The sequence below is a fragment of the Trichomycterus rosablanca genome, chromosome 8 (assembly GCF_030014385.1).
Source record: "Trichomycterus rosablanca isolate fTriRos1 chromosome 8, fTriRos1.hap1, whole genome shotgun sequence".
NCBI lineage: Eukaryota > Metazoa > Chordata > Actinopteri > Siluriformes > Trichomycteridae > Trichomycterus > Trichomycterus rosablanca.
Window position 1 is genome coordinate 19,761,556 of NC_085995.1, and position 144,179 is coordinate 19,905,734.

Consider the following 144,179-nt stretch of genomic DNA (forward strand, 5'->3'; position numbering starts at 1 on the left):
CCCATGAGAATAAATTCAGAGTCATTGAGTTTATGTAGTATATCAGATATAGATTGAAAAGCATCATTTGAAGCAGATGGAGGTCTATAGCATCCAACTACTGTAATATCAGAATCCTTTGATATAGTCACTTTAATTGCCAGAATTTCAAACTGTTTAGCTTTAGTAACTGACAGAGTTACAGAACTTAAAAACTTCGTTTTCACATATACGGCAACCCCACCTCCTTTGCCAACCCGGTCCGATCTAAAAACATTATATCCTTCTATGAAAATTAATTCATCAGGTACAGATTTTTTAAGCCAGGTCTCAGAGATAATAATAATATCAGTGTTAGTTGTACTTGCCCAGATCTTGATCAAATCCATTTTAGGGACAAGACTTTTAAATGTAAAAAACCAAGACCACATCTGTTTTTGAAGTCAGAAGGAGTAATTAAGGATTGCAAGGTGTTAGTAGACTCAGCAGGACCAGGATTTGGCTGAACATTACCAGACAACATCAATAAAAGCATAATCATACAACGCAACTTATGTTTAACTGAATAATATTTATCATTTCTATTGTCCTTTTCGAACTGAGTAGATAAAAAATCTGAAACAATAAAATAGTCATTTAACAACAGTAGATTCTGAAGATACAGGATCTTATTTGCTTGTGAACAGAAAGGGTTTTGTCACAGGTTGATTAGCTGATGGTATAACTCAAAATAACTTGTAGATGAAGTTGAAATTTGACCATAATTCAACTGTATTAATATACAGCCTCTTATTTTGGACCCATTGAGTTCATCTGACACAGGACTAGACTGTATAAGTACTAAGAGTATTAAAAAATACATGATACCTAGTTACCTATTTGATAATTTAATAAAACTGAACAAAGGTTTGAAACTAGCTCATAGCAGGAATCCAACAGTCAACAGTCAAAACTAGCAACCAGGGCTCCTAGCAATATGCTAGCAGAACTACTAGCAACAAGCTAGCAAGCAAGGCATCCAGAAGGTGGCTAGCAAGCAAGACTACCAGTATCCTGAGTGATAGCAATCCAAACTGGCTTCAGATGGTAATAGCTAGCAGGCAGTACAACCACGTGATAGAAAGCAGGCTAGGCTCTTCACATCAAGCCAGCAAACAATAGCAGAGGCTAGCAGAGGCTAACAGGCCAAGCTAACCACTTCATATATGCAGATGGAAAAGGTGGCCGATTTGAGCCCAGCAAGAAATCAACCACAAGGTCTCCTTCTTCTTGTTCAAGTTGTTAGTCTTCAAACACAATATCTATGCAATGTCCAGCTGACTTGTTCACTTATATATAATGCTCCAGCAGACAGATTTCAGTTAGTCAAATAATCCAGGATAGAGTTCAGATTCAAAATTCAGATTAAAAAAATCATCAAAATAATCCCGATATGAAGGAGATGTATTGTCTTATTCTTGAAAAGTAAAAAATAACATAAAAAATCACATAAAACCCTAAATTTTTAAAATCGCATTCACTGAGATTCACACAAGTGTAACACACAAGTGTGGCTTGGCGGCCATCTTGGATTTTGCATATACACACCGCGCGTGCACGGTGTATAAACACCAGTGAACTAACCCTGTCACATAATTAGCTACCAAGCTAAAGGACATAACAACAAGAAAAATACAGTCAAGCCAGAAAGTCTGCACACCCCTTTCACCTTCTCCACGTTTTATTATGTTACAGACTCATTCTATAATAGATTGAATTCTTATTTTGCCTCAAAGGTCACACACAATCACCAATAATTATGAAGTGAAAACAATTTTATTTTACTGACAATAATGGTTTATTTAGGGGTTAAATATCTGTACACACCCTTAGCCTAATACTTGGTTGATGCACCTTTGGCAGCAATTTCAGCTTCAAAACGTCTTGGGAAAGAAGCTACGAGCTTGGCACACTTGTTTCTGGACACTTTTGCCCATTCCTCTTGGCATATCATTGCAAGCTCCGTCAGGTTGGATGGGGAGCGTCGGTACACAGCCATTTTCAGCTCCTTCCACAGATGTTTGATTGGATTCAGGTCTGGGCTCTGGCTGGGCCACTCAAGGACATTCACAGACTTTCTCTGAAGCCTCTCCTTTGTTCTCTTGGCTGTGTGCTTCGGGTCGTTGTCATGTTGGAAGGTAAACCTTCACCCCAGTCTGAGGTCCAGAGCACTCTGGAGCAGGTTTTCTTCAAGGATCTCGGTGTACTTAGCTGCATTCATCTTCCCCTCTATCAGGACTAGTCACCCTGGTCCAGCTGCTGAAAAACATCTCCACATAATGATGCTGCCACCGCCATGCTTCACTGTAGGGATGCACTAGCCAGTTGATGAGCGGTGCCTGGTTTCTCCAGACGTGGCGCTTGGTATTCAGGCCAAAACTTCAATTTTGGTTTCATCACAGCAGAGAATCTTGTTTCTCATGGTTTGAGAGTCCTCTTGGTGCCTTTTGGCAAACTTCAAGCGGGCTGTCATGTGCCTTTTACTAGTGGCTTCCGTTTGGCCTCTACCGTTCGGCCTCTACTGTGCCTGGACTCCAATTAAATTGTAGAAACATCTCCAGCAGTATCAGTGAAAACAAAATGCACCTCAGCTCACTTTTGGGTGTCATATCAAAGAGTGTGCACACTTGTGTACGTATGATATTTTACATTTTGATTTTTAATAAATTAGCACAAATGTCTAAAAACCTGCTTTCACTTTGTCATTGTGGGCTATTTTGTGTAGAATTCTGTTACAAAAAAATGAACTCTATTACTTCTATTATAGAATGAGTCTGTAATGTAATAAAATGTGGAGAAGGTGAAAGGGGTGTGCAGACTTTCCGGCTTGACTGTACATTTTAGAGACAATGTAATAGAAAATATGATTAGGGTGATCCCAAGGGTCCCAACTAAACCAGTGGACTTAAAATTAAAGGGCAGTAATAAGACAACCATGAATTAACCTGTCAGGAGGCTAAAACTTTCCAATGGATCTCACTACACTGGGTTCTTACTTAGATTTAATATTAAAAGGGTTATGTTTTCAAGACAAGGTGGCAGCGTTGCAGGTAGTGCGGTGCTGCACACGACCAGGGCTCTTGAGACCCGAGTTTATAAAACCTCACCTACAGTCACAGTCTGTGAGAAATTTGCATGAATTTTCTGTGGCTGTGTGGGTTTTCCTTTGGGTATGTTTTTTCCTAGCTCTCAAAAATAGAAAAGGTAGACTGACTACTCTAAATTCCACCTAGGTATAGGAACATAAGCACCACAGCTCCGAGAGCTATCCGCCCCCCTAAGAATTGAGCAAACTGAGAGTAAAAAAATGAGAATGAAAATATAACACTAATAAAATGGAGAAGGAAAATTACATCCATCTATATCATTGTTTACATGGAGCAGAAAGCTGTTGTGTTCTAAAAAACAATCATCATACTAAATAGTGTGCTAAATTTGATATACGTGATCACGTGAATACTATTTTAAGCACACTGTATAGAATTTTGTGGACGAATTGAGACACAGCCCTCCAGCTTGGCCGCTGATCAGTGTGCAGCCTGATACAGCAGATATTATACATCGATCAGCCATAACATTAAAACCACCTCACTGTTTATTTTATCAGCTCCACTTACCATATAATAGCACTTTGTAGTTCTACAATTACTGACTGTTGTCCATCTACAGGGGTTGGACAAAATAACTGAAACACCTGTCATTTTAGTGTGGGAGGTTTCATGGCTAAATTGGACCAGTCTGGTGGCCAATCTTCATTAATTGCACATTGCACCAGTAAGTGTGAAGGTTCAATTAGCAGGGTAAGAGCACAGTTTTGCTCAAAATATTGCAATGCACACAACATTATGGGTGACATACCAGAGTTCAAAAGAGGACAAATTGTTGGTGCACGTCTTGCTGGCGCATCTGTGACCAAGACAGCAAGTCTTTGTGATGTATCAAGAGCCACGGTATCCAGGGTAATGTCAGCATACCACCAAGAAGGACAAACCACATCCAACAGGATTAACTGTGGACGCAAGAGGAAGCTGTCTGAAAGGGATGTTCGGGTGCTAACCCGGATTGTATCCAAAAAACATAAAACCACGGCTGCCCAAATCACGGCAGAATTAAATGTGCACCTCAACTCTCCTGTTTCCACCAGAACTGTCCGTTTGTCCAGCACAAAAGTTAGGTGCACCCAAATTTTCGACCGCATCGCATTTAACACCAGTTTTACAGGTTAACTTTTTTTTTTTTTTTTTTTTTTTTTTTTTTTTAAATCACTGTCCATACAGGCAATACTGACTTGTTAATAACTAACAATCTGGTCAACATGGCCTCGTCTGATGATCTGTTTGCTGCTGCCTGTCGCTGAAAGGCAGTGGGGAGAGGGGACACTTGGGCAGTGCATTTATTGCGGCATGTAATGTGTTTTATAGATGCATTGTGCTTTTTCAGCCTTTCAATTCGATAATACAGTTAATTATAGTAATGTAGACTAATTATAGCACACTTATAAAAATAATAATAGAGTAAATGTGTATGTATGTGTGTATATCTATTTATATGTGTGTGTATATTTAAAATTATATGTATATGTTTGTGTGTGTGTGTGTGTGTGTGTGTGTGTGTGTGTGTATGGGGCTCTAGAGTGTATCTTTTACACAGATTCCCAAAATCGCTTGCTGTGCACTCACTGCGTATTTTGACTACATGTATTGTAATATATTATAGTCTTTTAGTTATTTTTATATTTTACTTAACGAAAATATTGTCGTGTTTTTACTTCCTTTACTATCGCCGCACTTTACCGCTAGCATTAGCCCCTTGCTACTGTAGAGGGTCGGCTCACCTAGCCGCTGTCCGGTGGGGATGTAACGGGTCTTTTGCTGTGCGGTGGTGGAGGTGTGGGAATAAAGGCACACGACAGGGTAGACTCACTTTAACTGTTTAGTCAGGACTTAAGTGAGCGTTACAACACTTTACACCGCCGAGCTCCAGAACCCGAACTTCCATTCTGGGGACATCCGGCGAGTCTCATATACAAAACTAAACTTACTGCACGTGTATAAACCTGGTGCTGCATTCTGATTGGCTAAGCTGAATGTCGCTCACATATCACCGCTACAATATTGTCCCGCCCTTCACTATCTCTGATTGGTTTAGACCATGATATTGGCCTAATGTGTGTCTTGTTTTGTCTTTCCCTTGGTCGCCTGGTCGCACCGGTGCGACCTGAGATTCTTTTTAGTCGCACCATTGAGAAATTAGGTCGCATGTGCGACCAAATTGGTCGCACTCTAGAGCCCTGGTAGGTATTATTTACATGGTGGTGGTGTGTTATTGTGTGTTGTGCTGGTATGAGTGGATAGGACACAGCAGCGCTGATAAAGTTTTTAAACACCGCACTGTCCCTGCTGGACTGAGAATAGTCCACCAACCAATGAAGGTCTAGAAGATGACCAACTCAAACATAAGCAATAGATGAGTGATCGTCTCTGACTTTACATCTACAAGGTGGACCACCTAGGTAGGAGTGTCTAATAGAGTGGACAGTGAGTGGACACGGTATTTAAAAACTTCAGCAGCGCTGCTGTGTCTGATCCACTCATACCAGCACAACACACACTAACACACCACCACCATGTCAGTGTCACTGTAGTGCTGAGAATGATCCGCCACCTAAATAATACCTGCTCTGTGGTGGTCCTGTGGGGGTCCTGACCATTGAAAAACAGGGTAAAAGCAGACTCACAAAGTATGTAGAGAAGGACAGATGGACTACAGTCAGTAATTGTAGAACTACAAAGTGCTTCTATATGGTAAGTGGAGCTGATAAAATGGACAGTGAGTATAGAAACAAGGAGGTGGTTTTAATGTTATGGCTGATCAGTATATGTCATAGCAAAATATTTCTCTGCTTGTACAGTGGTAATTTACACTAGCCCACTACCACTACATACAACATGACTGGCTGTGTCTTTGTTAAACTGTTTACAAAACAGAAGGTTCAGACTGCAAATTGAACGCATTATCATCCAAAATATGGTGTCACATTTAACTGTAATGCAAGTGAAGTAAAGCCATTCCGCAGAAATTGGCTATAACATTCCTTTCATCACATCAAGTTTCATCACAGCAGATCGTCAAAATGCAGGTAGGACATGAATATACTGATAAAACAGCTGTTGTGCAGTAAGGGTTCCAGTACTAAGCACCTGTAACAGCAGCTACGATGAAGAAAGTTCACAGTTTGGTGGTAACATTGCTGCCAAACAGTTCAGTCTGTGTGTGTGTGTGTGTGTGTGTGTTACCCCTTTTCCACCGACGTGGATCCGGCTCCGTTCCGGTTCGCGAACTTGATTTTTAACCGGTTCCGCGTGTTTCCACAGGAAAAAAGAGGTTCCAGACAGCGAACTAGTGTTCTAATCTGGCACCACAGAATACTTGGTTTTTCAGCACGAAACGTGACGTCATCTGTGGGCGTGTCAAACAGAATTTAAACCACTTTCATTCAGTTTGCTGCTGATATTCGATGATATTTTCAAAGCGATTAACTATGTGATATGACGTGGTAAAAGTGACCCGGACAGTATGAACAACATTTAACGTGAAAAATAAAGCGTAACGTGACTTGTTGTACTAAAACAACGAGCGATGAATTTTGGCAGCACAGAGCACTTATAACCAGTAATAACAGAGAGAAATTTAGTGTTCCTGTGTCGTACTTTTAGTAAATTAAGCCACGTTATGCTTTATTTAGGTGAAGCTTTTTGCGGATTCAGAACCCCGAGCTGCACCACACGTGAAGTAAATACAGTTAAACACAGATAAATGTGGAGCTTTTAGACTGGATTTGATGGTTATCTCACACAACTTTAGTGATGTTTTATTGCTCAAGTCGAGTGCTGAGCAAATCGGCTATTTGCACTGAGGGTCGCGGTGACAGTGAAGCGCAAAACGCTTCTCACGTCAGTGAACTAAAGAAAACGACAACTGCGACAAACACGTCAACGTCTTGTTATCACCAATAGCTGATCGATGCTTTTTGCATAAAAAAACGAACATATGTAACAACAGCACAAATGCTCTCATACCTACACACTCCGCCATCATGTTACTACTCTTTACTATCTTGTGTAACGCTCACCGTTGATGACGCAGGCTTGGATCCCAAAAACTGGTCGAAACACGGGTCAGTTCACTACAAAACACCAAGGTTCGAAGAAACCTGCACAGAACCGGTTCAAGAACAAGAGTTCTTTTGGTGGAAAAGCGCTATGAGTGTGTACAGTGCATCCGGAAAGTATTCACAGTGCTTCACTTTTTCCACATTGTGTTATGTTATAGCCTTATTCCAAAATGGATTCAATTCATTTTTTCCTTCAAGATTCTACACACACACACACAATACCCCATGATGACAAAGGGAAAAGAGTTTGTTTAAAATTTTTGCACATTTATTAAAAATAAAACACAAATATAACATGCACACAAGTATTCACAACCTTTGAAGCACCTTTGGCAGCAATTACAGCCTCAAGTCTTTTTGAGTATGATGCTACAAGCTTGACACATCTGTTTTTGGGCAGTTCCTCCCATTCTTCTTTGCAGAACCTCTCAAGCTCCGTCAGGTTGGATGGGGAGTGTTGGTGCACAGCCATTATCAGATCTCTCCAGAGATGTTCAATCAGGTTCAAGTCTGGGCTCTGGCTGGGCCACTCAAGGACATTCACAGACTTTCTCTGAAGCCACTCCTTTGTTCTCTTGGCTGTGTGATTCAGGTCGTTGTCATGTTGGAAGGTAAACCTTCACCCCAGTCTGAGGTCCAGAGCGCTCTGGAGCAGGTTATCATCAAGTACCTCGGTGTGCTTAGCTGCATTCATCTTTTCTTCTATCAGGACTAGTTGCCCCGGTCCCGCTGCTGAAAAACATCTTAGTATTCAGGCCAAAAAGTTCAATTTTGGATTCATCAGACCAGAGAATCTTGTTTGAGAGTCCTCTATGTGCTTTTTGGCAAACTCCAAGTGGGCTGTCATGTGCCTTTTATTTAGGAGTGGTTTCCGTCTGGCCACTCTACCATAAAGGCGTGATTTGTGGAGTGCTGCCTGGATGGTTGATCTTCTTCCACAAGGATACACTGGAGCTCTGTCAGAGTGACCCTCGGATTCCTGCTCACCTCCCTGGCCAAGGCCCGTCTTCCCCGATTGCTCAGTTTGGCTGGGCAGCCAGCTCTAGGAAGAGTCCTGGTGGTTCCAAACTTCTTCCATTTACGGACGATGGAGTCCACTGTGCTCACTGGGATCCGTGCCTCGATACAATCCTGTCTCAGCGCACTCCCGAGAAGGAGGCTGTTCGAAATCCTAGATGCCTTAATATCCTTACTAGTGAGGTATCTTAACATATCAATGTTATTTTGACCCAAGAACGAGTGAGCATCGGAAGCGTCCTTAGTGATCAAGGCAATCCCAGCATTCAGTGCGGCAGCTCTTCTCTCACAGAAAAATAATAAAAACATGGCTGACGAGTTATTTTCAAACGTAAATAAATTATTACTGATTTTTAACTAGTATAAACTTGTACATGTGTTTTAATTTGCAAGTTCGGGCTTGTCAGCGAATCTAACCATTTTTGGTACACGCAGGGAGATAGGGAGAAGAGAGTTAGTTGACATGCTAGCGTGTTGTGCCACCCCATCCCATGGTTTTAAATGACAAAATGCTAAATGCGAAACCCAATGGAACCCGATGTCTAAGTAGCGCGTTCGAATAACCTGACTTATAAGTTGACTTATTAGAATCCTGTCTACTGAGGCAGCTGCCTATGTAGTCAGCAAGGCAGCTCCCTAGGTTTTCAAACACACCCACTCTCTTTGCTATAGGACCTTATATAAACAGGTTTGTGCCTTTCCAAATCAAGTCCAATCAACTGAATTTACCACAGGTGGACTCCAATCAAGTAGAAACATCTGAAGGATGATCAGTGGAAACAGGATGCACCTGAGCTCAATTTTAAGTGTCATGGCAAAGGCTGTGAATACATCTGTACATGTTATATGTTTGTGTTTTATTTTTAATACATTTACAAAAAATTCAAACAAACTTTTTTCACTTTGTCATCATGAGGTGTGTGTGTATGTGCAATTAATTTAAATTGTGCTGCCTCACATCTTTGATTCAGTTGAAAGCCGGCATGCATACATATCAGTAGGTAAATAGATGACTTTGTTGTGCCTATCAATGAACTGGCATCCTGCCCAGGGTGAAGTCATCGCTGAATTTAAATGAATATGTACAGTGGGGCCAAAAAGTATTTAGTCAGCCACTGATTGTGTAAGTTCTCCTACTTAGAGAGATGAGAGAGGTCTGTAATTTTCATCATAGGTACACTTCAACTATGAGACAAAATGAGAAAAAAAATCCAGGAAATCACATTGTAGGATTTTTTAAGAATTTATTTGTAAATTATGGTGGAAAATAAGTATTTGGTCAATAACAAAAGTTCAACTCAATACTTTGTAACATAACCTTTGTTGGAAATGACAGAGGTCAAACGTTTCCTGTAAGTCTTCACCAGGTTTGCACACACTGTAGCTGGTATTTTGGCCCATTCCTCCATGCAGATCTCCTCTAGAGCAGTGATGTTTTGGGGCTGTCGCTGGGCAACACGGACTTTAAACTCCCTCCACAAATTTTCTATGGGGTTGAGGTCTGGAGACTGGCTAGGCCACTCCAGGACCTTGAAATGCTTTTTACGGAGCCACTCCTTCGTTGCCCGAGTGGTGTGTTTGGGATCATTGTCATGCCCAGACCCAGCCACGTTCCATCTTCAATGCTCTCACTGATGGAAGGAGGTTTTGGTTTAAAATCTCACGATACATGGCTCCGTTCATTCTTCCCTTAACACGGATCAGTCGTCCTGTCCCCTTTGCAGAAAAACAGCCCCAAAGCATGATGTTTCCACCCCCATGCTTCACAGTAGGTATGGTGTTCTTGGGATGCAACTCAGCACTCTTCTTCCTCCAAACACGACGAGTTGAGTTTTTACCAAAAAGTTCCATTTTGGTTTCATCTGACCACATGATATTCTCCCAATCCTCTTCTGGATCATCCATATGCTCTCTGGCAAACTTCAGACGGGTCTGGACATGTAGTGGCTTAAGCAGGGGGACACGCCTGGCACTGCAGGATTTGAGTCCCTCTCAGCGTAGTGTGTTACTGATGGTAGCCTTTGTTACTTTGGTCTCAGCTCTCTGCAGGTCATTCATCAGGTCCCTCCGTGTAGTTCTGGGATTTTTGCTCACCGTTCTCATGATCATTTTGACCCCACAGGATGAGATCTTGCGTGGGGCCCCAGATCGAGGGAGATTATCAATGGTCATGTATGTCTTCCATTTTCTTACAATTGCTCCCACAGTTGATTTATTCATACCAACCTGCTTGCCTATTGTAGATTCACTCTTCCCAGCCTGGTGCAGGTCTACAATTGTCTTCCTGGTGTCCTTTGACAGCTCTTTGGTCTTGGCCATGGTTGAGTTTGGAGTCTGACTGTTTGAGGCTGTGGACAGGTGTCTTTTATACAGATAACGAGGTCAAACAGGTGCCATTAATACAGGTAACGAGTGGAGGACAGAAGAGCTTCTTAAAGAAGAAGTTACAGGTCTGTGAGAGCCAGAAATCTTGCTTGTTTGTGGGTGACCAAATACTTATTTTCCACCATAATTTACAAATAAATTCTTTAAAAATCCTACAATGTGATTTCATTTTGTCTCTCATAGTTGAAGTGTACCTATGATGAAAATTACAGACCTCTCTCATCTTTCTAAGTAGGAGAACTTGCACAATCAGTGGCTGACTAAATACTTTTTGGCTCCACTGTATATACAGTCCCTGACAGAAGTTCTGTCGCTTATCCATGTTGTGGAAACAAAAGCTTATAACCTGACTTTAAATTCATCCATTGGTTTTAGAAATGACTCATATGAAAGCTGAAACCCTCCCAAATGAGGTTTAATTTACGAAAATAAATTTGCTTCACTGCAGAAATATTGATCATTTAATGAACACAGAAAGGTCAGATTTTGGCAAGACAAAAGTTTTGTCGCCTTGTCATATAATGCACCCAATCCTAGTTTACAGCCTCACCTGTACTCACTAATTGATCGGTTAATTAGTGGGTGTGTATAAAAAGAACCCCAGCACCCCAGACCTTCACTTGAACTGCAACTTCACCTCTGACAACATGCCAAAAATCCACCCTGCGACCAAAGCCTTGATTATCAAGAGGCTGAAGACCAGATCCACTGCAGAGGTGGCTGGCACCTTTAATGTGTCTCAGCGTCAAGTACAAAGAATTAAAAAAAGATTTGAAGAGACTGGAGATGTTTTTGACAAGCCCAGGTCCGGCAGACCCCGCAAGACAACTGCTAAGGAGGAACGTTTATTGGTTAGAAAATCCAAAGCCAGCCCCTCTTCAGAGCAGCAGAGCTCCACCAGGCCTGGTCACCTCAAGTCCCTGTGTCAACTTGAACATGGTCGAATCAGTGCCCAGAAGCCAGCACTAAACAAAAGGCAATTAAAAAACCGTGTGGCATTTGCCAAGGCCCACAGCCTGCTAAACGGATGGACGCTGGAAAAGTGGCAGAAGGTGGATTTCTCAGATGAATCTTCAGTTGAATTACACCACAGCCACCGCAAATACTGCAGGAGACCTACTGGAGCCCGTATGGATCCAAGATTCACCCAGAAAACTGTTAAGTTTGGTGGTGGAAAGATCATGGTCTGGGGTTACATTCAGTATAGGGGTGTGCAAAACATTTGCAAGGTGGAAGGCAATATCAATAGCCTAAAATATCAAGAAGTATTAGCTACCTCTTACATTCCCAATCATAAAAGGGGTCAAATTTTGCAGCAGGATGGTGCTCCATCTCATACATCCATCTCTACATCAAAGTTCCTCAAGGCGAAGAAGATCAAGGTGCTCCAGGACTGGCCAGCCCAGTCACCAGACATGAACATCATTGAGCATGTTTGGGGTAGGATGAAAGAGGAAGCTTGGAAGACAAAACCAAAGAATCTTGATGAACTCTGGGAGGCATGTAAGACTGCATTCTTTGCTATTCCTGATGACTTCATCAATAAATTGTATGAATCATTGTCGAACCGCATGGATGCAGTCCTTAAAGCTCATGGAAGTCACACAAAATATAAAATATGGCTCTAATAGCACCACAACTTCATTCACCAATGTTATGAAACATATCTTTGTATTTGAAGTAAATTATTTGTTTGATTTTCACATTACTTTCTGTGGGCGACAAAACTTTTGTCTTGCCAAAATCTGACCTTCCTGTGTTCATTAAATGATCAATATTTCTGCAGTGAAGCAAATTTATTTTCGTAAATTAAACCTCATTTGGGAGGGTTTCAGCTTTCATATGAGTCATTTCTAAAACCAATGGATGAATTTAAAGTCAGGTTATAAGCTTGTGTTTCCACAACATGGATAAGCGACATAACTTCTGTCAGGGACTGTATATTAAGGATGGATTCATTCATTTCTTAATGTCATTAATTATAATAGCTCATTTGTAGCTCTACACCGATTAGGCATAACATTATGACCACCTTCCTAATATTGTGTTGGTCCCCCTTTTGCTGCCAAAACAGCCCTGACCCGTCGAGGCATGGACTCCACTAGACCCCTGAAGGTGTGCTGTGGTATCTGGCACCAAGATGTTAGCAGCAGATCCTTTTAACTCCTGTAAGTTGTGAGGTGGGGCCTCCATGCTTGACTGCTTGATGCTCAACTGGATTGAGATCTGGGGAATTTGGAGGCCAAGTCAACACCTCAAACTCGTTGTTGTGCTCCTCAAACCATTCCTGAAGCATTTTTGCTTTGTGGCAGGGTGCATTATCCTGCTGAAAGAGGCCACAGCCATCAGGGAATACCGTTTCCATCAAAGGGTGTACATGGTCTGCAACAATGCTTAGGTAGGTGGTACGTGTCAAAGTAACATCCACATGGATGGCAAGATCCAAGGTTTCCCAGCAGAACATTTCCCAGGTAAGCAACGCACATGCACCAGCATTAACTTCTTCAGCAATTTGAGCTACAGTAGCTCGTCTGTTGGAACAAACGACTCGGGCCAGCCTTCGCTCCCCAGGTGCATCAATGAGCCTTGGGCCCATGACCCTGTCGCCGGTTTACCACTGTTCCTTCCTTGGACCAGTTTTGATAAGATACTGACCACTGCAGACTGAGAACAAGAGCTGCAGTTTCGGAGATGCTCTGACCCAGTCGTCTAGCCATCACAATTTGGCCCTTGAGGATAAAATGTTCACTTGCTGCCTAATATATCCCACCCACTAACCGGTGCTGTGATGAAGAGATAATCAGTGTTATTCACTTCACCTGTCAGTGGTCATATTGTTGTGCCGTGTCAGTGTATACCCATGTCATGTATGCTTTCTCATTTATAGTAAAACCTTTAGCGAATATGCTAAAATGTTAAAACCTCACCCACAGTCTTTGAAAATGTCTGTCTGTGTGTGTGTGTGTGTCTATGTATGTGCAATTAATTTAAATTGTGCTGCACATTGCACATCTCGATTCAGTTGACAGCCCCCACCACTGAAAACATCTTCCTGCATGTCTAAGTCAGTAAATAGATGACTTCGTTGTGCCTATCAATGAACTGGCATCCTGCCCAGGATGAAGTGATCGTTGAATTTAAATGAATATGTATGTATGGATTCATTCATTTTAATGTCATGAATAATGATAGCACATTCATATAGCTCTATACTCATTCTGTACAAGGTCATGTATGTTACAGATGTAAATTTTGAAGCCCACACCACACAATTAAACACAGAAATAATTCTCATTTATAGTAAAAACCTTTAGCAAATCTGCTTTAATGTTTATATCATACTGACTGAAGCCATAATTCTTATAATTTATAATATTATTTTTACACTTTTAGCCAGGATGACAAAAGATATTGTGTTCTAACTCATGGAAAATTCAATGACTCCAAAATGAAGGTATACACAGATCAGCCATAACATTAAAACCACCTCCTTGTTTCTACACTCACTGTCCATTTTATCAGCTCCACTTTCCATATAGAAGTACTTTGTACTTTTACAATTACTGACTGTAGTCCATATGTTTCTCTGCATACCTTTTAAGCCTGCTTTCACCCTGTTCTTCAATGGTCAGGACCCCCACAGGACCACTACAGAGCAGGTATTATTTAGGTAGTGGATCATTCTCAGCACTGCAGTGACACTGACATGATGGTGGTTTGTTAGTGTGTGTTGTGCTGGTATGAGTGGATCAGACACAGCAGTGCTGCTGGAGTTTTTAAATACCAGGTCCTCTCACTGTCCACTCTATTAGACACTGCTACCTAGTTGGTCCATCTTGTAGATGTAAAGTCACGTTCATCAGTGGTCACAGGACACTGCCCACAGGGTGCTGTTGGCTGGATATATTTTTGGTTGGTGGACAATTGTCAGTCCAGCAGTGACACTAAGGTGCTGTGTCTTATCCACTCATACCAGCACAACACACACTAACGCACCACCATCATGTCAGTGTCACTGCAGTGCCGAGAATGATCCACCACCCAAATAATACCTACTCTGTAGTGGTCCTGTGGGGGTCCTGACAATTGAAGAACAGCATGAAAGTGGGCTAACAAAGCATGCAGAGAAACATGTAACAGGCATGGTGGCCAACACCATAAAGTTACTTTTGGTCAGTACCCTTGATCTCCTTTAGGGGGCAACAGAGAGGGAATGACCTATATTTTTCTTCTGTGAAAGGAAGTAGACACAACATTTCCTGATGGAAGCTAAAGCGGTTTGCTACTCTGTTTGTTTGCTTAAATGTTTGACACCTAGATGTAAGTACTCTGAACCATGTTCATTAAGAAAATGATTATCATTATTTGTGGTATAATTTATTTGTTGGAAATATTATGGAAGGTAGTAATGCTAATGCTTTAGACTAACCTTCATCGTAAATTCACATTGGTAATGTATGTATATTCTTACTTGTGTAGAAAAGGAGTTTATTTTGGAACTCCACTACCCATTATTAACTGCTGGATTTTGGAAAAGGACATCTAACTTCAATAAGGACTAACTGAAGGTTTGGACAAGGACCGCATTATACGGATAACTCAGGATACCAACCCTACTGTGGTCAAAAATTCTGGACTTACACTGCCTGGCCAAAAAAAAGGTCACACACTCTAATATTTCGTTGGTCCGCCTTTAGCTTTGATTACGGCACGCATTCGCTATGGCATCGTTTCCACAAGCTTCTGCAATGTCACAACATTTATTTCTGTCCAGAGTTGCATTAATTTTCCCCCCAAGATCTTGTATTGATGATGGGAGATTTGGACCACTGCGCAAAGTATTCTCCAGCACATCCCAAAGATACTCAATGGGGTTCAGGTCTGGACTCTGTGGTGGCCAATCCATGTGTGAAAATGATGTCTCATTCTCCCTGAACCACTGTTTCACAATTTGAGCCCGATGAATTCTGGCATTGTCATCTTGGAATATACCCGTGCCATCAGGGAAGAAAAAATCCATTGATGGAATAACCTGGTGGTTCAGTATATTCAGGTAGTCAGCTGACCTCATTCTTTGGGCACATAACATTGCTGAACCTAGACCTGACCAACTGCAGCAACCCCAGATCATAGCACTGCCCCCACAGGCTTGTACGGTAGGCACTAGGCATGATGGGTGCATCTTTTCAGCCGCCTCTCTTTTTACCCTGATGCGCCCATCACTCTGGAACAGGGTAAATCTGGACTCATCAGACCACATGACCTTCTTCCATTGCTCCAGAGTCCAATCTTTATGCTACCTAGCAAATTGAAGCCGTTTTTGCCAGTTAGCCTCACTGACAAGTGGTTTTCTTAAGGCTACACAGCTGTTTAGTCCCAATCCCTTGAGTTCCCTTCGCATTGTGCATGTGGAAATGCTCTTACTTATCCCTGAGTTCTACTGCCATTTGATTTCACGAAACGTTTAACGTCATTCAAGATTTTTTTCTGACCACATTCCTTCCTCGAAGATGATGTTTCCCCACTGTCCTTCCACTTTTTAATAATGCGTTGGACAGTTCTTAACCCAAACCCTAAACGTCTTTTCCACGACCACAGGATGTGTCTTTCGACATGGTTGTTTAACAAATGAGAAGCTACTCACTGCATCAGTTATATAACTTGTTGCCAGCTAAAACATAATCACCCATGCAGTAATTATCCAATGGGAGGCTCTTACCTACTTGTTTAGTTAAATCCAGGTGACCTTTTTTTTGGCCAGGCAGTGTATTTTGAATCACACTGGGAAGAGGACACTTGTAAATATTGAGTTTATTGTGTATATATATGACTTCATCTTTTCTGTTTTATTTTCAATACACTAATACAGTTTTTTGTTCAACAAGTGTTTTCTAGGAAGGAGTGTTTATTTAAAAAAAACTTTACACAGGATAAGAAGTGCAGGGAACCTCTCTCAGTTTATTTTCTGTGTACACCTTGAAAGGAGGAAGGTTACAAACAGATGGACTACAGTCAGTAATTGTAGAACTACAAAGTGCTTCTATATGGTAAGTGGAGCTGATAAAATGGACAGTGAGTGTAGAAACAAGGAGGTGGTTTTATTGTTATGATTGATCGGTGTATAATCTTTGTATTTTCTGATCTTGGTTGTTGTAGTGGGTTTACTTCTGCATCAGCAGGGTCTGCATCTACAACTAAATCAGAATCATCTGTAGTCACCGTCCGTTGACCTCTGTACTTCTGAGGTGAGCAAATCAAATATTTGTCCTTTCTCAAAGATCCAACACATGCTGTAGGTACTTTAAAATAGATCGATATGACATCACGAGAGATCCCTGTATTCTAATAGCCTATTGATTTTCCTGTCCCATCACATGTGATTATTTTTTAGTCCTTTCACTCAAATGCAACAGAACCTCCGTCTAGGCTTACTAAGGCCCTCTGGTGGGCTGCGCCCCCCTGGTTAAGAACCACTGGACTAAAGGATGTACTTATTCAGGTATTGTGCATCATAACTAAGGCCCTACCTAATTCAAGGTCGTGAAAATCGTGTCACGGACTGTGAAATGAGCCGTTTCCCTTGAAATGTGCAATTTTACATTTTACATTTTCAGCATTTAGCAGACACTTTTTTTATCAAAAGTGACTTACAATTTTGACTTACATTCTTTTTTCTTTTTTTTTTGAGCAATTGAGGGTTAAGGACCTTGCTCAGGGGCCCAACAGTGGCGACCTGGCGGTGGTGGGGCTTGAACCGGCAACCTTCTAAGTACTAGTTCAGTACATTAACCACTGGGCTAACACTGTCCAATTTGCTGTGAAATTCAAATTTTAAGGTTTTGTGTTTAGCAATTAAACATTTTTCATTCGTAGTGTATGTAATATGAAGTACAATATGCAATATGGGGCGGTCCTAGCAATCATACTGTAATTAAGTTAGTGTAACAGGCTTTTCTATTGTGTATTGTGTTTTATGTATTCGTTTATGTATTGAGTGTTTTTTTCTCTTAGGGATTCTATAATCAATGGAAAAGTGTGCTTTTCTTCACATGTGATCATCTCTTTATAGTCTGTGCTTTGCCTCAAAAAAACAAGCCAGTAAAGTATTACGCTCCTGATAGTTTTTCTATGTACAGTTTATTTCGGTTACATTAGCAAATGGTTAGAAAAAATGTCTAGTCTGAAGCAGCTAAAAACGCTACTCGGGTAACTGAGTTTGGAAAACTTCCAAGTGAATTGACTACAGTACTAATGTACACTGATCAACCATAACATTAAAACCAGCTCCTTGTTTCTACACTCACTGTCCATTTGATCAGCTCCACTTACCATATGAGCACTTTGTAGTTCTACAATTACTGACTGTAGTCCATCTGTTTCTCTGCATATTTTTGATCCCCCTTTCATGCTGTTCTTCAATGGTCAGGACCCCCACAAAACCACCACAGAAAAGGTATTATTTGGGTGGTGGATCATTCTCAGCACAGCAGTGACACTGACATGGTGGTGGTGTGTTAGTGTGTGTTGTGCTGGTAAGAGTGGATAAGACACAGCAGCGCTGATGGAGTTTTTAACCACCTCACTGTCCCTGCTGGACTGAGATTAGTTCACCAACCAAAAATATCCAGCCGACAGCGCCCGTGGGCAGCGTCCTGTGACCACTGGTGAAGGTCTAGAAGATGACCAACTCAAACAGCAGTAATAGATGAGCAATCGTCTCTGACTGTACATCTACAAGGTGAACCAACTAGGTAGGAGTGTCTAATAGAGTGGATAGTGAGTGGACATGGTATTTAAAAACTCCAGCAGCGCTGCTGTGTCTGATCCACTCATACCAGCACAACACACACTAACACACCACCACCATGTCAGTGTCTAAATAATACCTGCTCTGTGGGAGTCCTGTGGGGGTCCTGATCATTGAAGAACAGGGTGAAAGCAGACTAAAAAAATTATATAGAGAAACATATGGACTACAGTCAGTAATTGTAGAACTACAAAGTGATTCTATATGGTAAGTGGAGCTGATAAAATGGACAGTGAGTTTAGAAACAAAAAGGTGGTTTTAATGTTATGGCTGATTAGTGTATGTGAGTAATGTAGGTGTAGTGTCTTGTAATAGACTGGTACCCGGTCTTGCTTTGCTTGCCTTGTTCTAGTATTGCTGTAACAATCTCTAAGCCCTCTGCAACCTTGACCAGGATTAAACGGTTACTGAAGATAGATAAATGTTAATATGTCTTTAAACTAACCTTAAATCATAATGGCATAATAAGCATTTACAAGCATTTATTGGCTTTTTTTAATTTCCAGTATTCAACAACTGACACTGGTGCCCTTATTAATTTACGGGGGATGTTCAAAAAGTTTCCCCACTTATTTTGGTTGGAAACGGTGAGGGCGGGAGGAGTAGTAATTGGTCGTGTCTGAGAGACTGCGAGAGCGCCATATTATTTCCACCTTTTTGGACACTCAAAGAAGCTTTAAGGTGAAGAAGATTTCCATGTGATGATGATGTGAAAGCAGCAGTGCATCAGTGGCTACACGCTTGACCAAAAACATGTCTTGCTGATGGCATAAAAGTTGGTACGACGCTGGAAAAATGTATCAGAAGGTGACTATGTAGAAAAGTGATGTTATTTGTTTTTTGAAATTCTTAATAAATAGAGTAAAAAAAGTGAGGAAACTTTTTGAAGAACCCTCGTATATAAAGGCATGTTTGTATACCTGCACTGTCACTCTCTGTTACCTTCACCGTGTTAAATAGAAGGTCTCTGCTCTGCCACACAGTAAATAAACCACATAAAAGTGTCACATAGACAACCAGCACATGCCAAACCATTTAATGATAATAGAAGAGCATCCACGACCAGACTTCAAATAACGGTCGCCCACCTTTACTCTAAATTGCCCTTTTATTCTCATCCTGTTTTGTCCTATCTAAATTCTCTGCCTCTAATCATAGCAAGCCCCAGAATGGAAAAGCCGAACCTGTCTCAAGATGGCTTACACAAAGAACAGTCTCTCATCAAAGCAAGCACGTCTCAGTAATAAAGCCTTATTCATGGTGGCTTGACGTCAGGCTTTATTCTTTGCTTGTAAAGCTGCTCAGGTCTGTGCTAGCAGGATGGCATTAAATTCAAAATTTTGTCATTGGTCATTTGTACACTCGCCCAGAAGGACGGGCGTTCGCCAAAATGTCATGCTGAAAATCAAGATTGCTTTATGCTCCCAATAAGACAGCTTCAAATCAGCATCTCTACTATAAAGCACAGCAGAGGCTCAATTATATTTTACGCTGCTTTATTGGCTCTGGTACTGTGAAATCGGAGGGTTCTCAGGGGATTTGGGTAAGAAACCTATAACTAAGAGTCTCAACTCACAAGTCATGGGTACTCCAGCAGAATCTGGACCTTAAATAATAATAATATACCTTAAAAATCCAAGAATGGATAAGTGTACTAACGTAAAGTAGCTTATACACCGATCAGCCATGTCATTAAAACCACCTCCTTGTTTCTACTCTCACTGTCCACTGACTGTAGTCCATCTATTTCTCTACATACTTTTTCAGCCTGCTATCACCCTGTTCTTCAATGGTCAGGACGCCCACAGGACCACCACAGAGCAGGTATTATTTAGGTGGTGGAGCATTCTCAGCCCTGCAGTGACACTGACATAGTGGTGGTGTGTTGGTGTGTTATGCTGGTTCGAGTGGATCAGACACAGCAGCGCTGCTGGAGTTTTTAAATACCGTGTCCACTTGCTGTCCGCTCTAATAGACACTCTATTAGACTCTATTAATAGACACCATGGACAGTGAGTGTAGAAACAAGGAGGTGGTTTTAATGTTATGGCTGATCGGTGTATGAGTTCTATTTAAAAAATCAATGAAATGTGATTCAACCTACAGGTGCTAGGAACCTAAGAGAACTGGCACAAAAGGGTGGACCAAAGTGCCAGCTAAGAAATGTCAAGATCAGGTGCCCAGGTGGCGATATTTTGCTAGCACACCAGCACCGAGTTTCTGAACCCCTCGGTTCGAAACTCGGTGTTGCCACCAGTCGGCTGGGCGCCATCTGGTGAAACTCGTTGTTGTGTGACACTAATTGGCAACTGTATCTGCAGGGTGGGGACCGGTCTATGTGTGGGTGGGTGGGTCTTCATACGCTGTGTAAGGACCCCGATTGGCAGATAGAGAGACTGTGCAGAATGCATGGGTGAAAAAGGGTTCCGCTAATGGCTGCACGCGGGTCGGAGGTGGCGTGAGTGGCAATATACCAACCCTGACTGTGAGAGTTGTGTCTCAATTAGCCCACAAAATCCTACACAAGTGTGTTCGAAATAATAGCAAGCACACTATTTAGTACAGTGAATGGTATTGAAACACAACAGCTCTCTGTTCCATATTTTTAAAAACATCAAATAATAAATTGTGGGGTTTTTTTGTGGAATTATTTAAAGTAAAAGGTTCCAGTGATGTGAGTCACCAAAGTACACTTCAGTGCTGTTTTGCACATATAGCAAATCAGCAAAACATCACAAAAACACATTTTTCATTTCAAAATTCTCCACACATTCTCTATAAGGGACAGGCAGCCATGCCTTTGTAATGTACGCAGCACGTGGTTTTGCACTGTCTTGTTGAAAAATGCATGGACTTGTTGCTGATAACAGTCTGGATGGTTCTTTTCGTCTTTGGTCCGGAGCACATGGCGTCCATTTTTGCCCAAAACAGACCTGGAATGCTAATTCATCTGACCACAATACACATTTCCACTGTGTGATGGTCCATCCTAGATGCCTCCGAGCGCAGAGAAGTCGACGCCGCTTCTGGACATGGTTAACATAAGGCTTCTTTTTTGCACAGTAAGTGTATTTGTGCATGTAACTCTGTATTGTAGAGTTCAACAAAGGTTTGCCAAAGTAATCCCTCACCCATGTGGTTATATCAGCTATTGTTGAGTGGTGGTTCTTGATGCAGTGCCGTCTGAGGGATCAAAGTAAATGTAAGGAACACTGCATTTTTATTTTATTAGCATTTTCCATACTGTCCCAACTTCTTCTGATTTGGGGTGGTAATTTTTGTTTACTGAAATCATTCTGCTGATGATATGATATGTAATGGATAAAAAATCATCAAAACATCAAATTCATTTGAACCCAACTGTATAAATCGGTTACATCCATCACTGATAATCAGCATTCATTCAACCTATCTCAAAAGCACCAGGCATGCTGAGGTAATACACTATAACTAGAATGCTAGATCATTATACAGTATATACTTACTAACTCATAGCCAGACTACCTATTGGTGTGTGGTTGAGTTGAAATCTGTAACCAGATCTGACCATCCAGGCAGGTTTTCTTGCTGAATTAAGCATTTTATAAAACATCATGATTTAAGGTCATTTATTAATTTAACATGGGAATGTTCTAGTTGAACAATGTATTAGTATGCCTATATAACATATTTACAGCTGTTCCAGTCAGAACCTTATTATGCACTACTAGAGGGGGCGGTGATAAGTGTTGACATTTTTAGATCATTCCCTAACATGAGTCATGGCAAAACAAACAAACAACAAATATCCTTAACACTCCTGAGTACACATCTAGCTTGTAAATAATGCATGCCAACCTGTTTTGAATCAACAAAGAGGTATAGAGCAGTAGTTCTCAATACGGGTACTTTTAAACAGGCTAAAAAGGCTAGAGTCTGAGTCAAGTCACGAGTCTTTAGGCTAGAGTCATAGTCAAGTCACGAGTCTTTAGGCTGGAGTCATAGTCAAGTCAAGTCATTGAAACAAATCTGAGTCGAGTCTGAAGTCGCTGTGTGTGGCTCAAGTGACTCAAGTCCCCATCTCTGCCCTAAGTAGAACATTGGCTTAAGACACATGCACCTGGGGCTACAATTTTTATTTTAGTGTAACTTCAAAGTCCTAAAATAGAAGTCTGGTGCATAAAACCTAACAGAGGTTCCAAATGATGTCCTGGTACCCACTGATCTTCAATGTGCAACCTGAAAGGGCAACCAACACTTTCATAATGTGGCCTATTATTAAAATAATATTCGCCAAATACATTTATGCTGCTCATAACACCTGCTGTTAGCTACTATTAGGGCCCATCTAAGGCAGGCATGTCCAAAGTCTGGCCCATGGGCCAATCGCGGCCCGCGGTCGGATTTTATACGGCCCGCGTCTTCTGTCTTAAATTACATTACTTGTGGCCCACCAGCACAGTCAAACAGAAAAAAAAAATATATCGTCACTGTCTGATTAAAAACACTTTTAGCGGTTTTCACTTTTTTACACGTGTTGATTGTGGGTATAAATCTCTGTCTGTCCATAGCAGCGATTATCAAAATCACCAATGAAAAGATGAATGAAATCACGCAGTCTCTTTAACGAGTATTTCGATTGGCTGCTAGACCCCGCCTCCCCCTCCGGTACTGTTAGAGAAAGAAGCGAAACTCGTTTGCTGCGTGATGTTTCATCTCTGCAGTTTATTCAGATTATTCAATCACATGGTTGTAAACATGATTAATATTTGTGATGTTTGTAGTTTACACGTAAACTAAAACTAAAAACACGTTTGTATCTAATATTTATATGGACTAAGTGTTTACACGAACTGTATTTATTAACACAATTGAACTTTTTTATAGCAGTAAATAACTTGATTTACAAAGTAAAGATATTGTCTGGTAACTTGATTGTTTCTGGTATTTATAGGTGTTCAAATGGTAATTTAGAACAGTATTTCCCAGTCTTGTTTCTGCACATTACAGTATTAAAAGTTTTCTTAATAGATCTATGAAATAATCGTATCTGTGTTTTGATGTTTTATTGATGCACAATATTAGATCAAAATATTTTGAAAAGCATGATTTCTGAGTTAGCCAGATAACGTAAGCACAGTGTCAAGGATTGTTCAATATGAACGTCTTTTTTTTCTCTTTTGTTTTATGGTTCTGTATGCCAGGAAATACTCCAAAGGTAGCCATGCATTGTTATAGTTTAAACCCAAACCATGTTTGGCACCTGAATGCTTACATTTGGTGGTTGTTCGCTGTGTGAAAATGAAATGATTAAATTACAGCGTATTATATGCATATTTTATTGTTATATATATATATATATTTTTTTTTCCCCTCTTTTCCCCCCATTTTTTATCTCCCAGTCTAGTTGTGTCCAATTACCCAGACTGCATCCTCTATACCAATTCAACCCTTCACCACTGACTGAGGACGCCTCTCAACTGACTTGCGCCCCCTCCGGTACGCACAGTCAGTACAGATAGTGCACCTGCACGAGTCGAGTTCATATACTTGACGGGCACTGTGTATGGAGGGCCACACCCCCATCAGCATTATTTCTCAGCCCTGTGCAGGCGCCATCAGTCAGCTAGCAGGGGCCGCTTTCGCACCAGTTATGGGGACCTATGATCCAACTTTCTTACACTCTAACCCTGAACAACAGCCAATCGTTGTTCATACAGCCGCCCAGCCCAGTCGGAAAGGCAGAGCTGAGATTCAATACGATGTATTCGAAGCCCCAACTCTGGTGAGCTAGCATACTTTACCGCTGCGCCACCTGAGCAGCCTGCATATTTTATTGTTTAAAGTAATGTCATCAGGGACTGTTGGCCCTCGGGCACTTTCACATTATCAAATCTGGCACTCCTAGAAAAAAGTTTGGACACCCCTGATCTAAAGAAAAGGTCAAAAACTGCTGGCATAGTGCAAAGTAAACAAGAGGCAAAATGGCACAGAGTGCTAACTATTCCTCAGTAAACGCTCCTGTCACAACAGCTTCCAGGAGCAATGTCTTAGATAATGCTGTCTGAGCATTCCTACTAAATAATTCAAAGCCTCTCCATCTAAAATGTCTGAATAATAGCTAATCGGAATGGTGACTATAGGGAACTGAAGCTGTGACAACTACAAACACAGACACAAGGGTCTGATGAATATTCAAGTCCCAGACTTCTAACATTCACATTCTAAGAATCACAACACAAAATAAGGTCAAGAAGTATGCTTTTAAAATTAGCAGTGATCTCTGACCTCTTAAGCTCTAGCTATGTGTTTAATTAATAAGAAATGAAATAACAAAATGTGTGGGATAAGAAAACTATGACTTCAATAGTACACATGTGGATTTACAGAATTTAATAGCGGCCATCATTCAAAGTACTCAGTCTTAGTTGACATTCTTATGCAAGTACAATTAGACCACATACTAACAACAACATGTACGTTACGGCTGGGCGGTATGACCAAAAATTTATATCACTATATTTTTACACTGATCAGCCATAACATTAAAACCACCTCCTCGTTTCTACTCTCACTGTCCATTTTATCAGCTCCACTGACCATATAGAAGCACTTTGAAGTTTTAAAATTACTGACTTTAGTCCATCTGTTTCTCTACATACTTTTTTAACCTGCTTTCATCCTGTTCCTCAATGGTCAGGACCACCACAGAGCAGGTATTATTTAGGTGGTGGATCATTCTCAGCACTGAAGTGACACTAACTTGGTGGTGGTGTGTTAGTGTGTGTTCTGCTGGTATGAGCGGATCAGACACAGCAGTGCTGCTGGAGTTTTTAAATACCATGTCCACTCTATTAGACACTCCTACCTAGTTGGTCCACCTTGTAGATATGAAGTCAGAGACGATCGCTCATCTATTGCTGCAGTTTGAGTTGGTCATCTTCTAGACATTCATCAGTGGTCACAGGACACTGCCCACGGGGCGCTGTTGCCTGGATATATTTTTGGTTGGTGGACTATTCTCAGCCCAGCAGTGACTGAGGTGTTTAAAAACTGATCCACTCATACCAGCACAACACACACTACAAACACACCACCACCCAAATAATACCTAATATAATAATACCATCTGTGGTGGTCCTGTGGGGGTCCTGACTATTGAAGAACAGGGTAAAAGCAGGCTAACGAAGCATGCAGAGAAATGGATGGACTACAGTCAGTAATTGTAGAACTTCAAAGTGCTTCTATATGGTAAGTGGAGCTGATAAAATGGACAGTGAGTGTAGAAACAAGGAGGTGATTTTAATGTTATGGCTATGGCATGTGGAGAACATGCAAACTCCACAAAAAAGGACCTGGATAGCCCCACCTAGGGATCGAATCCAGGATCTTCTTGCTGTGTGGTGACAGTGCTACCGTGAGTAACTGTAAATGTATATATACAATAATTATAAACATGTAATTATGTGGTACAACATACAATATCTATACAGCTTTTAAGGCCAGTATTGTCATGGAACTAATCAGTGTCAGATCTGAGTATTTTCTAGTAAACCAAACTGCAAGACTCCTACTTATTAAATTCCTAAATTAGCCACAAATGAAAATGGCACCTCTGGCTGGTCAACACATCAGGTCCATCATTAACCCAGTGACAGTTCTGACCTGCTTCAGACACCAACAGCTGAGAGACTGCAAAACAGCTCTGGGATAGAAACTGTTCTAGACACACAATTAACTCATTAAGGACCAGATGTAGGAGACTAATTTACAGTATAATGAAACCTGCTGGCAGAGTGGGTGCCATCCAGGACCATGACTAGGGACTTGGGTTTGATCCTGATCTCATGTCACTGTCTGTGAGGGGGTTTCCTTTCAGCTCCCTAATACATGCATATGCAGGTGCTTAGAATGTTCTAAACTGTCCCGAATGAATGTGTAAGTATGTGCTTTAATGGACTTATTCCTTATCCAGGGTACATTTTTGCCTAGACCCTGGCCAAAACGATTGAGGGAATTAATTAACCAGGAGTGAAACTGGCAACCTAAGGCATTGATGGTACAGCTACTGAGTAAAAAACACAGTATTTCTTAAAAACTCCAAGACTCCTACTTATTAAATTCCTAAATTAGCCACAAATGAAAATGGCACCTCTGACTGGTCAACACATCAGATCCATCATTAACCCAGTGACAGTTCTGACCTGCTTCAGGCACCAACAGCTGAGAGACTGTAAAACAGCTCTGGGATAGAAACTGTTCTAGACACACAACTAACTCATGAAGGACCAGATGTAGGAGACTAATTTACAGTATGATGAAACCTGCTGGCAGAGTGGGTGCCATCCAGGACCAGGACTAGGGACTTGGGTTTGATCCTGACCTCCTGTCACTGTCTGAGAGGGGGTTTCCTTTCAGCTCCCTTAAAACATGCATATGTAGGTGCATAGAATGTTCTAAACTGTCCCGAATGAAGGACCAGATGTAGGAGACTAATTGACAGTATAATGAAACCTGATCGCCTTTTACTGAGAGGTTTATCCACGTGTAAGAGAGGGGGTTTCCTTCCAGCTCCCTAAAACATGCATATGCAGGTGCATAGAATGTTCTAAACTGTCCCGAATGAATGTATAAGTATGTGTTTAATAGACTAATGCCCTATCTAGGGTACATTTTTGCCTAGACCCTGACCAAAACGATTGAGGGAATTAATTAACCAGGAGTGAAACTGGCGCCCTAAGAAACAGCTCTGGGATTGAAACTGTTCTACAGAAGAATGATTTGCACAAACACACAATTAAATCATGAAGGACCAGATGTAGGAGACTAATTTACAGTATAATGAAACCTGCTGGCAGAGTGGGTGCCATCCAGGACCAGGACTAGGGACTTGGGTTTGATCTTGATCTCCTGTCACTGTCTGTGAGGGGGTTTCCTTTCAGCTCCCTAATACATGCATATGCAGGTGCTTAGAATGTTCTAAACTGACCGGAATGAATGTATGTAAGTATGTGCTTTAATGGACTAATGCCCTATCCAGGGTACATTTTTGCCTAGACCCTGACCAAAATGATTGAGAGAATTAACCAGGAGTGAAACTGGCAACCTAAGGCACTGACGGTACACCTACTGAGTAAAAAACACAGTATTTCTTAAAAACTGCAAGACTTCCACTTATTAAATTCCTAAATTAGCCACAAATGAAAATGGCACCTCTGGCTGGTCAACACATCAGGTCCATAATTAAGCCAGTGACAGTTCTGACCTGCTTCAGACACCAACAGCTGATGGACTGCAAAACAGCTCTGGGATAGAAACTGTTCTAGACACACAATTAACTCATGAAGGACCAGATGTAGGATCCTGATCTCCTGTCACTGTCTGTGAGGGGGTTTCCTTCCAGCTCCCTAAAACATGCATATGCAGGTGCATAGAATGTTCTAAACTGTCCCAAATGAAGGACCAGATGTAGGAGACTAATTTACAGTATAATGAAACCTGCTGGCAGAGTGGGTGCCATCCAGGACCAGGACTAGGGACTTGGGTTTGATCCTGATCTCCTGTCACTGTCTGGTCTGTGCAGGTGCTTAGAATGTTCTAAACTGTCCCGAATGAATGTGTAAGTATGTGCTTTAATGGACTTATTCCTTATCCAGGGTAAATTTTTGCCGAGACCCTGACCAAAACGATTGAGGGAATTAATTAACCAGGAGTGAAACTGGCAACCTAAGGCACTGATGGTGCAGCTACTGAGTAAACTCCGATTATAAACGGTCAGGTTGGCACTCGTAGGTTCATTTAGAATTTCTCACACGGTGGAAGCAGTGTGAATAAACCGAGTAACTGTGTCAATGTACTAAAACAGTGCACAATGACTGACAGACGATACATTTTGACAGGCACATAAGGGACGCTGTTTGTTATCAGTCAGCAGCAGGAGGTAACGCAAACAAATCTCGTCCATCCTGGTTGTCAAGAATCTCTCCTTTGCTTCAGCGCACAAATACAACAAATAAATCCTCCAGAAAACTACAGCATTTTAAATCGATTTAATTCAGGTAAAACACTGAATGATATTTAAAGTCTTACCTTCTTCCCACACGATGAGAAATGTCCAGAAATAATGTGCAGGTTTTAGATGTCCGCGCTGCGAACACTACCTCCAAGATAGAAAGCCGAAGAGTTTAAATCCTAAACGCACCCAGCAAAAAAGCTGAAGAAATGTAGAAAAATACATTTAACACAGAATTATGACTATTACACACTTATATTTGAGCAGCTGAATTTGCCGCACCACTATCTGCCCTGAACTGCGCTGAATAACCGAGTGTTTGCGCTGAGAGGAGCGCGACGCTTCCACACTACCACAGAATACCTCACTGAGGGCTGATCGGTTCCAGTTCATCACATCACAATCAGTGGTTGTGCAAAAATGCATAAATTATACATTACACGGATTAGTAAGTAGATTATTGTAATAATAAACATTAACACGAGATATAAAGAGCAACCTAAATGATGAGGACTTTTTGTAAACAAAAGTTGACATAGGCCTGCACCTGGGTCATTCTATAATTTGGGGTACATTTCACATCACCAAAAAGTACAAAAACAATGTTCTTTCTCAACAGAACAATCAGTGGTTCAAGTTAATATATTCCTTTAGTGTAACATATCCACTAGTTGCAAAGCTTAAACATAATTATTTTTTATTTTATTTAAAAGGGCAAGTAGATGTAGACTACTAGGTAACTTAGTTGACAGGTAACATAGTTGACAATTTCCCTATTTTGACCCATAACTTCAGTGGTAGACCTTGCCTGGCTGACCACATGTCATTTCTTGAACAGAATAATATCTAATTTGAACATACATTTGAATTAAAATTATAAAAAAAATTGTAACCATAACAATGTATGTAACATAGTTGACGGTCAATTAATATACTCATTGACAATGTTTTATTATAGATAAAATATTTTTAAAAATAAGAGAACATTCACCACAGTTTGTTCAATATGCCCTCTACAGAGAAAAATGATATCATGTAATGCTGCTCACATAGTTTTAGAACAAACCATTTTTGCTGAGTGGAGTTCTGTTAGTAACATAGTTGACAGAACTTTTGCGGACAATAATAAATAAATATATTTAAATTATTTAAAAGAGAAACTCAATTTAAAAAATATAATTTTTCTTTAGTATTTAAACTATTGAAATAAATAAAAAAATAGATGTTGTTGCCCTTAATAATTGTATTCATTATTTTAAAACCAAGGCACCCTCAACTTAAAAAACGGACACAGCAAAAACTGTTCATTTAGGAACATCATGACAAATTTCAAGCTAAATGAAGGATAGGATGCACATAATGTTTTTGTGATATTACAACATGTTTTCCATTAATAGGTAAAATATGACATTTGTAAAGAAAATAGTTAGAATAAATATAATTATTATCATTGGACATGGAATGTACCCCAAATCATGGTGGTGTGTTAGTGTGTGTTGTGCCGGTATGAGTGGATCAGACACCTCGCTGTCACTGCTGGACTGAGAATAGTCCACCAACCAAAAATATATTCAGCCAACAGCGCCCCGTGGGCAGTGTCCTGTGACCACTGATGAAGGTCTAGAAGATGACCAACTCAAACAGCAGCAATAGATGAGCGATTATCTCTGACTTTACATCTACAAGGTAGACCAACTAGGTAGGAGTGTCTAACAGAGTGGACAGTGAGTGGACATGGTATTTAAAACTCCAGCAGCACTGCTGTGTCTTATCCACTCATACCAGCACGACATACACTAACACACCACCACCAGTGTCACTGCAGTGCTGAGAATGACCCACAGCAGCATAAAAAAGGGTCTTATATAGCATGCAGAGAAACAGATGGACTACAGTCAGTAATTGTAGAACTACAAAGTGCTTCTACATAGTAGGTGGAGCTGATAAAATGGACAGTGAGTAAAAACAAGGAGGTGGTTTTAATGTTATGGCTGATCGGTGTACACTGACATGGGCTACGTTCCCATATACAGTGATCAAAGGAGAGGATCAAAGGAGAGGATCGAACTTAGATCCCCATAAACCATGCTTCTTTACACCACCCACACTACCTGCTGTGCCACCTAGCTTCATTCAAGTATTGTATTTATTTTATTTATTTATTAGGATTTTAATGTCATGTTTTACACACATTGGTTACATTCATGACAGGACACGCATATACTGGTTACACAAGATTGATCAGTTCACAAGTTTATTGTCAAATAGTCATGAACAATTTTGTATCTCCATTTCACCTCACTTGCATGTTTTTGGACTGTGGGAGGAAACCGGAGCTCCTGGGGGGAACTCACGCAGACACTGGGAGAACATGCACACAGAAACTCCACACAGAAAGGACCGCCCCACCTGGGGATCGAACCCAGGACCTTCTTGCTGTGAGGCGACAGTGCTACCCACCGAGCCGCCCTGTATTTATTTTAATTGTAAAACAACAAGAACAGTTGTATGAGCTATAGCACACATCCTTCCAAGCTTAAAGCTTCGGGTCTGCCCACTGTCCAAGCAGTATATTAATCAATACAGATTCTGAATTGTTTTTCAGTATGCTTAGAAAGTTATAAGGGTAAAATAAAAAGTAATAATTGAGGTAACTATGGGTGGATTTGGTTCTAACAAGAGTTACACGCAAGAGTTATACATGTATTATGCATATTTCTACATGCTAATATTGTAAAAAAAAAAAAATGCCCTGTTAAGTCATGATTTTAGAGTTGAACTTTCTTCAAAGAAATAGTGGAAAATCATTTATGGCTTTTTTATTAGATCAATTTCATCCTGATAGCAGAGCTCAAATGATAAATATAAAATATACAAAGGAAAATCTTTAAAGCAAGAACAAATAATAAAATCAATTAAACAGCCATTATACATAGTTAGTAGACATTAATTCAAGAGTAACTTGAGAGACACAGAAAGATTATGTGAAAGTGTAAACAATAATGTCCTAAACATTTTCGCAGTGGACCCTTAATTAAAGGGACAGTAGGTCTTAAGACCTTTAGCAGTAAAAACGTTTTACCACAAGACTATTTGATGATTTATAGCAATTAAATATGTCGTCATATCACTGTGTCAGTAAAAGAGTTTTTAGACTGAAATTCATGGGGATTGTTTTAGCTTTTGAAAAACACAAACATAATTTTAAAATTCATTATTTCTTAAATAAATAAAAAAAATTGCTGTTATTTTTCTGTATGTATTAGAAAGCTTCTGCCATAAATGACATTCAACTGACAAGCACCAAGACCAGTAAATAAGCACAAACCACTTGCTTTTCCAAATAGGTTTACATTACAGGATCATTCCTATAGAGGCAGCTCATCTCACAGTGCACTACAGCTCCATAAATGTTCAAAAATACACTAATATACAGTATTTAACAGATTGTTATACATATACACTGATCAGCCATAACATTAAAACCACCTCCTTGTTTTTACACTCACTGTCCATTTTATCAGCTCCACTTACCATATAGAAGCACTTTGTAGTTCTACAATTACTGACCGTAGTCCATCTATTTCTCTGCATGCTTTGTTAGCCCCCTTTCATGCTGTTCTTCAATAGTTGGGACTCTCACTGAGAATAGTCCACCCACCAAAAATATCCAGCCAACAGCGCCCTGTAGGCAGCGTCCTGTGACCACTGATGGTCTGGGAGATGACCAACTCAAACAGCAGCAAAAGATGAGCGATCGTCTCTGACTTTACATCTACAAGGTGGACCAACTAGGTAGGAGTGTCTAATAACTCCAGCAGCGCTGCTGTGTCTGATCCACTCATACCAGCACCATGCCATTGTGACTGCAGTGCTGAGAATCATCTACCACCTAAATAATACCTGCTCTGTAGTGGTACTGTGGGGGTCCTGACCATTGAAGAACATTGTAAAAGCAGGCTAAAAAGGTATGTAGAGAAACAGATGAACTACAGTCAATAACTGTAGAACTATATGGTAAGTGGAAGTGATAAAATGGACAGTGAGTGTAGTTTTAATGTTATGGCTGATCAGTGTATATGTGATTAAATCATCAAAGTAATTAAAAAATATTGAGCCTTTTAACAACACTACCACATCACAAAATAAACTGCTGATAAACCATGTAGTACAACCTTAATGACTCCAAATGGTCACATCAAGTCGAATCTACAGAAATGACCCGGTATTTAGTAAACTTACCAATAGATATTTCGATGAAACAAGCTTTAATGGCTCAATTAGGCAGATGGTACAGTGGCACTGAAGTACAATAGCAATGTTTAAACACCCTTTGCAGAAAGTGATAATGCTGTGTTTTAATTACACACATTCTGCTGGACTCATTCTCTTCTGGAACCTGCAATTAACACTCTGCCAACCTGAACCTGTAATATTTTGCCTAAACACTGGGGAAAGAAATGATTAACTGAGTGCTCCTGGTTTAAAGCAATTTATCTACATAGTGCAAGGGCTGCTAAACCTGTGTGCATGGAATATAACAGGTAAAAAGAAAAAAAAAATGCATTTGCTCGATGGGCAATAGGAAAAAAGACATTTAGCTTGTACCTGTACATAAACAAAAACTGTAAATATATAAAAGCTCGCAAAGACTTATATAGTTTACATATAATATTAAAACAAACAACAATCCACTGGTACATCCACTCCATCAAAGATGCAAGATACCTTTTGGGTGCTGAAAAACACCTTATATTAAAGATGTGCAACACAGAAGCAAGACAGGGTAAAAATGTCCAAACGTCAGCTAAGCAAACCTCTAGTCAAATTCAGAGGTGAAATAATATACACTTTTATTTACAGTTCCATTTGTCGTTTCTTCTAAATATCAAAAACTACAAATGATATACAAAAGCACTGAAAAACAAAGCAAAATCAGTGTCTCTGAAGGTTTCCAGGTAACACGCGGTCCTCTGGCCATCATCAGTCCTGACTCAGAGTTAACCAGAGCTGGATGAGCTGCTTTGGCCAGCATTGACCTGGATGAACTCTTTCAGCCCATCAAAGCCCTGGCTGAAGAGAAACTCCACATACCATGTCCAATATCTTCCGGACTGAGGGCAAAAAAATGTAAACACAATTAATTCAGCACCTTAAATCTGATTTTTAATGAGCATTTGCATCAGTCTTCTTATTAGATGCCAATAAAATGGAAATGAACATACCTTTATAGAGGAGAGGTCCACATAGTTCCTCTCTGGCCAGCACTGAAAGAAAGAAAGAAAGAAAGAAAGAAAGAAAGCATAAATATTCATCACTCTCCTCCCATTTAACTCTCATTAGAACAGAGCGATGCGATGGTGCAGTTGGACCAAAAAAGGCACTTGTATAATTAAACGATGGAAAATAAGGCTTAATGCAACTCCCATGAATTATAAACTGTACTCCTGTACTAACAGATCTGTAATAAAATATACATCAATGCCTCACTTATCTCAATGTGTAACCTTAACTGCTTGGTGTTGCTAATCCAAATATACTCAATGATTACTTTATTAGGTACACCAATTTGGTCCATACATTCATTGACTGATGGGGTCAATAAACAAACCAATGTACATAAAATAAAATAAAAATGCAGTGTTCCTTACATTTACTTTGACTTTTATTTAATTGCAGACAGTTTGAACCCGAGATATTTCATGTTTTGTCAGCTCAACTTCATTTTATTTGTTAATCTACCTCCATTCCTGCATTTCAAGCCTGCAACACATTCCCAAAAAAGTTGGGACAGGGGCAATTTAGGGCTAGTAATGAGGTGAAAAAACTAAATAATGATGCGATTCCAAACAGGTGATTGTAATCATGGTTTGGTACAAAAGTAGGCATGATGTGTTTTCAGAAAGGCTGAGTCTTTGATGAAAGATTGAAAGTAATTTGCATATTTCTTCCTCTACAGTGCATATCATCATTAAACGATTCAAGAAATCAGGAGGAATAAAGCCAAGGGTGCATGCTTAAAGTAATGCCTGTGATCTTCGATCCCTCAGACGGCACTGCATCAAGAACCGCCACTCAACAATAGCTGATATAACCACATGGGTGACGGATTACTTTGGCAAACCTTTGTCAAGCACTACAATACAGAGTTACATGCACAAATGCCACTTAAAACTTTACTGTGCAAAAAAGAAGCCATATGTTAGTCCAGAAGCAGTGTCGACTTCTCTGGGCTCAGAGGCATCAAGGATGGACCATCACACAGTGGAAACGTGTATTGCGATCAGATGAATCAGCTTTTCAGGTCTTTTTTGAAAAAAAAATGGACGCTGTGTGCGCCGGACCAAAGACCAGATCATCCAGACTGTTATCATCAACATGTCCAAAAGCCAGGGTCTGTCATGGTATGGGGCTGTGTCAGTGTCCTTGGCAAAGGTAATTTACACTTCTGTGATGGCAGCATTAATGCAGAAATGTACATTGAGATCTTAGAGCAGCATATGCTGCCTTCAAGACGTCATCTTTTCCAGGGACGTCCATGCATTTTTCAACAAGATAATACAAAACCAAAAGAAGCACACATTACAAAGGCATGGCTGCAGAAAAACGGGTACGGGTACTGGATTGGCCTGCCTGCAGTCCTGACCTGTCCCCAATAGAGAATGTGTGGAGAATTTTAAAACGACCCCATACTGTTGCACATCTTAAGACGTGTTTGCAGGAAGAATGGAACACAAAAGCTGAAACACTAAATCACTTGGTATCCTCGGTGCCAAAGCGTGTTTTAAGTGTGGTGAAAAGGAATAGCAACATTACAAAGTGGTGAATGCTTTACTGTCCCAACTTTTTTTTGGAATGTGTTGCAGGACTGAGGTGTGAAATTCACATAATAGAAACACCACATTAATGATGTACTAATCTGACATGATTTATCCAGTGCTTTTAGAAAATCTTCATACCCCTTCGTCACTTTTTTCTGTCTCACAGCTGGATATTGAGTCACACAAAAAAACGTGCGTCACACATTTTCCATAAAACTACAATAACAGAGCTGGAAATGAGATCGGTCCCTGATTTAGTACCTTGTAGAGCCACCTTTTGCTTTAATAACAGCCATCAATCTGTTTGGAAATTGTTCCAATCCACTTTGCACACCTAGAATGGAGTGTATTTGGCCATTCCTTGCAGAATTGTTTAGGTTCAGTCGAATTTCATGGTGGCTGGAAATGCACTGCAATCTTCAAACCCATCCACAGATTTTCTACCAAATTTAGGTCAGGGCTATGACCTGTCCAGTGAATAACATTCACCTTTAGATCCTTAATCCACTGCTTTTTTTGGGGGTGGTGTTTAGGGTTGTTGTGCTGGAATGTAAACCTCCTGCCTATAATCAGCTGTCTACCAGAGAATTTAAATGAATTTGGCAGCAGTCATTTACTTCAATTCTAAACAGTTGACAAATTTTAGCTGAAGAGAAACGCCCCAATAACATAATGCTACCACCACTGTGCTTCACAGTAGGCATGGTGTGTTTTCAGCTTTGTGTAAAGCTTGTGAGATTGTTGTCACAAGCACAGACTGACCACTCTCAGCCATACAGAATTACTTCCATAGAGCCAACCAAATTGTGTGGTACAAAGTGGTAAATGCTTTACTGCCCCAACTTGGCCGCTCAGGTGGCGCAGCGGTAAAAACACACGCTGTTCACCAGAGCTGAGATCTCGAATACATCGTATCGAATCTCGGCTCTGCCTGCCGGCTGAGGCTGAGCAGCCACATGAACAACCATTGGCCAGTTGTTCAGATGGGGCGGGATTAAGCCGGACGGGGACTCTCTTTCAGACTAGTGCGATTACGACCTCTGCTGGCTGGTTGGTGGCGCCTGCACAGAGATGGGAAAAGAGTGCGGTAGAGGGTGTGCCTCTCCGTACACAGCGCTGTACTGCACTGCACTCGTCAAGTGTAGGTGATAAGATGTTCGATTGCTGTGCACGTGTTGGAGGGGGCGTAGAGCAGCCTCGTCCTCCCAAATCAGGAGCAGGGACCAGCATTAGTGAGAGGTTGATTGACGGACAGAAATTGGATGCGCTAAAGTGGGAGAAAAAGGGGGGGGAAATGAAATGTGTTGCAGGCCTGAAATGCAGGAATGAGTGTTTATTAATAAATGAAATGAAGTTGACAAGACAAAACCAGACTGTCTGCAATGAAATAAAAGTCAAAGTAAATGTTTTGTATTATTTGCATTTTCCATGCTGTCCCAACTTTTTCTGATTTGGGGTTATAATTAATCCAAGAGCTATTTCTATAAATGTTATTACAAGATTACAGACTGAATCCTGTACTCAAGTTTCCTGTGATCAGTTTACCCAAGTGCATGATTTACAAAACTACCATGTCTGTAGGTGGACACTGACCTTCTGATGAAACTCGATGGCATACTTGAAAAACGCAGGATGGTAAACAAGGTCATAGCGGCTCCAGTGATCAGGCACTTTGCTTTGGATGAGCAGGTGCTCATCGATTTCGATGGCCATGCCGGGTAGGAATGACTTGGAGTTCCATAGACAGCTCACCATGGCCACTAGTTGCTTATTAAACTCCTGATATGTGCTTCTGCTGATGTGAATGGGTTTCTGCAATGTAAAGACATACAGTTTAGTCACCTGCCTACATTAAATGTCTACAACCAAGTCTATGCACTGCCACATGCAACCTCTGAGATGTGGAGTCAGCCACCACCTAATTCTAGGCTAGCCTCAGAAACTAGAATTTAACTAGAATCTAACCACGCCTTGCTTTGTGCACTGGGGCGCAATCATGCTGCAACAGAAAAGGGCCTTCCCCAAACTGTTTCCAAAAGTTGGAAGCATACAATTGTCCAAAATGTATTGGTATGTTGAAGCATTACGATATCCCTTTACTGGAACTAAGAGGCCTAGACCAAACCCCATGGGACTATTCATACTCCACCAAACTACAACTACAAACTGGGACAGTGGTAGCCTAATGAGTAGAGCTTTGACCTATCAACTGAAAGGTTGAGAGTTAGAATCCCAGCTCTGCCATGCAGCCACTGTTGGGCCCTTCATTGTACTTTACATCTGTATATGTGTATATATGACAAATAAAGCCATTCTATTCTATTCTAATTGGCCCGATGCAATCAGGCAGGTTAACGTTCTCCTGGCGTCTGCCAAACCCAGGAGCGTCCATCAGACTGCCAGATAAAGAAGGATGATTCATTGTTCCACAGAACATGTTTCCACTGATCCAGAATCCAGTGGTGGTGTGCTTTACACCACTTTACCAGACATTTGGCATTGTGCTTGGTGATGTAAGGCTTGCTATAGAAACCCTGAAGCTCTTGGCAGTTTTTTGTATTGATATTAAGGTTGAAGGTTCAGAACTACCCAGTTATTGGGTCAGCAGAGTGTTGGCAACTTATATGCTCTATGTGGCTTAGCACTCTGTGACACCGCTTTGGATTTAACATGGTCTTCCATTTCATGGCTAAGTTGCTGTGGTTCCTAAATGCCTCCAGCTTATAATAATATGTTTAGGCTATATGCTTAATAGCCATGCATTGTGAATAATGGACTGATTAAGAAGCTTGTCCCAATACTTCAGTCACCATACAGTATATAAATACACCGATAAGTCATAACATTAAAACCACCTTCTTGTTTCTACACCCACTGTCCATTTTATCAGCTCCACTTACCATATAGAGTTCTACAATTACTGAATGTAGCCATCTGTTTCTCTGCATGCTTTGTTATCCCCCTTTCATGCTGTTCTTCAATGGTCAGGACCACTACAGAGAAGGTATTATTTGGGTAGTGGATCATTCTCAGCACTGCAGTGACACTGACATGGTGGTGGTGTGTTAGTGTGTGTTGTGCTGATATGAGTGGATCAGACACAGCAGCGCTGCTGGAGTTTTTAAACACCTCACTGTCACTGCTGGACTGAGAATAGTCCACCAACCAAAAATATCCAGCCAACAGCGCCCCGTGGGCAGCATCCTGTGACCACTGATGAAGGTCTAGAAAATGACCAACTCAAACAGCAGCAATAGATGAGCGATCGTCTCTGACTTCACATCTACAAGGTGGACCAACTAGGTAGGAGTGTCTAATAGAGTGGACAGTGAGTGGACACTGTTTAAAAACTCCAGCAGCATTGCTGTGTCTGATCCACTCATACCAGCACAACACACACTAACACACCACCACCATGTCAGTGTCACTGAAGTGCTGAGAATGATCCACCACCTAAATAATACCTGCTCTGTGGTGGTCCTGAACATTGAAGAACAGGGTGAACGCAGACATAAAAAAGTATGTAGAGAAACATATGGACTACAGTCAGTGGAACTACAAAGTGCTTCTATATGGTGAGTGGAGCTGATAAAATGGACAGTGAGTGTAGAAACAAGGAGGTGGTTTTAATGTTATGGCTGATCTGTGTACATCTCGCAACAAAGCAGATTATGTTGTTTTAAAGGGCAGCCAACAGGGATACAATCTAATTTGAGTAATTACAGATTTTCTTGACCTACCAAACCTAATTTAGTCTTTTTTACATCATCCACACAGTGCTCTGGATGATGTAGAAAACCCTTAACCAACATGAATGCCCATGAGCCTTTTTATTCAGAGCAATGTCTTTATCCTTGCTGTGCCGGGGGGCACCATTTGCTGCTTGTCTCCTTTTATCATGAAAAGGAGAGGTAGAGGCTAGATCAGCAGTCTGAAAAATCTCCGTTATGTATTCCTAAAGCGCAGCTTTAAGTTCTCCTTAATTCATCCATTAAATGTGCATTATTTAAAAACAAAAGCCTTGAAGGCACAGCTGGGGAATACATGAAATAAATAATCACTCGTCTTCTGGCACAATATTGTATTACCTCACTTTGTTGCTCCTGTTTTTTGGCCAGGGTCAGATTCTTCCGGTATCTGGGGGAAAAAATAAGTGTGAGTGTTGTTTAGAGGAGAAACACATTTAATCCAATTGCTAAAGAAAAGAAAAACAGTCTGATTCCCCCACATCTAATTAATACACAATCATCAAGGATTGTACATTTCAAATAAATTCATTTTAATAAGCCACAACACTGTGTTCAGCCCTAAATGGTCCAAGTTTTTAATCATTAAATAACATGTAAAATAAATAAACTGGTAAAAAAGGCTACTGGCTACATTAACTGTCACTGAATCAGTTGCAGGCAGCACGGTGGCTCGGTGGGTAGCACTGTCCTGGGTTCGATCCCCAGACGGGCCGGTCCGGGTCCTTTCTGTGCGGAGTTCTGAGCATGTTCTCCCCGTGTCTGCGTGGGTTTCCTCCCACAGTCCAAAAACATGCAGTCAGGTTAATTGGAGACACTGAATTGCCCTATAGGTGAATGGGTGTGTGTATGTGTGTCTGCCCTGCGATGGACTGGCACCCCGTCCAGGGTGTTACTGTGTGCCTTGCGCCCATTGAAAAGCTGGGATAGGCTCCAGAACCCCCTTGCGACTCTAATTGGATAAGCGGTTAAGAAAGTGAGTGAGTAAGTGAATGGGTTGCAAAAGTGCATCAGTGAGCCTTGGCCACCCATGACCATGTCGCCAGTTTACCACTGTTCCTTTCTTGGACCAATTTTGATAGATACTGACCACTGCAGACCGGGAACGCCCCACCAGAGCTGCAGTTTTGGAGATGCTCTGACGTAGTCGTCTAGTCATCACAATTTGGACCGTGTCAAACTCACTCAAATCCTTACGCTTGCCCATTTGTCCTGCTTCTAACACATCAACTTTAAGGATAAAATGTTCACTCGCTGCCGAATATATCCCACCCACTGGTGTTAGGCCTGGTCGGTGTATATGCACAAATGTTTACCGGTACATGTATAGTTATTTAGCAGTGTTTTTACACAGTTATTACTATTATATATATAGTACTATGTACATAAACATAATGCCATATATGTAAATAGCTATAGCTATAATTATATATATCGTAGATATCTACGTTTACTATTATTCTCCGTTTTTTTCAATGCTACTATTTGCTATCTATTCTGGTAGATGCTAACTGCATTTCGCTGCCTTGTACCTGTACTGGGCAGCCTGCCTGCCTGCCTACCTACCTACCTACCTACTCTACCTATCTTATCTATCTACCTACCTACCTAATCTATCTATCTATCTTATCTATCTATCTATCCATCCATCCATCCATCCATCCATCCATCTTATCTAATTTATCTGCCTATCTATCTATATACAACTGATTTCTGAAGTTAACTAAATTGTTTATATAAATATAAATGTTTAAAAGTTTATATTTATATAAATAATATGTATATACATGTTTTTAAGTGAGCTACTTTGATGCCAGCAAGCATCACAGATTACAACATAGCTGCTACAAATTTACCAAACTGCTTACATAACCCAGACATTTTCATAAAAGACAAGTGACAAGATTCATAACAAAATAATTAGACAGTACTTTACAGTGTGATCTACAGTATATTGAGCAATCACTGCAGGCCTATATGTAAACTTTCTGTTGCTTACCTGTACATGATGTAGCCCAGTCGATCTACAGTAACCGAGTCTGTGGCAAGAAGAGCTGGATAAAACACACCAGTTGGGGGCAAGATAATCAGAGCCAAGTTGTACTTCTCCAGCATGTCACAAGCCTAAGTAGAACACAAACAGCAGCACATAGACATTAAACAACTCACTCGATAAAACAACAGATGCCCATTGGCTATTCTGATATACATCACATAGACAAATGTATTGTGACACTAACATTACACATACTGGAGCTTTTATGACATCCCATTCTAAATCCAGTTTGCAGCTACAACAGCCTCCACTCCTCTGTGAAGCCTTTCTACAAGATTTTGGAGTGTGTATGTGGAAATTTCTGCTTATTCATCCAGAGGAGAATCTGTGAGGTCAAACACTGATGTTGCACAAGAGGGCCTGGCTCAAATCCCAAAGCTGTTCAGGGGGGACTGAGGCCAGGGCTCTGTGTGGGACAGACACAGCAGCGCTGCTGGAGTTTTTAAATACCGTGTCCACTCACTGTCCACTCTATTATTCACTCCTACCTAGTTGGTCCACCTTGTAGACGTAAAATCAGAGACGATCGCTCATCTATTGCTGCTGTTTGAGTTGGTCATCTTCTAGACCTTCATCTAGGCCTTCATCAGTGTTCACAGTGTCACTGCAGTGCTGGGAATGATTCACCACTCAAATAATACCTGCTCTGTAGTGGTCCTGCGGGGGTCCTGACCATTGAAGAACAGCATGAAAGGGGGCTAACAAAGTTTACTAAATCCAACCCGTACCGACACGCTGGGGTCATTTATACGGCGGTACTCAAGTTGCTTCTTCACTTTGTGTAATTTAAAACGAACTATAAAAGATGTTTTAAATTTAAATATGTTAAAAAATTAATTATTTTCCCTGGTGCTGTAGATTTAAGCACATTTCGTTTCTCGTTTTCATTAAAAAACCTCAGTCTTTCTGAGTTTAGTGTTTTGCAGTCTATCAGTATGTGTTTAATTGTTAGTCTCTCTTTACATCGATAGCAGGTTGGAGCATTTTCCCTAGTGAGGAGATGCTTGTGTGTTAGCTTAGTGTGTCCGATTCGGCATCTTGAGAGGATGGTTTGATTTTGTCGACTGTCCATTCTAGTGTAGGTTTGTCCTACTTTTGGCTCTATTTCGTACAGTTTGTTTTGTGGTTTACTGTCCTGTTCATTCTGCCATTTGTTTTTAAAGAATGAGAAGATATTTGGAAAGGCGTCAACCCCAGATGAACTTACCGTCTCATAGAAGGTAAGAGTTTGATTAAGAAGTAAGACATGACAATTCTCCAGTCTGAGTCCCTCTGTAGCTAGACGTCCCACAAAGCGTATGAGCTCCGTGACTGTATCCACAATCCCAGACTTGGTCATGGTCCTGCAGAGGAACATATGTTCTGTAAGTTCTCAACTAACAAAAAATATTTATAGCACTGTTAGTAAAATATAAAACTACAGAATTTAATCTCTCTCCCACACACACGTCCTAAATCCCATTAAGTAGACATTACCTGTGCTCACTTTAACCATGATGCATCTCTCAGACCACAGAGGCTAAAAACCTACATTAAAATAAAAGGATCACCCTGATGTGTGGCTTATTCCAGCATCCGAATGTAGTTTTGGCCTTGCTCATAATTCTGCACTGCAGCTCAGAGTAATTTAATAATATGGATAATGAAAACAGCAGCATGAGGCAAAGCACTTAGGTAAGGGACATTCACCACAGTCCATTAAACCCAATTCTACAGAGCACTAAGGTATATGTAGCTAAAACAAAGGCTGACCATGATCTGTGTGGACAATTTTTTTTTTAATTAAGTCTCAGATAAGTAAAATCAAAACGGGCTGTAAAAAAGCAGAGTGAGCTGGTTCACAAGTAAGATTTTTGGATAAATTTTGGTTATTATTTTATACACCTACATAAAATAAGCTCAATTATAGTTCTGATGTTGAAATTTGGAAGATGAAATTCATGAAGAAAGAAAATCCTTACTAAAGGCTAAAGACAGGTAGGTATAAAATTGGCTCAATACACTAATTAGAATTGTTAAAATGATTAAAATTCGTTGGTGGATCGAAAATTTAAAGTTTGGATATTACAAATTAGCCTGCTTTCACCCTGTTCTTCAATGCTCCAATACTTTTGTCCATATTGTGTGAGTGTGTGTTGTAATGTACACTGATCAGCCATAACATTTAAACCACCTCCTTGTTTCTACACTCACTGTCCATTTTATCAGCTCCACTTACAATATAGAAGCACTTTGTAGTTCTACAATTACCGACTGTAGTCCATCTGTTTCTCTACATACTTTTTAGCCTGCTTTCACCCTGTTCTTCAATGGTCAGGACCCCCACAGGGCCACCACATAGTAGGTATTATTTGAGTGGTGGGTCATCTCAGCACTGCAGTGACACTGACATGGTGGTGGTGTGTTAGTGTGTGTTGTGCTGGTATGAGTGGATCAGACACAGCAGCGCTGCTGGAGTTTTTAAACACCTCAATGTCACTGCTGGACTGAGAATAGTCCACCAACCAAAAATATCCAGCCAACAGCGCTCCGTGGGCAGCGTCCTGTGACCACTGATGAAGGTCTAGAAGATGACCAACTCAAACAGCAGCAATAGATGAGCGATCGTCTCTGACTTTACATCTACAAGGTGGACCAACTAGGTAGGAGTGTCTAATAGAGTGGACAGTGAGAGGACACAGTATTTAAAAACTTCAGCAGGGCTGCTGTGTCTGATCCACTCATACCAGCACAACACACACTAACACACCACCACCATGTCATTGTCATCCACCACCTAAATAATACCTGCTCTGTGATGGTCCTGACCATTGAAGAACAGGATAAAAGCAGGCAAAAAAAAGTATGTAAAGAAACAGATGGACTAGTCAGTAATTGTAGATCTACAAAGTGCTTCTATATGGTAAGTGGAGCTGATAAAATGGACAGTGTGTGTAGAAACAAAAAGGCGGTTTTAATGTTATGGCCGATCAGTGTATAGCCATATGAGTTTAAAGGTACTTCGGAAAACTGTTCTCACTTAACACAGTCCACCACTGCATCACAGATGCAACCGGAAGCTCTTTTACACAAATTAAAAATCCATACCAAAAGACACCAGAATCATGTGCCATGGTCAAATGACTTCACATTTGAGCTTGTTTTCAGGTTCTCTGTTGTAAAGAGGACAGTCCATTGCCCTAGGACTGCCACAACTATCCTAGGGCGGTTCAAGCCCCACCACCACCAAGTTGCCACTTTTGCACCCCTGAGCAAGGCACCTATCCCTCATTTGCTCAACCTGTATCAGCCAAAATTATAACTCGCTTTGGATTAAAGCATCTTCTAAATGCTTCAAATGTAAATGGGCAGTTGTAGCCTAGTGGTTAAGGTACTTGATCAGTAATAGAAAGACCCACCACTGCCAGGTTGCCACTGTTGGGCCCCTAAGCAAGGCCCTTAACCCTCAATTGCTTAGACAGTATACTGTAAGTCGCTTTAGATAAAAAGCATCTGCTAAATACTGAAAATGTAAATGTACCTTCGAACATGCCTCCAGTTTGCATTGGGATTGTCCAAACTTCAATTACAATTGTTAACATGATGTTACTGTCATGTGTGGCAGTTGTATCCTAGCGGTTAAGGTACTGGACTAGTAAGCAGAAGGTTGCTGGTTCAAACCCCACCACTGCCAGGTTGCCACTGTTGGGCCCTTGAGCAAAGCCCTTAACACTGAATTGCTTAGACTGTATACTGTAAGTCACTTTGGATAATGCTAAATGTCAAAAATGGAAATGTAAAGAGCAAAAAGTACCATTCAGACTACTGTTTTGACCAAAAGGTGCAAAAGCAAACATATGTCATGGTATAGGGGTGCATCGGTACCCAAATCATAAATGACTAAGTGATGGTACCATTGACACTGACGTATTTATTGGGGTATTAGAGTGAAATATGCTGTCAAGGTAAAATCTGTTATTCAGCAAGACAATGCCAGGCCTCATTCTGCATGCGCAACAGCAGCGTGGCTTTATAGACACAGCGTGTGTGCTTGACTGACCTGCTTGCAGTCCAGATTTGTCTAATAATGAAAATGTATGGTGCATGAAGAGAGAAATCACACTGAGCTGATGATGGCTTTATCAAGCAAGAATGGGCAAAACAATTACTTGCAAAAATGCAATAATTAGTTAAATAGAAGAGGAAAAGAATGCCTGTATTTGTTATATATACATACACACTTGCAGGGCCAGCCATTGTAAAGCTTTTCTGGAGCAGACATGGTTAAGGGCCTTGCTCAAGGGCCCAACAGTGGCTGCATAGCAGAGCCTGGATTTGAATAGTTAGAGTATTAAGTATCCTTAACTCTTTTCCAACTTTTCCCAATGAAAACATTGGGTGGAAGTGGGGGGGTTCCGTGTGTCTAGGTGCTGTTTGAGTCATGTTCCAAAGGGTTGTATACTGGTTAGTTTGGAGTTGTATAGTGAAGGTTATAGCGGAGTTAATGGTCCACTCTCCACTCTATTAGACACTCCTGCCTAGTTGGTCCACCTTGTAGATGTAAAATCAGAGACGATCGCTCATCTATTGCTGCTATATTCTTCATCAGTGGTCACAGGATGCTGCCCACGGGGCGCTGTCGTCTGGATATATTTTTGGTTGGTGGACTATTCTCAGTCCAGCAGTGACAGTGAGGTGTTTAAAAACTCCATCAGCATTTCTGTGTCTGATCCACTCATACCAGCACAACACACACTACCACCATGTCAGTGTCACTGCAGTGCTGAGAATGATCCATCACCTAAATAATACCAGCTCTGTGGTGGTACTGGGAGAGTCCTGACCATTGAAGAACAGCATGAAAGGGGGCTAACAAAGCATGCAGAGAAACAGATGGACTACAGTCAGTAATTGTAGAACTACAAAGTGCTCCTACATGGTAAGTGGAGCTGATAAAATAGACAGTGAGTGTAGAAACAAGGAGGTGGTTTTAATGTTATAAAAAGCAAGAAAAACACTATTTTTTTTAACATGACCTTACAAACACACTTGTAATCACTCCTACAATGCTCGCTCAGTAAGAATGTATGTATTTCTCAGTGTAGATAAGAAAAAAAAAACGTTTGGCTGCTTACATTGTGCTGTTGCAGTTGATGCTAATGCCAGAAGGAGTGTCCTCCTCCCGAGCGTTGACTGAATGCCAGGTCAGCCACTTGGTCAGCATGTTGTTTAAACACTCAATGACACTACACTGTGAGGAGAATAGCAGAGCACAATCAGTATGGAGAGTCAAAAGCTACTCAGCAACACAAACAATGAACAGAAGTGGATGAAATAACCCATAATGTATTGATGTAGCAAAGCTAATGTTTTCTTTTTTTTGCTTTGTCTTCTATGCACTTCCACCGTATGCCAAGTTTACACTACACAACTGGATCTCTTGCAATCGGGAGTCTTTTAGTCATTGTGGATTTCACACTACACGACTGATCAGCGATAGGAGGTCACACACTACACGATCTATCACCATGTGGAATCTCAGACGAGTCTGTCTGGTCTCCCAAAGTACGTTTTGTCACGAAACCACATGCGAGAAGTGACGAGGGGTTTAATGATACCATGTCCAAAAATGCACATCAACAATAAGCGAGCGATCAACATTTTTAGTGCGCTGATGTGCAGCGTAAAAGCAGGTGACCAGCAGGGATGGTCTGTTCTATAGTGAGTTGAAGGTAAATAAATATTTCTTGCAATGCATTGTCTGTATTATGGTTTGGCATGGACGATAAGATCACAAATACTGTAAAGCTTGTGTGTGTGCCGATGTATTCTGATAGAAATCATATTATGCCCTTTGTCCTACGCTTTTACACTTCTCCTCTGGGTTTCCCCTCACCCCGTATCCTGCGTTCTCATTGGCTGTAGTTCGACATAGCACTCGCTGCCACTCGCCTTTCACACTACATGATTTTGACTCGCTGACAGGTCCAGATATTTAACATTAAAATATTTTTCTAAAGTCGCTTGGATCGAGTCGTTGAACAGTTCACACGTAGCGATCGAGAGCAGAGTTTCGAGCCCCGAGCGAACGCAGAGTTGCCTCTGAGCTGCCACATCTACCGGTGACCAGTCTGCGAGCGTAAATCAGGGCAAAAATAAAATCGTGTAGTGTAAACTAGGCATTAGCTGAGGAGGGCTGCGGGCAAAAACAAAGCCTCATTCAACATGTGAAACTACAGAACACTTATTTTATTGCTCTCAGTATTCCTTCACAGTGCTGGGGCCTAAACTATATAGACACTAGGCATTACTGTTGCATCAACTCTTGAAGTTCTCAAAGGATTAATGCAATTTGTATTAATCATCCAGAACAAAGGCCTGTGGTCAAGTCTTAGCAACTCCATCAGACTGGTCAGGTGCTACACAAATTCAGTGACTGTGTCTGAGAAAGGGAAGGTGGTATCAGGAATCACCTTGTCGGTACAACAGCAATGCCTAGTGTCCTGTTTCATAGTGTCCTAGTGTAACGGTCAAGGTGATTCCTAATTCTGCCTTCCCTTCCTCAGACACAGCCACTGAATTTGTGTAGCACCTAACCAGTCTGGTGGAGTTGCTAAGACTCAACCACAGGTCTTTGTTCTGGACGATTGATACAAACAGCATTAATCCTTTAAGAACAAATTTTCTCATTCTTCAAGAGTTGATGGAGTATATTTGAGGTATTGTAATCTTGGAATATAGGAATCACAAGCAAAAAGCATTCCTGTGAAATGTTGCACCTGGTCCAGTAAAATTGCCTCAAATGTGGAGGCTGCTTCATTACCTTCCAATGGAATTTTTTCCAGCTGGTTGCACATACCATTATGAATTTCACACTGTACTTCTGGCAGCAGACATTGTGGATTAAAACATGATTCTGTCCAGATGTAGAATATTGTGATTGTGCAAAGATGCAGTAAATGTGGACTGAAAAAAATCTGATGAGACTGATAACAATGGCATTTACTTTAAACTCGACGTGTGTGCGCGACTGCCGCTTTGTTCAGGGCTTGGCTTGAGCGGTGCGGTAAAACGTCATCAAAGTGCAAATATGAGACGTATCTGCATTTGTGTACAAGCTCCACATGTATCTGTGTTTAGCTGAATTTTCCTCACTGTTTCACTTTTAAACTTGTGTTATAGCTCGGTGTTCTGAGACATTGTAAGAATCAGCTTTTCCGAGAGAGTCTAAAATGCTTATCGTTTAAAAAAGCTTAATGTGACTTAATGTATTAAAAGATTGACACAGGAACACTAAACCTTACTTAATTATTACTGCTAATAAGTTCTCTATACTAGTGAAATTCTTCGCTCGTTGTTTTAATACAATAAGTCACGTTAAGCTTTGTGCAGACACACTCCACAGGAAATAATGGCACAGCCGGTGCAAAAGCTATTTTGCTGCTTTTTATGTGAATGCGCCTCAACTGAACGGAATACGGTATTCCAAGATCAAGCATCTCCACGATTAAGAAGCATAAGGAAACAATAAAACAGTAGGTAAAGTGCAGGTTTTATTGTATTTAACTGTTTTTCAATTGTATTTCAGTGTTTGTTATACTATATTTATGTTATTTCAGTGTACAAGTGTCAAAAACAACCTCATGATTTTACATAAGCCCAAAATATATGCAATATATACTGTATATGGATATTTATATCATGCAATATATATATTATATATATATATATATATATATATTAGGGATGCATCAATACCATTTTTTCCCAACCGAGTACGAGTACATGTATTTTAGTACTCGCCGATACCGATACCTATTTAGAATGATGCAATCTGGAGCATTATGGAATAGTGTAGTTTTTAGTGTAAAATAGTGCAGTGGAACAGTTGCTTGGGTTGCCATCACTAATTGTAAAAAAAAAAAAAAAAAAAAAAAAAAAAAAAAAAAAAAAAAAAAAAAAAAAAAAAAAAAAAACACCGCACAGACATCATTGAGAAAGCTTCTGACAAGCTAACGTTAACGTTCATTAATAAACGCACGTAATTAACGTTGTGCACATCATACATGCGATGCGATTCTGCTGATTGAAATATTTACTTTAAAAGGATAATACAGTCCGATCCCATCTGAGCCGATTCTATCAGCACATACATTCGTGGTTCACCTCGGTAAATCGTAAACGACTCTGAGTCGGCTCCCGCTCTGTGGTAATAACCAGTATAATTAAGCCTGAGCTTTATAATGTAAGCGAGTCACACAAAATGTTCTATAGTAGTTGGTGTTTATTTACAACCGCATCATTCATTATAACAGTAAACACGGAGAGATGACTGAGAAAAGAAGCTTAAAATGAGTCGACTCCTGAATCACTTGTATCGACACTGTGAACAGAGTATTGAACACAAACACGTCCTATAACAGCGGTCGCTGCTTTTGTAACCGGTTATCTTCGCTGTTAGCTCTATTTTGAAGGTTTTCTTTTTTTTCAAACGGAACTAAATAACATTAAACGTGCGTGTGAGCGTGGTCAGTGAGAATAATTCAATCTGTCTCCCGTGGGTGAAAAATGAATTGCTTTAGTTTTAGAAGTAAAAAAATCTTGTAATGTCACGCCCCCCCCCCCGGTCAGGCACTCGCGCCCCACAGGTTGAAAATCCCTGCGTTAACGCAGCAACGTGCACTAGGTACAAGGTATCGGATGTTTAGTATCGGAGCCTCGTTTGCGAGTGCGAGTACGAGTTAATGAGCGCGGTATCGGGCTAATACCCGATACTAGTATCCGTACTCATGCATCTCTAATATATATATATATATATATATATATATATATATATATATATATATATATATATATATATATATATATATATATACATACAGTGTATCACAAAAGTGAGTACACCCCTCACATTTCTGCAGATATTTAAGTATATCTTTTCATGGGACAACACTGACAAAATGACACTTTGACACAATGAAAAGTAGTCTGTGTGCAGCTTATATAACAGTGTAAATTTATTCTTCCCTCAAAATAACTCAATATACAGCCATTAATGTCTAAACCACCGGCAACAAAAGTGAGTACACCCCTTAGTGAAAGTTCCTGAAGTGTCCATATTTTGTGTGGCCACCATTATTTCCCAAAACTGCCTTAACTGTCCTGGGCATGGAGTTTACCAGAGCTTCACAGGTTGCCACTGGAATGCTTTTCCACTCCTCCATGACGACATCACGGAGCTGGCGGATATTCGAGACTTTGCGCTCCTGCACCTTCCGCTTGAGGATGCCCCAAAGATGTTCTATTGGGTTTAGGTCTGGAGACATGCTTGGCCAGTCCATCACCTTTACCCTCAGCCACTTCAATAAAGCAGTGGTCGTCTTAGAGGTGTGTTTGGGATCATTATCATGCTGGAACACTGCCCTGCGACCCAGTTTCCAGAGGGAGGGGATCATGCTCTGCTTCAGTATTTCACAGTACATATTGGAGTTCATGTGTCCCTCAATGAAATGTAACTCCCCAACACCTGCTGCACTCATGCAGCCCCAGACCATGGCATTCCCACCACCATGCTTGACTGTAGGCATGACACACTTATCTTTGTACTCCTCACCTGATTGCCACCACACATGCTTGAGACCATCTGAACCAAACAAATTAATCTTGGTCTCATCAGACCATAGGACATGGTTCCAGTAATCCATGTCCTTTGTTGACATGTCTTCAGCAAACTGTTTGCGGGCTTTCTTGTGTAGAGACTTCAGAAGAGGCTTCCTTCTGGGGTGACAGCCATGCAGACCAATTTGATGTAGTGTGCGGCGTATGGTCTGAGCACTGACAGGCTGACCCCCCACCTTTTCAATCTCTGCAGCAATGCTGACAGCACTCCTGCGCCTATCTTTCAAAGACAGCAGTATGATGTGACGCTGAGCACGTGCACTCAGCTTCTTTGGACGACCAACGCGAGGTCTGTTCTGAGTGGACCCTGCTCTTTTAAAACGCTGGATGATCTTGGCCACTGTGCTGCAGCTCAGTTTCAGGGTGTTGGCAATCTTCTTGTAGCCTTGGCCATCTTCATGTAGCGCAACAATTCGTCTTTTAAGATCTTCAGAGAGTTCTTTGCCATGAGGTGCCATGTTGGAACTTTCAGTGACCAGTATGAGAGAGTGTGAGAGCTGTACTACTAAATTGAACACACCTGCTCCCTATGCACACCTGAGACCTAGTAACACTAACAAATCACATGACATTTTGGAGGGAAAATGACAAGCAGTGCTCAATTTGGACATTTAGGGGTGTAGTCTCTTAGGGGTGTACTCACTTTTGTTGCCGGTGGTTTAGACATTAATGGCTGTATATTGAGTTATTTTGAGGGAAGAATAAATTTACACTGTTATATAAGCTGCACACAGACTACTTTTCATTGTGTCAAAGTGTCATTTTGTCAGTGTTGTCCCATGAAAAGATATACTTAAATATCTGCAGAAATGTGAGGGGTGTACTCACTTTTGTGATACACTGTATATATATATATATACATATATATATATATATATATATATATATATATATATATACAGTGTATCACAAAAGTGAGTACACCCCTCACATTTCTGCAAATATTTCATTATATATTTTCATGGGACAACACTATAGACATGAAACTTGGATATAACTTAGAGTAGTCAGTGTACAACTTGTATAGCAGTGTAGATTTACTGTCTTCTGAAAATAACTCAACACACAGCCATTAATGTCTAAATAGCTGGCAACATAAGTGAGTACACCCAACAGTGAACATGTCCAAATTGTGCCCAAATGTGTCGTTGTCCCTCCCTGGTGTCATGTGTCAAGGTCCCAGGTGTAAATGGGGAGCAGTGCTGTTAAATTTGGTGTTTTGGGTACAATTCTCTCATACTGGCCACTGGATATTCAACATGGCACCTCATGGCAAAGAACTCTCTGAGGATGTGAGAAATAGAATTGTTGCTCTCCACAAAGATGGCCTGGGCTATAAGAAGATTGCTAACACCCTGAAACTGAGCTACAGCATGGTGGCCAAGGTCATACAGCGGTTTTCCAGGACAGGTTCCACTCGGAACAGGCTTCGCCAGGGTCGACCAAAGAAGTTGAGTCCACGTGTTCGGCGTCATATCCAGAGGTTGGCTTTAAAAAATAGACACATGAGTGCTGCCAGCATTGCTGCAGAGGTTGAAGACGTGGGAGGTCAGCCTGTCAGTGCTCAGACCATACGCCGCACACTGTATCAACTCGGTCTGCATGGTCGTCATCCCAGAAGGAAGCTGACGCACAAGAAAGCCCACAAACAGTTTGCTGAAGACAAGCAGTCCAAGAACATGGATTACTGGAATGCCCTGTGGTCTGACGAGACCAAGATAAACTTGTTTGGCTCAGATGGTGTCCAGCATGTGTGGCGGCGCCCTGGTGAGAAGTACCAAGACAACTGTATCTTGCCTACAGTCAAGCATGGTGGTGGTAGCATCATGGTCTTGGGATGCATGAGTGTTGCTGGCACTGGGGAGCTGCGGTTCATTGAGGGAAACATGAATTCCAACATGTACTGTGACATTCTGAAACAGAGCATGATCCCCTCCCTTCGAAAACTGGGCCTCATGGCAGTTTTCCAACAGGATAACGACCCCAAACACAACCTCCAAGATGACAACTGCCTTGCTGAGGAAGCTGAAGGTAAAGGTGATGGACTAAACCCAATTGAGCACCTGTGGCGCATCCTCAAGTGGAAGGTGGAGGAGTTCAAGGTGTCTAACATCCACCAGCTCCGTGATGTCATCATGGAGGAGTGGAAGAGGATTCCAGTAGCAACCTGTGCAGCTCTGGTGAATTCCATGCCCAGGAGGGTTAAGGCAGTGCTGGATAATAATGGTGGTCACACAAAATATTGACACTTTGGGCACAATTTGGACATGTTCACTGTGGGGTGTACTCACTTATGTTGCCAGCCATTTAGACATTAATGACTGTGTGTTGAGGTATTTTCAGAAGACAGTAAATCTACACTGCTATACAAGTTGTACACTGACTACTCTAAGTTATATCCCAGTTTCATGTCTATAGTGTTGTCCCATGAAAAGATATAATGAAATATTTGCAGAAATGTGAGGGGTGTACTCACTTTTGTGATACACTGTATATATATATATATATACATACAGGGGTTGGACAAAATAACTGAAACACCTGTCATTTTAGTGTGGGAGGTTTCATGGCTAAATTGGACCAGTCTGGTGGCCAATCTTCATTAATTGCACATTGCACCAGTAAGAGCAGAGTGTGAAGGTTCAATTAGCAGGGTAAGAGCACAGTTTTGCTCAAAATATTGCAATGCACACAACATTATGGGTGACATACCAGAGTTCAAAAGAGGACAAATTGTTGGTGCACGTCTTGCTGGCGCATCTGTGACCAAGACAGCAAGTCTTTGTGATGTATCAAGAGCCACGGTATCCAGGGTAATGTCAGCATACCACCAAGAAGGACAAACCACATCCAACAGCATTAACTGTGGACGCAAGAGGAAGCTGTCTGAAAGGGATGTTCGGGTGCTAACCCGGATTGTATCCAAAAAACATAAAACCACAGCTGCCCAAATCACGGCAGAATTAAATGTGCACCTCAACTCTCCTGTTTCCACCAGAACTGTCCCTCGGGAGCTCCACAGGGTCAATATACACGGCTGGGCTGCTATAGCCAAACCTTTGGTCACTCGTGCCAATGCCAAACGTCGGTTTCAATGGTGCAAGGAGCGCAAATCTTGGGCTGTGGACAATGTGAAACATGTATTGTTCTCTGATGAGTCCACCTTTACTGTTTTCCCCACATCCAGGAGTTACGGTGTGGAGAAGCCCCAAAGAAGCGTACCACCCAGACTGTTGCATGCCCAGAGTGAAGCATGGGGGTGGATCAGTGATGGTTTGGGCTGCCATATCATGGCATTCCCTTGGCCCAATACTTGTGCTAGATGGGCGCGTCACTGCCAAGGACTACCGAACCATTCTGGAGGACCATGTGCATCCAATGGCGGTGCTGTGTATCAGGATGACAATGCACCAATACACACAGCAAGACTGGTGAGAGATTGGTTTGATGAACATGAAAGTGAAGTTAAACATCTCCCATGGCCTGCACAGTCACCAGATCTAAATATTATTGAGCCACTTTGGGGTGTTTTGGAGAAGCGAGTCAGGAAACGTTTTCCTCCACCAGCATCACGTAGTGACCTGGCCACTATCCTGCAAGAAGAATGGCTTAAAATCCCTCTGACCACTGTGCAGGACTTGTATATGTCATTTCCAAGACGAATTGACGCTGTATTGGCCGCAAAAGAAGGCCCTACACCATACTAATAAATTATTGTGGTCTAAAACCAGGTGTTTCAGTTATTTTGTCCAACCCCTGTATATATATATATATATATATATATATATATATATACAGTGTATCACAAAAGTGAGTACACCCCTCACATTTCTGCAGATATTTAAGTATATCTTTTCATGGGACAACACTGACAAAATGACACTTTGACACAATGAAAAGTAGTCTGTGTGCAGCTTATATAACAGTGTAAATTTATTCTTCCCTCAAAATAACTCAATATACAGCCATTAATGTCTAAACCACCGGCAACAAAAGTGAGTACACCCCTAAGAGACTACACCCCTAAATGTCCAAATTGAGCACTGCTTGTCATTTTCCCTCCAAAATGTCATGTGATTTGTTAGTGTTACTAGGTCTCAGGTGTGCATAGGGAGCAGGTGTGTTCAATTTAGTAGTACAGCTCTCACACTCTCTCATACTGGTCACTGAAAGTTCCAACATGGCACCTCATGGCAAAGAACTCTCTGAGGATCCTAAAAGACGAATTGTTGCGCTACATGAAGATGGCCAAGGCTACAAGAAGATTGCCAACACCCTGAAACTGGGCTGCAGCACAGTGGCCAAGATCATCCAGCGTTTTAAAAGAGCAGGGTCCACTCAGAACAGACCTCGAGTTGGTCGTCCAAAGAAGCTGAGTGCACGTGCTCAGCGTCACATCCAACTGCTGTCTTTGAAAGATAGGCGTAGGAGTGCTGTCAGCATTGCTGCAGAGATTGAAAAGGTGGGGGGTCAGCCTGTCAGTGCTCAGACCATACGCCGCACACTACATCAAATTGGTCTGCATGGCTGTCACCCCAGAAGGAAGCCTCTTCTGAAGTCTCTACACAAGAAAGCCCGCAAACAGTTTGCTGAAGACATGTCAACAAAGGACATGGATTACTGGAACCATGTCCTATGGTCTGATGAGACCAAGATTAATTTGTTTGGTTCAGATGGTCTCAAGCATGTGTGGCGGCAATCAGGTGAGGAGTACAAAGATAAGTGTGTCATGCCTACAGTCAAGCATGGTGGTGGGAATGCCATGGTCTGGGGCTGCATGAGTGCAGCAGGTGTTGGGGAGTTACATTTCATTGAGGGACACATGAACTCCAATATGTACTGTGAAATACTGAAGCAGAGCATGATCCCCTCCCTCCGGAAACTGGGTCGCAGGGCAGTGTTCCAGCATGATAATGACCCCAAACACACCTCTAAGACGACCACTGCTTTATTGAAGAGGCTGAGGGTAAAGGTGATGGACTGGCCAAGCATGTCTCCAAACCTAAACCCAATAGAACATCTTTGGGGCATCCTCAAGCGGAAGGTGGAGGAGCGCAAAGTCTCGAATATCCGCCAGCTCCGTGATGTCGTCATGGAGGAGTGGAAAAGCATTCCAGTGGCAACCTGTGAAGCTCTGGTAAACTCCATGCCCAGGAGAGTTAAGGCAGTTCTGGGAAATAATGATGGCCACACAAAATATTGACACTTCAGGAACTTTCACTAAGGGGTGTACTCACTTTTGTTGCCGGTGGTTTAGACATTAATGGCTGTATATTGAGTTATTTTGAGGGAAGAATAAATTTACACTGTTATATAAGCTGCACACAGACTACTTTTCATTGTGTCAAAGTGTCATTTTGTCAGTGTTGTCCCATGAAAAGATATACTTAAATATCTGCAGAAATGTGAGGGGTGTACTCACTTTTGTGATACACTGTATATATATATATATATTATATATATATATATATATATATATATATATATATATATATATTAGGGCTGTCGAAGTTAACGCGATAATAACGCATTAACGCGACCTCAATTTAACACGATTAAAAAAATTAGTGCCATTAACGCAAATTCTAGTTCATGTTGACACTTGACTGGTAGAACAAACGTTTTAATGTCGGACTTGCCACCGTTTTTCATTTGCGGTTTGTTAACATAATGTAACCGATCGTGGTAGTGATGCACTTGCATAATAAAGAAATAAATACACGCTATATTCACAAGTTGTCGGGAGCAGAACACTTTATTACACTTAATTAACTTCTTCTTCTGTACCGAATACCGGAAAGCTGAGTCGAGCACGTTAGTTCATGAACTATGGAAGCCCCAAAGGGTCAAAACACACTCACTTCGTGTAGAAACGTCCATCAAACCATCGTCACGATACAACCACAGACAAGTCTGATACAATAACTACGCCTTATCCCACCTAAAGCACCGCTGATCTACAATGTTTGCTGATGGAGAAATTCTAACCTACAATCTGACATTTACTGCCTAGTATGTGAGTGAATAAACTCCCTTACAGTTTTCTCTTGTCCCAGCAGTTTTTAACATAAGTACATTTAGCATAAAATGTGTTCACCATTTTAATTGTAACATTTCACTTAAAAATCCTTGTTTTCTATAACATTTACACAGATTTTTTTTAATGCGATTAATCGCGATAAACTATATGAAATTCCGAGATTAATCGCGATTAAAAATTTTAATCGTTTGACAGCCCTAATATATATATATATATATATATATATATATATATATATATATATATATATATATATATATATATATATATATATATATATATATATATACACAGTGGGGTCAAAAAGTATTTAGTCAGCCACTGATTGTGCAGGTTCTCCTACTTAGAAAGATGAGAGAGGTCTGTAATTTTCATCATAGCTACACTTCAACTATGAGAGACAAAATGAGAAAAAAAATCCAGGAAATAACATTGTAGGATTTTTAATGGAAAATAAGTATTTGGTCAATAACAAACAAGCAAGATTTCTGGCTCTCACAGACCTGTAACTTCTTCTTTAAGAAGCTCTTCTGTCCTCCACTCGTTACCTGTATTAATGGCACCTGTTTGACCTCGTTATCTGTATAAAAGACACCTGTCCACAGCCTCAAGACTCAACAGTCAGACTCCAAACTCAACCATGGCCAAGACCAAAGAGCTGTCAAAGGACACCAGGAAGAAAATTGTAGACCTGCACCAGGCTGTGAAGAGTGAATCTACAATAGGCAAGCAGGTTGGTGTGAATAAATCAACTATGGGAGCAATTGTAAGAAAATGGAAGACATACAAGACCATTGATAATCTCCCTTGGGGTCAAGATCTCATCCCGTGGGGTCAAAATGATCATGAGAACGGTGAGCAAAAATCCCAGAACTACACGGAGGGACCTGATGAATGACCTGCAGAGAGCTGGGACCAAAGTAAGAAAGGCGTACAAAATACAAATAGTTGTAATAACTTATTGTATGTTTTAATTCTTGTTTTAGTTGATGTAAGGTGACCTTGAGTGTCATGAAAGGCGCCAATAAATAAAATGTATTATTATTATTATTATTATTATTATTAAAGGCTACCATCAGTAACACACTATGCCGAGAGGGACTCAAATCCTGCAGTGCCAGGCGTGTCCCCCTGCTTAAGCCAGTACATGTCCAGGCCCGTCTGATGTCTGCCAGAGAGCATATGGATGATCCAGAAGAGGATTGGGAGAATATCATGTGGTCAGATGAAACCAAAATGGAACTTTTTGGTAAAAACTCAACTCGTCGTGTTTGGAGGAAGAAGAAAAACCCAAGAACACCATACCTACTGTGAAGCATGGGGGTGGAAACATCATGCTTTGTGGCTGTTTTTCTGCAAAGGAGACAGGGCGACTGATCCGTGTTAAGGGAAGAATGAACGGGGCCATGTATCGTGAGATTTTAAGCCAAAACCTCCTTCCATCAGTGAGAGCATTGAAGATGGAACGTGGCTGGGTCTTCCAGCATGACAATGATCCCAAACACACCGCTTGGGCAACGAAGGAGTGGCGAGTGGCTCCGTAAAAAGCATTTCAAGGTCCTGGAGTGGCCTAGCCAGTCTCCAGACCTCAACCCTATCGAAAATTTGTGGAGTCCGTGTTGCCCAGCGACAGCCCCAAAACATCACTGCTCTAGAGGAGATCTGCATGGAGGAATGGGCCAAAATACCAGCTACAGTGTGTTCAAACCTGGTGAAGACTTACAGGAAACGTTTGACCTCTGTCATTGCCAACAAAGGTTATGTTACAAAGTATTGAGTTGAACTTTTGTTATTGACCAAATACTTATTTTCCACCATAATTTACGAATATATTCTTTAAAAATCCTACAATGTGATTTCCTGGATTTTTTTTTCCTCATTGTGTCTCTCATAGTTGAAGTGTATCTATGATGAAAATTACAGACCTCTCTCATCTTTCTAAGTAGGAGAACTTGCACAATCAGTGGCTGACTAAATACTTTTTGGCCCCACTGTATATACAGTGTATCACAAAAGTGAGTACACCCCTCACATTTCTGCAAATATTTCATTATATCTTTTCATGGGACAACACTATAGACATGAAACTATGTCTAACTATATATATATATATATATATATATATATATATATATATATATATATATATATATATATATATATATATATATATACACACATATATGGAATGCATTAACAGGTTTCCCATATATCCTTATGAGAAAAACTACCTTGAAACTCAACGCCACTCCCAGAACAAATTGACGTTGAGTTTCAAGGTAACACTGTACTTCATAACTATGATAACTGGTCCTTCTAAAACAAAGCCCCATTACATGGCTGTGTGCCAAACCCCTGGCCATGTGGTGCAGGTTATTTGCTACAATGTCTGTAAAGAGGATCGAGGAGATGAAATTAGTTACCAACCTTGACGAACACATTAGATGTAAAGTAAAGCTGCATCAGTGGTTCAAAGAGAAGCATTTTGATATCTGTGGATATGGGACCAAAGAAAAAGACATTATGTGTCTACGCAACACTTACTATTAGCAAACAAAAATAGCATTACATATCAGAGAGCTACAGGAGTCAACAAATACTTCTTTTGGACAGCAGCTCGGCGTTTTATTAAAGCCAGCTATGAACTACTGTATAATAAAATGCCCCCACTAAAGGGCAAAGGGCCTAATATTTCTATTCTAAGCTCGCTGATATTTTAGTCGAGACCTTTTCTTGGAAACACTACAGAAATCATTTTTTAAACAATGAATTAAATAAGCTTGGACAAACCGCTAAAACTTTCAAACTCCTGTCCAAAAGTTATAGAATACACTGATCAGCCATAACATTAAAACCACCTCCTTGTTTCTACACCCACTGTCCATTTTATCAGCTCCACTTACCATATAGAAGCACTTTGTAGTTCTACAATTACTGACTGTAGTCCATCTGTTTCTCTACATACCTTTTTAGCCTGCTTTCACCCTGTTCTTCAATGGTCAAGACCCCCACAGGACCACTACAGAGCAGGTATTATTTAGGTGGATCATTCTCAGCACTGCAGTGACACTGACATGGTGGTGGTGTGTTAGTGTGTGTTGTGCTGGTATGAGTGGATCAGAAACAGCAGCACTGCTGGAGTTTTTAAATAGCATGTCCACTCACTGTCCACTCTATTAGACACTCCTACCTAGTTGGTTCATCTTGTAGATGTAAAGTCAGAGACGATCGCTCATCTATTGCTGCTGTTTGAGTTGGTCATCTTCTAGACCTTCATCAGTGGTCACAGGACGCTGCACATGGGGCACTGTTGGCTGGATATTTTTGGTTGGTGGACTATTCTCAGTCCAGCAGTGACAGTCAGGTGCTTAAAAACTACAGCAGCATTGCTGTGTCTTATCCACTCATACCAGCACAACACACACTAACACACCAGTAGTTAACCAGTAGTTAACAAACACCACCAGTGTAGTATTCCTGACCAATGAAGAACAGGGTGAAAGCAGGCTAAAATAGTATGTAGAAAAACAGATGGACTACAGTCAGTAATTGTAGAACTACAAATAGTCCACAAAGTGCTTCTATGTTGTAAGTGGAGATAATAAAATGGACCGTGAGTGTACAAACAAGGATGTGGTCATAATGTTATGCCTGATCGGTGTATGCCCTGTAGTCAGAATAAGAGATTAACAACCGTCCTATAGCTGCAGAGAAGCTCAGCCCTTAAATAAAGTAATCATACTCACAGTTGCTGGGCATTAGGGGAATGTGGCTGAGCAGATCCAAGATCTGGGATCGCAGCAGTGAGCCATCCCACACGCTCAGGAACTTGTAGAGGAAACTTTCTGTGCTGAAAAACCCCTCCTGGAAAACGAGAAGCATAGAAAGTACGCTCATTAACACAAGCCTTCAAGCATTTTATAACTTAGCTAGGAAAACAGAACCCGTCCAGAATGACCCTTATGACTTGGCTGAAGCACCAGAAGAAATAAAACGTAAGAGGCTGTTGAGGAAAGAATTATAATATATTAGAATATGTGAAGCCTTTTTCTGATGCTGGTGCTGGAGAGCTGCTTCAATGTTAAATTAAATTACAAGAATTGCATACCCATAGGTTAATTTAACTAGATGTTTGGTTAATGCAAAAGATTTGCTGGTTAACACCATTAAAGGCTGAATATATATATATATTTTTTTTTTTTTTTTTATTACCTGTTTAAATGCTCATCTGTTGTAATATGTAATCAAACCACTAAATAGGTGTTGGGGCCAATACCTTTGGGAGGAGTGCGCTTAGGTTCAAAAAATTGCAATCAAGAATCAGGTACTAAAATTTATTTTCTTTTAATGAGCTATTTGTTTGTTTGTTTATTGGGATTTTAACGTCCTGTTTTACACTTTTGGTTACATTCATGACAGGAACGGTAGTTACTCATTACACAAGGTTTATCACGTCTCAAGGTTATATCGAACACAGTTCCGGACAATTTAGTGTCTATGATTCTTTAATGGCGGAAGCACCAGGAGGAAACCCACCCGGAGATCGAACCCAGGACCTTATTGCTGTGAGGTGACAGTGCTACCCACTTAGCCACCGTGCAATGAGCTATTTGCAGTGAAAAGCTGCACTTTTATAAAATATTTCATTTATTATTCTGCATAGATTATTTTACCTGTTAAAAATTACACCTCATCATACTTTACGTCAACTGACTTAAGTCACTGACTAAGGGTTTCAGTCAAAGTCATGTAAAGTTAGGCTTCTATCTAGCTGTCGCTTAACAGGAAAATGTTTAGTCATGACAAAGGAATAATACTATTAAGAATAGCAAGACGATTGTTATTTTGGATACAACCAATGACTGTTGTTTCCAACCTTATTTTCAATATGTAGTCTTGCTGTGCCACCTACAGAGCATTCTTAATAACAGTACATGCATCGCAGTTCATATTTGTTCTTTACTGTCAATATTAAAAAATATTTAGGTTTGTTTTAGACACCAGGGACATCCCGTTCATGGTCTTTACTTACCTGGAGGAACTGCTGTGAGAAGAGGATGGTACTGAGGAAAGAAGACGCCTCAGAAATACTGTCGGTTCCCCCATCTGGAGGACACAGCAAAAACTCTACACAAAACAAAAATAAAATATATACATACAGTGTATCACAAAAGTGAGTACACCCCTCACATTTCTGCAAATATTTCATTATATCTTTTCATGGGACAACACTATAGAAATAAAACTTGGATATAACTTAGAGTAGTCAGTGTACAGCTTGTATAGCAGTGTAGATTTACTGTCTTCTGAAAATAACTCAACACACAGCCATTAATGTCTAAATAGCTGCAACATAAGTGAGTACACCCCACAGTGAACATGTCCAAATTGTGCCCAAATGTGTCGTTGTCCCTCCCTGGTGTCATGTGTCAAGGTCCCAGGTGTAAATGGGGATCAGGGCTGTTAAATTTGGTGTTTTGGGTACAATTCTCTCATACTGGCCACCGGATATTCAACATGGCACCTCATGGCAAAGAACTCTCTGAGGATGTGAGAAATAGAATTGTTGCTCTCCACAAAGATGGCCTGGGCTATAAGAAGATTGCTAACACCCTGAAACTGAGCTTCAGCATGGTGGCCAAGGTCATACAGCGGTTTTCCAGGACAGGTTCCACTCGGAACAGGCTTCGCTAGGGTCGACCAAAGAAGTTGAGTCCACGTGTTCGGCGTCATATCCAGAGGTTGGCTTTAAAAAATAGACACATGAGTGCTGCAAGCATTGCTGCAGAGGTTGAAGACGTGGGAGGTCAGCCTGTCAGTGCTCAGACCATACACCGCACACTGCATCAACTCGGTCTGCATGGTCGTCATCCCAGAAGGAAGCTGACGCACAAGAAAGCCCGCAAACAGTTTGCTGAAAACAAGCAGTCCAAGAACATGGATTACTGGAATGCCCTGTGGTCTGACGAGACCAAGATAAACTTGTTTGGCTCAGATGGTGTCCAGCATGTGTGGCGGCGCCCTGGTGAGAAGTACCAAGACAACTGTATCTTGCCTACAGTCAAGCATGGTGGTGGTAGCATCATGGTCTTGGGCTGCATGAGTGTTGCTGGCACTGGGGAGCTGCAGTTCATTGAGGGAAACATGAATTCCAACATGTACTGTGACATTCTGAAACAGAGCATGATCCCCTCCCTTCAAAAACTGGGCCTCATGGCAGTTTTCCAACAGGATAACGACCCCAAACACAACCTCCAAGATGACAACTGCCTTGCTGAGGAAGCTGAAGGTAAAGGTGATGGACTAAACCCAATTGAGCACCTGTGGCGCATCCTCAAGTGGAAGGTGGAGGAGTTCAAGGTGTCTAACATCCACCAGCTCCGTGATGTCATCATGGAGGAGTGGAAGAGGATTCCAGTAGCAACCTGTGCAGCTCTGGTGAATTCCATGCCCAGGAGGGTTAAGGCAGTGCTGGATAATAATGGTGGTCACACAAAATATTGACACTTTGGGCACAATTTGGACATGTTCACTGTGGGGTGTACTCACTTATGTTGCCAGCTATTTAGACATTAATGGCTGTGTGTTGAGTTATTTTCAGAAGACAGTAAATCTACACTGCTATACAAGCTGTACACTGACTACTCTAAGTTATATCCAAGTTTCATTTCTATAGTGTTGTCCCATGAAAAGATATAATGAAATATTTGCAGAAATGTGAGGGGTGTACTCACTTTTGTGATACACTGTATATAAAAAATGCATGGTCAATGTTTTCTAATGAACTGCGAGCTGAGCAGTTATAGCTTTTTTATTTTACAGTTTATTAATCAGTGTGTGTATACACTGATCAGCCATAACATTAAAACCACCTCCTTGTTTCTACACTCACTGTCCATTTTATCACTTTGTGGTTCTACATTTACTGACTGTAGTCCATCGGTTTCTCTACACACTTTTTTTAGCCCCCTTTCACTCTGTTCTTCAATGGTCAGGACCCCCACAGGACCACCACAGAGCAGGTACTATTTAAGTGGTGGATTATTCTCAGCACTGCAGTGACACTGGCATGGTGGTGGTGTGTTAGTGTGTGTTGTGCTGGTATGAGTGGATCAGACACAGCAGCGCTGCTGGAGTTTTTAAATACTGTGTCCACTCTATTAGACACTCCTACCTAGTTGGTCCACCTTGTAGATGTAAAGTCAGAGACGATCACTCATCTATTGCTGCTGTTTGAGTTGGTCATCTTCTAGACCTTCATCAGTGATCACAGGACGCCGCCCACGGGGCGCTGTTGGCTGGATATTTTTGGTTGGTGGACTATTTTCAACACAGAAAGTTTCCTCTACAAGTTCCTGAGCGTGTGGGATGGCTCACTGCTGCGATCCCAGATCTTGGATCTGCTCAGCCACATTCCCCTAATGCCCAGCAACTGTGAGTATGATTACTTTATTTAAGGGCTGAGCTTCTCTGCAGCTATAGGACGGTTGTTAATCTCTTATTCTGACTACAGGGCATACACCGATCAGGCATAACATTATGACCACATCCTTGTTTGTACACTCACTGTCCATTTTATTATCTCCACTTACAATATAGAAGCACTTTGTGGACTATTTGTAGTTCTACAATTACTGACTGTAGTCCATCTGTTTTTCTACATACTATTTTAGCCTGCTTTCACCCTGTTCTTCAATGGTCAGGACCACTACACTGGTGGTGTTTGTTAACTACTGGTTAACTACTGGTGTGTTAGTGTGTGTTGTGCTGGTATGAGTGGATCAGACACAGCAATGCTGCACCACCATGTTAGTGTCATTGCCGTGCTGAGAATGATCCACCACCCAAATAATACCTGCTCTGTAGTGGTCCTTACAATTAAAGAATAGCAGTCAGTAATTGTAGAACTTCAAAGTGCTTCTATATGGTAAGTGGAGCTGATAAAAATGGACAGTGAGTGTAGAAACAAGGAGGTGGTTTTAATGTTATGGCTGATCCGTGTATTTATAAATGTATACATAAACATACATAGAAACACAACTTGCTATTATTATTCAAGTTACAAGTTGCAAACACTTACTGACAGACTGAGTAATTTGCTGACACAACATCCCAGAGGTTCTCAGTTGGATTCAGGTCTGGGGGACACAAGGGCCAGCCAATGGCATTAATGCATTAAATATCCAGAAACTGCCTATACACTGGCCACAGGAGGTCAGAAATTGTCCTTCACCAGGAAGAACCCAGGACCTACGGTACTAGCATAAGATCTGACAACAACTCTGAGGATTTCATCCAGTACGTAAAAGCAGTCAGGCTACCATTAGCTACTTTGTAGGATTCTGGCAGTGCTCCTCCTGTTCCTCCTTGCACAAAGGAGCAGATGCATCAGGGTCGATACCCTTCTACATCCATGTCCAGCTCTTCTCATGTAACGACCAGTGACCTGATATCTCCTCCATGCTTCTGAGAATGTGCTGGGAGACACAGCAAGCCTTTTTGCAATCCTGAAGTAGCTGGACTACCTTTGCAACCTGAAGGTCACCAGCAAAATGCTAAACTAGACAAGGATGCCGCTCAGGTGGCGCAGCGGTAAAAAGACACGCTGCAACCAGAGCTGGATTCTGAGTACATCGTTTCGAATGCAGCTCTGCCTCCCCGGTTCGAGGCTGGGCGGCTGTATGAGCAACGATTGGCCGGTTGCTCAGTGGGGGGTGGGACAAAGAACCGGATGTGGGTCTCTCTCTGTCAGAATGCGATTACGACCTCTGCCGGCTAATTGGAGGCACCTGCACAAGAGATGAGGAATGAGTGCCCTTAGGGTGTGTCTCTCCGCATGCAACGCTAGGTGGCGCCAAACTCATCAATGTGTGGGTGGCAAAGATGCATCCGGCTGCTGCTCATGTTTCTGAGGGGATATGGGTTAGCTTCGATCTCCTCTGTCAGGGCGGGGTTCGGCATAGACAGAGAGGAAGCACGATACAAATTGAACAATTGGATGCGCTAAAGTGGGAGAAAAAGGTGAAAAAATAAACTAATAATAATAATAATAAAAAATAGACAAGGATCAGTTAGGAAAGATAAGGGACAGCATTTTTTTGGCCACCAACAATTCGATTCCATTTTGGGGGTTACCTTGCTGTTGCCTCCCCAGTGCAAGTGTTCCATTATTTTTTTGAGCAGTGATATTTTTAGTCTCACTGTATACTGTGCACTGTATTTATGTACGACACCTGTTCCACTCTAGTTTCTGCTGAATTCCAGAACAGGCACGACTCATTTCGCTAAATTAGGTATTGATTAAATAGCAGCGAGTAATCATCACTATTCTCTTATAATAGGACAAGCTGGCTGGCAAATCAGTGCTAGCAATTTAAATTGGACAATAATAACTATTGACCACACCAAATGGGTGAAAATTACACGTTCTTGATAAGGATACTTATAAATGTTCGATTCTGGCTTTTGTGGTCGAGGAAAACAGTAGATTCAGCATCAAAAACATCAGATTGCTTCCATACTCACACATCCAAATATGGCAGTAAATAAGAACTGACCATGAGCAAAAACAACCCTCCATTGACCAGGATGACCATCAACTTATTCAAATGTTACTGAATCACCAAAGAATGAAATCTAGCGACCTATATAAAGGCAAACGGGAGGTGCCCAGGTGGCACAGTGAGATATTCCGCTTGTACACCAGCACTGAGTTTCTGAACTCCTCGGTTCGAAAATCAGTGTTGCCTCCGGTTGGGCATAGCGAGCATAACTGGCAGTGCCTGCAGCAGATACTAATTGGCCACCGTATCTGCAGGGTGGGGGCTGGACTATGTGTGGGTGGGTGGCTCTTCATACACTGTGTAGGGACCCTGATTGGTGGAAGAGACGCCTGTGCAGAAAGCAGGGGCGAGAAGAAGAGGGCTGTACACGTGGCGGAAGAGGCGTGTACAGTGACGTGCTCTCCTCGGATGCAATCTGTTATCTCTGGTAGCAGCGGAAGACAAAATTGAGTGCGGAAAACGGGGAGAAAATGCATTTAACAAAAAACGCAAAATACACAAGCCCAATGGAGCAAGTGCGCAGCGCATGTGAATGCACCCTAACTGAACTCGCTAAGAAATACGTAATGAAACAATATAGAAGTACAAATGCGCCCTAACTGAACTCACTAAGAAATACAGTGTTCCAAGATCTCTGGGATTAAGAAGCGTAATGAAACAATATAGAAGTACAAATGCGCCCTAACTGAACTCACTAAGAAATACAGTATTCCAAGATCTCTGGGATTAAGAAGCGTAATGAAACAATATAGAAGTACAAATGCGTCCTAACTGAACTCACTAAGAAATACAGTATTCCAAGATCTCTGGGATTAAGAAGCGTAATGAAACAATATAGAAGTACAAATGCGCCCTAACTGAACTCACTAAGAAATACAGTATTCCAAGATCTCTGGGATTAAGAAGCGTAATGAAACAATATAGAAGTACAAATGCGCCCTAACTGAACTCACTAAGAAATACGGTATTCTAAGATCTCCACGATTAAGAAGCTTAATGAAACAATATAGACGTGCAACATCACGCTAGTGCTGCTGTGGTACAAACCACCTTTTTGTTTTGTGCCAGTTTTAAGTATTTCCAAACGTTTGATGATTTGGGTCTTGGAAAACTTTTAGCTTTTTTTTTTTTGAAAGCTCTTTACAATCAGCCTCTGACTGCTCAGACTGCGGCCGCCAACCAGTGACCGGACCGATTACGACTTGGGTCATGCACGCAGGAAGTAGTGCTGATGGGAATCATATGAACGGTTATATGAATGGAAACGTTGTAGAAATGAAAAAGGATCATTTATAAGCAGAGTTAAAAACAATGCATCGACTTAAAATTCATCGACTAGGTCGACCCTTTGCGGCAGCCCTATGGATGACCACCAGATCAAGACCTGAATCTAACAAAAAACCTCTGGAATGTGATAAGGAAGATCGATGGTCACACGTCACCTCACAAACCATTTGTTCTGGTGACATTTGTTTCTTGACAGAAATCATTAAAGCTGCTGACAAAAAAAAACCCTCTTACCCTCTTGTAGCGAGTGCCCCAGCCAGAAATTGAGACGCAGGAAGGCAGACTCGTCCTGTACACAGTCTAGGTAATGGAGAGCCAGAGAAGATCCGAGCAGAGAGCCCATTTGTGCCGGGAGCTGAAACAGAGATAATACATTATGAGATGAATAATGTATGGTAATGTCTTGCTCTTTGTAATGTTCTATAAAATATAGCAAAATTCCACCTGTCACTATGATTATGCTATCATGTGTAAAGCTATGTGATCATGTAAATAGGGCACGTTTGACTGCATGGATTAAAAAGTACAAGCAACAGTGCCCTCTTTGTCAAGGTCTAAGTGAACACCCAAAAAAACTACTTAGGTCACAAGGACATCATATGATTGGTCAGATGTAATCCAAGAACAGCCCAAAAATACACTGCCTGGCCAAAAAAAAAAGCTCACCACCTGGATTAACAGCTAAACAGCTGTGTAGCCTTAAGAAAACCACTTGTCAGTGAGGCTAACCGGCAAAAACAGCTTCAATTTGCTAGGGAGCATAAAGATTGGACTCTGGAGCAATGGAAGAATGGTCATGTGGTCTGATGAGTCCAGATTTACCCTGTTCCAGAGTGATGGGTGCATCAGAGTAAGAAGAGAGGCGGCTGAAGTGATGCACCCATCATGCCTAGTGCCTACCGTACAAGCCTGTGGGGGCAGTGCTATGATCTGGGGTTGCTGCAGTGGGTCAGGTCTAGGTTCAGCAACGTTATGTGCCCAAAGAATGAGGTCAGCTGACTACCTGAATATACTGAACGAGCAGGTTATTCCATCAATGGATTTTTTTCTTTCCTGATGGAACGGGCATATTCCAAGATGACAATGCCAGGATTCATCGGGCTCAAATTGTGAAAGAGTGGTTCAGGGAGCATGTTTTCACACATGGATTGGCCAGACCTGAACCCCACTGAGAATCTTTGGGATGTGCTGGAGAAGACTTTGCGCAGTGGTCCAAATCTCCCACCATCAATACAAGATCTTGGGGGAAAATTAATGCAACTCTGGACAGAAATAAATGTTGTGACATCACAGAAGCTTGTGGAAACGATGCCACAGCGAATGTGTGCCGTAATCAAAGCTAAAGGCGGTCCAACGAAATAGTGTGGGCCCCCTTTTTTTGGCCAGGCAGTGTAATTGCCATAAAAATGAAACTGCTAGAACATGAGTGACGCTGTCGACAGTTAATAGCTTTATATCACAATGGGTGTAGAAGGTATAATGCAAGAAAGGTTTATTTATTTATTCAGATGTTTTACACTGTGCTTACACAATGGTTATATTCAAGGCAGAAGGGGAGGTAATTTTTATATCAGTCTATAGCGCTTGTTGTTTTAGAATATTGTTTTCAGAATACTGTTTTTAGATGGGTTCTTTTAGAGGTTTGTTTCTATTTTGGCTTGGTTAAAAAAATGTTCTCATAGTCTCAGGTATTGCTATAGATTGTTGTTCGTGTAAGTATTTAGGGCAATTAGTCAGTACATGTTTGATTAAAAAAAAGTTCCATGCAAGAAAGGACCACTTAACATTTTTACTTTGCCCAAAGGGAGGGTGTTGTTAGCAGCAGTAGAGAGGAAGCAAAATGCAATCGGGTAATTGGGCATGACTAGATTGGGGAGAGTTTATTTATTAGGATTTTAACATCACTTTGGTTACATTCATGACAGGACAGGTAATGACTCATTACACAAGATGCATCAGTTCACAAGTTTAACACAGTGTCTCCAATTCACCTCACTTGCATGTCTTTGGACTGTGGGAGAAAACCGGAACTCCCGGAGGAAACCCACGCAGACACAGGGAGAACATGCAAACTCCTCACAGAAAGAACCGGGACCGCCCCACCTGGGGAACGAACCCAGAACCTTCTTGCTGTGAGGTGACAGTGCTACCCACTGAGCCATGATGCTGCCAGATTGGGAGGAAAAGCCTAACAACACTGCTGCACCTGATGAACTCATAACAGAACAATACACTGAGGATGGTCGCTCACCCAAATATTATCTGATGGGGGTCCCTTTAGACTACTAAATAGGGCACAGGGTGGTGAGCGTGTACAGAGCAACAGAACAGACTTTTATCTGTATAGCCTATAAAATAATCATTGCACAAACCATATATATATTTATGAGACTCAGCTTATAAAGCTTTTTTAAAACCCAACAGACTTATAACAACTCAAACTTTTTGGATTTTCCAAAACATCTGTAACTTCCAGACCTGGTACAAGTGTACCTAAACGTATCTCTTAATCACAGGGAATACAAGCAAACATTGCATCGTATGTCCCGTTATACACGATTATTAGAGTCCCCAGCTTTGGAATGCACCTGGCACTGTGTACGCATATGCTTCTCAAAATGGAGACCTAAGCACATAAATAATTAAATAAGTCGTGACAGTGCGTTGATTAAAATAGCTCAATCTTTTCATAATTAAGGATCCGATGCATCATTTATGAGCAAAACTGACTTTAATAACTGGGCCTGCTGAAGAAGGAATTGCCACACTATTCATAATAAAACAGAGCACATATCTGAGGGCTTTGTCATAAATATTGGGCCACCTCATTTATTTTCAGCAGTCACACACACAGACACACGCAAACACAAAGAACTACAAAATGTAAAAGATTATCTACTCAAATATCATTTTTTATGTACTGCACATTGTAGAAATGCAGCACAGGTTGCTCTGCACCGTGCTATGGTACAAGAGCGACACCATGTGTCCAAATAACAAAAGTGCTGTTCTCTAAAATCATATTTAGAAATAAATGCATGCATGCAGCATAGGCTCAAAACCTTCAATACCACATAAGAAAAACAGATAACTATGCAATGATAAGAATAGAAAATCTTGTAAAATAATCACTAAAATTTAACAAAAAAGTTAGAAAAATCCAATCCATTACAAGAAGCTTGTTTATTTGTTTCAGTTTATTGCCATATCAGAAACGTATTGGCTATTTATGGCAAGGACAGGTATCTGAACTGTAAAATATTTTATATTTTAAATTTAGACTTCCTAAAAAATTAACAATTTTAATTGGAGGAATCCTCTCAAACTACTTTTATATTCTCGACGCTGTAAAAAAAATTGTCTCTGATAGTAGAAACCGTAGAGCAGGGGTGTCAAAATCACACGAGAGGTTTAACGACTGTATGATTGTTGTGATGGTTCGAGTCGTTACAGAGACGCGCTTATAATTTAACGGGACTCCTGCGCCTTTAAGAGACAACCGTGACATCGTAGTCATGGCAACTGACTTTAACCTTCGCTAAGAAGCCATGTGACTTTTATGGCAAAGAGAACGTGAAGTAGCGTAGTCAGTAATGTAAACAATAATAAATAAATACAAATAATTATCTTTCAGTAGAATACCAAAGCATTGTAAGTAGTGGCGTTTATATTCTCAGTTGTTAGTAAATGTTTAGTGAGTATATCACAGCGTTTTAGTTACAAATTTACCGTAATTAAATACTATTGTTACTGTTACTATAGCAATTAGTATCTTTACACAAAATTTTAACTGGTTATTTTACGTTTGGTTAAATCTCATATTGTACCAGATGTAACACTTGACTACAGCTGTGTGCTTTTACTGTAATAAGTTCTTTATTGTTTTTATTGTTTGTATTTTTACTTCATTTTGATGCACACAGCTGGCGAGCAAATAAACTGACTGTATTCTGAAGGGAGCTGTCTGTCTGTCTGTCTGTCTGTCTGTCTGTCTGTCTAGCTGAGAAAGGGGGATAAACTATTAGTGAGGGCAGAATGATTGTCTTAAAAATACACTGTACAATCCTAAATAAACTGCATCTTTCAAAATGCATGCTGGTTTTGTGACCTGCAAAGTGACACAGCCCGCCAGTAGATGATGTTACACATATTTACACATGATCCTAAAATGTACAAAAATTAAGCATAAGGAGGAAATTTAATGAAAATGAAAACAAGTTTGTGCTTCAGGAAGAGAAACCGGTGCGTCTCTTGTGTTATGAGTCCATGTCTGTGGTAAAGTAGGACAAAACAAATGCAGAATTTGGCCTCCAAGAAAAACAACAGACTGCAATCACAGCAGGATACGTTACAATCGGTCCTTTGAGGGCCACCATAATGCAGATGTGGCCCTCGGTGAAAATGAGTTTGACACCCCTGCCGTAGAGCATTCTAATGTTTGTTTGTGTTTATTGCCATTCCAGCTCAATTAGGCTACGTACATGGCATTAGAGGTGGGTTCAAAACCAAGTTTAAGTTAAATGAAAATTGCTGTTCTATATTTGGCTTTTAATCTTTGTGTAATTCAAGAAATTCTGGATTTTTTGTGGGTTATTGTGTTCGAAGAGGTCTTTGCGCATTCTAATAAAATATGTTTAATTGTTAGGGGGTTAGCACAGAATTGACAAACCGGTGCCTGCTCGCCAACCAGGAGGTGTCAGTGGGTGAGGGCAGTATGGTCTATTCTGCAACGGGTTATAATCGTCTGGTCTTGTCTATTTAAAAAGTCTCGATTGTGTGAAATACCGATGTTGGGAGTTATTTCATGTAGTTTATTTTGTGGATTGCTGGACCACTCTTCTTGCCATTTCTCTCTGCAGTAAACTTTGATTTGTGGGTAAGCATCAGTTTTGGGAACATATTTCCAAGCAATGTCTTGATTTTTTGCTTCCTTTGCCAGGCTGTCTGCTTTTTTCGTTTTCTTCTATGCCACAGTGACCTGGAATCCAGCAGTAGAAGATGGAAAAACCTTGGCTGTAAAGTTCTTTGTCCATATTGAGACGTTCTCTGATTATTGGGTGGTCTGTCTTCATGGATTTAAGAGCTTGTATGCAGGATTTTGAGTCTGAACAAATTACATATAGTTTATGGGGACTAATAAATATATGTCTGACAGCCAAGAGAAGTGCACGAGCCTCTGCCGTAAATATTGAAGGATGATGAGGGAGGCGGATACTGCTGCAGTGGCCATTGGTAAAAAAGGCAGCACCCACATGGGTCTCTGTTTTTGATCCGTCCGTAAAGATAAATCTGTGTTTTGGGAAACTGAGTCTGGTTGTGTTGTATAAAGAAAGATAGTCAAGTGGTGACATATTCTGTTTCGTGGACTTTGCTATATTATGTATTACGTTTGGTTTCCTCAGAGTCCAGGGAGCAGGCAGAGGGGGCTTGGTGGGGCCCTCCAGGATATTTAAGGTTGAGAGTATGGGGCCTATCCGCAGACTAATAGGTCTGATTAGGTGGGGTCTGGCACAGTAGAGGTGAGCAAGAGAGTCACCAAAAATGGCTTGGTGTGCAGGATTATTTTTGTTTTCTTGAATTCTGAGAGCTTTTGGCAAACTGATCTGAAGGTTTCTGATTGGGAGAGGGGGTTCACTTGCTTCAACTTACAGGCTAGTGACAAGGGACGTTCTGAATTACAAGCAGCTAGAAGTCTAAAAATAGTACTAATAATCAGAATTATGTTTTTACTGGTGCTTGGGTGGTGCAGCAGTCTATTACACTAGCCCACTACCGCTAAGATCCAGGTTCCAAGGCTCAAAAGGATGGACAAAGCCCTGTGATGGATTGGCACCCTTATTATGGTGTTTCAGCTCTGTGCCCAGTGTTGCATAGTAAAGCCAAACCCGCAGTAGACCCTGACCAGAATAAATAAAGAGTAAAAAAAATACATTTGTGCAGTGTTACCTCTATGTTGTGAATGTTCTCAAGCAGTTGGGTAAAGGATCGCAGCTCTGGTAAACGGAAATTTTTCCTCTCAGAGTTGGTGTCAAATGCCGAGCTCAGGCCGGGTATCTCCAGGTGATGCAGTTTCTGGAAGAAAAGTTCCAGAAAAGGTGCCAGCATAAAAATGAATGTATTCATAACTGAGTAATTAATATGCATTAATAATAGAGTAGAATAGTAATGGAATTCATTTATTTAATTTTTATTTATGGTAGTTAATCACTTTCAGTTCCAAAAAGTAGTTCCAAAAACAGCATGGGAGGTGAATTAGGGAGGCATTAACATTCACACATGTCATTAATAAAACTGCAAATAGTTTTAATAAAAGTGTCATTAATATATGTTAGAATGAGGTCATAATAGTTAAACTACAGCATCAGATTGTGTTTTACCTTAAAACCATAACATCATAACAAGCAAACAGTTATTATTATTCTATTTATGCTCCCTGGTTATCTCTCTCCTCCACCTTTGCAGACCACTACCCTGGAGGAGGCCCAAGGAGGGCCTAGCTCTGACGTGTGCAGTTGCCAACCGATTTCAAACGCAAGTATCAGTATTGTGTACAGAAAGTCAACAATGCTTTCTATAATTCACCATCTCTGTGCAGAGGCTGTAACAACAGCAGCGATAAGGAATCTCTCTGGCCCTCCCACCTAGAAGATGTTAGCCAAGTGTCTGTGTGTAGGCAGATGACTGGTTGCATAGCTGAGATTCACACTTGTGAGTTCGACATCTCAGCACTGGTGGGCTAGCATGTTTTACTGCTGCACCACCCAAGCATGTCTATAACATAAAACCTAACAGAACGTATAATAATAAAATCTGTAGGGCACATGGGTGGTGTAGTTGTAAATTACAACTCTGCCAGCACTGCACTCTCAGTACAATAGAGACAGAGCTGCACTTCCTCACCCAATGCACCAAGTACCACCACATCCGGTCCCAATTCTTCCCCAAATTTATCATCACCGACTTCAACTTCCTCCCAGACCCCGACAAACTGCCCCACCTACTGGGGGAGCACAGAGAGAGCTGCACACCAGCAGGACTCTACATGCACACCTGCCACCTGATGAGGGACAGTAGGTGACCATGTCTCTCTCACACACTCTCACTCTCTCACACACTCTCACTCTCACACACACACACACTCTCACACACACACTCACACACACACTCTCACACACACTCTCACACACACTCTCACACACACTCTCACACACACTCTCACACACACTCTCACACACACTCTCACTCAAACTCAAACTCAAACGAAGCTTTATTGGCATGACAAATAATGACATTCGTATTGCCAAAGCAAGTTACAGAGAAATATAACAATAAAAATAAGAAAGAACAAAAATATACAGAACAGTTACATGTGCAAAAAATATAGAATAGAATAAAATATTAATAAAAACAGTGCAAAATAATAACGATAAAAAGTATAATATTTACAATAATGAGGTAGTAAAACAATCAGTTTGTGCGTGTGTGTGTGTGTGTGTGTGTGTGTGTGTGTGTGTATGGGACATGGTCACCCACTGTCCCTCACCTGGTGGCAGGTGTATGTATAGAGTGCTGCTAGTGTGCAGCTCTCTCTGTGCTCCCCCAGTAGGTGGGGCAGTTTGTCGGGGTCTGGGAGGGAGGTGAAGTTGGGGATGATGTTGTTAAATTTAGGGAAGAATTGGGAGCGGACGTGGTGGTACTTGGTACACCGGGTGAGGAAGTGCAGCTCCGTCTCTACTGTACTGAGAGTGCAGTGCTGGCACAACCTCTCCTCCCGGGGCAGCCAGGACCGGGTGTGTCGCCCCGTCTCCACGGCCAGGTCGTGTGCGCTCAGTCTGTACCTCGTCAGGGTGTTTCTTAATTTAGGGTCGGATACTGCGCTCAGATAATCTGCTGCACTGTAGTGTCTGTTTAGGGCCAAATAGCACTGCATTTTACTTTGAGTTTTAGTTTCAGTTTCCCAATAATTCAGATATTTAGTTCTGAGTTTTTGTGTAATTTGGTTTATTCTAATTGGGTTTACAGATTTCTCTTGTTCCTGAGTCTTTATTGTGTTAGTGTGTGTTATTAGTGTGTCGGTGTGTGTTAGAGTGTCTGTGTGTGTTATTAGTGTATCGGTGTGTGTTAGTGGTGTATCTGTGTGTGTTATTAGAGTGTCTGTGTGTGTTAGTGGTGTATGGGTGTAGTGACTCAGGACCAGTTGGATGAGGGGACTGGTATGTTTGCTCAGCTCTTGGTGTTTCAGGGCTTTATAATGATAAGTTTGGGGGTCGCTCTCATTTAGATGTTTCCAGAAGTTGATTGCTCTTCTCTGTATGTTTATAATTAGTGGAAATCGGCCTAATTCTGCCCTGCACGCATTGTCCGTTGTGTGTCTGTGCACCTTTAGGATGCTTTTACAGAACTCTGTGTGCAGGGTCTCTAATGGATGTTTGTCCCAATTATGGAATTGATGGTGTGTAAGCGAACCCCAAACTTCACTGCCATATAGAGCAATCGGTTCAATTATTGATTCAAAAATTTTAAGCCAGATTCGAACTGGAATTTCCACGAATGTTTGACGTTTTATGGCGTAGAAGGCCCTGCGAGCTTTTTCTCTCAGTTCATTTACTGCCGGATTAAAGTTTCCTGTGGAACTGATGTTTAGTCCGAGGTAAGTATAATCTTTAGTGTGCTCAATTTCATGGTGTCCTAATTTATATGTGTGTTTGGTTCCCTGAGATCTGGCTCTTTTCTGGAAGGTCATAATTTTGGTCTTTTTGAGGTTGACGGTCAGGGCCCAGGTCTGACAGTGCTGCTGCAGCAGGTCCAGTTTGTGCTGGAGACCCTGAGCGCTGGGGGACAGCAGGACCAGATCATCTGCATACAGCAGGAGTTTAATCTCTGAGTCGTGTAGAGTGAGACCGGGCGTGGCTGAGTGCTCTAACATGGAGGCCAATTCATTAATATAGATGTTAAATAGAGTTGGACTTAAACAGCAGCCCTGTCTCACTCCACGCTCCTGAGAGATGAGATGTGTTCTCTTACTGCCGATTCTTATTCCGCACTGGTTTTCTGTGTACATGGATTTAATAAGATCGTATGTTTTACCCCCTACACCACTCTCTAACATTTTATAAAACAATCCTTCATGCCAAATGGAATCAAAAGCTTTTTTTAAATCAATAAAACATGCAAATATTTTAGAGTTATTTTGAACTACATATTTTTCGATCAGGGTGTGTAGGGTGTAAATATGATCGGTAGTGCGGTAATTTGGTAGAAAACCAATCTGACTTTTACTCAGGACGTTGTGTTGGGTAAGGAAGTGTAATAATCGTGAGTTAATTATACTACAGAATAACTTCCCCAGGTTACTGCTCACACAGATGCCCCGGTAATTATTAGGGTCGAATTTATCTCCACTTTTGTAGATGGGTGTTATGAGACCTTGATTCCAGATTTCAGGGAAGGAACCGACACTCAGAACCAGGTTAAAGACTTTTAACATCGCCAGGTGAAATTTGGAGCTGCTGTGTTTGATCATTTCATTCAGGATCCCGTCAGGTCCTGATGATTTCTTTGTTTTTAGTTTTTTAATGTTGTCTTTAAGTTCCTGCTCAGTAATGAGAGAGTCTAGAGGATTCTGGTGGTTTTTAACAGCCCGTTCCAGTTCCTCTAACTTACTAATAATTTGATTTTGTTCAGGATTTGAATCTAATTCTACATTTTTAAAGAGTGATTGGAAATGGGTTGTCCAGATATCCCCATCCTGAATGGCCAATTCTTCCTGTTCTCTATGTTTTAATTTGTTCCAATTGTCCCAGAATTGATGTGTGTTGATTGATTGTTCAATAATTGTTAGTTGTTTTTGGGTGTACTGAGCTTTTTTGGTTCTGAGTGTACGTTTATATTGTTTGAGGGTTTCACAGTAAAGAAGTCGTGTGTTACTGTTGTTTGGGTCTCTGTGTTTTTGGTTTGATATTTTACGGAGTTCTGTTCTTAACATTTGACAGTCTTTGTCGAACCAGCTGTCATCTTTTGTAGATTTAGGTTTTGATTTAGATTTAATTTTTAATTGAGCTTTATTTGCTGTATTTTTAAAGATCTGATTAATATTTTTAACTGCCTGATTTACTCCTTCTTTACTGTTAATGTACGCAGTGTCCAGAAAGTTGTCTAAGCTAATTTGGATTTCTGTGCTGCTAATTGCTTTCTGGAACTCCTCTGCGCTGTTCTCAGCCCATCTGTAGGATCTCACACACACTCACACTTTTACATTTTTATTACTACCTCATTACTGTTTATGTTACCATTTTTACTGTTATTATTTGCACCGTTTTTATTATTATTTTATTATATTTATATATAGTATATATTTGTTATTTCTTATTGTTGTTTTTCTTTTCTCTGTAACTGAGCTTTTGCAATACGAATGCCTTTATTTGTCATGCCAATAAAGCTTCTTTTGAGTTTGAGTACACTAGCTCACTACCACTGGGGTCCAGGGTTCGAAACCCACCTGAGGTGGTTCTGACCGAAACCTGTTTACCCACCCGAGGTTAAATCCTGCAAATTAAGACTGCTGTGCCAACAATGCTGTTCCTTCAAATTATTCTACAGGCCACCCAAGGTAGATGGGTCCCTGCAGAGTCTGTTTTTTTTCTCCCGACTTTTAGCATATCCAATTACCCAATTGCGTTATGCTTCCTCTCTAATGATGCCAATCCCTGCCCTGATTGAGGAGAGCGAGACTGACACACGTCCCCTCCGACACGTGTGCAGTAGCCAACTGCATCTTTTCACCTGCATGAGGTCGGGTTCGTATGTGGATCAGCTCTGTGTATGGAGAGCCACACCCTGATCAACCCATTATTCCTCAAATCTGTGCACACACCATCAATCAGCCAGCAGGGGTCGTAAATGCATCAGTTATGAGGTCCCTATCCGGCTCTCACCCTGTATGAACGACAGCCAATCGTTGTTCATGTCGCCAGCCAAGCTTGATGGCAGAGCTGAGTTTTGAACCGATACGTTCGAAATGTCAGCTCTGTTGTGCTAGTGTGTTTTACAGCTGCGCCACCGTTCCTGTAATTTTGGGGGGGGGTTTTCCTTGCCTTTCTCACCCTTGGTTTGCTCAACAAGGGTTTTTGGTCTGTTGGTCCTGGATTCAGGACTCAGGAAGTTGCTTTGAAACAATGTCTATTGTAAAAAACACTATACAAATGAACTTGACTTGAATTTTGATTGGCATCCATCCAGCATTTTTCATAAAACCGAGCACAAACTAATGAAATATGACAGTCTAGATCTGTCAAACAATATCAAACAGGATATTTATTTGTTCTGGTAGCACTGAGGGCATCAGGAGGAGATACTGTTTATTTGTGTTTGTGCCCTAGTGTTGGACATAGTGCTCGTGTTACGTTAATCTCTGTCTTAAATCTGTGTAGTAATGTTTTATTCACTCCGTCTACCATCTTAAACACAACCGATGTGTCTTACATGTCAAAATCGGTCCATTAAACTGTAAACTCTGGCGTGGCATAGAGGTTTAACACACTAGCACACCACTGCAGACTTAAAACCTATAATTGAGTCACTTCACTGCTTTGGGCACAACTTACCCTTTTTCTTGAACCAGACTTCTCTTTTATCTCCACATTAAGACCAAGGTCATCCGTCACATCCCCCTTGTTCTTCCTCTGGACGGCACTCAGAGGGCCTTTCCAGGTGGAATTGTAGTTCTTAAATCCAGTCTGAAAGCATAATTAAAGGAAATCATTGAGAAGGGTTATATTATTATAGTCTAAAAACACACACCAGGGTTTAAGTATGTACACACCCTTTATAACTAGTAGCAATGACCACTGCAAACCACTGTATAGTCATAGGGACAAGGGACAATCTCAATCAGAGATTCTTCATCACTACTGCAGTTATGGCTTCTGCTGGATGGTCGAGGCACCAGTACAAGGGAAGGCTGATCGCAGATGGCAGCACGTGGCTCCCCATACGTTATACTTAAGGCCCTACCTAATTCACGGCCGTGAAAATCGCGTCATGGACCGACGGAAGCTTTTTCCTGTGTAATATGCAATTTAAGGTTTGTGTTTAGCGATTTAACATTTTTCATTTGCGGATCGTTCAAGTGCCTCACGTTTACTGGTTAATTTGCACTATGAGGCATTTTAGAGTTTATAAAGTAAAAAATAACCTGTACAAAGGCAAACTATGTACATGTTGTACTACTTGTTCCTTAAAGGTGCAGCACAGACTACAGAAAGATGATCACGTGTGTACAGAAGCACACTTTCCATTGATTATAAAAAACTTAATATGTAATATATGCACTTAATATGTAAACACATACATCAAACATTGTCAGCACACTACACCACAGAAAAGTCTGTTACAATAGGAATCCTACGGCAATTCAGTTAGCAATCGGTTAGTCAAAAGCAGCTAAAAGCACTACTTTTATTTTGTGGACGCAGAGAGGGGGGGTGTCAAAAAACAGATGAGAATTTTTGTCTTTGAGACCATCGCTGTTCTAGATTACATTCCACTATTAAGGTAGACTGTGCTGTGTATTGTAGCTTCCATTTATTCCATCATTCAATTTATGAGTGTTATTTAATGACAGCCATGAAATGTGGCACTTTCCTTTAAAAATCTGTGATTTTTTAAAAACGAGGTCCATGAAATTAAGCACATTTTCCTGTGAATTTAGTAGGGCACTAGATATACTGCAGTTGTCTCTAGCAGTTAAAAAAAAGGGTCATAGGGCGTGTCGGAGGGGGTCATGACTGTACTCGACCAGAAGTGGAGGCGGGAGCAGCAGGAGCAAGTCATCCCAATGCAGAAATTGTGATGCAATCATGTCAACATTAACCAATGTCTGCAACAACTTGGCTTATTCACCCTACCTACTATGTACCTACCATGTACCTTTAATGCACATAGTTTCGGTGCAGATGTTTGGGTACCAGGCATTAACAAACACCTTGCCCTATAATTCAAATAAACTTACTTTCATTCTTGATGGCACAGAGAGAGTCACCAGCTCAGGACGGAACACTTTGTATAAAGCAAGAAGCTGCATGAGGAACGGTTGTCTACCCTGTTGGAGAAAAAGCACAAACTGATGAGCCAAAATATTAGGACCAGCCTTCTAATATCCTGTCAAAACAGCTCTGACCCACAAAGACATCTAAGGCAGTCCTGTGGTATCTGGTACCAAAACAGTACAAGCAGGTCATTTTACTACTATACATTGCCATCTCTTTCGTAGGTAACCAATGCACATGTGCCCATCCGTCCAGATGACCTTGGAGAATCCAGGAAAAGTTGACCTTCTTGCAAGTTTCAAGTGGCTTTATTGTCATTTCAGCTATATACAAGTATATATTGAGATGAAACGTTCCTTCAGGACCATGAGAACAAACGATGTTTAGGTTAAGTTGCTGGTCTAGTAATAAGGACTAGTGATTACGGGCGGTGGTAGCTCAGTGGACTACTAATTAGAAGGTTGCCTGTTCAAACCCCACCTCTGGCAAGCTGCCACTGTTGGGCCCTTAATTCTCAACTGCTCAAAAAAAACTGTATTCAATCATAATTGTAAGCCACTTTGGATAAAAGCGTCTGCTAAATGCTGCAAATGTTAATGTAAACACTGCAATACCTGTGCAACAGACCTAAAGACTTATTGCTCATATGTCCAGTTTGGCTGCCCGCATGCCTATTGTAGGTGCTTTCGATGATGGACAGGAGTTAGCACTGATACCTCAGCTTGCCGGTGACAATGCATCCCCATACACAGAAAGGTTCGATGTGCTGTGTTGTGACATATTCACTTATTAGCAGTATTAAAATGATCAGATTTTTGTATGAAACACAGAAGCCCTTCTATTGGTTACAAAAAACCCTTTGGCATTAATGAGTCTTGGCCGTCCAACAACCTGTCAGTGGTTCCTGGCTTGTCGTTCTTTAGACCACTGTTAGTGGGTGCTCACTACAGCTTGGTATGTGCACCCCTTGCATACATCTGAGATATTTCATCCGAGTAGTTTGGCAATACAGTGGTACCTTGAAACTCAACGTCAATTGGTTCTGGGACTGGTGTTGAGTTTAAAAGGCGCTGAGTTTCAAGGTATTTTTTCACATAAGGATGTATGGGAAACCTGTCAATGCGTTCCATGGTCCCGTGGACTTGCATATATTTTAGGCATATATAAAATAATAGGGTTGTTTTAAACACTTATACAATGAAAATAACACAAATATAATATAAACACTAAAATAAAAAGCTGATCCTTAAAATTTCTCAGAACTCCGACAAGTTTAAACACAAGTTTAGAAGTGAAACAGTGAGGAAAATCCAGCGAAACACAGATACATGTGGATGCTTTCAGAGTGAATCTGACAGTTATTCCACACAAATGCAGATTCGTCTTATATGCACACTTTAATGACATATTACCGCACCGCTCAAGTCGATTTCCCAAGTTTAAGGGAAACGTTGAGTTTAAGGGTACAAATTTCTCGACTTAGGGCGTTGAGTTTCAAAGATTTTAAGTTTAGGGGACATTGAGTCACACGGTACCACTGTATTGATTTGGCTGTAATCACGGTCACATAGGTATTTATGCTGCATATATCTGTCACATTGAACACAATTAACTACCATCAGCCCAATGTTTAATAGATCACTGATCGTAACACACACAGCATTTATGAAACACCACTGCCATGAACATTTTCAGGGAGATGTCCTAATGTTTTGACTGGTCTTGCACAATTAAGAAATTTTTGGTTTAGCAATTTCTTACCATTTTAGCCTGAATGTCCAACAACTTTCTAACTCTGTATGGCTGGACTGTAGTAAACAGAAAAACACAACATGTCATACACAAGAGTAATTAATTCAACTATTCTTAACAATTATAATTCTATTCAATTCTTACCATGCTCTTTAATCGTTAAAAGGTACAACACATGGCAGATGAAGGGACACTGAAATAGAAAAAAAATACAATTGTACATATTTGTAATAATCTGCAATAACCTAATTTTTAAAATAACTGTATTATTTATAATTACATCGCATTGAAACTCACCAGATTTTCTTCAGTCACAAAACTGAAAATAAACCCGTAGATGCCTCTTAGCTTGTCTTTGCAGTCAATCAGGTCAAACATAGTGAGAACCCAGCGAAAAAAAAGGACCTTTGAAAGAAATATATATTAAACATAATGGTGTTTTTCATATACAAGTAACATATACACACACGACTGATAGAATCTTCCTTCATTGATTAATACCTGAGCATTCATTGGTAGTTTTCCCATGCATAGCCATGACACTCCTCGTACAATAGCGTCCTGAGGGACTGCTGAGGCAGGTATCAAAAACTTCAGAATCCGCAAACAGGTCACACTACCTGTGCAGTGATGAGAACAGTTCTTAAGCTCTAATGCAATTATTACTCCAGTAATAAAGTTACAAATACAAATCATGTTTAGTGACAGAGACAGACACAAAGACACTGTCTGAAAACCTAGTGACCTCTCTACATAGACAGCATTCTATGCTATCCTAAGCACACTCCTGAGAAGAAGGCTGTCTATTCCTAGATCCCTTAAAATGCTGCCTATTGTGGTGCCTTAATTCTAATTTATAATCAGACTGAATAATGTGGGAGCATTCATAGCTACCTTAGCGGTAAAGGCAATCCCAGCGTTCAGTGCAACACTTTTTCCTCACAAAAAATTACAACTATGCGTAGCAGTCCTTGTCAGGGACAATTTAACTGTTTTTGGTACACAGATGGAGATGTTAGCTGGCATGCTAGCGGGTTGTGTTGCCTCAGCCCATTGGTTCGCTTAGCTCAGTAAGCGAAAACTGCAGTGTACAGGTAGTGCGTCTAAATAATCTGCCTTATGAGTCTTATCAGAATCCTCTCTACCTAGACAGCAAGGCAGCTCACTAGGTTTTCAGACAGACCCCTGGTCTAGATCACTAACAAACCCAAGTTAACAGTCCCAAGGAAAAACCCTGAGAAGCTAAGTTTCAAAACTTATTGCAAATAGAACATGTATCACTATCAAATCATTGACACATTAACATACAAAACAAAAAAAATTACTTGACTGTTAGATGAACTTGAGGGTTCAATTACTAAATGTAGCTTTAAGGAAATAGGGTAACTGTAAGATGATCTCACCTGCACGGAGACTTAATGCCAAGTCCAGTAGTGATGAGATGGCCTCTGGAGGGAGACCTTGACTGAGTGCAATGGTCTCCGCCACCACCAAGTTCTTCTCCAGCTCATCGTTGCCTCTTACTACAGTGCCTTCCTGCACTGTGGAACACACACAGATGAAGAAATAATTAGAATTATGTTTATTCACCAAATACACTTGCATGTACATTATATTGCCAAAAATATTCGCTCGTCTGCCTTAACACACACATGAACTTGAGTGACTCCCATTCTTAATCCATAGGGTTAAATATGATGTCGGCCCACCCTTTGCAGCTATAACAGCTTCAACTCTTCTGGGAAGGCATTCCACAAGGTTTAGGAGTGTGTTTATTGGAATTTTTGACCATTCTTCCAGAAGCGCATTTGTGAGGTCAGACACTGTTGTTGGACGAGAAGGCCTGGCTCACAGTCTCTGCTCTAATTCATCCCAAAGGTGTTCTATCGAGTTGAGGTCAGGACTCTGTGCAGGCCAGTCAAGTTGTTCCACACCAAACTCGCTCATCCATGTCTTTATGGACCTTGCTTTGTGCACTGGTGCACAGTCATCTTGGAACAGGAAGGGGCCATCCCCAAACTGTTCCCACAAAGTTGGGAGCATGAAATTATCCAAAATCTCTTGGTATGCTGAAGCATTAAGAGTTCCTTTCACTGGAACTAAGGGTCCGAGCCCAACTCCTGAAAAACAACCCCATACCATAATCCCCCCTCCACCAAACTTTACACTTGGCACAATGCACTCAGCCATAACATTAAAACCACTTCTACACTTGTTTCTACACTCACTGTCCAATTTATCAACTCCACTTACCATATAGGAGCACTTTGTAGTTCTACAATTACTGACTGTAGTCCATCTGTTTCTCTACATGCTTTTTTAACCTGCTTTCACCCTGTTCTTCAATGGTCAGGACCACCACAGAGTAGGCATTATTTGGGTGGTGGATGATTCTCAGCACTGCAGTGACACTGACATGGTGGTGGTGTGCTAGTGTGTGTTGTGCTGGTATGAGTGGATCAGACACAGCAGCACCGATGGAGTTTTTAAATACCGTGTCCACTCACTGTCCACTGTATTAGACACTCCTACCTAGTTGGTCCACCTTGTAGATGTAAAGTCAGAGACGATCGCTCATCAAATGCTGCTGTTTGAGTTGGTCATCTTCTAGACCTTCATCAGTGGTCACAGGACGCTGCCCATGGCGTGCTGTTGGCTGGATATATTTTTGGTTGGTGGGCTATTCTCAGTCGAGCAGTGACAGTGAGTGTCTGATCCACTCATACCAGCACAACACACACTAACACACTACCACTATGTCAGTGTCACAGCAGTGCTGAAAATGACCCATGATCCTGGGAGAGTCCTGACCATTGAAGAACAGCATGAAAGGGGGTAACAAAGCATGCAGAGAAACAGATGGACAACAGTCAGTAATTGTAGAACTACAAAGTGCTCCTATATGGTAAGTGAAGCTGATAAAATGGACAATGTGTGTAGAAACAAGGAGGTGGTTTTAATGTTATGCACTACATTTTCTAATAGTTATGGGTGTAAATATGCCTTGTATTTATTCTAACATACAAAAAAAAGGTACAGTATAGAACCTGCATTCGAGTAATAACAATAATACTTGATGCATACGTTTGAATATATGTTTATTATTTTGTTTTGCTTGTTTATTTTGACTAGTAAGTGTGTAATATTAATTATTTGGATTTATAACGGAGTATTTAGACACTTGTCTTTATATAACATGTAAATAAATAAATAAACAACATCGCCTCTGCTGAGTAGCTAAACTAACCAGCACTGAAGCTTCATAGCTACCAGATGCTAACAACGTATCAGTGATTGTCTCTCACACCCAAACGCTAAATTGCTTAAATTTAGCATTGACAGCATGTTAGTTAGTTTACTTAGTTAATCCAGGTTAATAATAGATAGTTAACTGAGTAAGTGGGTAGTTTATAAGCGTTATTGTTTTTACCCTGAGAGAGATAGAGCAGCGCCTGCTGGACCGGGTTACTCTCGCCCTTCTTCCTCACATTGTGCGCCACTCGTACACTTCTGTTACTGGATGAAGACGAGCTGGATACATTTGCAGCCGGTTCTGAAGTTACTTCAAACCGGTCAAATACGTTCGCCATTCTAACCGCGCTACATACTTCACTTACTGTAGCTAATATGCATTATAACGCACCAATACTGCTGTGTTATACTGCCGCACTAGGCTGTTGTTACTTTCGCCTCATTCAAATACAGCTTCAATAGGCGCGACCGTTTAGACATGCGCAGACACAACTTCCGCTTTTACTCCCACTTGCCACCTTGTGGTAGTTTAAATTATCGCTCTGCGGCCATGTTTGTAGTTTTTTAACAATTGCTTCTATTTTATTGTTTTTAAACCAAATTAAATGTAGAAATAAGTCGTACAGTGCGGTACCTTGTAACTCGACGATCCCTAAACTTAAAATCTTTAAAACTCAACGCCCTTCGCAGAGTAACTTGTACCCTTAAACTCAACGTGTTCAGCTTTTTTTACATTTACATTTTTAGCAGATGCTTTTATCCAAAGCGACTTACTGTACAGTTACATTATACAGTCTAAGCAATTGAGGGTTAAGGGCCTTGCTCAAGGGCCCAACAGTGTTAACCTGGCAGTGGTGGGGCTTGAACCAGTGACCATTCGATTACTAGTCCTGTACCTTAAACACTAGGCTACAACTGCCCTAAATTTTAAAAATTAAAAAAAATGAACAGCCGTTTTGTTTAGCGCTCGGCTTGAGCGGTGCAGTAAAACATCATCAAAGTGCCAATATGAGACAAATCTGCATTTGTGTGAAATAACGGTCAAAAAATGTTTCGCTGGATTTTTCTCCTGTTTACCTTTTAAACTTGTGTTATAGCTTGGGGTTCTGAGAAATTGTAAGAATCAGCTTTTCCAAGAGAGATGAGTGATCGTCTCTGACTTTACATCTACAAGGTGGACCAACTAGGTAGGAGTGTCTAATAGAGTGGACAGTGAGTGGACATGGTATTTAAAAACTCCCAGCAGCGTTGCTGTGTCTGATCCACTCATACCAGCATGTCAGTGTCACTGAAGTGCTGAGAATGATCTACCACCTAAATAATACCTTATCCAAAGCGACTTACTGTACAGTTACAGTATATGATCTAAGCAATTGAGGGTTAAGGGCCTTGCTTAAGGGCCCAACAGTGTTAACCTGGCAGTGGTGGGGCTTGAACCAGTGACCTTTTGATTACTAGTCCTGTACCTAAACCGCTAGGCTACAACTGCCTTCAATTTTAAAAATGGATTTATTTTTATTTCAGATGAACAATGAACAGCCGTTTTGTTCAGCGCTCAGCTTGAGCAGTGCAGTATATTCACTCTGAATTCACTGTTTCACTTTTAAACTTGTGTTATAGCTCGGGGTTCTGAGAAATTGTAAGAATCAGCTTTTCCAAGAGAGATGAGCGATCGTCTCTGACTTTACATCTACAAGGTGGACCACCTAGGTAGGAGTGTCTATTAGAGAGGACAGTGAGTGGACATGGTATTTAAAAACTTCAGCAGCGCTGCTGTGTCTGATCCACTCATACCAGCACAACACACACTAACACACCACCACCATGTCAGTGTCACTGCAGTGCTGAGAATCATCCACCACCCAAATAATACCTACTCTGTGGTGGTCCTGTGGGGATCCTGACCATTGAAGAACAGGGTGAAAGCAGGTTGAAAAGGTATGTAGTGAAACAGATGGACTACAGTCAGTAATTGTAGAACTTCAAAGTGCTTCTATATGTTAAGTAGAGCTGATAAAATGGACAGTGAGTGAAGAAACAATGAGGTGGTTTTAATGTTACGGCTGCTCAGTGTAAATATATGTGAATGCAATGATGCAATATTTTTAAATATAAAAAAATGTTAGTGCAAGTCGTAAGGGTGTCAATATCTTTATTGAACTTTTACAAGTAATGACAAACAAAACCTGGTAACAAACATGTTGGCATATTTGCCATTTAAAAAGAGCAATAATGTGTAAACAAATTAAATTTGAGTACTGACAAAACAGCAGGTCCAAACAACAACAGCATTATCATGCACCGACTCGATTCGTCTTACAAGTGAAGCATCTTACTGAGTTACATGAACAGAAAACAACAGTAGAATGTATTTTTACTTGCATGGCATTTGCTGTGATGCTGTCCTTTTTGGAATTTATATTTTTAAGTGATATTATAATGGAATGGAATAAAAACAGTATGTGCCTACACTCTAAAATGCAGAAAGAGAATAAAAATTCAAGTGATCAATAATGATAATAACAGTGATGTTACAGTGTCGTTGTAAATGAGCATTCTGATCTTCTAACAAAGAGCTCAATGTTACCATAATAAGGATTTTTCACTTGCAAGCTCAGGATTTTTCAATAGAACGCTAAAATAAAAAACTGTACGGTGTAACAGCTTGTATGGGTATGAAGACCTTTTGTGCATAACGTCGTTATCGTAACACCACATCTGCTAATCCGCAAACGTCCACATCTCTTTCCACAGCTCATGCATTCGGAAACAGACGAGCTAAGAAATTTTGACTTTGTTCTTTTCCTGGGCGTTGACCTGCTCCTCTCGCTGTTCCTCCCTCTCGGGCCGCTCGTCACTTTGGCGAGCGATCAGGAGGCGGCAGGTGAGCAGGATGCCGAACACCAGGGCGTGGGCGTAGCGTTTCAGAGGGTCGCCGACCAGCTGGTGGAAGAAGAGCACAGCCAGCATGACCAGCAGAAGGAGAAAGTTGGCTACATCCTTGGGTTTTCCAGGGACGAGCGTCAGCACCACGCCACACGCTACTTCTACAGTCCCGATGACCTTGCGCAAAAGCACTGAGGTGATGCCCAGCTTCTTCAAACCAGGTAGGGCCTTCGCGTACGTCTTATAGGCCCTTTTCTGAAAAATAAATAAATAAAATGAGAAGCAGGCAGAAACATTTCAGTTAAACCATTAGGCCTGAACTCTGCAGGGCATTTGCAGCCTGTTACCATTTTTGAAACTAAATTTATACTTGCCCCACTATTGAGCAGGGTTTTTTTAAATGCTTACACAGTTTGAACTCTATATACACCGATTAGCCATAACATTAAAACCACCTCCTTGTTTCTACACTCACTGTCCATTTTATCAGCTCCACTTACCATATAGAAGCACTTTGTAGTTCTACAATTACTGACTGTAGTGCATCTATTTCTCTGCATGCTTTGTTAGCCCCCTTTCATGCTGTTCTTCAATGGTCAGGACCCCGACAGCACCACCACACAGTAGGTATTATTTGGGTGGTGGATCATTCTCAGCACTGCAGTGACACTGACATGGTGGTGGTGTGGTAGTGTGTGTTGTGCTGGTATGAGTGGATCAGACACAGCAGCGCTGCTGATTGAGTTTGTAAAAACCTCACTGTCACTGCTGAACTGAGAATAGTCCACCAACCAAAAAAATCCAGCCAACAGCACCCTGTGGGCAGCGTCCTGTGATCACTGATGAAGGTCTAGAAGATGACCAACTCAAACAGCAGCAATAGATGAACGAGCGCCTCTGACTTTACATCGTCAAGGTGGACCAACTAGGTAGGAGTGAACAGTGAGTGGACATGGTATTTTAAAACTCCAGCAGCGCTGCTGTGTCTCATCCAATCATACCAGCACAACACACACTAACACACCACCACCACGTCAGTGTCACTGCAGTGCTGAGAATGATCCACCACCCAAATAATACCTGCTCTGTGGTGGTCCGGCGGGGGTCCTGACCATTGAAGAACAGGGTGATAGCAGGTTGAAAAGGTATGTAGAGAAATAAATGGACTACAGTCAGTAATTATAGAACTACTGCTTCTATATGGTAAGTGGAGCTGATAACATGGACAGTGAGTGTAGAAACAAGGAGGTGGTTTTAATGTTATGGCTGATCAGTGTATATACATATACAGACGTAGAGTACAATGAAATATCCCAGCCTGTTTGGAAGCTGGGGTCAGAGCGCAGGGTCAGCCATCATATGGCACCCCTTGAGCAGAGAGGGCTAAGGGCCTTCCTCAAGGGCCCAACAGTGGCTGCATGGCAGAGCTGGGATTCAAACTCTCAACCTTTACGTTGACAGCCCAAAGCTCTACCCACTATACAACCACTGTCTCATCAAAATTAATACGAACACCTGCATACTTGCTCACTGATGTCTTTGACCAATCAGCCAGTAATGTGGTGGCAGCACAATGCACACATTTCATTATTGTTTACATCAAGCTTGGAAAGGGAAGAAAACATGAACTGTAATCTTTGACCATGGCATGGCTGTTGGCGCCAGACAGGGAGAAAGCCTTGTTGATAAGAGGGGTCAAAAAAGAACCAAACAAATCACTAGAGCATAGTTACATGATTGCTACAGTTTATTAGAGTATCTGATCAGCTTGTTGCTGACAATTTGCATCCCTTTAAAGCCACATCGTACACTTGTGGCTACAGAGTAACGTACTGTAGTGTATGCTGTTAGGTGCCGGGAGGATTGCCAAAAACTGTACATCGGGGACACTAAACCACCACTGGCGAAACAGATGGCCCAACATCGAAGATTGACCTTTTCTGGCCGGGACTCCGCGGTTTACACTCACCTGCAAACCAGCGAGTTTTAATGGTGACGATGTGCAGATCCTTGACAAGGAGGAAAGCTGGTTTGAACGAGGAGTCAAAGAGGCCATCTATGTGAAGAGGGAACGACCATCCCTGAACCAAGGGGGGAACCTGAGAGTACATCTCTCACCATCTTACAATGCCGTAATAGGACCTATACCCCAATCATATATGAAAAGCACACATGGCCATTGTAATTAATGGTCACTGTGATTTGCATATGGACCAGATTACCGGTTTCATTGTTATGCAATGGGCAGTGATCGGTCGTTATGCAAATCATTTGCATATAAGGTTGGGGTATTCACCACCAGCTCAGACTGAAGAAGTCACTTGGATGAGTGAAGAAACGTATCTCTACAACAAACTTGTGTCCAGATGAACTAATTCAACTTTGTGGACCCAAGTATTCTTGTATTCTAGGATGACACTGACCCTATAGTTCATGCAAAATTGCCTATGCTTGCAATATTTACAGTAAGATGTCATGTGTTATAGCCCATCATCAACATTAGAATGCTGCTTATAGCTACAGCTGAGTAAGCCCAGTCTAATAAAATTAACTATAGGAATACTCATGAGTGTCATAAAAGGGGGAATTGTGCTTATCTTTGGGTCTATTTATTTAAGGTGAATGGATAACAAACAATCTTCTGCGCTGTAAGGATTACTGTAAAGGTAACCTTTCTTGTGTAGTAAATATTTATTTATTTATTAGGATTTTAATGTCATGTTTTACACACACAGGTTACATTCATGACAGGAACGGTAGTTGCTGGTTACTCAAAATTCATCAGTTCAAGTCTTTAATGTCAAACACAGCCGTGGACAATTTTGTATCTCCAATTCACCTCACTTGCATGTCTTTGGACTGCGGGAGGAAACCGGAGCTCCAGGAGGAAACCCACACCGACACGGGGAGAACATGCAAACTCCACACAGAAAGGACCTGGACCACTCCACCTGGGAATCGAACCCAGGACCATCTTCTGTGAGGCGACTGTGCCGCCCCTTCGTATAGTAAATAGGTTCAACAGATTTATTATATATATTTTTCTTTATGCATTTTCTCCCCCTTTTAGCTCGTCCAATTGCCCAATTGCATCAGGCTTCATCTCCACCAATGCCGATCCCCGTTCTGATTGAGGAGAACGAAGCTAACCCACACCCCCTCCGACACGTGGGCAGCATGCCGCATGCATCTCATCACCTGCACTTTGACGAGTTCAGTGCAGCTCAGCATTGTGTATGGAGAGACACACCCTGAGAGCGCTCTTTTCTCATCTCTGTGCAGGCATCATCAATCAGCCAGTCATGGGAGAGAGACCCCATCCGGCTCAATCCCACCCATATCTGAACAACAGGCCAACCGTTGTTCATGTGGCCGCTCAGCCTTAGACGGCAGGCAGAGCTGAGATTCGATACGATGTATTCGAGATCCCAGCTCTGGTTCCAGCGTGTGTTTTTACCGCTGCGCCACCTGAGCGGCCCATTATATTTTAATTTGGGTATTTTAATATGGGTATTATTGGTCCAGCGATACAATATAGTGTATTAAGTCTGTACACTTATGTACACTTTACACCAAATCTATAAACTCTGTGATGTCACATGTCTCAAAAAGAGAATGCTCATCATGCTGTCTTATTATAACAAAATAAGGAAGCCACTCAGGTGGCGCATCGGTAAAAACGCTGCAACCAGACTGGGATCTCGAATACATCATATCGAATCTCAGCTCTGCCTTGCCGGTTGTTCAGGTGGGCGGGACGAAGTCGGATATGGGTCTCTCTCTGCCATAATGGTGCAATTATGACCTCTGCTGGCTGATTAGAGGCGCCTGCTCAGAGATGGGGAAGGAGTGCTCTTAGGGTGTGTCTCTCCGTACACAACGCTAGGTGGCACAACACTCGTCAATGTGTGGGTGATAAGATGCATGCGGCTTGCTGCCCACGTGCCGGGCGTGGGTTAGCTTCGATCTCCTCGGTCAGAGCAGGGATCGGCATAGGCAGAGAGGAAGCATGACGCAATCGGGCAATTGGACGAGCTAAAGGGGGAGAAAAAGGGGAGAAAAATATAATTAAAAAATAATAATAATAAGAAATAAGAAATAAATAAGAAAAATAAAATAAATAATAAGGAAAGAGATGGAAGGTAAAACACACACAATGCTATATCCTATCATGGCCACTTATAGAACCTTATAGTTCCTCATCTGGCTTTTACATAATAGTGGCTGTTGTTTCAAATCAACCACTTTTGTTGCTGCATTCGTGTTGCTAGGATTTTTTCCCGACAACAGCCAACAAATAATTAACAGTGAATTGTTTAATAGCATTATTACCATTAGTCTATAACAAAAGGTGAAACCACTTAAGACCTATGTCTGCCATAGACAATGCTAAAGAAACAACTGCAACTCAATTATTTTGAATACTGATTTGGTTTCTACCTAAATTACTATATGAAAGTCAAACATTAAAATCATGTGGTTAACCTACTAAGCAAACGATCAGGCAAAACATGACAGGCATTAGTTGGAGCCCACAGTTCAGATAAAACAGTGCAGTTTTTGTGTTGTGGCAGTGGTCACATAATGTCAAAATGATATTCGGGGTACCAATGTCTGAACAATAAGATACCCCGAGGTGGTTCTGATGGAAACCTGTTCACCCTCTCGAGGTTAAAGACTGCAAGTCGAGACTGCAGTGCCAACAATGCTGCTTCTACTAGATGTGACGGAGACCTGGCATGTTTGCACCAAAAATGTCCAGAACTTACAAGTTACAATGGACTTCATCACAGACTGGACTGAATAATGAAGAACTCTAGTTATAACTTTCAGTTCAATTTAATATTGTGTTTCTATGATTTGTTTAAATCTTATTTATTTAAAGTATCCTCCAGGCCACCCAAGAAGGATGGGTCACTGCTGAGTCTGGTTCCTCTCAAGGTTTCTTCCTGTAATTTTAAGGGAGGTTTTCCCTCCCACTGTCGCCCTCGGTTTGCTCAGCAGGGGTTTTTGGTCTGTTGGTCCTGGATTCTGTAAAGTTGCTTTGAGACAATGTCCATTGTAAAAAGCGCTATACGAATAAATTTCACTTGACACTACTAAGATACTAGTATCATGCCATTTCCACTACACAGGGAGAACATGCAAACTCCATACAGAAAAAAACAGAATCTGTTCCACCTGGGAATGAAACCCAGGACCTTGCTGAGAGGCAACGGTGCTACCCACTGTGCCACCTTATTGTAGTATCATTGTTGTGTGGTTGCCCTGCGATGGACTTTAGACCTGTCCAGGGTGTTTCCTACCCTTCACCCAGACAAAATCGCACCCACCGCGACCCTGAATAGAACGTAATTAGAACGTATTACAGACACACGCATGCGCAGAATAGAAAATGATGTGTAAGACACGTCGTTGGGAAACTGCAAGGGTAATAATTAAATACCAGCATTTTATAGTAAATTTTACTTTTATTTTTCTTATAACTGGTCTAATTAGAACAAACCGGGACTATAAAGTAAAACATATGCATATATAATATGCTGATAATATGCGGCGTCGTCATACTGAATAGTACAGAGCTAACGTTATTAGCATCTATGTGCAGATGCACCAGATATACCAAAACACCGACAAAAAAAGCACATTTACTTAGTAATACTGTACCAAAATAAAAACGTAATAATAAGTATAAATGTGCTTTAAAGCGAGTAAAAAAATCAGAGTATGTGTTAATTTATACTGCAATTTTCAGCACAGCGCTAATTAAACAATGGCTTTGTCCCAAATTGCAATAGGTAAGTGTTAAACCGCAATGTAGTGGTTTCAGGCACACACTGCTGCGGCTGTGTTTTATTAAGACTTCACTAGAAATATAGTGTACTATAAATGCTATCATCAACACAACAAGCATATGATATTACACAAATGTAATAAAACCCGCAATTTCAGGCGCACTCATCTCGCACACCGCTTCTGATATTGTGCAGCACTGCGGTTTAACCCTCCACACTTACCATTTCACTGTAGGCATCTTTGCTTAAACGCGGTGTGAGTTTAATGGTGCCCATGAAGACGAAAAAGAGCCCCAGTGCAAAAGACAGAGCGACTATTGTTATCGTCCTCGGAGATGCCATTTTTGTTCAGGACTGGCTGAAAAGCCGGCTGTGTAGCATCAGCTGTCTCAACAGTCTGCTCAGTGTCCTGTATTAAAGATGCTGAGGGGGGATGGGATGGGATGTAATGTAATCAGATCAAACATGGCGAAGTGCCCTTCTTGCATTACTTAATTTCAGACAGGAGGGGGCGCTGTTGTACATAGAAGAAATAAGCGCGCATGTTTTGAGGGCAACGCTTCTGTTTGGAACTGTGAGGATGTAAACAAATAAGTCTGCAATTACTTTACTTGACAGTTTACACATCAGAGTGAACTAAGATCTGGACTGCAAGCAGGCCAGTCAAGCACACACACACACACACACACACACACACTGTTTGTAGTGGCGGCTCCTGCCAAATCTCTCAGGGGGGGGCAATTGTTGCGATGATGGCCAAGGTGACCCGTTCAATGGGTAAATTACAGCCATCCCAAGTTGCAAAAACTCATTTCAGGGAGGTACCCCCGGAGCCGCCCCTGACACACACACTGTTTGTCCTACAGTTACAGCACATACAGAACGAGGCTTGGCATCATTTTGCTCTAATAATCATCCTTCCTGATAAAAGACGTCGCCTTGATGGCCGCATGAGTCTCTCTAAAATCCCAATATACGCCTCCTCGTTAATGGTACCTTCACACACACGCAGATGTTGACTTTTGCAGCTTTCACTGATAACAGTCTGGATGGTCCTTTTCATCTTTGGCAATGAGAACCTGACATCCATTCTTTCAGAAAACAAACTGAACCATGGACATGCTTACACTGTCTTTCGGACCATTTGAGCTCGGGCCCAGAGAACTCATTGATGTACGGCTTTTACTTGATGTACTCCTAAACCCATGTGGCTATGTTCTTTTAATATATATATAGTTATGGCTGATCAGTGTATATAGAAAGGTAATAGTCTCATATGAACTTATAACTTATTATAATTAATTCCAGAAAAATAGTAGTTATAATCCAACACTGAATAACTCAAATGCACTCCAATACACAACATGGTAATCTTTTTATTTTAAATACAGATCTTGATTATCCAGGATATCACAAACAACATTGAATTTAAACTGGAATTCATTTAAACGTCTATAGTGAAACACTGTACATTTCTCCATTGTTAGACTCCTGTAGACTTCAGCTCGATGTTTCTGTTGTGCTTTCAGTTCGTACGTGTTACAGACGTCCTTGTATGGTCTTTCTATTTTTAGTCTTCTTACTGCTCTGGCACCAAGCTTTGATCCTGTCTGGCTTTTAGGGCCAGAATTGCTTTTCTGTAAAGGTCTACCGGGAAACAGATGAACGAAATAATTTAATCTGCTGAGAGTCTAGATAAGACTTGCCCACCCCTGATGTTATATTTTTATAGTGTAGTTTATGGCAGGATATCTTAATTTTAGTCCTCGTGACTTACCACCCTGCTAAGTTTAAGCTCTTTCTGCTTGAAACACACTTAATCAAACTCATGGATTAGCTCATCAGCTGCATCAGCTGTGTTATGAGCAGGGAAACCTTGAAACGGTGGAAAATAGTGGGCCTCCAGGACTGGTTTTCAGAACTCCATTTAATAGAGCTTAGATAAGAAAGCATTAATAAAACATACCATTATGATTTGAATGTATGAGAGAATCAAGTAAGACTCACCAAAAGTGGCAGACAGGTCAGCAGGCTGTCTATATGCTGCAGGCATTTCTTCTGTGTTTATCCTATTTTTCCGTTTTCCTTTAAGCACCTTTTTCTTTTTCTTCTTTTCTCCTTTTGCTGTAAAACAGTTTTATTAAACTGTTATACAACCCAAAATCAGAAACCGTTGGGACAGTATGGAAAATGCAAATAAAATAAAAATGCAGTGTTCCTTACATTTACTTTGACTTTTATTTGATATTTCATGTTTTGTCTGCATAACTTAATTTCATTTATTAATATACCTCCATTCCTGCATTTCAGGCCAGCAACACATTCCAGTAAAAGTTGGAACGGGGGCAATTTAGGGCTAGTAATGATGTGATTCCAAACAGGTGAAAGTGATTGTAATCATGGACAATGCAAAACCACATGCTGCACACATTACAAAGGCATGGCTGTGGAAGAAGAGGGTACGGGTACTGGACTGGCCTGTCTGCAGTCCTGACCTGTCCCCGATAGAGAATGTGTGGAGAATTCTGAAACGAAAAATGCGACAACGACGACCCCGTACTGTTGCACATCTTAAGACGTGTTTGCAGGAAGAATGGGACAAAATAAAAGCTGAAACACTAAATCACTTGGTCTCCTCGGTGCCAAAACGTCTTAGTGTGGTGAAAAGGAATGGCAACATGACACAGTGGTAAATGCTTTAGTGTCCCAACTTTTTTTGGAATGCGTTGCAGGCCTGAAATGCAGGAATGGATGTTTATTAATAAATGAAATGAAGTTAAGCAGATAAAACATGAAATATCTCAGATTCATCCTGTCTGCAATGAAATAAAAGTAAAAGTCTCTATCTAGCTATTTCCTCGGCGGATCGTGATCCGCATTATTGATTTGGCACAGTTTTTACGTCGGATGCCCTTCCTGACACAACCCCCCCTATTTATCCGGGCTTGGGACCCGCATTACAATGCACTGGTTTATGCATCCTAGCGACTAGGCACCTAAAGGATAATTCAGTGTCTCCAATTAGCCTGGCTGCATGTTTTTGGACTGTGGGAGGAAACCGGAGCACGCGAAGGAAACCCACGAAGACACGGGAAGAGCATGCAAACTCCGCACAGAAAGGACCCGGACCGCCCCACCTGGGGATTGAACCCAGGACCTTCTTGCTGTGAGGCGACAGTGCTACCCACTTAGCCACCGTGCAAATAAAAGTCAATGTTTTATTATTTGCATTTTCCATACTGTCCCAACTTTTTCTAATTTGGGGTTGTAGTACCAATTGGCCTGACTGCATGTCTTGGGAGTGTGGGAGAAAACCGATGCTCCCGGAGGAAACCCACGCAGACACGGGGAGAACATGCAAACTCCACACAGAAAGAACCCTGGCCAGCCTGTGAGATGACAGAACTACCCACTACAATACTGTGCCACCCCTAAACATTGTAATAAAATGTGAACAATACCGTTTGTTGTATTCGATGTATCTTTCTCTGAGGATTCTGGATGATCCAAAGTCTCCACCTTCACCTTTGCTTTGGGTTTTATCTTTAAGGATTTCTGTGGCAACAGGGCACTGTTGGCCTTTTCCTTTAGACAGTTATGGTCCTGCTCCACCTCGTTTCCTTCCACCTCCTCTTCTACAGGCTCTTTTCCTCCATCATTAGTCTTGCTGCCTTTTTTCACACTTTTCCTTTTAATTTTTACATTTAATTTCTTTTTCTTCATTTTCTTTTGAAAGGAGTTCTCCTGTAATCAATAAGTTTGCATAGTTAAGCTTAGTCTAAGGCATTAAAACTGTATACAATCAAATTAGTGTATTTTTTTTTTGTTTACCTTTTTAAGAATATCTCTGATTGGTTGGAGGGACCTTCCAGTTTTTTGTTCTTTCTGCTGAGGGTGTGGTACTTGGCAGATTTCTGGTTTACTGGCTTTTGTTCTGCACAGACAAGATATTGATACTGACAGCTTGTTTCACAACCCTCTTGCAAGATCAATGTTTCCTGTTTTATGGTTTCCTTTCTTACAAAACCTCAACCAACCAGCATTAGTTTATTGTGGGTTTTCATAACATACTGTATATGCTGGGTCAAACATAAAACATAAAAGTTAGAAGGATAAAAGGTTCTAAATTGTATTTGACTTAAATTCTCCAATCTACAACCCAGGATCTAGTCATCTCTCTTGATGACTCCCAGATCAGACCATCTGATATTGCTCGAAACCTTGGTGTTGTCCTGGATAACCAGCTGAACTTCTCTTCTCATGTAGCCAACATGACAAGATCGAGCCGGTTCCCCCTCTACAACATCAGGAAGATTTGTCCATTTCTCTTCATGGAAGCCACTCAGATTCTTGTACAGTCACTTGTAATCTCACGGTTGGAGTACTGTAACTCCCTCCTGGCAGGTGCTCCTATGTCCACTATTAAACCCTTATAACTCATACAAAATGCAGCTGCTCACCTGTTTTTTAACCAACTTAAATGCTGCTACATCATCCCACTGCTGCGTTCTCTTTACATTTACATTTTCAGCATTTAGCAGACACTTTCATCCAAAGTGACTTACAGTACAGTTACAGTGTACAATCTGAGCAATAGAGGGTTGAGGGCCTTGCTCAAGGTCCCAACAGCAGCATCCTGGCAGTGGTGGGGATTGAACAGCAGATTTGTGTTCTTGGTCTGTTGTCTACTTAAACTAGAGTAATGTAATGTTCACTATGGAAGCACTTCTGTAAGTCACCCCATACAAGTGGAAGTAATCTTTTGACCTCGACTGTATATAGGGCAGCCAAAAATCAGATCGACAGAGCCAGACCTGATCTTTTAACAGGGTCACATGTCTGGAGGACGTTTGTATTTAAGTTGTGATGCTGAATATATATATATGTGTGTGTGTGTGTGTGAATTCAGCATCACAACTTATATATGTGTGTGTATATACAGTATATACGTATATATATATATATATATATATATATATATATATATATATATATATATACACAGTATATATACTGTATATATACACAGTATATATATATATATATACAGGGTGGGGCATAAAGATCTCCCACATTTTGAATGAATCTACCAAAAGAACCCAACTATCTAGAAAAAAAAATGCTTATATTTCTGAAAAGTACATAAAAAACAGTTTTGTTTTAATGGGTTTTAAAAATTATATCAGACAAATGGCGGCCGTTGTTGGCAATACATTGATGGAGTCGTTCCCGGAAGTTCTCCAAGACTCTCCGTGTCATCTCAGGTGGTATTGCGTCGATTTCCTCTCGGATCCTTTCCTTTAAATCCTCAAGAGTTCGAGGACGATGTCGGAAAACCTTTTCCTTTAGGTATCCCCAAAGGAAAAAGTCACAAGGGCTTAAATCTGGTGACCTTGCCGGCCACCCCACGTCTCCCCTTAAAGAGATCAAATGCCCAGGAAACATTTCCCTCAACACTCCAAGCGAACGTCGTGCTGTGTGAGCTGTGGCCCCATCCTGCTGAAACCATACATGTTCTGTATCCAAGTCATCCAGTTTCGGGCACAGAAAGTTCTCCAACATTTCAACAAAATGGTAGAGCCTAGCCTACCGAATGAAACCTGTCCCGCCTCTCTACTGCCACTACAGCCCATACGGTGCCCACTCCAAATGTGGGAGATCTTTATGCCCCACCCTGTATCATATTATCTTTAATAACCACTTTATCCTGATCGACCAGCTTAACTGGAAACACTGGATGCAAGACAAGAATACACCATGGACAGGATGCCAATCTATCATTTGGCATAACATTATGAGCACTGACAGGTGAAGTGAATAACACTGATTATCTCTTCATCACAGCACCTGTTAGTGGGTGGGACATATTAGTGAACATTAGTGAGCCGCAAGTGAACATTTTATCCTCAAAGTTGATGTGTTAGAAGCAGGAAAAATGGACAAGTGTAAGGATTTGAGCGAGTTTGACAAGGGCCAAATTGTGATGGCTAGACGACTGGGTCAGAGCATCTCCAAAACTGCAGCTCTTGTGGGGTGTTCCCGGTCTGCAGTGGTCAGTATCTATCAAGAGTGGTCCAAGGAAGTAACAGTGGTAACCCAGCGACAGGGTCATGGGCGGCCAAGGCTCAATGATGCACTACAGAGTGAAGGCTGGCCCGTGTGGTCCGATCCAACAGACGAGCTACTTTAGCTGAAATTGCTGAAGAAGTTAATGCTGGTTCTGATAGAAAGGTGTCAGAATACACAGTGCATCACAGTTTGTTGCCTATGGGGCTGCATAGCCGCAGACCAGTCAGGGTGCCCATGCTAACCCCTGTCCACCACCGAAACCCGCCAACAATGGGTACGTGAGCATGGGAAGGTGGCCTGGTCTGATGAATCACGTTTTCTTTTATATCACGTGGATGGCCGGGTGCGTGTGCGTCGCTTACCTGGGGAACACATGGCACCAGGATGCACTATGGGAAGAAGGCAAGCCGGCGGATGCAGTGTGATGCTTTGGGCAATGTTCTGCTGGGAAACCTTGGCCCTGCCATCCATGTGGATGTTACTTTGACATGTATCACCTACCTAAGCATTGTTGCAGACCATGTACACCCTTGCATGGAAACGGTATTCCCTGATGGCTGTGGCCTCTTTCAGCAGGATAACGCGCCCTGCCACAAAGCAAAAATGGTTCAGGAATGGTTTGAGGAGCACAACAACGAGTTTGAGGTGTTGACTTGGCCTCCAAATTCCCCAGATCTCAATCCAATCAAGCATCTGTGGGATGTGCTGGACAAACAAGTCAGATCCATGAAGGCCGCACCTCACAACTTAGAGGAGTCAAAGGATCTGCTGCTAACATCTTGGTGCCAGATACCACAGCACGCCTCGACGGGTCAGGGCTGTTTTGGCAGCAAAAGGGGGACCAACACAATATTAGGAAGGTGGTCATAATGTTATGCCTAATCGGTGTAGATGAACTACAAGAAATCAGAATATAGTTCTAGATCTGGCCGCAGTTTACTTACAGCTTTTAAAAACCTTCTCCAGAAGTGTATTATTAAAAGGTTACATCTGGCCAGAAAGACTAGCAACACTACATCTGGATACCCACAATATGCTCTTACCTTTCAGCTTTATTTTTCTTCTGTGTCTTTTCTGTTTTTCCATTTCTTTCCCTCTCTTTTGTTCCCGGTGGCCTTCTACTGTCCCTGACTACACGGGCACAGAGTTTCGAGTAGTCGAGGCACACAGCCCTCAGGAGCCACCTAAGACCTCGCAGAGTTTTCCTGTCTGACCATCGACGTGAATCCATTAAGGCAGAGCACGGTTCCTTTAGAAAACAAAATCTCAAGAGTTACTTTACAGAAATACTTTGCTTTAGTCTTTAGATGTGGTACTCACAATATGGCACAGACTCTGGCTCTGATTGACCAGCTTCTCCAGGGACAGAACCTCTATCAGTTCACTTCCCAGCAAGGCATTCATCTTGTCCTGTTTATTGGCCATTCTGTAAACGAAACATACCTGATAATTCATTTGTACTACAACATTTTTAATTCAAACATTTATTAATAAACATCCATTCCTGGATTTCAGGCCTGCAACACATTCCAAGAAAGTTGGGACAGTAAAGCATTTACCACTTTGTAATGTTGCTATTTCTGTTCACCACACTTAATAGACGTTTTGGCACCGAGGAGACCAAGTGATTTAGTGTTTCAGCTTTTATTTTGTCCCATTCTTCCTGCAAACACGTCATAAGATGTGCAACAGTACGGGGTCGTCGTTGTCGCATTTTTCATTTCAAAATTCTCCACACATTCTCTATTGGGGACAGGTCAGGACTGTCGCAGTGAAAGAATTTCCCCTTGCGGTATTTAGCGTGGTTCAACACTGCGGTATGCAATAATATCGCCATTTTTTTTGTTTTTGAAAATTACTTAATTTATCTGGATTTTAGAGCTATATAAACAAGCTTTATTGTTAGGCTATGATTCGGTATATTATTGCTTTATAATGACAAAGATGAGACAGCTTTAAGACAAATCAAATGCGTGTTTATTGTTAAATACAGAACAGAGCATGGATGCACAATAAGAATGCACGGCTTTTCTCTATTAAAAAAAGGTTTAAATTAAGCTTCTGTGTAAGATATGCACTGCGAAACGAAAAAAAAGCAAACTGTTTAGGCTAAATATTTTAAATGCACATCTAATCAAAATATGGTAAAAAAATAAATAAATAAATAAAACAAAACCTTTCGTTTACAATAAAGAATAAAGTCTGTAAGACCTTAAACCTGCGTTATCATGCGCGCTAGAAAAACCAACATGTTCACCTGATGTGGTTTGAGAGAGGATCCGAGTGGGGTATGCGATGTTCCCGGCGGCACTAACAACTCTCTCTGATGGTGCTCGTTGCACTAATACACACGTACTGTACCTGCATGCGACTTTAGATAGCAGAGGAAACTAGCCTGGTTATCGCGCCACTATTAACCATCTATTTATTAGGTATAATTGACATAACAATATATACTACATTTTAAGTTAATATTCGTTTCAATACATTTTTCTTCAACGAAAAAATACATTTAAATCATTCCAGCAAGCCAGCAAGAGAATTTTTGCAGGCTGCAATGCCATATTAACCATCATTAAGTGTTTTAGTACGCCAAGGCTCTTTGAATATAGTCTAAATTACAAGTATTTTATTGAGTGTGAACTCAATTTGATCATTAATAAACTTGCCTTTAATTAATGTTGCCATTGTTTCCATCTTAAAACACAAAGCCTGACACTCAGCAGCAACGGATGCAAACAGGTGGCAGGAAAATGACACTCTTAGCTCATTTTCATTATAAATTTATTTAACATTTATTACGCCCGATTGTAAGCGAAAAGCAAGATGGACCCTGCATCAAGAAAAAAAAAAAGAAAGAAAGAAAGAAAGAAAAAACGTGAACATCGCGGTGTTGCGGTTGCTTGGCATGCCCTGCGGTTGGCTGGTCTATACCGCGGTATTTCAAAATTGCGGTTAGCGCGACAGCCCTAGTCAGGACTGCAGGCAGGCCAGTCCAGTACCCGTACCCTCTTCTTTTGCAGCCATGCCTTTGTAATGTGTGCAGCATGTGGTTTTGCATTGTCTTGTTGAAAAATGCATGAACGTCCCTGGAAAATGACGTCTTGAAGGCAGATCTCAATGTACTTTTCTGCACTAATTCTTACTGAAGTGTAAATGACCTTTGTCAAGGGCACTGACACAGCCCCACAGTCTGGATGGTCCTTTTCGTCTTTGGTCTGGAGCACACGGCGTCCTTTTTGTCCAAAAAAGACCTGGAATGCTGATTCATCTGACCACAATACACGTTTCCACTGTGTGATGGTCCATCCTAGATGCCTCCGAGCCTAAAGAAGTCAATGCCGCTTCTGGACATAAGGCTTCTTTTTTGCACAGTAAAGTATCAAGTGACATTTGTGCATGTAACTCTGTATTGTAGTGCTTGACAAAGGTTTGCCAAAGTAATCCCTCACCCATGTGGTTATATCAGCTATTGTTGAGTGGTGGTTCTTGATGCAGTGCCGTCTGAGGGATCAAAGATCACGAGCGTTCAGCTTAAGCTTGCACCCTTGCTCTTTATGCACTGAAATTCCTCCTGATTCCTTAAATCGTTTAATGATATTATGCACTGTAGAGAGAGAAATATGAAATATGCAAATCCCTTCCAATCTTTCTTTGAGGTACATTGTTTTTAAACATTTTAATAATTTTCTCATGCATTTGTTGATAAACTGGAGATCCTCTGATCATCTTTGCTCATCAAAGACTCAGCCTTTCCTGGATGCTGCTTTTGTACCAAACCATGATTACAATCACTTGTAGACATCACCTGTTCGGAATCACATCATTATGTAGTTTTTTCACTGGCCCTAAATTGCCCCCGTCCGAACTTTTTTTGGAATGTGTTGCAAGCCTGTATTGCAGGAATGGAGGTATATTAACAAATAAAATGAAGCTGAGCAGATAAAACATGAAATATTTTGGGTTTAAACTGTCTGCAATCAAAGAAAAGTCAAAGTAAATGTAAGAAACTCTGCATTTGTAAGTGAAAACTTCAAAAACAGGTACATTTAAACCACAAATAAAAATCAGTAAAATAATATCTTACATCAACAGGGGTTTTCCAGCAACTCTAGGCTGTCTTAGCATGTCTGTCAGAAGGTCTTTGACCTCTTTTATTCTGTGTCTGTCACTGGAGTCCACCACAAAGATTATTCCATGGGCCTCGCTATAATATTCTCTCCAGCCTGCCCGAGCTTCAGGACTTCCACTCACGTCCAGCAGGTTTACCAGAAAGTTTTCAATCAGCAACTCATTGTGGACGCATCCATGAGTAGGACCCACCTCTCCAAATGGTGCTAAATATAAAGTAAATGTAGACATATTTTAGTTGATAATCATTTTATAAACAGTTTATTTGCATGGGTAGTAGATGCTTACCTCTCAACATTCCTCTGATACAAGAAGTCTTACCAGCCTTGTCAAGCCCAACCACCAGAACTGTAATGTCCCTAAAGAATTACAAAAAGTGTACATTACTATTCTTGCCTGGGCATCACTTGTTCAGTTAAAATAAAAGTAATTTGTTAATTCTTGTGCTTTCTCAATTGATTAACCATTATCAACTGAAATGATGAGTTAAAATTCGAGATCTCTGCTCACAGCTTATTTTCTAATGTTGGATATTGAGTTTTATTAATAAATTAAAAGTTCCTTGGTTTGATCCCCAGTTGGGACCGTCCGGGTCCCTTCTGTGTGGAGTGTGCATGTTCTCCCCGTGTCCACGTGGGTTTACTCCGGGTGCTCCGGTTTCCTCCCACAGTCCAAAGACATGCAAGTGAGGGTAATTGGAGACACTAAATTGTCCACTGTGTTTAATAAAGCCTTGTGAACTGATGAATCTTGTGTAATGAGTAACTACCGTTTCTGTCATGAATGTAACCAAAGTGTAAAACATGACGTTAAAATCCTAATAAACGACCGCTCAGGTGGCGCAGCGATAAAAACAGACGCTGTGAGCAGAGATCTCGAATACATCGTATTGAACCTAAGCTCTGCCTGCCGGCTGAGGATGAGCGGCCACATGAACAACAATTGGCCTGTTGTTCAGATAGGGGCGGGATTAAGCCGGATGGGGACTCTCTCTGACTAGTGCGATTACGTCCTGGCTGTGGCTGGTTGGTGGCACCTGCACGGAGATGGGAAAGGAGTGCGGTAGAGGATGTGGCTCTCCGTACACAGCGCTGTACTGCACTGCACCAGCATTAGTGAGAGGATGATTGACGGGCAGAAATTGGATTCGCTAAAAGTGGGGAGAAAAAGGGGGGAAAAAAATCCTAATAAACAAACAAACTAAATTGGTAAATTCTGGATTTTGATTGATCATGTGTGCAGCCCTGATCTGTTTCCTATTAAAAATAATGGTGCATCATGAACTGAAGGACCAGACAATGGCGACCACACACCCTTAAACAGCTGAAGTTTCATATTAAGAAAAAATGGAGAACAATTCCACCTGCATAACTGCAACAATACTGTCTTCAGTTCCCAAACCATTAAAAAGTCTCATTATTAGGAAAGCCGATGGAACCCAGTGCTATACACGCCTCTGTTCCCACTTTTTGAGTGTGTTACATCCATCAGATTTGAATGGTAAGAATGGTAAGTTTTACTAAAAATGGGGTTTGTGTAAATGTAAATATAATTGGATTAAAAACCAGAGCTCCCAGAGGAAACCCACAGAGACATGGGGAGAAGATGCAAACTCCACACAGAAAGGACCCAGACCGCTCTACCTGGGAATCGAACCCAGGACCTTCTGTGAGGCGTCAGTGCTACCCGAACCATCATGTCGCTCATGTTATAATTAGAAAATAATGCACTACTAAGAACAAACTGTTGTGCTTTATTCCTTTATGTTCAACTGTTTTGTATTAAATCACACACCTTCTTTTAATTTGTTTTAGCAGTTTTCTGTTTCATTTAGTTTCTCTTTATAGTCCTTACAGGACAAATCTGCTTTAAAAATGATCAATGAATGTTTTTTTTATTCAAAGCACTTTGATTATATCTGACTTGTACCTCGTTGGTTGTTGAAGTTTGGAGACCCAGTTGCAGCAGTTGCTCATAAGATTGAACATGCTGAGCTGAGGAGGAGTGCACCATCTTCTTATATCAAACCTGAACAGATAATAGAATAGGGTTACACCCACCCATAAACTGTGACATCTTGGTTAAGAAAGCTGTCTCGCAAAAATCGATTATATACTTCTGCAGAGCCGATTACCCATATAAAAATGTAATATATAACATATACTACCTCACTAGAAATATGTGACTTTAAGAGCTTAACAGTGGTCACTACTGTCTGATTCTCCTCTTCATGATGTACTATACATTACATTTACATTTTCTGCATCTAGCAGACGCTCTTATCCAGAGCGACTTACAGAAGTGCAGTAAACATTTCCCTACTCTATTTCAAGTAGACAACAGTCCAAGGATACAAATGTGCTGAAACTCTGTTAGAACAAATTTTGAATCATCTTTTGAAGACAGTGAGAGACTCAGATGTATGAACAGACAGGGGAAGTTTAAATATTCCTTGAATCTTTCACTATGTTATAAGTGCTAGATCCATGTCCCATGGTCTTTTATGCCCAATCATGATACACTGATCAGCCATAACATTAAAACCACCTCCTTGTTTCTACACTCACTGTCCATTATATCACCTCCACTTACTTTGTAGTTCTACAATTACTGACTGTAGTCCATCTGTTTTTCTGCATGCTTTGTTAGCCCCCTTTCATGCTGTTCTTCAATGCTCAGGACTCTCCCAGGACCACTCACTACAGAGCAGGTATTATTTGGGTGGTGGATCATTCTCAGCACTGCAGTGACACTGACATGGTGGTGGTGTGTTAGGGTGTGTTGTGCTGGTATGAGTGGATCAGACACAGCAGCGCTGCTGGAGTTTTTAAATACTGTGTCTACTTACTGTCCACTCTATTAGACACTCCTACCTAGTTGGTCCACAGTGTAGATGTAAAGTAAGAGACGATCGCTCATCTACTGCTGCTGTTCGAGTTGGTCATCTTTTAGACCTTCATCAGTGGTTTATCATCAGTTTTAATGTTATAACTGATCAGTGTACTCTCACCTGTTACCAACGTACTTGCTTATTGTTGAATGTAAAACAGTATAACCTGAATCTTCGATAAACTCTTTTTCTTATTTTGCCCTGTGCTAATTTGTTTTGTGTGTGAGTGTGTTGCAGGCATCAAATTCAAAGTACAATCAAGTTGGTCAGCCAAAACATTGAAAGTAATTTCTGTGTTAAAGAAATCAAAAGAATTTAAGATCTTTTTTTACTGCATTTTACAAAATGTTCCAATTCTGTAAATGGAGCTTTTTATTTTTATTGTTAATTTTAAGTAAAAAGCCTTGCTCTTCAAATCATCAGTGATTATCTTTTAGTAAACTTAGTGTTGACACCATTCCCAAACTCATATGCTGTTGTAATGAGACTCATTCAAAGCAAACCCAATAAAAAAAGATCATAATGATATTAAAACTATTAAACCAAAGATAAATTATTAAAATTTTAATGCTATATGTTTTATTTAATGTAAAATGGTACAGATATTAGTTAAAACATTACCAAAATAGTATAACCACAGGACACTGTACTATAAGACAAATACATTTTTATTCCAAAGATTAAAATAGCAATTTACTTACAGCAATAGATCCGAATTTATCTGCATTTTTCTGTTTTCCTTTGCTGTGGCATTTTGCACAGTGCAGCAGAATCCTAATCAGGCTCAATTTACACTGCTAATCCTGTCTCGCCATCTGGGAGGAGCCAAGCAGTAAACAAGCTTACAGGTCTCACCAGTTCCATGGCTACATGACATCTGCTCACTTTATTACCTTTTAATGGTTGGACTACCTGTCCAAAATTGTTTGTTTGTTTACAGTAGACCCTTGTCTTATGAATTTAATTGGTTCTGAAGGGCTGTTCTTTAGTCAAAATGTTCGTTAGTTAAACCTATTTTTCCCATAAGAAATCATGTAAATAGAATTAATCCGTGACAGACCTCCCAAACCATAAATGTCTTAATTGGTCTTTTTTTTTTTGTTATAAATACAAGTATATTTTCCTTTAAATCTTAAATTATAGAATAGACATTCCTATAATAAACAAGAATAAACAACAATACACAGTAGTACTGTACTGTACATAAAAAACACACCACATTTCAGTACAGTACGTGTGCTGTACCATACACCATAATAACTTTCCTTCTTTTTTTTATAAAATGTATCTACCAGAAACAACAATAACTCTCATATTTCTCTATTATTTGCTTCTTTATTTCAAAAGTGTTGTATTTTGTAGGTGTAATTGCACGAAAGAAAGAATACTTTACTCAGCGACTTCCTTCTTCTCTCTCACTTACTGCCCCCTCTGTCTGATACACAGTGACAGCTACTGGCAGGAGTAATTATACAACAAAAAATAGTAATAGATTCATTTTCTCAATACTGTGCTCTCTCTGTACCTTCTTTTGGGGCCATTTTAATATTGAATTTTACAAAATATAAAGAAAACACAGAAAAAAATACCATCCGCTGTCCGAAAGTTCGCTCACTATATATATATATATATACAGTATATATATATATATATATATATATATATATATATGAGAGAGAGAGAGAGAGAGAGAGAGAGAGAGAGAGAGGGGGTCGGAGTCAACTTGTTCGTGATGTCACGTGTTTTGCGAATTTCGGTTCGTAATCTGAAATTTGTTCGTACGATAAGTTGAAAAAGATCGTTCGTAAGCCAAAATGTTCGTATGGTAAATGGTTCATAACTCAAGGGTCTACTGTATTAGGATTTTAACGTCATGTTTTACACTTTGGTTACATTCATGACAGGAAACGGTAGTTACTCATTACACAAGATTCATCAGTTCACAAGGTTATATCAAACACAGTCATGGACAATTTTGTATCTCCAATTCACCTCACTTGTATGTCTTTGGACTGCGGGAGAAAACCGGAGCACCCGGAGGAAACCCACGCAGACACGGGGAGAACATGCAAACTCCACACAGAAAGGACCCGGACCGCCCACCTGGGGATCAAACCCAGGACCTTCTTGCTGTGAGGCGACAGTGCTACCCACCTGTCCAAAATGTTTAACTGCTTCAAATATTTTAATAAACCATTCTTGTTTGTAGAGTATTAAATGTGAATAGTTTGAAGCCAATCAATAGTATATTCATTACACAATAGTATATTAATAAGTATTATTTATTTATTATTAGGATGTTTTACACACTTTGGTTACATTCATGAGAGGACAGGTAGTTACACAAGATTCATCAGTACAATGTCAAAGTTTAATGTCAAACACAGTCATGGACAATTTTGTATCTTCAATTCACATCACTTCCATGTCTTTGGACTGTGGGAGGAAACCCGAGCTCTCCACACTTTATTACATTACAGACTCATTCTGTAATAGATTGAGTTCATTTTGTGTCAGAAAATTCTACACAAAATATCCCAAATTGACAAAGTGAAAGCAGGTTTTTAGACATTGGTGCTAATTTATTGAAAATCAAAATGTAAAATATCATATGTACACAAGTGTGCACACCCTCTGATATGACACCCAAAAGTGAGCTAAAGTGCATTTTGTTTTCACTGATACTGCTTGACATGTTTCTACAATTTAATTGGAGTCCACCTGTGGTAAATTCAATTGATTGGAGATGATTGGGGATTGCCAACACCTGCCTATATAAGGTCCCACAGTTGACAGTGCTATCAAAGCAAACTCCAAGCCATGGGGTCAAAGGAATTATCTGCAGACCTCAGAAACAGGATTGTGTCAGGGCATAGATCTGGAGAAGGTTCTACAGAACCTAGTAGAACAGAAACATTGCTGCAGCTTTACACGTCCCAAAGAGCACAGTGGCCACCATTATTCATAAATGGAAGAAGTAGTAATAAAGGCGCCTATGAAGAGGCACAGGTGTAAAGAAGGGGTCCGCTAGGACTGCGCACGCCACGGAGGGCACGCGAGCAGCAAATATACCCTCCTCTAATGCAATTAGGGATCCCCAGCAGCGGAAGACAAATTGACTATGCTAAATCAGGAGAAAAAGGGTGAAAATGCATAAATAAATAGAAGAAAAAAGGTAAATCTAAAAAAACAACAAAAGAAATTTCATAAAAACTATTAACTAATTTAAAACTTGATGGCAAAAAGTTGGGACGGGGCAACAAAAGGCTGGAAAAGTAAGTAGTACTAATAAAGAAAACAGCTGGAGGTACAATTAGCAACTAAATCACATGACTGGGTATGAAAATAGCATTTTAGAGAGTCTCTTAGAAGCAAATATGAGCAGAGGTTCACCAATCTGCGAAAAAACATTTATTCACATTTTACACAGCGTCCCAACTTTTTTGGAAGTGCGGTTGTACAGTATCTCAGAGTGCCTTAAGTATCATGTTATTGGTGTCAACAAGGCAGACAGTTAGACAAGCATCCAAATGTAGCTTAAGTCTGTCTGTCATGTTAGCATGTAACTTCTGATAATAACACAAGTCTGCTAGTAAATTCGTGTCTGTTCTGATCAAATTACTAAATTACATTCAGGACGTGTGTTAAAAACAACCCTAAACAATCCAGTGACCTACTTTGCTAATGGCTGATTTATGACTTTAAGCCTGGAATACCCATCCACACTGCTACTTGACCTACTGGCTAAGATTAGCCTGTGTCAGCTGGCCATTACAGAAATGGAAACAACTTAGTAGTAGTAGTGCTGCGCTCAGCTGTCATCATGATTACACACATACATAGATCATCATATCTCATACATACGCTAGACATACACTGATCAGCCATAACATTAAAACCACCTTCTTGTTTCTACACTCACTGTCCATTTTATCAGCTCCACTTACCATATAGGAGCCATTTGTTTCTCTGAATGCTTTGTTAGCCCCCTTTCACCCTGTTCTTCAATGGTCAGGACCCCCACAGGACCACCACAGAGCAGGTATTATTTGGGTGGTGGGTCATTCTCAGCACTGCAGTGACACTGACATGGTGGTGGTGTGTTAGTGTGTGTTGTGCTGGTATGAGTGGATAAGACACAGCATCACTGATGTTTTGATGATTTTTTGTTTTTTTGTTTTTTTTAATTAATATTCCCCCCCCCCCTTTCTCCCCTTTTTTAGCACGTCCAATTGTCCAGTTTGCATTGTGCTTCCTCTCTGCCTATGCCGAACCCTGCCCTGACCGAGGAGATCGAAGCTAACCCACATCCCCTCCGACATATGAGCAGCAAGCCGTATGCATCTTGCCACCCACACATTGACGAGTGTTGTGCCACCTAGCGTTGCATGCGGAGAGACACACCCTAAGAGCACTCTTTCCTCATCTCTGTGTAGGCGCCTCTAATCAGCCAGCAGAGGTCGTAATTGCACCGTTCTGACAGAGAGAGACCCATTTCTGGCTTTTTGTCCCGCCCCCCAACTGAACAACAGGCTAATTGTTGTTCATATAGCCACTCAGCCTCAAGCCGATAAGGCAGAGCTGGATTCGATACCATGTATTCAAGATCCAGCTCTGGTTGCAGTGTGTGCTTTTTATTGCTGCGTTACCTGAGCGGCACATGCTGATGGAGTTTTTAAACACCTCACTCTCACTGCTGGACTGAGAATAGTCCACCAACCAAAAAAATATCCAGCCAACAGCACCCCGTGGGCAGCGTCCTGTGACCACTGATGAAGGTCTAGAAGATGACCAACTCAAACAGCAGCAATAGATGAGCGATCGTCTCTGGCTTTACATCTACAAGGTGGACCAACTAGGTAGGAGTGTGTAATAGAGTGGACAGTGAGTGGACACGGCATTTAAAAACCAGCACAACACACACTAACACCCCACCACCATGTCATTGTCACTGCAGTGCTGAGAACGATCCACCACCTAAAAAATACCTGCTCTGTGGTGGTCCTGTGGGAGTCCTGAGTCCTGACCATTGAAGAACAGGGTGAAAGCAGGCTAAAAAGTATGTAGAGAAATAGATGGACTACAGTCAGTAATTGTAGAACTACAAAGTGCTTCTATATGGTAGGTGGAGCTGATAAAATGGACAGTGTGGTGGTTTTAATGTTATGGCTGATCAATATATGTACATATACTTTACCTGACGCACAAGTGGAATCTGCACGTGTTGTCAGCTGAAATACTTACCGAATTACCCAAATTATATTTAGACAAGGATTTAGGTCTAGAGAAGGCTTTGATTAGTCAGTATCTAATCCTGGCTGTGCTATCTTCGTAACCCCTGTCTGTGCATATAAACTAATTGAGTAATAGAGTCGATGAGTTGGATACTCCCAGAAAAGCAAAGTGACTGGCATTACACCACCATTAGCTCTGAGTGCAGTAACACGAGGAGGCAAAATGCAACTAGGAATCCTGAGCCAGACTAATGGGCCTCAGAGTAATATCCTAAAAATCAATTACATGCTATTCAAACCTGAAAACTAAAATAAGCCATTAATTTTGTCTTCTTTGTGTCCTTACTGTGCATGCATTATTGCAGTATTTTGCATTCAGGGTGTGCATTCATTCCCAAATACAGGTCTAAAATAATAATTATGCAATATACCGTACGTTACAACCTAAAATTATGAAGATTTACAACCCCAAATCAGAAAAAGTTGGGACAGCATGGGAAACGCAAATAATAAAAAGTTTCTTACATTTACTTTGACTTTAAAAGACATTTTGGCACAGAGTGTTTCAGGTTTTATTTTGTCCCATTCTTCAACAGTACGGGCTCGTCATTGTCGCATTTTTCCTTTCAAAATTCTCCACACATTCTCTATTGGGGACAGGTCAGGACTGCAGGCAGGCCAGCCCAGTACCTGTACCCTCTTCTTCCACAGCCAGCCTTTGTAATGTGAGCAGCATGTGATTTTGCATTGTCTTGTTGAAAGATGAATGGACGTCCCTGGAATAGATGACGTCTTGAAGGCAGCACATGTTGCTCTAAGATCTCAATGTACTTTTCTACATTAATGCTGCCATCACAGAAGTGTAAATGACCTTTGCCAAGGGCACTGACACAGCCCCATACCATGATAGACCCTGGCTTTTGGACTTGTTGCTGATAGCAGTTTGGATGGTCCTTTTCATCAGCCTTTTCTGGATGCTGCTTTTGTACCAAACCATGATTACAATCACCTGTTGACATCACCTGTTTTAAATCACATCATTATTTAGTTTTTTCACCTTATTACTAGCCCTAAATTGCCTCAATTCCAATTGTTTTTTGGAATGTGTTGCAGGTCTGAAATGCCGGAATGGAGGTATATTAACAAATGAAATAAAGTTGAGCAGACAAAACATGAAATATCTTGGGTTCATACTGTCTGTAATCAGATAAAAGACACTGCATTTTATTTTATTTGCATTTTCCATAGTGTCCCAACTTTTTCTGGTTTGGGGTTGTAATTCAGTATGAGTGGTGAAGATCATGGACAAAATGTGGGTCGCTTGAAAAAAAGTTTTTAAAACGCTGATCTAGTGTATCTATGTTTATTTAGTGTAAATAATTATAATAAGGGATATATACTGCACCTTTACTTTTAGAGAGCAGTGGTTTCTCCATGTTGTTTTATTTGTGTTGTTGTTCTTATTGTGGACACAATACAGTAGCATTATGTAGAGATGTATTTTTTATATCTTATTTAGCATTGCATTGTGCTCTTTAATGCTTGCAGTGAACTTTGCAGGATGCTTATTCCTAGGAAATTTCCTGTAGGATTTCAGATTACATTCTTATGTTCCAGTGCTTATTATACAGTAGATTACGGAACACCTACAGTATGTCATAAAAATGCTTTTGTAGCCTTTCCAATTTTGAAAGAACAGAATGAACAGAACCTTTTCAGGAAGAACACACCTTGAGCACTTCTACTGTATAAACTTTTTTTTATCTACTTTTAAGAGAATACATTTGTTTAATAAACACATGAACAGTTCAACTGTAATGTTACTATTTAAGCAGAACCGGTTTGTCTATTTTTATGACTTGAGTCAGCGATAGAACACCTTACCAAAAGCTGGCTGGTGTGGCTGCAGGTTTTCCAACCAACCAAACAGGTGCCACACCCGATTTCCTCTGAATTCCAGTGAGTTGTGTCAGGTGTTTCTTTTCTTGATGTGATATATGATAAAATACACTGATCAGCCATAACATTAAAACCACCTCCTTGTTTCTACACTCACTGTCCATTTTATCAGCTCCACTTATTATATAGAAGCACTTTGTAGTTCTACAATTACTGACTGTATTAATCTGTTTCTCTACATACTTTTTAGCCTGCTTTTACCCTGTTTTTAATGGTCAGGACCCCCACAGGACCACCACAGAGCAGGTATTAATTAGATGGTGGATGATTCTCAGCACTGCAGTCACAATGACATATTGGTGGTGTGTTAGTGTATGTTGTGCTGGTATGAGTTGATCACACACAGCAGCGCTGCTGGAGTTTTTAAATACCGTGTCCACTCACTGCCCAATCTATTAGACACTCCTACCTAGTTGGTCCACCTTGTAGATGTAAAGTCAGAGACGATCGCTCATCTATTGCTGCTGTTTGAGTTGGTCATCTTCTAGACCTTCATCAGTGGTCACAGGATGCTGCCCACGGGGCGCCGTTGGCTGGATATTTTAGGTTGGTGGACTATTCTCAGTCCAGCAGTGACAGTGAGGTGTTTAAAAACTCCATCAGCATTGCTGTGTCTGATCCACTCTGTCAGTGTCACTGCAGTGCTGAGAATGATCCACCACCCAAATAATACCTGCTCTGTAGTGGTCCTGTGGGGGTCCTGCCCACTGAAGAACAGCATGAAAAGGGGCTAACAAAGCATTCAGAGAAACAGATGGACTACAGTTAGTAACTGTAGAACTACAAAGTGCTTCTATATGGTAAGTGGAGCTGATAAAATGGACAGTGAGTGTAGAAACAAGGAGGTGGTTTTAAAATTATGGCTGATCAGTGTAGGTTGCATCCACACCAGCTCTTTGAGGGTTAGATTCCCAGCTACTGCCTTATACATTTACATTTACATTTTCAGCATTTAGCAGACGCTTTTATCCAAAGCGACTTACACAGTGAGCGGAACACAATGAGCAATTGAGGGTTAAGGGCCTTGCTCAGGGACCCAACAGTGGCAACTTGGTGGTGGCGGGGCTTGAACCGGCAACCTTCTGTTTACTAGTCCAGTACCTTAACCACTGAGCTATCACTGGCCACAGTCGTACCTTGTAACTCGACGTCACCTAAACTCAAAATCTTTGAAACCCAAATGAACAAAGAACAGCCGCTGTGTCAGCGCTTGGCTTGAGCGGTGCAGTACAACGTCTTCAAAGTGCGAATATGAGACGAATCTTCATTTGTGTGGAATAACCGTCAAATTCACTATGAAAGCATCCATGAAAGCACGTATCTGTGTTTAGCTGGATTTTCCTCCTGTTTCACTTTTAATTTTGTGTTATAGCTCGGGGTTCTGAGAAATCATGAGAATCAGCTGTGACTTCAGAAACACTAAACCTCTCTTAATTATTACTGCTCATAAGTTCTCTCCACAAATGAAATCCCAGCTCATTGTTTTAGTACAATAAGCCATGTTAAGCTTTGTGCACCGCCACACTCCATAGGAAATAATGGCACAGCCAGCGCAAAAGCTATTTTGCCGCTTCTAATGTAAATGCGCCTTTACTGATTGGAATACGGTATTCCAAGATTAAGCATCTCCACGATTAAGAAGCATAAGGAAACAATAAAGAAGTAAAGGTAAAGAGCAGGTTTGTATTATCAAAAACAACCCCATTATATTACATCAGCCTAAAATATATGCAGTTCCACATGACGATTGAACCAATTGATGTTGAGTTTCAAGGTACCACTGTACTGTTTTTTAAATAGTCAACTTTAATATTTGAAACATCAAATTATATGTTATATATATTATCATCTGTCTGATGTGTGTTTTTACACACCATGTTATGCTAAAATAGGATACTATACTGGCTGGACATTTGGAACAGATGCTTTATTAGGGAAAATCACAGCACTAAAACTGCACTTATCAGGATTACTAATGACCTGATGGTTGTGCAGCTGATTGTGGGTTATTAAACGTCCTTGTTCTGCTCAAGCTGACTGCTGCATTTGATACAGTAAGCCATAACAAATTCCTGCAACCACTGCAAACAGCTGTTAACATATCTGGAACTGTCTTGTCCTGGATTCAGTCATGTTTGTATAGAGACATGTTTAGGTCAGATTTATCTCTCATTTCTTGCGGTGTTCCCCAAGGGTCAGTTCTTGGCCCACTGTTATTTATTATTTACATGCTCCATTTTGGTCATTTAATCAGACAGCATGGTCTGCAATTCTAATGTTTTGCTGATGATAGACAAATTTAAAAGACACAGACTATTCACACAACCTGCCTGGTATGGATGAATGCAAACTTCTTGAGGCTAAACAATAATATGGCTAGGGCATTATTGATTAAAGAAATGAAACATCAATCCTTGACCATCCCAACCTTTTTTTCTATTTTATTTATGCATTTTCTCCCATTTTCTCCCGCTGCTAGGGGATCCCTGATTGCAGTCGAGGTAGGTATATCGCTGCTCACGCCTCCTCCGACCAGCACGCAGCCCTTGCCGGAACCCTTTTTCACCTCTGCACAGACGCCTCTCTATCTGCTAATCAGGATCCTTACACAGCGTTTGAAGACCCCACCCACATAGTCCGGTCATCCCGCCCTAGCAGAACCGTGTCTGCTGCAACATGGCCAATTATGTCCGCTAGACGGCGCCCAGCCGACCGGTGGCAACGCAGAGTTTCGAACCGAGGAGATCAGGATCTCGGCACTGGTGTGCTAGCCAAATATCGAGTGGGCGCATCCAAACTTTATAACATCCACCTCAGCACAGGTTAGAAGCCTTGGTGTCACCTTGGACTATACACTTACATGTCACACTACCAAAACAGAGACTTGTCCATGCGTTCATCACATCTAGACTTGACTATTGCAATGCTCTACTTTTTCTGAACAGGTTGCACTATGTGCAGAACTTAGCCGCTTGGGTTTTTAACCACAGTAGCCATGGGAACTCATGACTCACACACTCACACATCTACACTGGCTTCCAGTTTGTCTCAGAATACAATATAAAATACTTCTGCTGGTCTATAAATCTCAGCACGGCCTGGTCCCCATCTGTTCCTCCGACCATACTCTCCTATCCTCGGACACTCATTTGCTGAGTGTTTCTTCTTCTAGACTATGCACATATGGAAATAGGGCTTTTAGCATGACTGCCCCGAAACTATGGAACACACTTCCTCTTCACATGCGTGTACCTCATTTCCACACTTTAAAACACAATTTTTTAGCTTGCTTTTATACTGACTGACTGATAGTGCCCTCTTTGCTTTTATGTCTTAGATTTTTAAGTATCTTTTCTTGTTAAATAATCTTAAATATTTATACATACACTAATCAGCAATAACATTAAAACCACCTCCTTGTTTTTACACACATTGTCCATTTTATCAGCTCCACTTACCATATAGAAGCATTTTGTAGTTCTACAATTACTGACTGTAGTCCATCTAATTCTCTACATGCTTTGTTAGCCCCTTCCATGCTGTTCTTCAATGGTTAGGACTCTCCCAGGACCACTACAGAGCAGGTATTATTTGGGTGGTGGATCATTCTCAGCACTGCAGAGACACTGACATGGTGGTGGTGTGTTAGTTTTTAAACACCTCACTGTAACTGCTGGACTGAGAATAATCCACCAATCAAAAATATCCAGCCAACAGCGCCCCGTGGACAGCGTCCTGTGACCACTGATGAAGGTCTACCAAGATGACCAACTCAAACAGCAGCAATAGATGAGCGATCGTCTCTGACTTTGCATTTACAAGGTGGACCAACTAGGTAGGAGTGTCTAATAGAGTGGACAGTGAGTGAACACGGTATTTAAAAACTCCAGCAGCACTACTGTGTCTGATCCACTCATACCAGCACAACACAGACTAACACACCACCACCATGTCACTGTCACTGCAGTGCTGAGAATGATCCACCACCTATACCGCATACCTGCTCTGTGGTGGTCCTGACCATTGAAGAACAGGGTGAAAGCAGGCTAAAAAGGAATGTAGTGTATACAGCATTTGCATTGGTATTTAATTTTATCATTTTATATTTATTCTTGTATTTATTGTGCTGTAATATACAGTATCTGTAGTGTCCTTGGGCACCTTGAAAGGCACTTATAAATAAAATTCTACTACTACTTCTACAGCTTGGCTCACCCCAAGCAGTTTCCTTTAAAGCTAATTAACTCTTCAGAGCTGGCTTGTCTTATTTGCATTTTTTTCTGAATGACAAAAGACTGTGAAATGAACAGATGCCAGGCTAAAAGCTTTTTCTCAAGGACAGGGGGAAGGGGAAGAGACAATCAATATTATGTTCCTTAAAGAACAAATGACACCATTTTTTTCAATGACAAATTAAATATATATATATATATACTGTATATATATATTGACTGCAAAACTTAATACTTAAAAGTAAATACCTTATATAGAACTGTGCTGTGCTGTGGTTATATACAGTAAGTCCAACTTTTAGCTTGTTTTTGAGAAAAATTTACATGACGTTCTCTGTACCAAAGGCAACAAGGACCATCCACACTCTTATCAGCAAAAGATGCAAAAGCCAACATCTGTCATGGTAAAGAGGTGCTTCAAAGAGGGGAAGCTCATTGTCGGCTTACATCATAAAATTTGTCAATTTATTTATACATAAATTCTGCCCTCCGTTCCTTTTCAAGAAAATGGCCTGTGATCCTATCGTACCAAGTAGGCGTCTTTTCCAGGGACTTGACCAGTGTCCTGAAACAAATACTATAAGTGTATTTTATTTACACAATGAACAATGGAAATGGTCAAGTAATTTCACCAAGCAAATACCAAGAAATGGGTTGCAGTTTGTCTTTCGACTTCACTCGCAAAATCTGCGATAGGACTGAAGCTCCCAGCTAGTGATTAAGTGACGTGTAGATCTCAAAATAGCTGTCAATCAAAACGGGATTCAGCCTTTCGACTGATCCTCCAATCATCTTGCAGAAGCTCCGCGTCCAGACCCATGTCCAGACAAAATCGTGGCATTTATCCAATGACCGGCGAGTTTCGAAGCAATGAAAAAAACCGTTCCATGCAGTCCCATTGAAGTGAATAGATGCTCAGCTTCTTCGGGCAAATGCATTGACGCTACGGGAGTGTATGAGAAGTTCGAGTCAGTTGATTTGTGATAAGTAGCTGATTCTAAACGAACTCGTCTTCGAGATGAACGTGTTCTAACGCATTTGTAGTCAATGAAATGTTAACACAACTGTACATATTTGACTATTTAATTTTTTAGCTTCCCTTGCAGTCTTAGAGAAATCGCCACTGGTGTGAGGGTACCATTGACATGTACCTGTAGATGTATATTGAGATTTAAGATACATTCTACCATCAAGGCGACATATTTTCTTGGGAAGTCCATGGTTATTTTAGCAAGACAATGTCAGGCTTTATTGTGCACGCACTTTAACAGTGTTAACTTCATAGACACAGAGTGCTTGTGCTTGACTGGCCTGCCTGCAGTTAAGATCTTTCTGGTGCATCATGAAGAAAAGAATCAGACAAGTGCAACCAGGCAACAAATTCTTGATGTGTTTATGTTTAAAACTACTTTTTTTGGAAATGGGGTTCATACATTCACACATACACCCTCACTTAAAGAAGATTTGATAGGGAAATGTATAGCAGCTAATTTACCATTTGCATGTTTTAGAGAAAACTAGAAAATATAGAGAAAATCTATCTACACTCATGGAAACATGCAAAACCTGTCACAAACTGTGACCAGATGTGAGAATCAAACAAATCAAATCAGGACCCATGTTGCTATGAAGCCTGTCTGCTAAATATTCTAGAATAGTCTTTAGCTGTATGCCTACAAAAAGATTTAACAAGGGTAGGCTTATTTAATAATGTGGCCAGTAAGTGTGTACTGTATAATGTATTAAAGAAAACACAGACACCCCAGTTCAACAAAAATTACCACTACACAAACAATACTTAATCAAATCTAGTCCAGAATGTCCCAATTATTTTTAAACATTTTATTAAACATTGTAATTAAAGCTTTGAGTATCAGTCAGTACTATCTAATCTGGTGCTGAAATCTTACAGTAACCAAACCAACTACGCAAGTTTAGATATTGTTTAATAATGCTTAAATCTGGTAATTATGGAGCCCATGGAAGGGGCTTGACTTAATCTTTTATTTTTAAAGCATGTACAAAGACATTACCATCCTAGAATATGGGAAAAGGTTTAATATTGTTTTGCACCTGGTAATGTAAAATTGCTTTATACACTGTTGGCTGTTCTGTAACCATACAAACTATGCAAGTTAACATCACATACCCAGTGCTGAGAATGACCCACCACCCAAATAATACCTACTCTGTAGTGGTCTTGGGGGGTCCTGACCATTGAAGAACAGCATGGAAGGGGGCAAACAAAGAATGCAGAGAACCAGATGTTCTGTTGCATGTTTTACTTTAGTTTCGCCCTAAGCCAGATTCGAACCTAGGGTGGAAAAATATGCAAGATGCGCTCTGCCCACTGCACTACTGAAACAGCGGTGTATTAAACACATTGTAATGCTGATATAACCGGCGCACACACGGCGTTACTAAGAGTAAAAGTGAACACTACTTAAAATAATAACCAAACGCTTTCTAATTTCCACGGTAGTGGCAGAAGCCGCTCACCCTGTTACAGGTTCAGAGATAATTTTACAAAAATAGCCTTTGCTTGCGTTGCACTTGTTGGGGAGTGAGAAAATCTCAGGGAAGCCCCAGCCCCACCCTAGCGCCGGCCCAGAACATATGTTAAAAAGTTGACTCATAAACCATATTATTTTTTTAATTAGTTTTTGTTACCTTTTACTGTGTTAAATCTCACAGTAACCATACAAATTATGCAAGTTAATGTCACATACCCAGTGCTGAGAATGACCCACCACCCAAATATTACCTACTCTGTAGTGGTCCTGGGGGGTCCTGACCATTGAAGAACAACATGGAAGGGGGCAAACAAAGCATGCAGAGAAACAGATGGACTACAGTCAGTAATTGTAGAACTACAAAGTGCTTCTATGTGGTAAATGGAGATGAGTGTAGAAACAATGATTTGTGTTACTGTTCTCTTCAAAATAAATCAATAATTTGCTTTTTATTTTTTATTTTTAAGACAAAATGTCTTAAACTGTGGAACTGTGTTTGTAAGTATGCTTCAGTTATGTTTATTTTTCCTGTTGTGGTAATTGTATTGAGTCCTGCAATGCGTCAGACGTATAACCATTAATATAGCAGAGAGTCGCAGGGTAAATAACCTTTGTACTTGTACCTGGCGGGCGCTTGGACCCAGAAGAGCGCAGCAGTAAGGCGCAGTTAGAGAGCGCATGTTAAGGCACACCTGGCAGTGCTGATCACAAATAAACTGCAGTCAGAGGAGATTTAAGGGGAAAACGTGTAAAATCCGGATTTAGACACGTGAGTCTTTGTTTTAGCAAGCTGTTTTTATTTGATAAGTCTGTATTGATGTCGTCGCGCTGTGAAAACTGCATGAAAGTTGGAAGATATCGACAGTGGTTTCAGTGACGAGCCAGTTTGGCAGCAGCACGGTAGTGTAGTGTCGAGTACGCGCTCGGTTTGGTCATAATAAACGATATATAGTGCATCGCAGTGGACGACACGGTTGCCATGCGTGGAAAGATAAACACCGGGTCAATTTTGCTACTTTCTTAACGATGAATGAAAGTATAAACGAGTGAAAATGTGACACTAAGGTGACAACAAGCTACGTGAATTACTGCGAAGCTCCGAGGCGGGTAGCGATGTTTGTTTTCCATTGTCGCGGGGATTAATCTGCATAAACACGACTCCCTGAGCCATACGGACAAAATGGAGAGGGTAGAGGATGACATCTCGGAGATACCTCAGCACTCCGTGATGCCGAATGAAAACGGCGTGGTGACCGTGATCAACCACAGCAAGATGAAGCCTCCGTTCAGCGTGGTGTTAGCCACCGTCCTGTACTGTGCCGAGTTCATCTGCGCCTCGGTGCTGTCCAGCATGTACCACAAGAGCGAAGATGTCATATGGATGGGACTGACCATTACTTTTATTTTGGTGCCTTCGGTGCTCACACAACTCACATTGACTTTCGTTCATCGGGATTTAGGAAGAGACCGACCACTTGTGCTCTTCATGCATCTGCTTCAGATGGGGCCAATTATCAGGTAGGTGATGCCACCGGCTAGTCACGTGATCACATGTTTACATGTTCGCTTCAAATCCGGAATGTATTTGCATTGTTTTAACCGGTGCTCAAAACTCGTAAAGTCAGTGTTTTATGGAATTAAGATCAGGTGACTGCTAATATGTTACTTTAATATGTAAAGTCTTATTTTTTTTCTGAACTTAAAAAGACCAACATTATAACGTACGTAGTTGAATGTTTATAAGTTATTATGTCTGTTATATTATGTCTATAAATACATGTAGGGATTTTAGTTGGACAGACACGCGATTGATTCATGATTTCCATCATTTATTATCTTATTATAATCTCTGTGCGTTTTACTGCCAGTCACGTGACAAATGTACCCTAATGATCACGTGATCATTTACATTTAAAAAATACGAGCGCTGATCAATATATGCAGTACAAACATCAGGATCTGTCATCAGACGTACCGCACACATTTGGGCACTGTTGGCATTAGTCAAATTGTAGTTTTTTTATTAAACATGTCTACAATGGACCATACTAAAAGATTTACCCGTGTAAGTTGATCTTACTGTACCCCAGCTTTTGCTGGGAGAGCGTTTGGTTGCGCATGCGCAGTCATAAGTCAAACACAACAGTGACATTTAGGCCAAGTTGAGTCCAAGTCGATCCTAAGTGAAATCACTTAGTTGAGCAGTCTGATCATATTCACGGTTCACAATCCACATTTAAATTTTCTATTTTTTCCCCCTTTTTCACCGCTGACTGATGACACCTCTCAACTGACACACGCCCCCTCCAGCACGTACAGTCAGTACAGACTGCATTTTTTACCTGCACGAGTCGAGTTCATACACCAACGGGCACTGTGTATGGAGGGCCACACCCCCATCAGCATTATTCCTCAGCCCTGTGCAGGCGCCATCGGTCAGCCAGCAGGGGCCGCAGTTGCACCAGTTATGAGGACCTATTATCCGACTTTCTTTCCCTCTGACCCTATGAACAACAGCCAATTGTTGTTCATGCAGCCGCCCAGCCCAGTCGGAAGGCAGAGCTGAGATTTGATATGATGTATTCAAAACCCCAACTCTGGTGTGCTAGCGTACTTTACCGCTGCACCACCTGAGCGGCTCACAATCTTCAAACTTAATCGGACAGACAACGTCAGTATAGTTACAAAATAGAGTTTTAAAATAAGCATTTTATTTATTTATGGAAAATGTTATCCAACACCAGCTGGCTCTGTATGAAAAAACTCCCACCTTAGTTACTTAGTAAACAATTAACAAATTGAATCATAAGTGGGGTTAGTTAGGCTAGAAACAACTGGAAGTTGCTAAAATAGACAGCACAGTGTTTAAAATATATTGGTCTCAAATGGTTACATGCCATGTTAAAGGTTTTGTGATTCCAGCAAACAATACCAGTAGATGGATGGATGGATGGATGCGTTATTAATCCAGAAGGAAATTAAGGCCTCAGTAGCAAGTTACATAGATCAAAAGTAATAATACACACTAAAAAGATTCACATTATACAAACAAGTACCTGCATAATCACAACAACAGGGCCTGTGGGTACATATGGAGGTATACAAGGCTGGTATAGATTGTATCAACTGTAAAGTGCAAAGATAAAAATGTGTAGATAGATGTGCAATGAAATGCATATGTGTCTGTCACACACATGTGCACACCCACATACATAGATATACACCGATCAGCCATAACATTAAAAACCACCTCCTTGTTTCTACACTCACTGTCCATTTTATCAGCTCCACTTACCACATAGAAGCACTTTATAGTTCTACAATTACTGACTGTAGTCCATCTGTTTCTCTGTATGCTTTATTAGCCCCCTTTCATGCTGTTCTTCAGTGGTCAGGACCCCCACAGGACCACCACAGAGAAGGTATTATTTGGGTGGTGGATTATTCACAGCTCTGCAGTGACACTGACATGGTGGTGGTGTGTTAGTGTGTGTTGTGCTGGTATGAGTGGATCAGACACAGCAATGCTGATGGAGTTTTTAAATGTCCACCAACCAAAAATATTCAGCCAACAGCACCCCGTGGGCAGCATTCTCTGACCACTGATGAAGGTTTAGAAGATGACCAACTCAAACAGCAGCAATAGATGAACGATCATCTCTGATTTTACATCTACAAGGTGGACCAACTAGGTAGGAGTGTCTAATAGAGTGGACAGTGAGTGGACACTGTATGTAAAAACTCCAGCAGCGCTGCTGTGTTTGATCCACTCATACCAGCACAACACACACTAACACACCACCACCATGTCAGTGTCACTGCAGTGCTGAGAATGATCCACCACCCAAATAATACCTCCTCTGTGGTGGTCCTGTGGGGGTCCTGACCATTGAAGAACAGAGTGAAAGCAGATTTAAAAAGTATGTAGAGAAACAGATGGACTACTATCTGTAGTTCTATATGGTAAGTGGAGCTGATAAAATGGACAGTGAGTGTAGAAACAAGGAGGTGGTTTTAATGTTATGGCTGATCACAATGTGCCACAATTTTGTTATATTCCATTTTCAGTCATTTTCACCTTGACTTCTGTACCATTTAGTTTGAGGATCTGAAACCATCTGTGACACAGATGTGACACATTTGCAAAAATAGAGTTTACCAGGAAGAGGGTTTAGTGTAACCCAGATACACTATTGTGTATGAACTTAATTTGTTTGCAGCCAGTCCACATACAAACATTTTTTGGGTGGCTATGAGGAAACCCTAAAGCTTTGAGGCACATGTTGGACCACCGTGCCATCCACAAACAAACGTCTGCTTTAAAAACAGTGCTTTGGAGTATGGTAGTTTATATTTCAAAACTATCTATATGAATCAGATTGTTGCAGTGTGTTTCGACATTTAGCGGACGCTCTTATCCAGAGCTACTTACAGAAGTGCTTCCATAGTGAACATTACTCTAGTTTAAGTAGACAACAGTCCAAGAACACAGATCTGCTGAAACCCTGTTAGAATTTGTTTTGCAAGAAATAAATAAGAGCATTAGTAGGTACATGTCTAGCTTAAGTGCTTAGTAAAGAGGTGGGCTTTTAATCGTCTTTTGAAGACAGCGAGAGACTCAGATGTTCAGACAGACAAGAGAAGCTCGTTCCACCACATGCTGGTCTTCCTTAAGTTCTGGGTGGAGGATCAAGTCGAGCGAGACTAGTGGCTCGGAGGTTGCGTGGTACAGAGCGGGATTTGATTAGACCACGAAGGTAGCTTGGGGCTGGTCTATTTTTGGCTTTGTAGGCGAGCATCAGTGTGAAGAGAACGCAGCAGTGGGGTGATGTGGCAGCGTTTAGGTTGGTTAAAAACCAGGCCAGCAGCGGCTGCATTTTAAATGAGTTGCAGGAGTTTAATAGTGGACATAGGAGCACCTGCCAGGAGGGAGTGGCAGTAGTCCAGCCATGAGATTACAAGTGACTGGACCAGAACCTGAGTAGCTTCCATGGAGAGAAATGGACGAATCTTCCTGATGTTGTAAAAGAGGAACTGGCACGATCTTGTCATGTTGGCTGAAGGTCAGCTGGTTATCCAGGACGACACCAAGTTTTCGGATGGTCTGATCTGGGCGTAATGAAGAGAGATGACTAGATCCTGGGTTGGAGATTGATCTCCAGATGGATGTGCAAAGCGGTGCATATGTGTCTGTCTGTGTGCATGTGCACACCCACATACATATATATACAGTACACTGATCAGCCATAACATTAAAACTACCTCCTTGTTTCTAGACTCATTGTCCATTTTATCAGCACTTTGTAGTTCTGCAATTACTGACTGTAGTCCATCTGTTTCTCTTCATGCTTCCATGGAGAAAATGGCCGATTCTTCCTGATGTTGTAAAAGAGGAACCGGCACGATCTTGTCATGTTGGCTACATGAAGAGAGAAGGTCAGCTGGTTATCCAGGACAACACCAAGGTTTCTTACATTATCAGATGGTCTGATCTGGGAGTCATCAAGAGAGATGACTAGATCCTGGGTTGTAGATTGATCTCCAGGAATAAGTAACAGCTGTCTGTCTTTTCTAAGGAAAATGTGCTCAGCATACCTGTAAGGACCTGGGAGAGCATACATTTTCTGCTTCTCTACTTACCATGTACTGTATATTAATACATGTAAAATGAATTAGTTACATTAGCTCACTGCAATGCTGGATCCAAACTTAAGTTGTATTTGCTTACAATTCAAGCTGTAAAATGCTTATGATTAAATAAAATGCTAAAACATGGTAGTCATGTGTAGCTGGAGACTGGGGACTGACACTTGTCTGAGCTATGTAAGAGGAATGCTATGTACTGGCCTGATATGTGGGGGTGTGTTGATTTAGAGGCAGGCATGTGGTTAGGGATTATCAGGTTGTACACATACAGTTAAGTGTTGGTATGCCTAGACATTTCATTGCCTCTGTCAGGAACAGTCTTCAGGACAGACTCCCACCTACCCTCAAGCGTTTCGGTTTCATTTTCCATGCTATTTTCATGATTTGTCAGAGGGAGTTGTGTTGTAACATGCAGCTGCTTCAGAATAGTAGTAACAGGCTGTGGATAATGGAAATGATCAGCCATAACATTAAAACCACCTCCTTGTTTCTACACCCACTGTCCATTTTATCAGCTCCACTTACCATATAGAAGCATTTTGCAGTTCTACAATTACTGACTGTAGTCCATCTATTTCTCTACATACTTTTTTAACCTGCTTTCACCCTGTTCTTCAATGGTGAGGACCACCACAGAGCAGGTATTATTTAGGTGGTGGATCGTTCTCAGCACTGCAGTGACACTGACTATGAGTGGATCAGACACAGCAGACACCAGCGCTGCTGGAGTTTTTAAATACCGTGTCCACTCACTGTCCACTCTATTAGACACTCCTACCTAGTTGGTTCACCTTGTAGATGTAAAGTCAGAGACGATCACTCATCTATTGCTGCTGTTTGAGTTGATCATCTTCTAGACCTTCATCAGTGGTCACAGGACGCTGCCTACTATTCTCAGTCCAGCAGTGACAGTGAGGTGTTTAAAAACTCCAGCAGCGCTGCTGTGTCTGATCCACTCATACCAGCACAACACACACTAACACACCACCACCATGTCAGTGTCACTGCAGTGCTGAGAATGATCCACCACTCAAATAATACCTGCTGTGTAGTGGTCCTGGGAGTCCTGACCATTGAAGAAGAGCATGAAAGGGGGCTAACAAAGCATGCAGAGAAACAGATGGACTACAGTCAGTAATTGTAGAACTACGAAGTGCTCCAATATGGTAAGTGGAACTGATAAAATGGACAGTGAGTGTAGAAACAAGGAGGTGGTTTTAATGTTATGGCTGATTTTGTGCTTCACATCCAAAGATTTTGAACTCGGTCAAAGAAGGTCATGTGACGTGTGTTTTGTTTGGCCTCCTTTTGGGAACGCTTCGGAATGCTTGGGGAAAGTCCAAACAACGTTTCATTAATATGCTTATCATCTTAGTTTGGACATTTCTTGTCAAAATCCATGTTTTGTTAATTTTCTGAGTAAAAAAGTCTCTATGGAGGACAAACTTGTGTGCTTTAATGTTTTAATGCTGTATTAACGTTATGGTACATTTATTGTGCTTTTCAAAAATTAGGCATACATACAGTCCAGCAGTCTAATGTGCTAGCCCAGAACTCTGGAGACCTGAGTTTAAGCCCCCCTTCAAAACACATGTACACGCCCTGCCTGAATCTGAACAAAAGGGAACACTTTCTGGTTTAACAGGGAACTTGTTTTTTTTTCTGATTGGTGGAATGTTGGAAACCCACATCCCTTTTTTTCTCTCAATGTCTAGTAAGCACCACTTTTTGTATTGTAAGCATATCATTATTTTTTGATGATCTATAATACACTGCCTGGCCAAAAAAAAAAGGTCACACACGCTAATATTTGGTTGGACCGTTTTTAGCTTTGATTACAGCACGCATTCGCTGTGGCATCGTTTCCACAAGCTTCTGCAATGTCACAACATTTATTTCTTGTATTGATGATGGGAGATTTGGGCCACTGCGCAAAGTCTTCTCCAGCACATCCCAAAGATTCTCAGTGGGGTTCAGGTCTGGACTCTGTGGTGGCCAATCCATGTGTGAAAATGATGTCTCATTCTCCCTGAACCACTCTTTCACAATTTGAGCCCGATGAATCCTGGCATTGTCATCTTGGAATATGCCCGTGCCATCAGGAAAGAAAAAATCCATTGATAGAATAACCTGGTCGTTAAGTATGTTCAGGTAGTCAGCTGACTACTTTATCCGACCACATTCCTTCCTCGAAGATGATGTTTCCCCACTGTCCTTCCACTTTTTAATAATACGTTGGACAGTTCTTAACCCGATTTTAGTAGTTTCAGCAGTTTCTCCTTTGATGTTTTTGCTGCTTGATGCATGCCAATAATTTGACCCTTCTGAAACAGAATAACATCTTTTCCACGACCACAGGATGTCTTTCGACATGGTTGTTTATCAAATGAGAAGCTACTCACTGCATCAGTTAGGGTTAAATAACTTGTTGCCAGCTGAAACATAATCACCCATGCAGTAATTATCCAATGGGAGGCTCTTACCTATTTGCTTAGTTAAATCCAGGTGGTGACCTTTTTTTGGCCAGGCAGTGTATTCATTTGTACACATTTCAGCATTTGAAGCTCATTAATTCATTTATTTATTTATTCACAGCATTAAGCAGATGCTTTATTAGAAACAATTTACATTTTGTGACAGAATACAATGTAAGCAATTTAAGGTTTAAGGGCTTTGCCTAGAGGCCTAAAGGTGGCAACTTGGCGGTAGTGGGGCTTGAACGAGCAACCTTTTGATTAGGGCTGGGCGGTACAATTACACTTAAACAAATAAAACGAATTTATCGTTTTCTAGTTTGCTTACTTACTGTAGAGGAATATTATATGATTTACTGCCTACTGAAGCCTACAGCTGTTGTATTAACTGTGCTACAGTATGGCAGTATTTGAAAAATCCATACGGTATGAGGAATGAAAGACACTATACCCAATGTACTGTCATACTGCCCAATCCTACTTCCGATTAGTAGTAAAGTACCTTGACCACCGAGTTTGTATTTGTACTGTACTGTCCTTTATTTAAAGGTGGCACCCAGATTTGAACTGGGAACCTTTGATCTGCAGTCAAATGCTTTATCACCAGTTATTTAAGGCAAATAGTCAAATATGTGTAATGGTTGTGATGTCACTTCCAGTAAATGCCAAACACTATTTCAAGGCAAGGTACACTCACCCACACATTCTCTGACTATGAGTATTTATTATTTATATTATATGTATATAATATATGAATATTTATTTAACTCTTGAATGTGGTAGAAATCGACTAATGCATGATCTTTAATATCATGATAATGTACAATTTATAAAACTGTTGCTATTTACCAAAATCACCCTTTATGTTGATTTAATACCCAGTATTTAGCTCACGCAATCAAACAATTGTCACTTTTAATTTACTTACCCACAATTTAGCACCCAAGATATTTCATTATTCTCAGTCACTGTTGGCTATATTTGTTGTTTGGAGGCACAAATTAGTAAAAGGAATAATAACATTAATAAATGTTGCTTTTTTTGCCGCTCAGGTGGCGCAGCGGTAAAGTACGCTAGCTCACCAGAGTTGGGGTTTTGAATACATCGTATTGAATCTCAGCTCTGCCTCTCCGACTAGGCTGGGCGGCAGCATGAACAAAGATTGGCTGTTGTTCAGGGTTAGGGGTAAAAAGTCGGATCATAGGTCCTCATAACTGTTGCAACTGCGGCCCCTGCTGGCTGACTGACGGCGCCTCCACAGGGCTGAGGAATAACGCTGATGGGGGTGTGGCCCTCTGTGCACAGTGCCTGTCAAGTGTATGAACTTGACTCGTGCGGGTGAAAAATGCAGTCTGTACTGACTGTGCGTACCGGAGGGGGCTCAGTCAGTACTCAGTCAGCGGTGAAGGGTCGAATCAGTATAGAGGATGCATTCAGGGTAATTGGACACGACTAGACGGGGGGATAAAAATTGGGGGGGAAAAAGAGGGGAAAAAAATATAAATAAAAAAAATATATATATTTGCTTTTAATGTACAAAGCCCATTTCTGGAAAAGTTGGGACATTTTGTAAAATGCTGTAAAACCAAGAATCTCTGATTTGTTAATTCTTTTGAACCTCTTTATTCAACTGACATGTTGGTCAGTCCGGCACAAACACTCTGTCTCTGCAAAGCCTTGCATGAGCAAAAAAAGGCCTGGCATTGTGTTACTGAGTAAATTTCACTCTGCTTGACAAGAAGAACTCATTTGTTTTTTCCCCAAAAAAACCTGGAAGCACAGTTTCCACTGTCCTTCAGTTCATCTTAGATGAGCTCAGGTCCAAAAACCTCGGCAACATTTCAGCACGGAATTGATGTATGGCTTTCTCTTTGCTTAGTAGAATTTCAGGCAGCATTTTACAGTGATGGACTGTATTAAGTGACAACGGGTTTTCAAAGTACTCCCGTGCCCATATGGCAGTATGTGTTAAAGTAGCTTGATAAGTTCTCATGCAGTGCTATCTGAAGACTGGACGGTCACAAATGTTCACTTTTGGTTTCCAGCCTTGCCATACAATGACTGAGATTTCTCCAGATACCCTGAATCTTTTCACAATATTATGTAGGGGAGGTGGTAAAACACGTACATTATTATTTCATATTGAGAAGTTTAGGTTTAAGATTAACAGCTCAAAGTGGTGAGTAGGGCTGCAACTATCGATTAATTTTGTAATCGAGTATTCTATCGATTATTCCAGCGATTAATCGTGTAATCGGATAAGAAATGCTTTAATTCTTTGCTTTAATAAAGAGCAAAAATAAATACATATAAGATTAAATAAGACATGTCTCTTGCATACAGTGCAGTTTAAAGAGAACATTTTTGAAATGCAAAAACAAATACATCAAAAATAAATCAAATTACTTTTAAAATGTATACAGGCAACCTAAAACTAAGGCATAAATAATAATAAACAATAATACATAAACATTGCCTCTAATTTGTGCAACTTTCAGAACTAAAAGTTTCAGCTCCAGCTCATGCAGAACATAAAGCTTAAATATTTAGTTTGGAGGATCTGTCAGGGTTGTATCTGTCAGGGTAGTTTTTTCCAGCTTAAAATGATCTCAAACTTTCTGTAGTTTTCTCTGTCCAGTCTCCTCTGTTCGCCCCTCGCTATTTTCTCACTCCCTCTCTATTTTGCAGTCCGTGCTATCAAATCTCAGCCGCGTCCTAAATCGCACTTTCATACAGAACAGTACGCAGGAGCGGCGAGCGTGTACAAATACGTAGTATTCATTAGACTGTAGGGGAAAAGTACCCTGTTAAGTACTGTTCAAGTGTGAGATTTTAGATGCAGCCCTCGGCTTCTTCACGTCACCTGCCCACAGCGTGAACACGTTGTGTAAAAGTCCGTGCGATACACCGTGAGCCGTATATAGTTGTATGGATTAAACGATGCCTCGATGCGAAAGATTTGCATCGATGATTTTTAGTAATCGAATTACTCGAGTTTTCTCGAGGAATCGTTTCAGCCCTAGTGGTGAGAAATAACCCATCTCCTTTTCATCCAGTCATGATAACCTAACCTGTTACCAAGTCACCTGCTTGTAGTGAAATGTTTTAAAGCAATGTAAGTTGTACATCCCATAAACTTTCCACTCTTATTTTGCACCTGTCCCAACTTTTTTGAGTGTGTTGCAGGCATCAAAATCACAATGTATTTATGTTAACAATAAATAATGAAGTTGGTCAGCCAAAAATGTCTTTGTGCATTTCAATTAGATAAAGGTTTAAGAGAATTAACAAATGTATTTACTGCATTTTACAAAATATTCTAACTTTTAGTCATTCCAGTTTCTCTGTCACGTTCTGTTCCAGAAGTTTGTTGACTCTTTCCAGTTTAGTACTTTCATTTTCAACCCAGGACTTAAATTTTATTTGTTTTCTGTAACGTGATCCGATCAGGGAAGCATGCAGAGCGCTCTGCTGTGAATTACCCACATTTTCATTTACATTTTCAGCATTTAGCAGACACTTTTATCCAAAGCGACTTACACAATGAGCAATTGAGGGTTAAGGGCAACAGTGGCAACTTGGTGGTGGTGGGGCTTGAACCGGCAACCTTCTGTTTACTAGTCCAGTACCTTAACCACTGAGCTATCACTGGCCCACAAAGCCAATGAACACAATGGTTTAGATTACAGTGTTAAGTTACTGGTCTTACATGACACCAGCCACTTGCACTGTCCTAAATAGCACTTTTTGCCCTGCTGAGATCTAATTTTATCATTACTGATTATTTTAAATGGCTGGCTGATTCACTGTGATGCACCAAGGCCTTCTGAATTCCATTTTTATAGATACTGCTGCATATTTGACGTTTACAGTACCAACAGGGCAAAAATCCTTTATAAGTACATTAACATTAACATTTTTGCCATTTAGGAGACAACACTGTGACAATACTTTGACAGCATACAATCTAAGCAATTGAGGGTTAAGGGCCTTGCTCAAGGGCCCAAAAGTGGCAACCTGGCAGTGGTGGGCTTGAACCGGCAACCTTCTGATTACTAGTCCAATACCTTAACCACTTCGCTACAGCTACATGAATAAATACAGTGTATCACAAAAGTGAGTACATCCCTCACATTTTGTGTGACCACCATTATTATCCAGCACTGCCTTAACCCTCCTGGGCATGGAATTCACCAGAGCTGCACAGGTTGCTACTGGAATCCTCTTCCACTCCTCCATGATGACATCACGGAGCTGGTGGATGTTAGACACCTTGAACTCCTCCACCTTCCACTTGAGGATGCGCCACAGGTGCTCAATTGGGTTTAGTCCATCACCTTTACCTTCAGCTTCCTCAGCAAGGCAGTTGTCATCTTGGAGGTTGTGTTTGGGGTCGTTATCCTGTTGGAAAACTGCCATGAGGCCCAGTTTTCGAAGGGAGGGGATCATGCTCTGTTTCAGAATGTCACAGTACATGTTGGAATTCATGTTTCCCTCAATGAACTGCAGCTCCCCAGTGCCAGCAACACTCATGCAGCCCAAGACCATGATGCTACCACCACCATGCTTGACTGTAGGCAAGATACAGTTGTCTTGGTACTTCTCACCAGGGCGCCGCCACACATGCTGGACACCATCTGAGCCAAACAAGTTTATCTTGGTCTCGTCAGACCACAGGGCATTCCAGTAATCCATGTTCTTGGACTGCTTGTTTTCAGCAAACTGTTTGCGGGCTTTCTTGTGCGTCAGCTTCCTTCTGGGATGACGACCATGCAGACCGAGTTGATGCAGTGTGCGGCGTATGGTCTGAGCACTGACAGGCTGACCTCCCACGTCTTCAACCTCTGCAGCAATGCTGGCAGCACTCATGTGTCTATTTTTTAAAGCCAACCTCTGGATATGACGCCGAACACCTGGACTCAACTTCTTTGGTCGACCCTGGCGAAGCCTGTTCCGAGTGGAACCTGTCCTGGAAAACCGCTGTATGACCTTGGCCACCATGCTGTAGCTCAGTTTCAGGGTGTTAGCAATCTTCTTATAGCCCAGGCCATCTTTGTGGAGAGCAACAATTCTATTTCTCACATCCTCAGAGAGTTCTTTGCCATGAGGTGCCATGTTGAATATCCAGTGGCCAGTATGAGAGAATTGTACCCAAAACACCAAATTTAACAGCCCTGCTCCCCATTTACACCTGGGACCTTGACACATGACACCAGGGAGGGACAACGACACATTTGGGCACAATTTGGACATGTTCACTGTGGGGTGTACTCACTTATGTTGCCAGCTATTTAGACATTAATGGCTGTGTGTTGAGTTATTTTCAGAAGACAGTAAATCTACACTGCTATACAAGCTGTACACTGACTACTCTAAGTTACATCCAAGTTTCATGTCTATAGTGTTGTCCCATGAAAAGATATAATGAAATATTTGCAGAAATGTGAGGGTTGTACTCACTTTTGTGATACACTGTACATAGTCTAAATTGAATCAAATTCCCAAGCAAACAAGTTATTGTTTAACTTAAACAGAATTGTTTCCATGGTTACAATGATTTTCACGGCTTTATTACTATAATGTTTCGTTACAATTAGTCCACATTATTGTACTGTATATAAAGCCGATAAGGTAAACCCTGTGCTTCATATTACCAGTATTACTGTATTTTTCAAAAGTTTTGGGACGCCCGGGGCTCCCAGGTGGCGCAGCAGGATATTCCACTAGCACACCAGCGCCGAGATTCTGAACTCCTCGGTTTGAAACTCGGTGTTGCCACTGGTTGGCTGGGCATAATTGGCAGTGCCTGCAGCAGACTCTGATTGGCTACAGTGTCTGCTAGGGGCGGGATGAGCAGACTGTGTGGGTGGGGTTTTCTAACACTGTGCAATGACCCTGATTAGCAGATAGAGGCCTCTTTGCAGAGGCATGGGTGTAATAGAAAGGGTCCGCTAAGGACTGTGCACGGGTCGGAGGAGGCGTGAGCAGGATATATACCCTCCTCGAATGCAATCGGGGATCCCCCAGCATCGGAAGACAAATTGAATACACTAAATAGGTAGAATAATGGGAGAAAATGCATAAATAAAATAGAAAAAAAAAGTTTTGGGATGCCCTTTTTATTATTGAAATTATGTGTTTCAGCCACAGCAATTGCTACCAAGTTAAATAAATCAATTATATAAAGGAAATTCTATGCGTCCAGCTTGGCAGCATCAGTTTAGGGAAGTTTTGTTCCAGCATAACTGTGTACCTGTGCACAAAGCAAGGTCTATAAGTACATGAAGAAAAGCCTGGTTTAAATAAGCTCCAGTGTCCTGCACAGAGCCCTGACCTCAACCCCACTGCACAGCTCTGGAATGAACTGAACATCAATTGAGGCTTTCTTGACCAACATTAGCCCAGACATACAAATACTCTTTTGACTAAATGGGCATACATTTCCACAAACATATGTCTAAGTGTTGTGAGAAGCCTTCTGAGAAGAGTGGCTGTTACAGCTGAAAATGTCACATGGGATTTTTAAGGAGCTCATGCTCCTTAAAATACTTTTGACTATATGGAGTATTTTACTACTTTAAAACAATTCTACTGCTGTTTTACAATAATAATAATTATGATAATAATAATAATAATAAAGTCTGTTGGTGCAGCTAGTAGAATGGATGAGGCACAGCATTTGTGTCCTGTGAAGCTGAGCTTAGCCTCCAGTCACTGAGTACGGTTACATGCACACAATCAAATTACTGCAAGAAATCAGATTATGATATTTGTGTTCTGCCTCTGTCTGCCTGGTTTCATTTAGGTAATTCCATCCATTCCAAATTATAGATTGTGTATGCTACTTACAGCATTATGCAAAAGATTAGACGCCCTGGTAAAATTACGTTTTTTTTCTATTTTCTATTGATTTAATAGTTAATTATTTTACATTACTTATTTGAAGGATAAGTTGAAGGATAAGAAGTGCTCTGTCATTTGCGAATGGTGATGGATGGATGGATGGATGGACGGACGGACGGATGGACAGACAGATAGATGGATACATGGATGGATGGATGGATAGATAGACGGATGGACAGACAGATAGATGGATACATGGATGGATGGATGGATAGATAGACGGATAAACGGACGGATGGACAGACAGATAGATGGATACATGGATGGATGGATGGATGGATTACTGACTGTAGTCCATCTGTTTCTCTACATAACATTTTAGCTTGCTTTCACCCTGTTCTTCAATGGTCAGGACCCCCACAGGACCACCACAGAGCAGGTATAATTTTGATGGTGGATGATTCTCAGTACTGCGGTGACACTGACATGGTGGTGGTGTGTTAGTGTGTGTTGTGCTGGTATGAGTGGATCAGACACAGCAGTGCTGCTGGAGTTTTTAAATACCGTGTCCACTCACTGTCCACTCTATTAGACACTCCTACCTAGTTGGTCCACCTTGTAGATGTAAAGTCAGATACGATCGCTCATCTATTGCTGCTGTTTGAGTTGGTCATCTTCTAGACCTTCATCAGTGGTCACAGGACACTGCCCACGGGGCGCTGTTGGCTGGGTATTTTTGGTTGGTGGACTATTCTCAGTCCAGCAGGGACAGTGAGGTATTTAAAAACTCCATCAGCACTGCTGTATCTGATCCACTCATACCAGCACAAAACACACTAACACACCACCACCATGTCAGTGTCATTGCAGTGCTGAGAATCATCCACCACCTAAATAATACCTGCTCTGTGGTGATCCTGTGGGGGTCCTGACCATTGAAGAACAGCATGAAAGAGGGCTAACAAAGCATGCAGAGAAACAGATGGACTACAGTCAGTAATTATAGAACTACAAAGTGCTTCTACAGGGGCTGGACAAAATAACTGAAACACCTGTCATTTTAGTGTGGGAGGTTTCATGGCTAAATTGGACCAGTCTGGTGGCCAATCTTCATTAATTGCACATTGCACCAGTAAGAGCAGAGTGTGAAGGTTCAATTAGCAGGGTAAAAGCACAGTTTTGCTCAAAATATTGCAATGCACACAACATTATGGGTGACATACCAGAGTTCAAAAGAGGACAAATTGTTGGTGCACGTCTTGCTGGCGCATCTGTGACCAAGACAGCAAGTCTTTGTGATGTATCAAGAGCCACGGTATCCAGGGTAATGTCAGCATACCACCAAGAAGGACAAACCACATCCAACAGGATTAACTGTGGACGCAAGAGGAAGCTGTCTGAAAAGGATGTTCGGGTGCTAACCCGGATTGTATCCAAAAAACATAAAACCACGGCTGCCCAAATCACGGCAGAATTAAATGTGCACCTCAACTCTCCTGTTTCCACCAGAACTGTCCGTCGGGAGCTCCACAGGGTCAATATACACGGCCGGGCTGCTATAGCCAAACCTTTGGTCACTCGTGCCAATGCCAAACGTCGGTTTCAATGGTGCAAGGAGCGCAAATCTTGGGCTGTGGACAATGTGAAACATGTATTGTTCTCTGATGAGTCCACCTTTACTGTTTTCCCCACATCCGGGAGAGTTACGGTGTGGAGAAGCCCCAAAGAAGCGTACCACCCAGACTGTTGCATGCCCAGAGTGAAGCATGGGGGTGGATCAGTGATGGTTTGGGCTGCCATATCATGGCATTCCCTTGGCCCAATACTTGTGCTAGATGGGCGCGTCACTGCCAAGGACTACCGAACCATTCTGGAGGACCATGTGCATCCAATGGCGGTGCCGTGTATCAGGATGACAATGCACCAATACACACAGCAAGACTGGTGAAAGATTGGTTTGATGAACATGAAAGTGAAATTGAACATCTCCCATGGCCTGCACAGTCACCAGATCTAAATATTATTGAGCCACTTTGGGGTGTTTTGGAGAAGCGAGTCAGGAAACGTTTTCCTCCACCAGCATCACGTAGTGACCTGGCCACTATCCTGCAAGAAGAATGGCTTAAAATCCCTCTGACCACTGTGCAGGACTTGTATATGTCATTTCCAAGACGAATTGACGCTGTATTGGCCGCAAAAGGAGGCCCTACACCATACTAATAAATTATTGTGGTCTAAAACCAGGTGTTTCAGTTATTTTGTCCAACCCCTGTATATGGACAGTGAGTGTAGAAACAAGGAGGTTACTATGAATCAGTTTGAATTATATGCTTGGCCATGTCACATGTAGCTTAGAACAGATGTGCAGGTGTGTGTGTGGGTGTGTATGTGAAGCACTGATTCAGCAGTCTAGACAGCAAAGCCTTGGCCTTCAACGCAGAATTAACATGTTTAATTAAACAGCTGCTGACGAGGCTGAATAATGATGAGAACAAAATACGATGATGGTCAACCACAGTCCACAGTCAAAACAATACACATACACATTTACCAACAAAGAACCTTACACCCAGATCCAGAACTGCTCCTGGGCATAGACCCTATACAAGGGGTGAAAAAAATTCTGAGACTCACCCAGGATAATAAACGATCCTTCATACCTCACATAAAAGCCATAAAAACACATGCCTTAAATCAATAGACATAAAAGTGTGGAGCGGATCACGACCTCCTCATAAAACTCACAGAACCATGATAAGATCTCACCTTAACTATGCCAGTATGATCTACAGGGCAGCCCGGAGATCCTACATCAAAATCCTGGATTCCGTTCACCACCTAGGTCTCCGATTAGCCCTGGGAGCCTTTACAACCTCCCGGGTGCAAGCCTCTACATAGAAGCCAAAGAGCCACCCCTTGAAATCAGATAGATGATAGTCAAACTATCATCCCACCAGTATTTCACCCAAGGTTTAGCCACCTCTATGCACTCAACCCCAGATGGATCCGCCCCTAGGCTAAAAGATAGACCCCCCCCCAACAACAAAACAGCAAGCTACAACCATAGCGAACTATCCCAAACCCAATAAAGCCCAGTTTCCTTTTGGGACCCTCAAGGCCTAGGTGGAACAGTGGCTCAGTGGGTAGCACTGTCACCTCACAGCAATAAGGTCCTAAGTTTGATTCCCAGGTGAAGCGGTCTTGATCGTTTCTGTGTAGAGTTTGCGTGCTCTTCCCATGTCTTGTGGGTTCACTCCAGGAGCTCCGGTTTCCTCCCACAGTCCAAAGCAGAGATAGGGACTCGAGTCCGAGTCGCACGTAAGTCACACACACAGCAACTTCAGACTTTCGGACTTGTTTCAAATGACTCGGACTCAAGTCATGACTCGCAAAAATGACTTGTAGACAACAAAAGTCAGCAGCATGTGTTAACATTAGTTATGTGTGACAATTATTTATATATATATATATATATATATGATCTGACATCATTCTGATTGTGTCATTTTCTGCTCTCTGATAATGCTCCAGCCGTTTTAACCAGCAACACACGCAATAGCTAAATGTTCCAGCCAGCTTCCAGCGTAGTGATGAAGCGTCGCTCCCTACTCCCTCCTTTGAATTGGAATCTCACTTAAAATGGTGGAATACCCTACATAGTGCACTTCACTGGAACAACTGGGGTAAATGGAACGCTCTTACAGAATTGGCACTAATGGTTTAAGATCACTTTCTGAACCAATCAGACCTTCTGATTTTAATTTTTAGTAAGAAATGCTGTTATTTGTATTTATTCAGTTTGCAGCATCACACAGATGATGTGTCAATGAAACGCTTGATTGGCTTTCTAACGAGTTCGTGTTTTACTTCACAACCGGGAAAAGTTTGGAGGTTTTTAATTATAAGCACATTTACAAACTAATGGATAATATTCCTAATTGGACAACACACGCTTATAAATTTAATAGCATTTGGAAGAACATAAGCTAAGGTAAGTGGTTATGATTTTTTTTGCCTGTGTTTTGGATTTTGGCCACTGTGCCGTGATTTATCGCACTTTTGTTTTGCAATAAAAGCAAAACGTATCAGTTTAAGCTTTTATCTGGTACCTTCGGAAATTACATTCATTTGCACAATAACTAGGAAAGTAAAGGCACTAAGTAAAATGGCAAAATACAGTCGCTAATCTGTTGTTGTTTTTTATCTGAACTTTATTATTTGTTTATTTCTACACTACATTTCCAATATATGTTTTGTGTATATTGACTCGTGACTTGACTCGGACTCTAGCCTAAAGACTCATGACTTGACTCGTATTTTGTGACTTGTGAACATCTCTGGTCCAAAGACATGGTAAATTAGAGATACAACATTTTTTACATTGAATGTGTAACCTGTAACTGCCTGCCCTCATGAATGTAACCAAAGTGTAAAACATGACATTGAAACCCTACTAAACAATCAAACGAAACAAAATACCATATCAAAAGCGCCATATCAAAAATAGACCTGCCTCTCACATTCCCATCTATACAGACGGCTCCAAAACAAATAAAAAGAGTCACCGCTGCCATAGCAGCCAAAGCAGCCAAATCAGCCTTGGAATCAAAAATGCAAACACTGCTCCATCTGTACAGCAGACGCTTGAGCCATACAGCTAGCCGTAGGTTGCTGCTGGGTCCCCAGACACTGCAGCCTTAGAGGAAGCAAACAATTAGACTTGGCAGCAAAACAAGCCCTAACCTCCCTGATCCAGCAATGCTCTTACCCTCTAACTGACCTCAGACCAGCTATAAGAGCAATTAAATCAAGATCAGTGAACCTTTAATATACACTGATCAGCCATAACATTGAAACCACCTCCTTGTTTCTACACTCACTGTCCATTTTATCAGCTCCACTTACCATATAGAAGCACTTTGTAGTTCTACAATTACTGACTGTAGTCCATCTGTTTCTCTGCATGCTTTGTTAGCCCATTTTCATGCTGTTCTTCAATGGTCAGGACTCTCCCAGGACCACCATAGAGCAGGTATTATTTGGGTGGTGGATCAATGACAATTGATCAGTGACAATGACATGGTGGTGGTGTGTTCGTGTGTGTTGTGCTGGTATGAGTGGATTAGACACAGCAGCGCTGCTGGAGTTTTTAAACACCTCACTGTCACTGCTGGACTGAGAATAGTCCACCAACCAAAAATATCCAGCCAACAGTGCCCCATGGGCAGCATCCTGTGACCACTGATGAAGGTCTAGAAGATGACCAACTCAAACAGCAGCAATAGATGCGCGATCGTCTCTGACTTTACATCGTCAAGGTGGACCAACTAGGTAGGAGTGTCTAATAGAGCGGACAGTGAGTGGACACGGTATTTAAAAACTCCACTCATACCAGCACAACACACACTAACACACCAGCACCATGTCTTAAGTCTCACACGGTTTTATTAAATAGTAAGTACGTATTAGTGCACTATGTATAGTATTGGTCCATACTATGTGGTAGGTAGAATGGGATTTGAAACTAGGGCTGTCGCGCTAACCGCAATTTTGAAATACCGCGGTATAGACCAGCCAACCGCAGGGCATGCCAAGCAACCGCAACACCGCGATGTTCACATTTTTTCTTTCTTTCTTTTTTGTCCATCTTGTTTTATACGATTACATTCGGGCGTAATAAATGTTAAATAGTCAGGCTTTGTGTTTTAAGATGAAAACAATGGCAACATTAATTATAGGCAAGTTTATTAATGATCAAATTGAGTTCACACTCAATAAAATACTTGTAATTTAGACTATATTCAAACAGCCTTGGCATACTAAAACACTTAATGACGGTTAATATGGCATTGCAATTTTTCATTGAATAAAAATGTATTGAAACGAATATTAACTTAAAATGTAGTATATATTGTTATGTCAATTATACCTACTAAATAGATGGTTAATAGTGGCGCGATAACACGGCTAGTTTCCTCTGCTATCTAAAGTCGCATGCAGGTACAGTACGTGTGTATTAGTGCAACGAGCACCATCGGAGAGAGTTGTTAGTGCCGTCGGGAACATCGCATACCCCACTCGGATCCTCTCTCAAACCACATCAGGTGAACATGTTGGTTTTTCTAGCGCGCATGATAACGCAGGTTTAAGGTCTTACAGACTTTATTCTTTATTGTAAACGAAAGTTGTTTTGTTTAGTTTTTTTACCATATTTTGATTAGATGTGCATTTAAAATATTTAGCCTAAACAGTTTGCTTTTTTTCGTTTCACAGTGTATATCTAGCCTAGGCTAGAAGCTTAATTTAAACCTTTTTTTAATAGAGCAAAGCCGTGCATTCTTATTGTGCATCCATGCTCTGTTCTGTATTTAACAATAAACACGCATTTGATTTGTCTTAAAGCTGTCTCATCTTTGTCATTATAAAGCAATAATATACCGAATCATAGCCTAACAATAAAGCTTGTTTATATAGCTCTAAAATCCAGATAAATTAAGTAATTTTCAAAAACAAAAAAATGGCGATATTATTGCATACCGCGGTGTTGAACCACGCTAAATACCGCAAGGGGAAATTCTTTCACCGCGACAGCCGTATTTGAAACACCACTTCATGTTGAGGAAATGCTAAGGTCAGACATTTGTTTGAATAAAAACTATTGTTACTACTGTTGAATAACTGAAGCCGAAGTTCCATGCTAATAAAACACTTCTACTTTAGCTTAGCTCAGGAAATTGTAACATTAACGTCTTACATTTGGTCTGGCGCTTCCTCTGCCCTTATTCCTCCTGTAAAATGCACTACTGTGAAGAGTTAAAAGTGCATACTTTACAGAATATGAGGTAAATGTCTTTAGTTATAAACAATTCTATTACATGTCTGTCTGACAGGTTTCTCAAAGAGAAAGCTTTTGATTTGCCATAAATCACGTGTCAAACTCAAGGCCCGGCACGTCATTTTATGTGGCCCGCGAGAGCTTCCAAGGCGTATGATTGTCTTAAAATTAAAGTCTATGCTACTGTAAAGCATATATTGTAAAATTTAAGGTAAAATGTAAGATTTTGTGATCCGCATAGTGACTGCATAGTGAGGCGGTTTTCCAACAAGTGGAGTTGAGAAATATCTACAAATAATCCCAAAATGTCCGATAAGAGAAAATTGATGCAAAAAGAAGGCAGTTTATTAAAAGATGGGAAAGCAAATACATGTATGTGCTTCAAGGAGAATAGATAGATAGATATAATAGATTCAACTTTATTGTCATTACACATGTACAAGTACAAGGCAACGAAATGCAGTTTAGCATCTAACCAGAAGTGCAATAAGCAGAAAGTGCAGGATAAACGGTATCTATAATATCTGTATAGGGCCAGTGATAGCTCAGTGGTCAAGGTACTGGACTAGTAAACAGAAGGTTGCCGGTTCAAGCTCCACCATTACCACCAAGTTGCCACTGTTGGGTCCCTGAGCAAGGCCCTTAACCCTCAGTTGCTTATTGTGTAAGTCGCTTTGGATAAAAGCGTCTGCTAAATGCTGAAAATGTAAATGTATAATATACATTATTTACAGTGGGTAAATAGCAGTGGTATGAACAAGATCTGTAAACTATAAACTGTACTATAAACAAGATATGTAGCTAAAAACATTATACATATTAAGGTGCAGATTAAGATTAAGGTGCTATGGACATGATCAAGGAATGTATATGTAAAACATGGTAAACAGATGTATATGGTATATATGGGATTTATGTACAAATGAGGTATGTACCAATGAAATACTAAGCAGAAAAAGGATAAAAATGTTTGTAGTGCAAGTTACTAGTGTCATACAATATACATCTGAGTTTTTCAGACATTGCATTTTTAAGTCAGGTTCAGTTTTGTGTTTGTTGT

The 144,179-nt window shown here is 41.1% G+C and overlaps 4 protein-coding genes across 4 annotated transcripts in view; 1 reads left to right on the forward strand and 3 right to left on the reverse strand.

The window, feature by feature from the left end:
- Positions 1-32,643: 32,643 nt before the first annotated feature.
- On the reverse strand, positions 32,644-86,084 carry cenpi (centromere protein I). The gene is made up of 20 exons (XM_063000550.1): positions 85,791-86,084; positions 83,764-83,901; positions 82,862-82,980; positions 82,658-82,765; positions 82,505-82,553; positions 82,370-82,416; positions 80,572-80,661; positions 79,166-79,297; positions 73,509-73,634; positions 67,797-67,917; positions 61,745-61,839; positions 60,459-60,576; positions 59,140-59,204; positions 46,130-46,245; positions 42,223-42,358; positions 40,959-41,083; positions 39,302-39,350; positions 36,807-37,025; positions 33,618-33,659; positions 32,644-33,506 (listed from the first exon to the last, which is right to left on the reverse strand). The coding sequence occupies exons 1-20, from the start codon at positions 85,948-85,950 to the stop codon at positions 33,393-33,395; spliced, it is 2,169 nt and encodes a 722-aa protein (XP_062856620.1). The 5' UTR covers positions 85,951-86,084; the 3' UTR covers positions 32,644-33,392.
- A 1,672-nt stretch (positions 86,085-87,756) lies between these two features.
- Positions 87,757-94,712, reverse strand: tmem35 (transmembrane protein 35). Its single transcript, XM_062999891.1, has 2 exons — positions 94,516-94,712; positions 87,757-88,753 (listed from the first exon to the last, which is right to left on the reverse strand). The coding sequence occupies exons 1-2, from the start codon at positions 94,633-94,635 to the stop codon at positions 88,391-88,393; spliced, it is 483 nt and encodes a 160-aa protein (XP_062855961.1). The 5' UTR covers positions 94,636-94,712; the 3' UTR covers positions 87,757-88,390.
- A 978-nt stretch (positions 94,713-95,690) lies between these two features.
- arl13a (ADP-ribosylation factor-like 13A) lies at positions 95,691-108,110 on the reverse strand. The gene is made up of 10 exons (XM_062999893.1): positions 108,085-108,110; positions 106,423-106,521; positions 104,782-104,852; positions 104,450-104,699; positions 101,683-101,788; positions 101,406-101,611; positions 98,125-98,227; positions 97,755-98,037; positions 96,301-96,417; positions 95,691-95,940 (listed from the first exon to the last, which is right to left on the reverse strand). Exons 1-10 carry the CDS (start codon positions 108,108-108,110, stop codon positions 95,873-95,875), a joined length of 1,329 nt encoding a protein of 442 aa, XP_062855963.1. The 3' UTR covers positions 95,691-95,872.
- A 14,073-nt stretch (positions 108,111-122,183) lies between these two features.
- Positions 122,184-144,179, forward strand: part of xkrx (XK related X-linked) — a 33,152-nt gene continuing 11,156 nt past the window's right edge. The window contains exon 1 of the mRNA XM_062999894.1: positions 122,184-122,839. Within this exon, the coding sequence (XP_062855964.1) occupies positions 122,502-122,839 (338 nt within the window). The 5' untranslated portion in view covers positions 122,184-122,501. The remainder of the gene's footprint in view (positions 122,840-144,179) is intronic.

Coding starts and splice junctions, on each gene's coding strand:
- cenpi (XM_063000550.1), bottom strand. CDS start 85,950: ATGGCGAACGTATTTGACCGGTTTGAAGTAACTTCAGAACCGGCTGCA. Junction 82,554..82,657: donor TTGTGACTGAAGAAAATCTG/GTGAGTTTCAAT, acceptor TTTCTATTTCAG/TGTCCCTTCATCTGCCATGT. Junction 33,507..33,617: donor TGGACCTCTCCTCTATAAAG/GTATGTTCATTT, acceptor TTTTGCCCTCAG/TCCGGAAGATATTGGACATG.
- tmem35 (XM_062999891.1), bottom strand. CDS start 94,635: ATGGCATCTCCGAGGACGATAACAATAGTCGCTCTGTCTTTTGCACTG. Junction 88,754..94,515: donor AAGATGCCTACAGTGAAATG/GTAAGTGTGGAG, acceptor TTTATTTTTCAG/AAAAGGGCCTATAAGACGTA.
- arl13a (XM_062999893.1), bottom strand. CDS start 108,110: ATGCAGATAAATTCGGATCTATTGCT. Junction 104,700..104,781: donor TATCAGAGGAATGTTGAGAG/GTAAGCATCTAC, acceptor CTTTATATTTAG/CACCATTTGGAGAGGTGGGT. Junction 101,612..101,682: donor GCCAGAGTCTGTGCCATATT/GTGAGTACCACA, acceptor TGTTTTCTAAAG/GAACCGTGCTCTGCCTTAAT.